Source organism: Populus alba, chromosome 1 (assembly GCF_005239225.2).
Source record: "Populus alba chromosome 1, ASM523922v2, whole genome shotgun sequence".
In the NCBI taxonomy this organism is placed as follows: domain Eukaryota; kingdom Viridiplantae; phylum Streptophyta; class Magnoliopsida; order Malpighiales; family Salicaceae; genus Populus; species Populus alba.
In genome coordinates, this window is record NC_133284.1 from 441,415 (window position 1) to 583,919 (window position 142,505).

Sequence of the window (142,505 nt, forward strand, 5' to 3'; positions counted from 1 at the left end):
TTGGTGGGAGAAGGAACCAACAGCAACAACTTCTGAATGGCCGACCAATTGGGTTGTGTCGTCGATTTGGTAGGGGGAGAAGGCAGTAGCAGTAGTAGAGTTCGTAGGGAGAGGGAAGAAAATTTCTGATTGCAGAAGGCTCTGATACCAAGTTGAGAATAATTAGGCGGCTTAACCTAAGTTAACCAATATATATATATATATATATATATATATATATATATATATATATATATATATATATATATATATATATCTGTGTGTGTGTGTGTGTGTAGGGCAATATACAATAGCAATAGTAATGGTGGATATTACAACACAAGAGTATGTCTATAATATTTCCTATATAGTATGTCTATAATATTTCCTATATAGATATATTCTATAATATTGATAGAAAAAAAAACTCGAGCAGGATGAAATTGTAAAAATTAAAAAAAAATAATCCTAAATAATAAATAAATAGCAATAAAAAAGAATAGAGACCAAATTTAAAATATTAGGGGTGAAATTGAAAAATATTTTATAATTTTATAGATAATTCAAAATTAAAAAAAATAGTCAAAAAACATGAACAAAATATGAAGAAAAAATAAATTGCAAGGGCTCGTCTGAATTTTTAAAGGGACTGGCACAAAAGTTGAGGTGGGGGAAAGAAAAAAAAAGAACAGTTATTGTCACCAAACTTGAGGAGCATTTAGGGCACGCACCACCCCATCATGTCGAGTGCACATGAACCTTTGAAACATCACTGTGGAATGCACTGTCAGAATGGCATGCATAAGTTCTTTTATATAATAATATTTAATAAATGTAAATTACAACAATGCCCTTAAGTGGCCTTGAAATTAATAATAAAACCAATGTAAAATGACAAAAAAACCCTTATGAGAGAGTTATGTTGGTTTTGTATGTTAAAGCATCAAAATAATTACACTATTCTAAAAAATGGAATGACAAAAATGTCCATGAGTAATAGGCATTATATATATTTTTTTATTATAGGGTTAGATTAATAATTTTAATATTATAAAAATAAAATAACTAATCCAACCTCATACAATTTGTAAAAGATAATTATGTCATGGTAAAAATATCACTCTGTCCCAGTACCTAGTTCAAAGGTTTTATGGTCTATAGAGAATTTTGTCGTTGTACTATTACAATGAATAGTATTCCAAGCTTTGGTGTAGAGTAACTTTCCAAGGAGAATTAGTTTTTTCAATAAAAATGAAGGGTCTTGATCAAAGTTATTAAATCCAGTTTAGTTTATAACTCGAGTCACATGTTAGGTAAGTTCATTTAAATTCAACAAAACAAGATAATTTTAATTTTTATATACAAAAAAAAGTTATAGAAGTCAATTTGAAGTTCACCCAATTTAATTTGGTCAACTCAACAAGCCTATCAATAACACGGTGTCCTAAGTCAAAAACTTAGGACACCGTGTTATTGATAGGCTTGTTGAGTTGACCAAATTAAATTGGGTGAACTTCAAATTGACTTTCTTGTAAAACTCAGCCTAGATCATGAGCTGGATCAACTAGGTCTCATGTAAATGAGTAGACCATACATGATTTTTAATAGTTGTGGTCATGAAAGCAATAATATTGTGCATCATTAAATGAAGTTGTGTCGATATCTTTGGACTCGTAGTGCATATTATGCTCAGTTTTAAGTCTCACTAGGTCATCTTTTAAGGCTCGGTCATTAGCCTGGTTCTTTGGCCAACAGTGATGTTGTTGTGGATAGCCGCGTACTAGGCTGTTTAGGCATAATTTATTTTTGTGTTTAGAATCGTGTTTAAATGTGTTTTAAAAATATTTATAATTTTTAAAAATAATTAAATTAATATTTTTTTTTGATTTTTTTTATAATTTTGATGTGTTGATTTAAAAAAAAATAAAATAAAAAATAAATTAATACATTTTTTTAGAGTAAAAAATAATTTTAAAAAACACCTCCATCGTAATACCAAACACTCAGTTTGCTGTCTATTATTAATTCTTGTGTAAATTAAACTGAGTTTAAATCTAGATTGAGTCTTATATTGAGCTATAAAAGAGTATTCAACTTTGATTAATGTTAATTATTATTTGATGAAGCTTGAGCTTGTCAATGAAGATTTTTTTAAAATTAATTCTCTTTTCTAAATACTATGTATTAGCTTCAATGAGTGAATGTAAAAAAATTCATAAAAAACAAATCACAAGTGGACATAAAAAACTGCAGTACAAGCATGTTCAAAGGAAGGGAATTACTTGTTGATGCTCAAAAGAACATTCGTTCTTTTCTCTAGCATCCCTCTTTTCTCTATCGCCCCCCTTGTCCTCTTTTCTCGGTCATCCCTCTTTCGAAGCCTATTTCCCCCCCTTTCCTCTTTTCTTTTCATTTATATATATATAAAAAAAAACAAGGAATTGCTAAAAAAAAAACAACTAACAATGAAGACAACCTGGTGGGTTTACATTTGGTTATGAATCCATAGAGGTAAATCCTGAAATTGAGATTGAGGTTTAAAACCTGATAAATTGAATTGGAAAGATGTTTTCTATGTTTTTGATTGTTAGTTTGGAGAGAAAACCATGAACACATGAAATGAAGATCAACTAACCCTCTCTTCTCTTTTGAGACAAGAAAAGAGGGTGCGGGCTATCAGGAGAATGCACACTTGACTAACAATTGTGTCAAAAAAACGAAAAGAGAAAGAGTTTAAAACAATCACAGGAGTGGCAATGCTGAAACCCACTCATTTGCTTTCGACCGGTATGCCAAAAAGCTAGTTCAAACGAGAGTTATTAGGGCAGAAGGCACGATAATAGCCTTTTCTATTAAAATCATATATATTTGTCAGAAATTAGGATAGAATGCAAAAAACGAGAGTAAAATCTAAAACCCCCTCATGAAAATGATCAAACTTGATTTATTTATCTAGTGATTGAATTCAAACAAATATCTTATATAGTTGATAATGGCTCGAGCTCAAATAAAGTTCGATACGAATCACAGTCCTTCACACACACAGCTTGCTATAATTACAGAAAAATAAGCTTATAAGCGATAGGGCTTAGACATGCACCTCCCAGCAAATTATATATATACTACAACATTTTTAATTGTAACACAATCCAATTACTATCCACACACAACTTCGAAATCCCATTTGAACAGGCCTTTTGTCATGTTTCAAGCAAGTCAGCCCTGCGACGATGATGCATGGACACCTTGTGTTCTATTGTTCTTTTCAAATCTTCATTTCTCTTAGAACCCTAACCATGTTTCAGATGTTAGTTGTGATGGGATCATTCAATAAGCAATCGGAGAACTCAGCATAAATGGTAGCGAACTGCCAAACAAAGAAAAGAAAAGGAAAACACGAAGGAGAATTAAAAGAAGTAGGGTGGGTTAATTGGCTGAGAATTAAAAGAAAGAAATTTTCATAGCTAATCATGAAAAAAAAAAAAAACAGTTACCCGCTGTTTCTTAAAGTAGGCATTTTCTCGGCGGAGTTTTTCGACAGCGGCCTTCAACCTTCCATTTTCAGCGATGGCAATGGCCAGCTTTTCCTCGGTATCTTGCACTGCTTTCTGCATAATTCATAAGAGAAAAGGAGCTGTTTGCTATGGGAAAACAATGCATCATGATTGCTGATTTGTTAGTTTCCACTTGGGAAACTTGCGCGGCAGCAAGCCAAAATAAAACAGTACTTCATGAGACTGCTATATATTTACCTTCTTCTTTTGACGATAACGTCTATCAGTTTCCTGCCTCTTCTTCTTCTGCATTTCCGTTTTCTTCTTCTTTTTCTTAGTGACAGTTCCGTTTGAGCAGTACTCATGAGGAGGGAGATGGAGATCAGTGGCACTCGAGGGGGTGGGAGAAGCAAGGAAGGAGAGTGGACCTAGCAATAACAGCAACAAACACAGGGAGACGTCGGAGTGAGAGAGAGAGATAAAAGTTATGTCACACATATTAATCAAGGATGAACAATTGAGTTAAATGACAAGAAATTTAACACAAACCCTCCTCCTCCTGTCCAGCAGAGGCAGGGCCTCTAAAAAAAGGTCCTGTTGAATTCATTGTGTTTAAGAGGTATATAATATGTGAACCAAATTAAATAGCTTACACCGTGACCTGGAAGACGCTTCACACACACTATATATAGTGATTTTTTTTAATATAAAACTAGAAAGATAAGAAGATTTGTTAAAAGCCTGCGGTGAAGTAGAAAGAGTACTATATAACTATGACCCTCCATTTCCTCCGAGCGGTGATTAAACAATTAGTAAATCACGCCTTGGTTCATTTACGGAGGTCGGGCGACTCCTCTATAACTTTTTTATACAAAATTACAAAACTGATCGACGTGGTTGAGTTTTGCATTCTTTTTCAGGGGAGCATACTAGTACATTAATCACCCTCAAAAGATATCGCAAGAAGAGGGGTCCATGCATGATGGAAAATTGATCGACATTGTTGAGTTTTTCATTCTTTTTCAGGGGAGCATACTAGTAAATTAACCCCCCTCAAAAGATATCGCAAGAAGAGGGGTCCATGATGGAAAACTGATCGACGTGGTTGAGTTTTGCATTCTATTTTAGGGGAGCATACGGGGAGCATGCTAGTAGACGTTGTTGAATTTTGCATTCTTTTTCAGGGGAGCATACTAGTAAATCACCCTCAAAAGATATCGCAAGAAGAGGGGTCCATGATGGAAAACTGATCGACGCTGTTGAATTTTGCGTTCTTTTTCAGGGGAGCATGCTAGTAAATCACCCTCAAAAGATATCGATTGCAAGAAGAGGGGTCCATGATGGAAAACTGATCGACGCTGTTGAATTTTGCATTCTTTTTCAGGGGAGCATACTAGTAAATCACCCTCAAAAGATATCGCAAGAAGAGGGGTCCATGATGGAAACTGATCGACGCTGTTGAATTTCGCGTTCTTTTTCAGGGGAGCATACTAGTAAATCACCCCCTCAAAAGATATCGCAAGTAGAGGGGTCCATGATTGGAAAACTGATGGACGATACATGCGTCGTGTAAAATGAAAATGACATCAAAGTTACTTCATTATATACCAATTTCCATGTCAAAGACACCAAATTATCGTGACCATGGGACTCATTCTCGGCTTGTCGGAATCTAAATGAACGGTGTATGAACATGCACAACGTCGTGTGTAGACGTATATCCATAATTTCGACCGTCCTCAACCTCAACACACAAACACACACACAATAAGCCACTACACTCCATGCCATTTTTTCTGATGTAAAACAAGTAGCGAAAGCATACATGCTCAAGAGGGATCACCTAAAATTTAAAGGCAACTGAATTTCAGCAGCCGGGGCGTCGAAAGTCGGAATGCCGCGAAACTCACCGGATCAATGCGTTTCGCTGTTTGCGGAAGAAGTCAGTGGCTATGCCCCTGATGTCCACCCTTTTTTGGCCAAATTCCATCATTTCGGCCCCGAAATTGTCATTTTTGCCATTTTAAGAAAGTTTTGTTTTAGCCATAACTTTTGATTTCCGAGTCCGAATTGACTTTCGTCAATTCCTGTTTGCTCAGGATTTATAGGCCTTTCATATTCTGTATTTATCTTAAATTTGCCATTTATGGTAAATTTAATGTTTTATGTCGTTTCATTATCCGTCATGAGTTTAGGTTAGAGTTTTGCTTTAAATATCATTGTAAAGCCCTGACCGGATCTTTACCTATTGATTTTTGAATAAAGAACCTTGAGTTTTATGAGAGTTTCTCTCGTTGTAAATCATTTACAGAATATTAACGTTGATCGTATTCTTTTATTGTTTTCCGCTGGATCATTTTTTGTGTGTGGATAAAACACGCTTTACTCATCTTATTTTATACAACAGTCCAGTCCCTCGACAGTGTAAGTTGCCATGCACAACAATCAATTACAGTTTACTCAAGTTCTCTTAGCTTTTAAGATCAGTGTTAGCAATCCAATCTGTTTTCTTCCTTTGATTATAAGAAAATTATATCCTCTAATATTCAGAAGCAAGTGGCAGTACTTGCATAAATGAGTTGCTAAATGGTAGTTTCGGGGGAAACTAAAAAAGAAAAAAGAGTACAGTAGTATTTAATTTTTATACATGTTAATTTATTTGTCATTGCTTTTTAAATGATATGCCAATGGAAATGTAATTTGTCAATGAAATTATTGAAATATATTAAGTTTAATAATTGAGGTTGAATTATATATGTATAAATTTCATATCCTCCCATGCACTAATTAAGCTATTTTATAATATAAAAAATGTATATTAAAATGGATAGTTTACTCTCAATATAAAATGAAATTATTGAAATATATTAACTTTATATTTATTTGTGTGAGATATATATTTGTGTGTCAAAAAACCAATTCTATCCAAAAGTGTAAACTATTAGGTAAGATTCTAAGATATTATGATTTATAATATTCTTTCTAATATATCGTTTCAAGTGAAAGTTCTTTAGGCTTGAAATTTGCACAAGCCCACATTACTTTGTGTTTAATATTTATTAAATAAATAGAGATAATGAAACTTGAACTCGTGACTATTTTATTATTAAAGCTTTGAAACCATGTTAAAAAAACTAATTTAAATTATTAAATAAAAATTCAACTTAAAAATTTAAATTATTAAATAAAATTTATATTATTTTCTCTGAAAAACTGTGACAGCCTCCCAATAAGCTGCACAAACGATTGGGCCAATACATACATGTCATGCTTAATTGTAGCACACTCCAGTTATTATTATACATACAACTTACAAGAAATCCCATTTGAACAGGCCTTGTCATGTTGTCTGTCAGCCCTGCGGTGATTGGCTCCTTTGTATTCTATTGTTCTTTACAAATCTTCATTTCTTCTAGAGCCTTAACCATGTTTCAGATGTTAGTGGTGTTGGGATCATTCAGTAAGCACTCGGTGAGTTCATTTTCAGTCCTCACGCATTCGATTTCTTTCTCCAGCTCAGTATATATGGTCTCGAACTGCCCAAAAAAAAAAAAAAAACGAAGGAGAATTAAAACAAGGAGGCTGGGTTTATGGGCTTCGTTCCTGGTTAATCAGGCAAAAAAAGAAAAAGAAAAAAGAAGTTACCCTTTCGTAAATCAATTTTAGCTGGCTTGTAAGATGGAATATTTCTTGACGGAGTTTTTCGACATTGCTCTTCAGGTTTTCATTTTCAATGATGGTCATGGCCAGCTTGTTCTCGGTTTCTTGCACTGCTTTCTGCTTGAATAATAAAAGAAAAGGAGTAGGTTGGTGGGGGAGAAGAAAACAGTGAATACAGATAGCAGAGCTGAAATGTTGGCTTCCATTGTGAAATTAATATGCACAGCATAAGCCAAAACAATTCACACAAAGAGGAAGACACTTTCTTTCTTTATTTGGATTTCTTAACCTCATGATGAGCAGTACTCGTGGGACTGGCATTTACCTTCTTGTTCTTTCGATAACGTCTATCAGTTTCCCGCTTCTTTTGCTTTTGCATTTCCTTAGTGACAGTTCCATTCGAGAAGTACTCACGAGGCGGGAGATGGAGATCGGTAGCACTCGAGGGAGTGGGAACAGTGAGGAAGAAGATCAGTGGATCTAGCAGTAACACCAACAAAGGGATCAGAGAGATAAAAGGTAAGCTCTCCATAATAATCAATGCATGATAAACAACTTTCTTAAATGACACAAAATTTAGCACTTACTCTCCTCCTCCTCCTCCTCCTCCTCCTGTCCAGCAGAGGCAGAGGCAGAGGCAGCAAACAAACGTATTGTTGAAGGCATTGTATTTATTAGGTATAATCTGCAAACCAAGATTATTCACACCGAGGAAGACAATGATTTTCTTCTTCTCTCTGGAGAGGCAAGTGCGACCGAAAGCGCACAAGCACACATATATAGTGATTTATTTATTTTTATTTTAATATAAAATTAGAAATACAAAGGACTTTGCAAAAAGTTGGACCAGAAATTAACTAAATACTTCGCCTGTAAGGTCAGTACGTGCGTGACCATGGAGGTGGTAATTTGACCCCACCGGTGATTTCACCACTGCTTGCCTTTGTATAATATTCAAATATCTATTATTATATTTAAAGTATTCATAATTGAAAAAACTGAAAATAAAAGAATAAGATAAAAAATTTTAATTAGAGTTTGATGAGATATGTGCATAAATGAACCATTTCCAGAAAAAAAGAATCGACCAATTTTTGCCTATATCAAAAACAAATTATTTATTGCCATGAAATGTTGCTTAAGAATGTGTGTGTGTGTGTGTAAACTGTAAACCCTTTATAAAGATATAGATGATTACTTGGTTGTGTTCTACTATTGTTTTCTCGGCTTTTCATTTTCTTTGATCAGGACCTTAATCAGCTCAGCATGTGTGGTCTCGGCCTGCCACAAATAAATAAAAACACAAAAAAAAATAAAAAATGAAGAAGAAGAAGAAGAAGAAGAAGAAGAATTAAAAGCACAGCACCATCTTTTTGATGAAATCCAGCTTAAGAAGAAGAAAAAAAAGAAAGAAAGAAAAGAGACATTACCCTTAGCTCAATGGAATTTAGCTGTTCTTGTACTAAAGTTTCTGAATTAAAAGCAAAGCACCATCACAGTATGTTTGTTTTTTATGTAGTTTTTGTAGTTATGGGTTGTTAAAAAGTAATTTTAACAAAAGTACGGTGAACTGTGATTAGTTGAATTTAGATACGTGTTTTATAAAAATTATAGTTGAAGTTTATATGTAGCAAAAAACATGTATAAAATATTTGGTGGAAGTGTGGTTGCGATTGCTTTTCAAAGTACTTTTTACTTGAAAATACAATATCAAAATAATATTTTTATTACTTTTTAAAAATTTGAAAAAAATATATATCAATTTGAAGCAAAGAAAAAAAAATTTCAGTTTTTTCAAAAGCGCTTTTGAAACACAAAAACAAACAGGGTTTTACAAAACTCAATTAAAAAAACATGTAAAAACTGCTTCGTAAAAACTAAATTTTAAACTCAATTTTTTAGTGGATCCCACAGTACAAAACGCAGTTTGATTTGTTACCAAACACCTTGCTGCGTTTGTTTCATCGCAAACGATATTGTCACCCATTTTTGGGTCCCCACATAAAAAATAATAAAATACAAAAAAATTCAGAAAAATATATTATAAAAAAATATAACAGTGAAAAAAATGTCAGAGCACCCTAAAAATGCTCAAAAATTGATTGAGGATGTTCAAAAATATAAAAATTAATTTTTGCCAGACGATCGCCATGTCGCCGCACACGTGCGACAAACGCAAAAGCAGGTGAAAAGCAAACGCAACCTAATTAATGACCAACACCACAAGTATGTTAAGTATGGCCGATTGTATTTGCCTTATCAAAAGTGTGTTGAATTCCTTTCCTATGTACTTCTTGTCCATCTTTTTTATGCCGAAAGGTGTGTGCCATTTACTTATTTCCATCCAATGCAAATTCTTATGGTCGGGAACTGTCAGAATGATAAAAATTTGCAAAGTCCAATGGAGCGTGGTTGTTAGAGATAAGGATAGGGGTGGCCTTGGGATTGGGTCATTGATAGCCAAGAATAAAGCAATGCTTTTCAAGTGGATTTGGAGGCTCTCTCTTCCTAGTAATGAGCTATGGAAAAAGATGATATTCAACAAATTAAAGCTGGTGTTTGAAAGTGATCTCCCTATTTTTAGTAGAAGATTGTCTTGTATTTGGAGGGAAATCACATCCCTTATATCTTTAACAGACTCTGTCTCTTCAGCTTTAGCCAATAACTATAGATTTGTACTGGGAAATGGCTCTCTAACTCAGTTTTGGTCTGATGTTTGGTTTAATAGCTCTACATTGAAAGTCATTTACCCTCGACTCTATATTCTCTCCACTAAACTGAATGCCGCAATTGCTGATATGAGAAATTGGGAGTAAGAGGAATGGAAGTGGGAGTTAGCTTGGAGGAGACAATTGTTCCTCTATGAAACCAAGCAAGTCGTGTACTTTCTCTCATCTCTAGAAAGCTTTCAGTTAAAGGCAATAACTTCATATAAGAAAGTTTGGTCCTTATCAACAGATAGAAGTTATATAGTTAAAACTTGTTCTTTACTTTTTAACAAAATGGTGAATCCAAGGCTTAGAACTTTTAAGGCTTCGATATGGCAAAAAAGGGTCCCTCCTAAGGTTCAATATTTTCTTTAGCTAGCTGTTTAGAATAGATTATACATAAAGGATTTCTTACTTAGCTATAATATAATCCCAGTTGATCAAAACTTTTGTATCCTTTGTGAAAATGAGATTGAGACTTCAAATCATCTTCTCCTCCATTGCAAACCAGTGTGGAAATTATGGATGAAATTCTTGGATTGATGAGGTATTAGTGGTTGTCTTTCCTGCTGTGTGGATGATTTATTACATCAGTAGCCCAAACCGGTGTTTGGAAAATTCTAGCGTAAGGCTTGGCCTATGTTTTCTTGTTGAGTTAGCTGGAGTATATGACTTATGAGGAACAAGATAATCTTTAATGATGGAACTGCCACTAACTTGTCTTTCAATAGCATAAATGTTGTCTTGCATTCTTCATCAAATTGAAACTTAATGTCTTTAAGTGGCAAATTGCATAGCGATTTAGATATTTTAGAGAAGTCTTTGATGAACCACCTATAAAATCTTGCATGGCCAAGGAAACTCCGAACCTCCTTTACTGTAGTTGGCGACAGAAGCTTGTCTATTGTCTCAATTTTAGCTCTGTCTACCTCTATCCCTTTTTCTAAAATTCGATACCCCAATATTATATCTTCCTTTAATATGAAGTGATATTTTTCCCAGTTCAATATCAAGTTTATCTTTTCACAACGCTCCAAAACCAACGCTAACTTTACAAGGCAGTCATCGAAAGAAGTTCCAAATACAGAAAAGTCATCCATGAAGACCTTAATGATTTGTTTCACTATATCTGAAAAGATAGCCTTCATGCACCTCTGAAAGGTAGCTAGTGCATTACACAACCCAAAATGCATTCTTCTGAAAGCAAAAGTACCATAAGGGTAGGTGAAAGTAGTCTTTTTTGGTCCTCAGATGCGATGACTATTTGGTTGTATTCTGAATAACCATTTAGGAAACAATAGTATTCATGCTCGGCTAACCTATTCAACATCTGATCAATGAATGGTAGAGGGAAATGATCTTTGCGAGTTGCCTTGTTGAGCTTTTGGTAATCCATGCAAATCCTCCATCTAGTTATAGTTCTAGTAGGTATCAGTTTGTTATCTGCATCCCTTACCATTGTCATTCCTCCTTTCTTTGGTACAACATGAACTGGGCTCACCCATGAGCTATCAGAGATTAGATAAATAACACCAGCATCTAACCATTTTAGAACTTCTTTCTAGACTACCTCATCGAACGCCTGGAACTGAGTTATATAACTTTCTTTGAAGCCCAAAATCATCAATGTTTGATTTATTGCCGGATTTTGCTTACTCAGTAATTTAGTATCTGAAAACACATTAATTTCCCACGAGATCAATAGTTCAAAAGGAGATCCAAAATTCTAATTAACTTGTACAACACATCCAAAATATTTCAAAATCAAGCATGAATATTAGAAAATATACACGCTAAAAATTCTAGGGGTGAGCATTTTCGATTCGGTTCGGTTTTGGACCAAAATAAGTAATCAAACCAAAATTATTTTTTTTCAAGTTTTTGAACCGAACCGAACCGAAAACCGGTTCGAACCGACTATGTTTGGTTCGGTTCGGGTCTTTTCTTCCAAACCAATTTAAACCGAAAATTATTTCTAGGCTTTTTCACTGATCATATTTTTTCAAGGATTCTATTTTTGTTTTATTTCTAACTTCAAATATCTTTGCTTATTTTCAGAGAAATCTTTGTTTTCTTAACAAGTATGACTCTTTTTTAAATTGGTTGGGCATGCATGATATCTAGAAATTCAACCCCGAGTTTCTTTTTATTAGATCTTTGCTCAAAAATTAAACTTTGCAAAAATATACACAAAACAAAAGGAAAGAACAAAAGTCATTTGACTGGAGAAGAAAAAACAAAGAAAAGATCAAAATATATATGTTATTAAAATGTAAAACAATCAAAACATTATTATTTGAACAAGAGGAAGGGCCAAACCCTTAGACGCTAGTTTAAAAAATCCCTTTTTTTTCCTCTCCAATCTTCCCTCCACCTTGTTTTGAAGTCGCCGCCACACACCCGCAAGAAAAAAATCTTAAAATTGCTCTCAATGGCGACCAATCCAACTCAGTTGCACCAACTCAGCTGCACCAACTCAGCCGCACCAACTCAGCCTCTTTCTCCAATCAAAGAGGAGAGATGCAAAGAGAAAGGGAAGGGGAGGGGAGAGATGCAGAGAGAAGGGGGGGGGGTGGCTGCTTTTGTGTTTAGGGAATGCAGAGCGTAAATTTAAGCCTTACGTTTAGCCGTTTAAGGTTAGAAAAAGCATCCTATTTATAATTGTTTTTTTTTTTAAGTGATGGTTTGGTTGAACCGGTTCGGTTTGGTTCGGTTCAACCAGTTTCAGAGTTTAAAAACCAAAACCAAACCGAACCGGAATTTTTTTGTAATTTTTTAATCGGTTAATTTGGTTTTTTTTTCTGTTCGGTTTTTTGTTGTTTTTTTAGTTTTATCAGTTTATCGATTTTTTTGCCCACCCCTAAAAAATTCCTTTATCACAAATTCCAGATCTCTTTCTTTCTTGTCATAATCTGTAAACCACAAAAATTCACACTAAGAAGACAGTATTGTTCCTCTTCCTCTTCTTCTTCTTCTTCTTTTTGGAGAGGAAAGTGCAAGACCAGATGCATATAATTAGGGGTGAGCAAAAAAACCGAGAAACCGATTAAACTGAGAAAACCGAGAAAAAATTAACCAAAAAAACCGAACCGAAAAAAAACAGATTAAAATTTTTTAAAAAAAATTTCAGTTCGGTTCGGTTTCGGTTTTGAAAGCTTGAAACAGGAAAAACCCCAACCGAACCGAACCGGTTCAGTTGGGGTACTATAAATACAAAAAAAAAAAACGCATAGTCATTCTTAACCCTGATGTGCACTAGACTCCGCCGTCCTTCTCCTTGCTCCTAAGCCGCTCTCTCACAATTCACATTTTACAATTTCACATTCACTCACAGATCTGTAACGGTAATTAAAGGAATGGCTAGTGGGAGGTTCTCTGCTGCTCATCTCCTTCTCTGCTGCTAGTGGGAGGTTCTCTCCTTCTCTTTAGACACTGAATACTTATTATAAAAAGAAGGAAATGAGTGCTGGAGCAGATGCAAGTTTCTGCATATTGATTTGTTTTGCTAGATCTAACTTTAGCCTGAATTCTCATGCTTTTGGTTATGATTGTAACTTATTTTATTGTTGATTTCTTTTTTAAATACTTTATGTTCATAATTACATTCTATTGAAAATTAATATAGTGCTTTGAGATGTTTCTGCTTATTTTTGTTGATAAACTCTTGCTTGAAGATGATTTACAGTGAAGCTTGAAGAAAAAAATAGGTTTTTCCGGTTTTTATGTTTAAAAAAACGAACCGAACCGAACTGAAATTTGTCGGTTTGAACCGGTTCCGGTTTGAATTTTTCAGTTTTTTAAAATTTTATTTTGGTTGGTTTTTTAGATAAAAACCGAACCGAACCGAAAATGTTCACCCCTACATATAATAATCAACTGTGAACAACTTAGGAAAACAACACCAAGAGAGAGAGAGAGAGAGAGATTAAAGTTATGTTATACATATAAAATCAACGGCGAAAAACTTAGGAAAACAGCACCAACAGAGAGAGAGAGAGATTAAAGTTATGTTATACATATAATAATCAACGGTGAAAAACTTAGTTAATTGACAAAACCTTTAGCACTTGCTCTCCTCCTCCTATCCAGAGGCAAAGGCATAGCCAACAAATAAACGTACGGTTGAATGCATTGTATTTATCCAGAGGCAAAGGCACTTACTCACGCCGAGGAAGACACCGATCTTCTTCTTCTTCTTCTGGAGAGGCAAGTGCAACCTAATGCATTGTATTGAAAGTGATTATTATTATTATTATATATGTACTGGTTTTTTTTTAATACAAAACCAGAAAAGACGTGAAGATTATTTTTGGAGTTATATTAGCGAAAGTTTTTGACTTAGGGCTTATTTATTAAGATGAACCCATGATGAAAAAGAAAAGGATAGCGAAGCTCAGTCGCACGAGACGTCCAGCTTGGTAGTACCACAGCTGGACACGTCAATTCTTTCTTCTTATTAAATTAACAATACTAGTGTACTATATTTGATGCTAGTGATTTGATGATATGGAGGACAATTGCAGTAACTAAGTGTACTTGCCTGGATTACTTTTTTATTTATTTTTTCATATTTATTACTTGGCTTCTCCAAAGGTATCTTGAGTACAATCATCCATGATTAATTCTCAATGTTTTCTTCTGTTTTTCATGATTATTAGAACCTCATCTCAATTTGATCTTAAAATTGCTCAATATTACTAACTCATTCGCTTGGGTTATGAGGAGATCAGCCTAACTACATCAACAAGATTAGTTCATGGTAAATGCAGTTTAAAGTCTTGTATGCCTTATTACATATTATCATGTCGCTTGTAGCTAGCTCAACTTACACGGTCATGTCTCTTTTATCGACAGGTCTTGTGTCTGAACCCTAGCTTCTTTACATGTGTGTATATATAAATACTTAATTGAATTATAATTAACCTAGTAAAGTGTCTTCTATTCACCCAGTAATTTTTAAAAGTATTTTTTACTTATAAATATATCAAAATAATATTTTTTTTATTTTTTTTATATCATTATATCATTATATCATAACAATATAAAAATATTAAAAAATATTTAAGTTTTTTAGAAACACGGTACAAATATCGTTCTCAAATAAACACTTCAATCTAAAGAGTGGACGACGACTTATGGATTGCTGTATATTCCAAATCTCAATCATGTAAAAGCTTGGTGTGCATGTATGAAGTTAGACCTTGATCAATATTGGTGCAAGCATATTACATAGCGACGATGGGCTCAGCAAGATCCCATTAATTTTAGCTATAATTAAAAAATATAAATAGGTGAGGGGTTTTGGAAAAATTCCACCCATACATGTGAGGGAAGAGCCACGAAAGCCAGGGGAGCACCTGATTTTCAATAAAGAAATAATTTATTACAAACTTCCCTGGAAAATGCGAGGGAAAACCAAAGGTCAAATTCTTATTATTGTCTTAACAAGTCAGATTAAGTCGTGAGATTATTCTATTTTCCAGAGATATATTCCGGACCGTAATTATATCATCGTTTGACGTTATAATTAGTGGTCGTCCTATACCATGACTTTAAGCAACCAGGCCATGTAATGATGTCCTCTTAGAGGAAGTGAGTGTTTCTTTCTGTGGTTAATTCTACTTTTAAAGAAAACCATGGGAAACAATAGTTTGGTAACAATTAAGATGATATTTACTGTTAATGGATCCCACATTAATTAGAGTTTGAAATGCAGGGGGAAGGAATGCAGCTCTTTTCTACTTCTTACATGGAGGAATCACACGAACAATACAGTCATGTTTCACTGTTCAATGAATAGTTGAGACATTCTCTATTATTCTGGCCGGACCGAATCCGATTTAAAGCTAAAAATACATTGAACCAGGTTCCAACATAGTAAAATAAAATTTTAAAAAATATTTTTTATTTTTTATTTTTAATTGTGTTTTATTTGAAAAACTAATATTTAATATTATTTAATGACACAACATAAATTAGACGGAGATCGCTTGATGGCATAGCATTTGCAGAATTTGATTGCAATCTTAATTTTGTTCCTAATTATATATATTTTACCTGATGTTGTTGCGCGTTTAAGAAACCAAGAAAACTGTAGTCCTTGTCGGATGTATTTCATACGTGATGGAATTGTAGATAGTTTAATGGAACCATAAAAATATTTTATATAAAGTATTATTTATTTCATGATATAATAGCAATAGTTAAATCTACAATGTTTAAATTAAAAACCATCAATATTAATATATATTTTTTAAAATTATTTTTATAACCTCAATTTCAACCACAATTTTAACCAAATATATATAAATACCAAATCAACCTTAACTGAAAGTATTTTTTATAAAATAATTTTTTTCAAACCAGAACCACAAAAGCTACCATAATACTAAATAGAAGTCTTGTAAAAAAAAAATGGTTATCAAGAGGAATTAAATAAAAAGAAAAATGTAAGTGAGAGAAAAGTTGAGTTAGAGTGGGAAGTTAGGGTTTTAAAAGGGAAAAAAAAGAAGAATTTAAACCCATCCATCCCAAGTTTGAATGAATTTTGATAAAAATCTTGATGTGTGTTTTATCATATAACTATATTAATTTAATAGTTTAAGTTATTAGGTTTGGAGATATAATTTATATAATTTTTTTTAATTAAAAAAATTAAATATTTGTATCAAATTGTAATTGAATTTTAGTATACAATAACTCAGGATTTCTGAGGGAGTTATCATGAGGAATATACAATCATTGTGCTTTTGTTTAATTGTGCGTGTGATGATGAATTTTGACTTTTGAGTCATAGCGTGCCCTTGCTATGTAGATGGTGTTTTTTTGAGTTTGATTAGACGAAACTTCCCAGGCAGCTTGTTCTTGTACTTGCTGATTAAATAAATCATACTCGTGTTAAGTCAATCTAAGACCTCCTTAATATTTAATTTTAAGCCCACAGAGGTCGAGTGGTTGCTCTCTCTACTCTATCGTAATTAAAACTAACTTAACTAGAAAATCCTATGAACATGAAATGAAATTCAACTTCTATTGAACGACCATAATGGATTGATTTTTTATTTTTTATAAATAGCACAGCCCAGATATTATTACATACAAGAAAGTCTGATTTGAACAAAAAAGCCTCGTCAAACTAGCTCGGTCTCTGTCTAGCTTTTCAGTCGGACCTGCGATGACCTAGCTCCTTGTGCTCTATATATTCTTCTTATTCAGTTCTTGGTTTCCTTTCGGAACCTTAGTCATGTTAATTTGAGGTGTTAGAAGCGCTAGGATCGTTCAACGGGCACTTTGTCATTTCATTTCCAATCCTCAAGTGTTCGATTCCTTCCTCCGTGCGTGCTCCTGTACTGCTACCCAAAGAGAAAAGAAAGAGTTAAAAGTAGTGGGCTTAGGGTTTTGTGCTTAGTTCTTTCTCCTTTGCTCGCATCAGCTGATCAGAAAAAAGAAATACCCTAAGCTCAATCGGTTTTAGCTGGCCTGTAAGTTGGAAGATTTCTTGCTGGAGTTTTTGGATGGTGCACTTCAAGCTTTCGTTTTCAAACATGGCCGCGCGTGTCCAACTTGCTCTTGTTATTCTATGGCCGTCTTCTGCAGGATTAATAAAGAGACTAGATTATTAAGAGGAAAGGAAAATGAGATAAAGAAAATTAATACAAGCAGTAAGCCTGGTGTGTTGGGTTCATAGTCTGATTTGCTTACTGAATTCATGTATTTCTTTTGGCTTTAGCCTCTTTTAACAAAACCCAACAAGTGATCAAGTTAGCATGTTTCTGCATTTCCCTTCCCTTCTGCCTTTGCATTTCTTCAATGCCAGTTCCATTGGAGCAGTCATGTAGGAGACCAGGAGCAGTCAGAAAGGAGAGTAGAGGATCTAGCACCAACAAATTAGAACAAGAAAAATGTATAAAACACTAAGGACATCATTAGATCATATTAGATAGCTTAAAGTCACTTTCTTAAAAAGAAGGAGAAAACTTAATTTCTTCAATATGCCCCTTAGTACCCATCGGGTGTTGAGAGCCACCCGATGAACACATTGTTGACAAGGGTACTTAACAACAAACACACATATGTAGTTATAGCCTATAAGGCAACTTAATTTCGAGAGAAAGTTGCTCAGCGTAACCTGATGGCATGAAACAATATGGTTGATCTTCCTGTTCTTATCTGAAGCAGGGAGGGGAACTGACCATTCGTGTAAAAAAGCTGACAGATGGGAGAAATTGAGAAACAGAAGGGAGGACTATTTGCATCATCCAGTATGAATTAATGGACTTCGAGGGTGTTTATTTACGTCGTTGCTTTTATGTTTCATACAAACCATAATAAATTCACCGTTTGGTAACAATAAAATTGAGTTTTGAAATGGTGGGATCTATCGATCTACTTTTTACGTTTCCACCACAGGTTGTTAAAAAGCATTATCACCCTGCTTTTAATACATGGAAAAGCCAAAAACCTTGTTTACACTCTATAGACCATTGCTTTTACCAAAAAGCATTATCACCCTGCTTTTAATACATGGACAGGCCTGTTAAACTTTACACTTTCCAAATTACCCCATCTAATATCTTTTTTTTTCCAAACCGTGCATATCCAAAATGCTCCCCAATTCCAGTCCAAGCTTTGAACAGTAGACACACACACACACACACACACTCCACTTGACAAATCTTTAACAAATCTTAAAACTATTTAACATAAGTTTAAAATTAACATTTTAGAATTTAAAGAATCATAATAACACTTTCTATTTTACATTACAAAATATATTTCAAACCTTTGTAAATAAATCACATTTTATTTTTAGTTTATCTTATGATAATATATATTTAAATACAATAAAAAATAAGTTTCCTTCCTTTTAATTTATCTTATGTAAATGCATGTTTAAATACAATGCAAATTAATACATAAATTAGTTGTTCTTTATGGTAATTTAATATACATCTTCAACTTCAACCATACTTTTAAACAAACAAGTATAACTTATTATTTTTTAAAAAGTATTTTCAACTATATTTTTAACCAAATACCTATTTAAATCAAACACACCACAATAAAAAATGATTTTAAAAAACTAATTTTAAAAAAATTTAACCACAAAAACAAACACATGATATATTGTACTTAGTTGTTAATGGTGTCAACATTGTTGTTATGAGGAAGCATGTTGGACAGCATGGGACACCCAGTGCTGTATTCTCCGATTATTTTTCCTAGCTCTTTGTTTACGGGCATCATAGGAAGTGCCAAATTATAGGATTAATATTATAGCAATTATACTTATCAGATATATAATGTATAGGTTTGATCTTGTATAACGTTCTATACGTTTACTATTATATGTTGTCTTACTTGTATAAATAAAGAGAATGACTAACATATTATTTATGGGAAAAAACCATTATCATTGAACTCATTTTGTTAAAAAAATTTATTTGACATCAAGATCGGCTATTTTTTTTGCTGGAATATGATCCATTGAGAAATTTTCTCTTCTTCAATATTTTTTAGTGAGCTTCTCTCTTCTCTCAAACTTAAGGATTATGAAATGAATAAAATAAACTTTTGAGTTAAAATAAAAATTTTAAAAACTTCAAGATTAACCATGTACTTTCTCCATGTTTTACATTGAGGTTTTATATATTTTTTTTAATTTTATATAAAAAAAGATGAGGTAATTTACTATTCATATGAAAAATGATGTAATCTTATAAAAAAGTCCAGATCTTTTTATTATATTTATATTATTTTTAATGGTAAATATATTCTTGAGGAAAGTTTTTTTTGCAAAAAGTAAATTTCTTTGGGATTTGATCGACCTTTACATGATATGAAATTTTCATATATTATAGTGTATTGATTAATGAATAATTTATTTATAGCTTCTAAGCCTAAAAATGATTTTTTAAATTTATAAGTCATGGTTAACTCTTAAAAATTAAAAAGTACTGAAACCTTTTTGAAAAATATTGTAGCTCCACACCAATAATCATTGTTCACCATAACAATGTAATGATATGTTTTACCCTTCCACATAAAAAAACTTAACTCATGCTTGCAAAGGCATTGAAGTCATTTCACATGGCTCATATGTTGTTGCCAAATAAAACAAGGATAAATAAGTATTTTCTCATTTTAATTGCATAATAAAAATACCATTAAAGAAAAAAAAATTAAACCTGACATCAAGTGGTATTTTAGTATTTTTACATTGGTTTTTTAATTGTTCTAATGTAAGCTGAAGGACAATTTGATATTTGATCAAATTAAAAAAAAAAAATGAACTACACTGAAATGACAAAAATAACCTTAAAAAAAAATCAAGCCTTAGTATAAGGGGTGTTTTTTATTTTTCATGATTATTTTTTTTATATATAATTATCATGTCATCCTATATATATGGGAAATTATGTATTTGGCTAAAAAAAAAAAAAGGTCAGAGTTCATGGGAGGCATTCGCGCCCTTTTAATGATGCATGCAATGCCTCTCAACTTCAAAAAATGCCTGTTCACCATATTGTTGAAAGAGACGTCATGTTCTTTTCTTGTTAGTAAAGCGCGTGCCATTGGCAAGACTTTTCTTGTTTTTATTCTTTTTCTCTCTCTCCTCTCTCGAAAGTTACAATTTAATTAGCCTTTTTGGTTGTTGATATTCCACTTTAGCCCTTATTCTTTTAATATTTTATTTTTTGTATTGGCTCTTTTATAGAAGTTTTATTTGTTTTCAATTTTATCCTTCAATTTTTTTTACCAAATATTATATTTTCTAGCATCGTCCTTATTCTTTGGATTTCTAATATTTTTCCTTGACCTTTTTGTAACAGTTTTAGTGGTTTTTAATTTCATCTTTCAATTCTAATTGATGATATTATAGTTCTCAATTTGGTTCTCGTTGTTTTGATTTCTAATTTATTTCTTAATTAGCCCTTTTGTAAAAGTTATTATTCTTTTAAATTTTACTATTGAATTACAACATTGTTTTTATTTTTTATGTCAACTATGATCCTCATTCTTTTTAGTTTTTTTATCCTTTTACTAAATTTATTTTTTTCAATTAAACTTAAAATTATTTTTTGTTTTAGTTTTGATCCTCATTCTTTTAATTGCTATTTTTTAAGATTTTTTTGTATAATTTTTTTTTAAATTTTATCTTTCAATACTTAATTGATTGGGAATTGAATTTCATGCTTGTTTTAAATTGGGTGCTTCAGGCCAACTGATTTGAGTCACGAGCTTAAAAAGCTAATACATTTTTTTTGTAATTTTTTTATTTTATAATTCTTTTGATTTTTTTATCAAATTATTTCAATTACATAATTTGAATAATGAGTTTAATAGTACATCTTGGATTGACCCAACTCTAATTAGCATGCTTATGGATTTGTTATGATTAGTTTTTTTATTATGTTTTATTTTTTACTCAATTTCAGATCATTAACATCATTTTTTATTCACAAAAAAGTCCAGCCCTGCAACGGATCTTGAGAACGAAGGCTAGTAAACACTAAATCCATCTACAAAATTATATACAAGCCCCGGGAGCATAAGTCTAGATGCATTGTATTTATTTATTTATTTATTGAAGTAGATCTGAGTCTCAATCAATCTAATTTTATTAATTTCAATATAAATGGATAGAATACCTCCATTGTATAGAGATTTTAGAATGAGACGGAGAAAATAAATAAATAAATGATTGGATAGAAGGGAGAGCGGGAATTTGATTGAGAGGAAACGGTGCGTTCTACCGCTGGCATAAAAAGGCGGGCATGCCTCTTGGTCTCCATCGTAGAAGGGCAAAGAATCAGCGAAGATAGGGCCGGGCTTCCTCCCTCCCTCTTCAAACGCCACCTTCTTCTTCTCCGGTGACCGATAAATTAACCGGATTTTGTATCTGCAGTTTCGACTTCGTTTTCACAAGATCTCCCTTTCTCGAATTTATTTTGTTCATATCTTTGCGGCTAACCAAAGTGCATACCAACTGTTCAACAATTTGCCTAAACGAATTTGTCTGATCACTCTTTTCCATTTCTCTAAACGCAAAGGAAAACAAATTTAAAGGACACCGTCACTCCTTTATGAAGAGAGATGTTGAATAGAGTCTCAAGGCGCTGCTTTTGCACTGCTGCTGCTGCTCCCACAACACTATCGCCTTGGCTCTTTGTTGGGTTGGGGAATCCCGGCGAGAAATTCAAAGGAACTCGACACAATGCATGTATCAAAATCTCGAAGGACCCCGATGAGATTTAGCTTCTTTTACTATTTTTTTGACTCAAACTTGGATGGATGCAGGTGGGTTTTGAGATGATTGATGCATTTGCTGAGTCACTAGGGATTTCTATGAATATACCTCTTTGTAAAGCTCTTTTTGGAGAAGGTGGTTTTGCTCCAAAGCATGTCCTTGTGGTTCATTTCTTTTCTTCTTTTTGTAAAAGATATGAACTTTATCTAAGTGGAAGTACTAATACAGGTTTGGAAATTTCAGGGTTTGTTGGTGACGCACCTGTTCTTCTTGCGAAGCCTCAAACTTACATGAATCTGAGTGGTGAATCAGTGAGTGAATCATCCACATAATTTTCTTTTTCCATGGTGTAAATTAAAAAAAGGTTCAATTATGATGGATATTGCTTGTCTCGACTGTAATCAATGGTTTCTAGGAATATAAAATTTTTGTGTGGAGGAATTTAATTAATCTTCAAATAACTTGTAGTATATTTTTTTCTGTTTAACTGCAGGCAGGACCGCTAGCTGCTTACTATAAGCTACCTCTTAATCGTGTTATTGTGGTAAGTTTGCTCTCATTATCCAATATTCTTCCCTTTACTGGGTACTGAAGGATGATGTAAGTTTTTTCTTTACTGATGTTGTCTAAGTTGTGCAACTATAGTTTCATGACGACATGGAGTTGCCATGTGGAGTGCTTCGACTTCAAGAGAAAGGAGGTCATGGATGCCACAGAGGGTATGGACCGTGGAGTCTTGTGTATTTATTCCCAGGGTTAGAATTTGCAGATAGTTGTGTAAAGAATGTACGATTTCTTACTGAAAGAGCACGTTTGAGATAAATAGAAATGGTTGATGAACACTATGTCAGTGCAACCTCCAAGAATTCAATTAAAAATGAAATGATGGACAGAGTATCATGGAGTGATAAAGCCATGCCCTGTGTACATTTGAAATAATATTTGTTTGCAATTTTTATTATTTTATTATTATTTCAACTGCTGTTTGCGCTCTTGCAGTAGTTTTAAGTCCTAACTAAGGCTTTTAGTCTGGTTCCTCAGCCAATATTGATGTTGCTGTTGATGTGACTACAGTAGGCTGTATTAGCATGGATCTTTTATGGCTTTTGGAAGTATTGTGTGAGCATAATTTTTTATTCCTTTTCTTTAACCAGTTTGAAGAGTGTGATCAACCATTTTCGAGGGAACAGAGAATTTGCTCGACTAAGAATCGGTTAGTGTGAAACCTCAGTTGGCATTTATTTGCTTCCTAACTCCCTTCTAAAGTCCAAATCTTGTATCGTTCTTCTTAGGAATCGGGAGGCCTCCTGGCCAAATGGATCCCAAGGCTTTCTTGCTGCAGAAGTTCAATGCAACAGCTCGAGAACGAGTAAGTTTGTAGTTCCAAATTTTCATAATAAGGTTCATTTGGATTTGGCTTATATGTATCTGCTTGTCATTGGTTCATACACATTTTTCTAGTTAGAATGGCATCTTTTCATTCCTCATGGTGTTGTGTGCTGTTGTTGGACAAGATTGATGCTGCCTTACCAGAGGGGGTTGTTGCATTAAGGTGCATCTTATTTGAAGGCTTGACAAGAACTGCAAGATGGTTCAACCAGGAACAGAAGTACAAGTATATAACATCGGAAACCATGTCGACATAACAAACTCAAGGATTAGCTTTTTCTGACATTTACATGTAGAAGCGCCCCGATTCTTATCTAATGGGAAATCCTTTCAAAATTGTAAGGTATATGTTTTCTTGAGCATTCTTTTGATGGTGTGATTGTATTATCAATGGAAGCAAACTCTTCCACCTCACTCTCAAACAGTTTAGGGCCTTCATGTTCACTGGTTTGCAATGAGGAAACTCTGCTTCCTTCTTTTGCTAGAAACATGAGTGTGTGAATCCTGCATTACGTGCGCCTGTGTGTTCCTCTGGTGTTTTCCTTTACTGTAGCTCAAATGCTCACAACTCACACCCACGATCTCTCTCCCTGAAGAGGATGTCTCGGGTTCAAGTTTTTCCTTGGTAACAAAAAAACGAAAACAGAATTGAATGTCTGTCCCCATTTTTTTGGTCGACTGCCGCTTTTGGTTCCCTTTTCTTGTGTCGGGTAGGCCCAATGTTTTTGTTTGATAGGAGGCCGGGTTCAATATATAGTTGGACCAACTCTCCCGACTTTTAAACTGAAATTAGGCCATCTTGAGAAAGGAAAAGAGCAGTCAGAAAACCGAGGGTCAATCCTTGACCTCGAAGTCTAATTTGAGTTGAGATTTATTTAAAACTGTTTTGTTTTTTAATCAAAATAAAATCATTTTAAGTTTTTTTTTTTTTTTAAATATAGTTGGTGTTGATCGATGACCCGTGGGTTAACCTGCCCGCCAGGTGAACTGCTAAGAGAAAAAGGGTGCTTAATTTTGAATGTTTGTTGGCAGAAAATTTCAAAGTTGGGTTTCTTATCTTATATAATTTCTTTGGAAAAGCCTAACTGGATAATTTCTTGTAGTTCTCAGCTCTCGAGTCACCGTCCTTTGTAGTAGAAATTGTCAGAAATTTTAAAAAGCTAGCTGAAATATATATGACCTTTAACAGGTCTCCCATGGTGCAAAAACTCTTGTAGTAGGTAGCATGTGTGCAACAAACAAATGCAGCTTCTTAAACCAAGTCAGAGCCCCGTCCTAATATTGCAGCCCACAGCTTGGTAGAAACCCGTGGAGAGTGATTTGAATGTAAATTTATTCTTGGAAATTCATCTAGCAGTGCCGATCTTTTCACTTACTTTGTTTGAATTTGATTTTGATATTGATCAAAGCAAATTTATATGACATAACAGGTTCATCCATTTTCTAATTAATTTGGTTCTAACATGACTGGATTAAAACATATATATATATAAAATACAATGTTTTGATAAATGAAAAAACATCAACCCCAAACCCTCTAGCAGAAAAATCCTGGCCAACAACTATGCTAAATTTATGTAGATGCAAACATCACTCAATTAAAAGGGAGCTACCAGAACTTCTGTAGCAGAAACTCAAAGGAGAAGAGTGGTTATCACGTGCGCGCCTCATTCCTAACTCCTAAAGGTGAGTGAGCCTATGCGGGCTCCATTGTCGGCTCTACTTCCTCCTTCTTGGAACTATTATAGCCCCACTCGCGCATGCCCATCCACTCTCTCTGACTCTCGATGCTATGGAAAGCACTAAAAAACTCAATTTTTTCAAAAACAATCCTCTCATTTCTGCGTTTTTTCTCTCCCATCTCTCCTTGTTCTGTTCAATAAAAGAATTCTTAGCTTAATTTTAAGGAGTGCGGGTTAACTAATGAGATTTTAAATTTATATTTATTAGAAATTATTAATTCAAGTTTTATAAATTTTAAAATTATTAAAAAAAAAATTTAGTTATTAATTTTAAAATTCATAAAATTAATCGAGATATACACAAATTAACTTGAACATGAACTCTAGGACTCTTTCATAACAATGCATGGTTGTTGACAACTCTATCTCTATGTTCTCTACCATTTATTTTTATACAATCCATACGACATATTTGAATTTCCTCATAAATTTAGATTTTAATGTGTTAATTTGTTGAGAGTGGATATAGTACAATACAAAAACTTTATCTATGTGATCTTACATATAGTACAATAGCAAATAGTATCCATTCGTTTCTAAAATCTTTATCCATTCATAATTTAAATAAAAAACTTTCCATCTCCAATTAAGAAATTTAAATAACATATATCCTCTAGTTTAATTAATAATTTTTTAATAGAAAAAACAAGCTTAAGATTTAATCTGATTCTGCATACCACACTTCTAACAATCATCATTAATTGATCATTAAATCTAATTTGGCAATTTATTTTTTTTAACCCTAATAATCCAGCCAGCATAAAAAAAAATATCAAATTATTAATATGCAAGTACACACATAAATATAAATTGAAAATCAAATCATATCAAATGTATGATAATTCTATAGATGAAATTGAATAGATGGATGAATAGGGTACTGTCGTCACATGCACTCCCCTTATAAGGCGATTGCCTATTTATCAGTATCTTTTCTTTCCTATTCCACATTAAACCCAACAAACCTCACACCGTCTGATCCCAAGAAGAAATTACACTCAACACAAAAAAAAGAAAAAAAAGAAGAAGAAGAAGAAGAAGAGAGAAGATCAGTCTCCTACGTGCCCTACCCTACCCTCACCCTCCTCCTTTCTATCCATCAAACCTCGAGCTCTTCATATCATCATTACACGACATTCTACATATACAGCATCCTAGATATTACCACAACTCAAAAAACAAATACAGAAAGAAAACAAGAAAAAGGTAGGTAAGCTAAAGCTTAGTTGAATCCAATATATCGATATATCGAGCACTTCCAATAACTTATTAATCAAGATGAGAAAGCCAACTTCAGCTACAGCAGCAGAATCAGCAGCAAAGACCACCCCATGCTGCATCAAGGTAGGGTTAAAGAGAGGACCGTGGACACCAGAAGAAGATGAACTCCTTGTTAACTATATCAAGAAAGAAGGTGAAGGTCGGTGGCGAACTTTACCCAAGAAAGCCGGTCTCCTCCGCTGTGGCAAGAGCTGCCGTCTCCGCTGGATGAACTACCTCCGCCCTTCTGTTAAACGTGGCCAGATCGCCGATGATGAAGAAGATCTCATTCTCCGCCTCCATCGACTCCTAGGCAATAGGTAATTACATATACGTACTATATATCCCACACAGGAATTAAGACAAATACAAATATTTGCATCGGTTAATTTTGTTTTTAGTCTTTTTTTAATACAATCTTTTTCTGGGTTTGTCTTAAATTCCTTTTTTCTGAATTGGGTCTCTTTCTTTTAGGGTTTTGTTTTTTTGGTTTAGTTAGTCTAGCTAGCTAGGTTTAGGGTTTCACTGTATATATGTTGTGGATTGCTCGTGAAAGAGTTTTCCTTCACTTTTTTTTTTTTTCTTATTAGAGTTTGGTCAATTAACATTCTAGCTGGTTTTGATCCATATATAATTTACGTGAGCTCTCTCTTCAATTAGTTTATAGCTAGTTTAGCTCGAAACCTGCATGAATCTGGTTCACAATGAATCATGTGCTTGAATCTCGTAAACGATCTGTGTTCTTAAATTTCACCTTCTTCTTCGTTGAAGATTTGAGCTAGAAAGGAAATGTATATCACTTTACTTTGAACAAATTTTAGCTAGATCGATCTTAGCTTGGACTAGCTACTTGTGTTGATTTGGTCGATGGGTTGTTTCTTTAGGTGGTCATTGATAGCTGGGAGAATTCCAGGGCGTACAGATAATGAAATAAAGAATTACTGGAACACGCACCTGAGTAAGAAGCTGATAAGCCAAGGAATTGATCCAAGAACCCATAAGCCTCTCAATCCTCAATCTTTTGATCAATCAAAACCTTCTTTGCCGAAGGCGAATCTGCACCAAGCACGCCTAAAAGAACCTATTAAGAATGTTGTTTCTTCTGGTTTGGAAGAAGCTACTAGTGGCAGTCCTCGCATAATCAACAGAGAGAATGAGTATTTTCAAAACAACATTAATGCCCACCTGGATGATCAGTATCACGCCGACCATTTTATTGCAAGTCATGGCTATACAAGTTTGCTGAATTATGATGGTACTTCTGGGATGGATTTGAGAGGCGATCAAAGGCTTGGTATTGGAGAAGCCGATCAAGATATCAATTCCGGTACCGACGATGTGTTTTCGTTCCTCAATTCACTCATAAATGAGGAGGCTTTGCAACAACATCAAATCCTTAATGTGCCTAATGTGAATTGTGCACCACCCAGTTCAGATCCTTTGCTTTCAATTGCTGCCACAACATTTGGACTCGGAACTGGCTGGGAATCTACTCTCATGTCTTCTGATTTTAACCAAAATGATTCCAAATAGGGTTTATCATGACCATGTTGACTAGTCTATCATAGTCATCTATGCTTCTATTAAGCTATGAAATTAGAGTTGGTAATCAGTCTATAAAAACATAAAAAAATGCCAGGATTTGGTTTGTTAATTATGTATTAACTCTATCTACTGTTATTGTTCTACATCAGCATCCTGTTTATCTTTTGCTGTTGTGTTGTATTTGTAAGAACATGAATGAATAATTTGTTCTTGTATCCAAATCTTGGCCAAATTAACAATATTGTATGATATTATAGATTTGTGTGCATGTGGATACCTTTCATTTCATAATTATAGTTCTTATGATTGCAAGTCAGCTTGTGTCATATCTCTCCTGAAATCAAATAGAGATAGTATAAAAAAATATACTCTGGTGAAACATAGGTGCAACCGTGCACTGTTTTGTCAAACGGACACCAAGTTGTTCTAGCAATTATTGTTCAAATCAAAGAAAAGAAATAAAGGTACGCACTTCAAAGAAATATTTTCATTATCCATGGATCCTACTTCTTAGATGCTATGCTAAATATGGGAGGATTTTATATTGTAATATTTTCCATTTCCTGATTTTTAGACATCAATTTTTTGATGATTCACAGATAGATGGATAAAAAATAAAAATAAACATGCCACAATTTCAAAGGTAGTAACTAAATTTATATTGGAGAATTAAGGGAGGGAGTGTATTTATATTTTCAAGAATATTAATCACCACAGCACTATCCCTTCGTATATGCATGTGAAAATAGAAGTATATATAATGATCTATACATTTAATTAATATTGTTAAATCAAGCATGTAGCTCGAGCTTCATTTAAACAGGAATCGAGGTATTTGAACCTTGAAACTCCCAATCTCTCATCAAAAACTGTAATTAGTTAGCTAGGTTCACAAATCCAACCTCCAAACAAGTTACTAAGATTATATACCAGAACTTTTTTGCATATTGGTTCAATGATAGAACCATAAGCGAATGTTGGACACTATAAGTAATTGCTATGAGATGCTCAATGATAGTAATTAAAGCTGTTACCTTCTCTGGAATGATGAGAACTTGAGAGAGAACCTGCTGGTGTTTGGTCCATTGGAGCGCTTTCCATGCAAGCATGGTCACAGATTATCAAGAACACTTTGCTGGTGTTTTGTTCAACAAAGATACATCAATAAGTCTAAACACCTCGTAGCTTGGTTTTTGAGGTTGTATAATATTGTTCAGTACCATCTACAATGGTTGATGAAAGGTAATGCAAAGACGTGGACAGATTAAAAAGCATGAGCTAGCTAGCAATTGATCTTATGTATGTAAGATCTACCACTTGTTAGATTCGTCCCATCACTTGGGTAGCATTAACATGTTAATTTTGATTGTTTGATATTCTCTAGGCATTCTAAGTACTTTCCTATGTCTTATATATTGGATTTCATATACGAGCACACAAATTTTCTAACAATTAAATGAAAACGAGGGCCTTAAGGTTACAGACTATGCATCCTTTAATTAACATACATGTCATTTGATGTTCCATATCAAATTCACACAAGATCCTTAAGCTAGAATATATATGATCATACGAGGTCGAGTCCTCAATTCTACAGAGAATATGCTTTCAGTACATGCATGTGATTAGTTGTTCCGTTGAAAACTTGAATGTAATATATAGATGAAGGAAATATAATTTGGGTTTATAATAATATTGCCGAAGATCAATGAATATGAGGACATGTTTGGGAATGTGGACAAAGCTACGTACATGCGGTGCAACCCACTTTAATTCCCAGCACTGAATAACTAAAATGTTGGATCATATAAATACACGAGATCTTATTATAAAATGTCTTGATGATATCTCTGAGATTTCTTAAAGAGATTGAAGATACTTAATTTAAATATTGATAGGAAAATATCCCTAAACGTTATTTTTTATAATATACGAAACTATCTTGGGTGGAGAAAACACTTACTAGCTAGTCGCACGTTGGATGAGATTTGAGTGCATGCATAGGGTAGACAGACATGGTGCATAAACGTTGCCCTCTACATTCAATTGTCCCGACAGTACATCACATGTGGTTGCAAATTCAGCCTCCTGAAAAACATCAAGAAAGTAAGAGCATCAAGAAACCTAGCTTCGCAGGTAAAAAGATTGTAAGAATTCAGGCAATTAATATATGATGCAGCCATGCATGCCTGTTTTCTTAAGGAGTTTCGAAACGCTCTTTTAGTCAAGTAAATTCCATGCATTAAAAACAAACCAAGTACCCAACACTGAGCTTAGATTTGTAATAGGGCCAGCAGTCTGTAGTCTACCTCTCTTGGATTGTCATGGGCTCGAGGATATGGGTCTTTTTTCCAGCCCGAGCTTAGCCGACATCTCATTTGTTTCCTACCTAACAACCAATCCCTAGGTCAGATTCTGAGTCTTCTCTCCTCTAACATTCAAACTAGGTTTTTAATTCAATTAATATTTTGAAATAATACAAAAACTTTGACAAGAAATAATTACGATCGCAAATCTCCACCCCAAAAGATTTTTATTTAAAAATATACATTAAAGAATAATATAAAATCATTCTTAATTAGAATTCCACCTCACACAATAAATAGTTTAACCTTCTGCATTGAACCGGTTGTGTGAGAAACTCAATCGATCTTGACTGATAGTTTGATTCATATTCCTACCCCCTCTCCTCTAACACACCAACAAATGGACGCCTTAGCCTCTCCATTTTAAATATTTATAGCTAGGAAGATGCATATAACTAACAGTGAGAACCATTATATTACTCTTAACAACCTTGCATTAATATCCACTAGCTAGTAGAGCACAGCATCCACAACTCAAAGATGAACTTCCCTTAAAATAATAATAATAATAAAAAAAAAAAGACATGGACAATACCAATTAGTTTAATTAAAAACTGTCCGTAAAACAGTGGCCGAGGGTGAGTAAATTACGTACTTTCTTGGGTGACAAAGTAGATGGGAGTTCAATAAAACACAAATATTTTTTTAAGGATACGTGAAAGGTACTGTTTGGAATTGAATTTTAAATAGTGTTTAAGTTTAATTTGTTTTTTTTTTTAATTTAATTTTTGAATCGTTTTTATATGTTGATGTCATGAATGATTTCTAAGCATATAAAAAATATATTATTTTGATATATTTTTTAGTGAAAAATACTTTAAAAAACAACCGCAAACACTCTAAAAATAAAAATTACATAAGTTAAAAATTAAAGACTATAATGGGAAATTGAAAAATTCTAAGGGGACCATGCTCAAACTTTTGGTCAATTGCATATTGTGACTTTAAGATACCTCTTGTGTGTTTGGAAGTGTGGTTGTGGTTGCTTTTCAAAGTATTTTTTACTAAAAAATATATTAAAATAATATTTTTTTATTTTTATTTTTTTTTATATCATCGCATCAAAATGATTTAAGAACATCAAAACAATATTAATTTGAAGCAAAACAAAATAAAAATCCTTAAATTTTTTCAAAAATTTATTTGAAATATAAAAACAAACAGGTTCTCCAAGAATATACTGAGATTTACATATTTATAAACTATGGGCAGAAAAAGAAAACACACACAGAGCATACCTTTGCTAAATTTGAATAGTTACAAGAGCTTAATTTATAGCAGTTATTGATTGTTAGATCTTTAGGCAAGACTCATATCTGACCCTCCACTCTAACTACCAGTCTTCTATTACAGCATCGGATTGGTAGCTGGTTGGTTGACTTGTTGCCCCCGTATGAGTTAAAAGCGAGTTATGAAGCATATGCAGAGGTTGACCCTTTATTTCCTTTTTTAACTTTTGTGATCCAAACTTTACAATATTTGTTATGTGTATATACATGCGCGGGCGCAGACATGTATAGTGGGTGTTCTTTGTTTTTTGTTTTTGGGTGTTCTTATATATATATGGGGTGGTTTTAGAGGGGCTGCGCATGGTTTTGGATACATTTTTTAAAATTTTCTGATGGGAAGAATATCCTAAATAAAATTATAGGGAATTATTTTATTTTTCAAACAGTAAACTCAAATATACTAACTTAAATCATACGGTACATGTACAGGCATGGAGTAGACCTATTTACTGGGCTTCTGCAACCTAGCCTTCTTGGCCATCTATTTACAATTCCATCTGCTCCAGCAAGGCTTATTATAATACAATCGGTTAAACTAGATAAAAGTTTGATCGTCATAATAGTTTTGCTAATCTTCCTTCTTCAATTGATTAGTGCAACATTATTTTGATGATTCGAACTCTTTTTTTTTCCCAGAGAAGTTGATGGTTTAATACATATATAACACCAACATGTTCATGTTCATAGATGCCTTCATTTATGTCATGACAGACCCCCTGGGCAAGAGTGCTTTAACATGGAAAACGAGGTTGCCTCTATCAGAAACAAGGAAGGCTATATATATATGAGAAAACACATGAAATAAGCAAATTCTTCATACATGAAATATAACATCCATGTATAGCTATCAAAATTACAAAACAGTTCCATTGATATTTGTTAACTGATTTAATTTCTTTGATAGCAACCGAGAAAAGCATGAGAAAAAGCAAGAAGTGGACCAAGAACAATAACAAGAGATAATTAGGAGGAGCTAGCTAGGAAGGAGTGGCTTACCTGGGCATACCGTGAAAATCGACCATTTAAATGAAGTCAATGGAAAGATCCGAAGCTTTTTGTGAAATGCATTTTGGTAAAGGATGGAAGAAGGATCAAATGGGATCATGCATGATGAAAATGTTTTTATGTAGAGAAAGAAGACGCTGAGAATTCTTGGGTTTTCCATGTGAGAAAGTATCAGAGCCCTGATTTCAAAGTAAATATTCTCATTTTGTATGGAGAATGAAGCACAGTACTGGCACACCTGTAGGTTTCCATGTCTTCAGGCCAGGCAAAAGGGGCCTTATACGAGGGGAAATTGGTATGTCTCGGCTGAATTTGACCAGTAGATTTTGGTGGGCGTACTGGCTGAGCAGGTAATTGACAAGAGGGACTAACCAAACGTTCTAAGGTGAAACGGTCAGATTTTGTTGGACAAACCAACCTTTCCTCGCCATCACTATACATTCCCTAATGCGTGTCAGCCAAAGGGTCAATGGCACATGTTGCTGCTAAGTTATTGGGAGGTTATCAGCAATTAACATATAATTAGTGGAGAACCCTGAAAGGTGAGAGGAAATCAGCAATTGACGTCATTATATAAAACGGATTCTAGGGAAGATCATCATCAACAATTCAATAAAAACAACCCTTAAATCATTGCATTGCAGTTCTATTAAGTTCTTAGACGATAACTTTGCAAATGATATAATAATAGGCAATATTCAAGTAGATTTGTAATTTTCTTTGTAATCGGTTGGCTTACAATTTTAATCTTATAAACTAAAAATATCAAAAAGATATTTCATTATCCAGGAGTTTCAATTCATGGATGTTGTCATAAACCAATTTTGGGATCCTCAAAATTATCACACCTTTTTACTATTTTACTTTAATTCATTCATAAAAAAAATATACATTAATAATAATAATAACAATAACAATTCGAAACACAAGAAGACAACCTATAAACCACAAAAGATCAAGAAGTTAGAAAGATAACAATATTGAGATATTTTAAGAATAGGGGGAAGAAAGACTGGATTTGAGACAAATTAAGATTGGAATCATTTTTTTTACTAAAATTATAAGAATTAATTAAGTTTAAGAAATTAATTAAACTTTTAATACGTTAATTTGATTCAATTAAGGAGTTAATTGAAAAGCGAATAATTTTAAAGGTCAGTTTGGCCAAGATTGGAAGAACTAATTGAGTTCAATGACTCAATTAAATTTCTAACAGCTTCCAAGGGTTCAAATCAAGGACTTAATTGATAAAAAAATTAATTTTTAGGGCTTAATTTGAGTCAATTCACATAAATTGAAAGAATTGGGGCTCCATTGATACTTAGAGGGGCTAAATTGATACAATTAGGGGTTTACTTGTAAGAAATTAAAAGTTTAATGGTTGTTGGAGGTTAAAATTGAAGATTTTCATGACCAAGGATCAATTTGCAAAACACGCGCAATGCTAGGGACCTAACTTGAGCAAGGTAGGGACCAATTTGAAAGAAATTAAAAACTTGACATTTATTAGTGGTCAAATTGAACAATTTAAAAACCAAGGACTAGTTTGAAAAGAAAAAAAAACGCTCAAATAAGAGAAGGTAATTTGAATTTCTCAGGGACATGATTGCACAAATTAAATTAAAATTTTAAAGGCTAATTGAGAGAAAAAAATGATGAAATCAAAATGACAAGGACTTAATTTGAAATTTTCCGAATTCGAATTTAACAGAACCCTAACTCATGGGGTTTAATAGAATGGCATCGTTCAGGGCACTATGCATCCTCTTTCTTCAATTTTGGCTGATTTAGTAGGTATTTTTAGGTGAATAAATATAAAAATTTCAACCACCTCTTGGGCTCCAACCACCACCAATCGACATAGGAGTTTTCCCTCTTCAAGGTGGTGCCACCGTTGTTTGACATCTGTACATAACCTACCATGTGGAAGCCTTCAACTTCTTGTACCAAGTAATTAGCTTTGATTCGTTCAAAAATTTTGATTATTTTTTGTCCAATTTTGAATCAATGGCAAAAGAGCTACAAGTCTCCAAATAAAGTGTGGTTTGATTTTAGTTGGAGGGAAACATCCCCTCTATAACATCCATGGTTGATTTTGCTCCAATAACAACTCATCAACCACGATTAAATCAAATAAGGGACACCTTCAGTTAGCCATTATTTGGACTAGTTTAAGATCTTTTTGCCAACCCTTTCTAGAAGCTCTCACAGTTTGTTAAGGACCTAGAAACAAGGAAAATTGACAGAAAAGAGGAAAAAAAAGAATCCTTAACAGAATGGAGAGGTGAATTCTCTATATGCTAGTTTCGGGTGGGTACTGTGACATTGATTTTAAGTTTTCTTTTAATCATGTTTTTGCTCCTAGTTGTGTTTTGAGTTTTTGTGTGATGTTGAAATGCTTGGTTTGGATCCAAGTTTTGCATAATGAATCTTTGTTTTGACTTAACAGCTTTGAAGTTTACATTTCGTGTATAAATAATAATGATTTGATGTTGTTCTTTTATTTATTTAAGATCCAAGTAGGTTTAGTTTTGATGATGTGTTTTGTTAGGGCTAAAAATACAAGTTATAGAGGTCGAATGCATGTTTTATGGGCTTTTAGTCTGTTTGTCTTCTTTCTAGGTACATGGCCATTGTATTCATTATTCAGCATATGAACATGACTATAGCTACTAGTTTTAGAATCAATTTTGATTTAGTGCTGGTTTGTGCAAGTTGGCATGCGATTATCATTCAATAATTTAGGATATTTATGCATCAATAACACGTTTTAGTAAGTTTTAATCTTAAAGTTTTGATTTTGAATCGAAACTCATTCTTGACAAAATCGTGTTTGGTGAATGTTAATTAATGTCAACAAACCTTTGATTCTTATTTTATAGATGATTGTGAACAACACCATATCTTTATTTACTTAAAACCTTGTCTTTTTTGTTCATCATGTTTCGGGGTTAACGGGGAACATTCATAATGTGGAAGTGAAAAACCTACCCTTGCTTGCTTAAGGAATATAATTTGTCATGCAAGTATTCATTTTTTATTCTAAATTATTGAATTTACTTTATATTCAAGTTATTTTAATTATTTAGTTATTTTTTTGTCTAATTATTGCCTATGTGAAAGTGATTTTAATCATATTGATACTAATGTAAATCTATAATATAAATTTAGAATTAAATGAATAGATCTTGAACGAAATCTAGAATTCAAACCATAACTTAAAGCTCCAATCCAATCTTAAATTGCAATTTTTTTCATCTGAAAAAAAAAAAAAAAAAAACTACATCAAACACCTCCATGGGAGCTTTGCTACTCATGTGATACGCGGGTCAAGCCTAGATGCCTAAATGCCTCATTTCCGAACATGTCCTTTAAACATGTGAAGAATGCATGTTTCAAATGGCACAACATGTGTAGATGGCCTTTCTTTGTTGTAAAGGTCGATAACGCAGAAGGCAATAATTATTTGCTCGTACCAATTCCCCCTCCTTGTAAATACAAACCTTTCGATGGGGCATTTAGTCCAAGCACAGAGGCGCAGGCATTAGGAGACCCTACTGAAGCTATATATATATATATATATATATATATATATATAGTTAGCTTACATGAAATTCAACTAATCTCATAAATACTACTAAAACTAACCTCGCTAGCTAAAGAAAAGGTATATATCAGGACATGTATATAATAAAATGAAAATCTCCATCAATTGCTCCGTCTATAATAATAATTCTTTGTTTTGATTCATTCTTATACATGAAAATTCCCAGAGTGTTCATGAATTTACTCTCTTCACTGTACTTTCCAATCGTATGAAGGGAGTCCTACAACTAGGTTGAGTTCCACCAAATGCTAAATCACCTTTAAACTTATTTTATATTTCAAAAAAAGAAAGAAGAGAAAAAAAGAAGAGAAAACGTCTAATTTAGAGTATCTAGACCATAATAATTCCCTACTGATAAGTTGGTTCAAAAAATATGTAATTTAAAGCTCAGGTTTAAATTAAATTAAATATTAACTTTATCAAATCTAATTCAAATTTGAGAGGTGAATTATAGGATTTGAAAAAAATATAAAATGAGATTATTTTAATAAAATAACTAACTTTAATAGGTAAATAATATATAAATTCACTCGAAAAATCAATTACCTAAATCTTATTCCAAATCATTTCAGATGGTAAGAGGCTCAAAACCATATTTTTAATTATTTCTCAGTTTAGATAGAAGTCAGGTTTTTTTAAGCGTGGAGATTGTGAAATCTAGGGGTGTTCAAAAAAACCGACCAACCGATTAAACCGAAAAAACCGGAAAAAAATAACCGAAAAAAACCAAACCAATAGAAAAAACCGAATAAACCGATTAGAAAACAAGAAAAATCACCCGGTCCGGTTCGGTTTCGGTTTAAAAAAGCTTAAACCGATTGAACCGGACCAAACCGAACCGGTTTAATTAAATCTAAAATAAAGGTATAAAAAGAAACATTCTAAATCTAAATATCATAACCCTACGTTTCCAGCCCCCCCTCCATTTACCCTCTCTTTTTTCCAGCCGCCCCTCTTCTATTTCCCCCCGCTTCCCCTGCCCCTGCCCTTCCCCTTTCCCCCATTTCAAAGCCGCCCCACCCGTCCTCCCTCCCTCCCTCCCTCCCTCCCTCCTCTTTGTGCTCTTCTCTCTCATATGTTAACAGAAAGCGAGTTCGATCCATGAGCCATCATCATTTGTTGTCCCTGTCTCGGAACCCAAACCACTGCCTCACTGTCCATCTGCTGATGTTTCCTCACCAAGGCAAGCTGCAGTGAATAGTGATTGCTATTTATTCCTACCATCAAATCACAAAGACATCCGATTCTACTCTAAACTAGTTGAAAAATTGCAGAAAATGAAAGTTCACTGGAAGCCATGATTCTACGCATTTGATGATTGAAAAGCCTTTTGTAATATTGCTGCACTCAAGTTCTTGTGTGTAATGTGCGCCTCTAGCAATTATACGAATAATGCTCTCATAGCAAAAACATTTCGGTTTTTCTGATTTTTAATGTTAGAAAACCGATCCGAACCGAACAGAACCGGTTCGGTTTGAACTGGTTCTCGGTTCGGTTCGGGTTATATTAACCATAAATACTATTTTCTGGTTCGGTTGAATTTTTTATTTAAAACCGGACCGAACCGGACCGTGAACACGTAGTGAAATCTATAACTGCAAGTGGGATCCACACCTTGCCACGTAAGATAACAGAATGTCTGGCTACGTGTATAAAGACAAAATACACATGAAACAGGAAATGGTTCCACTCTCGTCTACATGTGTTTGAAATCTCTCTCCTAACATTGTGTTTGTTTTCTGCAGTGTTTTTAAGGATTTATTTTATTTTTATTTTTATTTAATTTTTAATATTATTAAATTAATTTAATATGATAATATTAAATATAATTTTTTTTAAAAAAAATTATTTTAACATATTTTATTACCATAATATCTATGACTATCCTTAACTAAACTAGAATTTCCAATTCTCTCTTAACGCAGTGTTTATTTGTTTTTTTTTTTTTTTTTTTAGCGGTGCTGTATTTTTTTAAAAATTAAAATTTTAATTTTTTGATATTATTAAATTAATTTAATGTGATAATATTAAAAATAAATTTTAAAAAATAAAAATATTATTTTAATATATTTTCATAAACCATTATTAACAGTGTCATCTCTATTACTCCTCTCTCCCCCTTTCACCTGTAATTTCCCTTTTCACAATAACTTCAGCACTGTTTCTCAATAAAGTTCAAAACTTTGAAATGGGTTTTTTGCACATTCTTTTTCAAGTGATTATTCAGTTAATAACAGTCAGATTGGTGTGAAGAACAGCAGTTCATCAAATTGGTTTGTTCATTTCTTCAAGTTCTTGTGCTTAATTATCTTAACTGTGTTATTGGTTTGTCAAGAAATGGAAGTAATGATCTTTTCAATTTATGTTTCAAGGGATTGATGAGTGTTGTTGATTATGTTGCTTTATGCAGTAATTTGGTTGATTTTGAGTGATTAGGAAGCTGTATTTTATCATTATTTTTACAGCAGTTTTTTTTTTTTTTTGCATTTGATTCATTTGGAGTAGTTAATTGCTTCTATGCAATTATCCAATGACATCTATAAAGCTTCAATCTTTGAATATACTCTAGGATTTAGCATTAAGATGGAGTGATTCACAATGGAAAGAATCAGACCGTAGATCATTACTGTAGAAAAAAAAGTTTAGCAGCCTTTAATTCCGTATTCTATATCCTCATCTTTCTGGCCGGAAACATGGAATCTAAAGGCAGGGTAAAGTGACTCACCTCCTTGATTATCCGATTGAAAGGAGCATCGGAGCGAATGTAACTGTTTTATTTGAGTCTTCCCCCTCAAATTATTGAATTCAAATAATGTGAAGGGAGTTTCCATAGTAGAAATGTTCACCATTTTTTTCAAATCTTTGTGACTATGAACCTGTTATGCACGGTTTTGCTATGTTGTTTGATAACTTCGTAATTGTTGGTGTTAGCTTGAACTCAAGGACTCTGTCTTTCTTATCATTGCAGTATGGAATCGGAAGGGTTATTCGATTCGCTATCAGAATGCTGGGAACAGTGGCCCTGCTCTAGTTTTAGCTCATAGTTTTGGAACAAACAGGTAAACATCATCGACATTTTGCTTCTCATTAGCAGACAACTAATTGATATAGGTATTAAATGTACCAATTCTCCATATTGTCATGTTTCATTTATTTTCGCGTTGCCTATTGCATATACGTTTCATAAGTTTCATTCTGCTTTTAACTGGCATGCTATGGGATTGGGTTATGTTTTATTTAGGTCAAGACTTGAACTTTCTAGTCTTGTATGTTTTTAGTATTCTAGTTTTATGCCAGAACTTTTGGAAGCATGGATTCAACCTCACTCTCTGTCTTCCTATTCTTGGTTGCAAAAATCTCAAGGCATTGCCATGCATAATCTTTTCGTAGCTCAAATAATTATGTAGACCATACATGATAATATATTCATAAAAGTTTCTTAAGGTGTTTGGTATTTTGTTATTGCTTAATTCTTGATTGAATGTTCCATACACTTTTGGCTATTTATGTAGTCTTATATCCTAGCCTAGCCTAAGAAGGATTCTACTTGCTGGAAAATAACTAATAAAATAATCCTAATATAATTTAAGATGGTTTTAACAAATTAAAACTCAGAACTCAAGTCAAAACCTAGAACTCCTCAACTCAATGACCTAGTTCTGTCAGGTTGAGTTGCTGACTTCAAGGCTGTTTCTGCCACATATAAAGCTCTTTTATTCTTGACTTTCCTTCTTGTAGGACCCTTCCTCTTTCTTCCTCTCCAGTTGTTACTTGGAAACTGCCTTCTCTTGCCAACTTACTCCAGCAACAAATCCACCTCCCGCTAGGACTTCCAGCACCGATCTGCTGCTGGAAACTTCCTCCTGCTGCCGAATCTTTGCTGCTGTTTCCTCTTGATTTCTGCCGTAGCTTCTCCTGGCTGGTTCTCATCAAACCTTCCCCTTCAGAGTTTGGATGTGAGATGCCATGCTTGGTTCTCTCAATGAAAGCATCAATGATGGAAACTCAAGAAGAGAAAGATAGGTTCAGAAAAGTTTCTCAAAGGTGTTTGATATTTTTCTTATTGCTTATTGCTTCTTCTTTTTTTTCTTGATGAAAGCTATTTATAGCCTTACATTATAGCCTAACTAGAATTCTGATAAAAATAAAATTGCAACACTAATAAAAATAATCCTAATCTAAGCTAGATAACTCCTTCAGAACTCAGAATTCCTTAAGTAGAGAGCCTATTTCTGTCAGTTTCTGTTTCTGATTTCAAATTGAATTCTTCCACACCATGGAAATCCTTGGTTCTCATCAGGTTGACTGAACATTTACATGGAATTGCTGCTATGGTAACAGTTAATGCTGGCTGGTGCACCTTTTCAGAGGCTAATAGGTGTCAGTATTCTATATGTCTTGTACACAATATGGCAATAAAACTGAAGTTATGTTTCTGTTTGGTCTCGCATGTGTTTCTCTAGCATATGATGTAAGCAAAGAGGCTGAACTTATTTTACCGTGTAAGTCTGTAAACATTTAGCATAGATATAGAATAGGGAATTTGAGGTCAAAAGAGTGTTTATCATGAAGTAACTGCCAGAGAGCTGCTACCATCGAGATTGAGAAACTGAAGTCATATTCTCATACAAGGAGCCAAATCTAGTGTATTGTAAATGTCTGAGCTTGAAAAAAAACTCCTTTTTAGCTATTGCAGTCCTTTTCATTCCAGAATAGAGCTGCTATAAACCATGACTCAGAACTCGTATTATAAAAGGATTGTTTGCAATTCTGCTTTAATAGAGATACGAGCTTCTAAGATTATCTTGAAATCCAAAGGCTGCCATAGGAAAGAAAGAAATTTAACAGAATAATGCATGTCTCGTGATATACTTGGTAATGATTTGGTATTAGTTCTCTTCTCTAATCTCTTTGTTTTTGAACTTAATATGTATAGGTCATGACTGACAACTCACTTCTTCCTTGCACTGACCATTGGAACAAAACTATCCCAGTCCTTGCAAAATCACGTAAGAGTATATTCAATTGATCTCCTTGGTTATGGATTCTCTCATCAAAACCTTGCGAATTTGGAGATAAATCCTTTTGTACAGTTGAGACATGGGCTACTCAGCTATATGACTCCTGTGTCTATGTAGTCAAAGATGAGGCTTTCTTCCTAGATGTTTTTGTTATGTAGATGAATCCTTTGGTTTTTCCTTGTTATTTTTAGCAAATGTTTGCTGCTTATTTTAGTTATATATGCTTGTCTGTCAGTACTTTTAGATGTCATAGCAACACAGTTTTTATTTGTCGAGAATAAATGTCTGAGCAAAAATTATATGGACTGCCATTTTAGTTAAATACAGTGAGATGAATGCTTGGAAACTCATGGTGATCATAATTTTTGCTTCTTAGTTTTCTGGTCGTTATGCAGAAGTTGTTGGTCTTCAAGCTTCAGTTATAGACCCACAGATCTGTGAAGGCATTATATTGTTAATTATATCTTTGCGTTTGCTACACATTAAAAGGCAGCCATGATTTGGTAGGCCTTTTATCAGATCATTCCAAAGTCTGCTGAGGTAAACAGATATGGTTTCTTTTGTTAGTCACGAAGTTTTAAACTTTAGCTGTTTTTGCAGGAATGCTGCTTTGGGAAAATTTTGCTTCAACTCAGTTGCCACTCCAGTGTCTGGTGTTGTTTGGTGGCATGTTAAGTATTTTCCTTTCAAAGAACGATGTTTTTTTTTCTTTTTTACTGGATGTTGGCAGAGCCCGACATCTGGTATCCAAAGTATGTTTCTCATGGAGCTTCTGGTGGATACTTTTACCCTTGTGCAAGAAAAGATAACCGTTTGATTATATTTGTTGATGAGCATGAAGGATTCAGCACCTCATCTTGTGAACCCCTCGTGGAGTCATTGGTAGCATGCATTGCATCATAGCAAGTGTTTCTACTGTTTGACAGCAGACATCTTCTGGGTTTTTTCTATGGTTCTATAATTACTAGTCCAAGTTGAAAATCCTGAGTCCAATCTTCCTAACCGTGAATCGCAAGTAATTATACAAATGTTGGCTTGACATTCAGATGGCGTGCTGCGATTTACCAAACCACCAACCCGAGTTTGACATCATGTTGTTGGTTCGTAAAAGTTCCTGTAGAACACTGTGGTGATGCTCATCATTTTGACTCACTGGATCTTAAGGCTCTGATGGCCCCCAACAGCAATTCTTTGTCGGCTCCATGCCCCTAATCAATCAAAGTGGCAATCATACAAATTAGCAAAAAGATTGGCACACATGCCATGTTCAAGGTATGCAAGAAGTTAAAAGAGCCGTAACAGTCACATGCTTCATGCCTAGCAGAGACAAATTAGAGAACATAGAAACCAGCATCTTATTTTCTGGAACACATGACCGACATCAAATCTGCTAACAGGATGAAGTGGATTCTTGTTTAAAGTAAACAACCTTTTTTCTACCTTACATATCGACAACATTGAGGTTTGATTTTGACAATTGAAGTTACTTGAACTGGTTCATGAACAATCAATTATAGGAAATAGTTTTTGAGGCAGATAATTGACTAGTTTCTGTACTTTTAGAATACACTAGTTAGGTGCCACATAGCTGGTTTGGTTTCTTTCTTTTTTTTTTTTTTTTTTTTTTTTTTTTTTAATATTATTAAAATCTAAGACTAAAGAGCGTCAGGAATGTCTACAACGTCAGTTCTAAAATCGATGGGAATGTTTGCAATACCAAACACAATAATAAAAATTATAATATTAATAGTAATATTTAACTTATCTACCTAAATTTTTGTATTTTTTAATCTTTAAAAAAAATTACGGTTTTTCTTTGATAATAATAATAGTTTTTTAAAATTTATTAATGATGACCCAAGAGAAATATAATAAAAAAAATAATATTTATAGTATAAATAATACTATTTTTAATATGAATGCTATGAATTATTATAATAAAAATAATATTTATAACACAAATAATACTATTTATAATATTAATACTATTAATTATAATAAAAACAATAATATTTATAACACAAATAATACTATTTTAATATTAATACTATTAATTATAATAAAAAATTAATATTTATAACACAAATAATACTATTAATTATAATAAAAATAATAATATGGATAACACAAATAATTATATTTTTTATACGAATACTTTTAATTATAATAAAAATAATTATATTTATAACACAAATAATTATATTTAGAAATCCAAAAATATTGAGTCATGACAAATGACCCAAGATGATTGGGTCCTGACACAAAATATAAGAGACCTGGGTCCTGACGCAAGATCCAAGAGAATTGGCTCTTGATGTCAGACCCAAGATCATTGAGTTACTAAGTAGGACCTATTATCTTTGGGAACCGACACTAAACCCATTAGCCTTGGATCTTTATGCAGGACCCAAAAGAAATTTAATAAAAAATAATAATATTTATAACACAAATAATATTATTTTTAATAGTAATACTATTAATTATAATTAAAATAATAATATTTATAACACAAATATAATTATATTTTTTAGATGAATACTTTAAATTATAAGAAAAATAATAATATTTATAACACAAATAATTATATTAATAAACTCAATACCTAATAGAACTGGATCTCGACACAGGACCCAAGCGAAATGGGTCCTAACACATGACTTGAGAGCAGTTGGTCCTGACATAGGACCTAAGGCTAAGGCGGCCAGAAGACCCACTCGTCTAGGTTTGTAGCCATGCATGCGAGTCTGGCCCTAGCATCCAAAGTAGTCCCAGCTGTGTGTCTGTAGCCCAGGGCCTGCAGCCCCACTCGGCACGCGGGCACCCAGGGTTTGCCAGCCCTAGGTGTCTGGATCCCCACCAAAATTGGAGATGACCATTTTCTCCCAACCCATCTCTTCAATGTTATATGCATCACAGTGAAAAGACAACCCCACCCTCCCCCTACATTCTTTCTAACTCTTTATAGCAAGGGCAGCTCTGTCATTATACTACTTAAACCCACAACATTTTGTGTCTAGGTAAACAATAATAGGGGAATTGAGCCCTTTTTTGAATTATAAGAAAAATAATAATATTTATAACACAAATCATAATTTTTTTATGAATACTTTGAATAATAAAAAAAATAATAATATTTATAACACAAACATATATATTTTTTAGATGAATACTTTAAATTATAATAAAAATAATAATATTTGTACCACAAATTATAATATTTTTTATATCAATACTTAGAATTATAATAAAAAAAAATATTTTTTAAATGAATACTCTAAATTATAAGAAAAATAATAATATTTATAACATAAATAATTATATTAAGAAACCTAAGACTTAAGAACCTTGAGTCTTGATATAGGACCCAATAGAATTGGTCCTACAAAGGACCTAAGTAAAATGGATCCTAACACAGGACCAAGAGTAGTAGGTCCCGACATTGAACCCAAGACTAAGGTATCCTAAGCGGGTCTTCAGACTCCCTCATTTGAGTCTGCAGCTATGCACATGGGTCTGGCTCCAGTGCCATATATCTGCAGCCTAAGCCTGCAACCCCATTTGATGCACAGCCACCCAAGGCTTGCCAGCCCCAACGCCAAGTGTTTGCAGCCCCACCAAAACTGGAACTGGCTATTTTCTCCTTAACCATCCATTTAATGCCGCATGCATTCCAGTAAAAAGACAACTCCACCCTCCTCTTGCAGTTTTTCCAACTCTCTGTGGCAAAGGCAGTTCCACTATTACACTACTCCAATCCAAAATGTTTTGTGTCTAGGTAAACAGTGACAGGGATACTGATCCCTTTTAGTATGTTATATAATATAATAATTTGTTTCAGTTAACAATTGGAAACCATCAAACAAATTATATGCCAAATATTACTATATAATAAAGCTTAAATTGGATGCACTTCTTCTAAAGCGTTTTCTGAAAATCATGTGCCTAATAGTAAAAGTAAAGTAATTAAGTAACTTTATGTTGAGTAAATTATATTTTGGTCCTGGTTTTGAACCTGATTATAACTTAGTCCTAAGTATTTGAAAACACATAGAACATAGTCCCTTTACTCTTGCTTGACATCCTACTGTAGTTGTTTCTTCTTAAAATTCCAAGGTAAATATTTGAAAATTTAAATTCTTAGATAAAAACCAATATAATGGGAGCTTGTAAAAATAATAATAATAATAATGTTCTTCAGCTAAACTAACACCAAACTAGTTAACCCGCATGGAAAAGAAGGTTTTGAGCATGAAAATAGCCTTCCTTCTAGTTCAAGATTGGTTGCCGATATGTGCAGAAAGGAGGTCCGAAAAGCACATATAAGTTTAGGGGTCCTTAATTTTTCATGATCTATATATATATATATATATATATATATAGGAACAACAACACCAGACCTAGCTAGAAGAAGAAATTAATGAAATAGACTCTTAAAATATTAGGGCTAGCTTGTAGTTCACCAATAGCGTTGCCATTGCCATGATTATCAAGCAATGTTCTTGATATAGAGCATGCAATATCTTTCCAGTAAATCAGTGGTGGGTTTACTGTGGCCACTAAAGCATCATCATCTTTAATGCACGCTTGGACCCTTCTTAATACCAAGAGCTGATCTTTTTGCTTATATATCAACGGTGCTTTACTATAGGTGTGGAACCCATTTCCAAGGACACCAACAAATAGCAAATGTTATATTCAAGAGATTTTGCTAGCATAAGAGGATCTCACTCTCTTCTCCAATCATTTTTTTTTTCTTAAATCATCTCTTGTGCGTGTTTGTGGAGGAACAAATCAATGATAGGCAGCCAATTAAAGATCCGATCGAGAAGCACTTAATTAATCTGTAATCATGGAAATCGATTTAAAAACATCCTTATTGGTAGATTTTTCAAAAAAAGAGAGAAAAGATTCCACTTCAATTGCATTAAAAGAAGATTAAGAAGGGATTCTTTGTATTAGTAATTAAGTAATGATTGTGCTTATGTAGTTTAATTGTTTCTATTAAATAATGAATTGTGATTACGTACATTTGTGTTCTCGAGATCAAAGGAAGGTTCAACATAATATAGATGATCATTAAATAAGGGCTATTTAAGCAGGCCGATCGATGCCATTGAGGGATTCAAAGGAAATAGAAAAGAAGAAAAAAGAAGAAGAAGAAGAAAGATATGGATGTTGACAACCATTTTTGTTGCTTCTTAGTTTTGACATAACCTTATTTTATTTAATTTTTTGTATGATAAGACAACATTTTAAAAAAAAAAACTCTCATAAGAAAGGAAATAGAAAACTTGAATTAATTAAATCAATAAATTATTATTACATGAAATAACCTCCTCAAAGTCAAATGCCGCGCAGCCTCCTTCCATTTGCTAGCTGTTCTTCAACACTAAAATTTCTACTCCTTAGTAAATCTGTATGGCAAAGCTTTCATTGTCACCGATCAGTGAATATATCGTGAAGTGCCCGTGTCAACATCAAAACACCCATAATTGATGAAGTATAGCTTGCTTAATTAATTTTGATTACATTCTTGATAGAGTTTGAAAAGACAAGAAATTAGGAAGAAATCTTGGGAAATGAATTTCCTTCTTGAAAAGGTTAATTATTTTAACCATACTTTCCATGAATTTCTCAATGATTCCAAGTTGATCCCTCCTCAGGAAGAAATCTTGGAAAAAACATGGATGGTAAAGACAAGAAATTATACATACCCTAGTAGAAGTTGATGTTAATTAAATTTTCAATGTTCAACCAGCACAATAGGGCTTTACAATCATGTTTGATTAATATCTTAAAATAAAAAGGATAAATATATAAATGATAGAAGCACAATTTAATTAAAAGGATAAAAGTAAGTATATAAAATAAAATTATCTTTGAAATAGTTTTAAAGATCATTTTTATCCTTAATTTAAAAACCAAACTTCTTTTTACTATTTTTATATTTTCTATCTCGAAACAGAGAAATACGATATGACTTTGTTTCTGTGATACAAACTATCCACCAAACATAAACCCAAATGGGATTTTTCAATCTAAAGTAGGATATTGAATATCTCTATAATTTTAAAAAATGAACAGTATATATTATTGGTGCACCCACCGGATATAATACAAATCAAAAGATTAGAAAGAAAGGTGGAATCAGCTTTGACTCAAATACACTTGCATTATTTTTCATCGTGTGGGGCATGAAGCATCCATCATGGCTCACGTGTGATTGGCCTAATCCTAAAAAAACATATAGCTCATTGATTAGTGAATTACTCTTAGTTCCTGGGTTTTGAATGTAGCTACAACTCGGTCTTTTATGTTTAAAAATCTATAAATTAGTCCCTTGACTCTTGCTGACCATTCTCTAAAACCCTACCATATTGATTCTTCTCCAAGAGCTTAAATTGCTAAATGGTAGATCGGACATAGCATTAAGAAAAATCCCTAATAGGTGTTTTAAATATAAAAAATGGTCATTGAGAGTTGAAAGACTACTCAAGTGTGGGTTTTCAAATATGAAGGACTAAGTTACAACTGTGATGAAAACCCAAGGACTAAACAATAATTTACTCTTGATTTTTTAAGCACTTATTTAGACTACATATATAATACACAAAAATGTGTAGACTTGTTAGTTAGAGGACTTCTGTGTAGTGTGATCAATTCTAGTAATCTTAGGAAGTGAATAGAGAAGCTAATCATGGGAAAGTTCACAAGGGTTTGTGTCTTTTGTGGAAGTAAGTCAGGGAATAAAAAGATATTCAGTGATGCAGCCCTTGATCTTGGAAGACAACTGGTTAGTATACTAATCCTCGCTCTCTTTCTTTCAACTTTTGATCAGAATTTGGAGGGTTTTTTTTATGAAGAAGGGAATTATCAGGTTGAGAGGAAGATGGATTTAGTGTATGGAGGAGGGAGTGTTGGATTGATGGGGCTTGTTTCTCAAACAGTTTATGATGGCGGGAGTCATGTTTTAGGGTAAGAAATCCTTTTCTTTTTGTTCTATATAGCATGCTAATCTTTGTGTGTCTGCATACATGAATATCATCATGTAGTCGTTAATTATACTCTTAATTCACTTCAGTTTTTTGTTCCTTTTTGGATAGAATTATACCAACAGCTCTTGTACCAATTGAGGTATGTGAGGCTTCATCTCCTCTCACATCACCCTCTCCTCTCGTGCACATGCATGAATGATTTCTTCTCAGATTTCAGGTGAAACTGTTGGAGAAGTATTAATTGTATCCGATATGCATGAAAGGAAGGCAGAGATGGCTCGGAGAGCTGATGCTTTCATTGCTCTTCCTGGTATTTACACGATCACATTTTCACAAGCCTTCAAGCATTACTTTTAATGTTGAAAAGACAAGAACATGCCTCAACAAGATTGTTGGCTATTGACTGCTCCCTTTTGTTCTCTGTGTTCATGAAGGAGGGTATGGAACCTTCGAGGAGTTGCTCGAGATGATAACTTGGTCCCAGCTCGGAATCCATAACAAGCCAGTGAGTTATTAATTTGCGTTTCTTTTGATCTCCACATGATTTTCCTTCTTGCTAAATATAGAAAATCCACGTAAAACTTGTAAATATTTTGTGATTTTCTCAAAACATCTATACTCGGAAATAATTAAGCTAACAATTTGGCACCCTCATCTTCGAAGGAAAAAGAAAATTTTGTAAACAATCTTGGATGATAATATAAAACCTTGGTGTGGCCAATGATAACATTTTTATAAAAAGAATGAATGATGCACTTTGAGTCATCATGATATTTTGACAATATTATGATTGGAGTGAAGGGCTGAATTGTAAAATATGGTAAACGGAATCATCAAATTAATTAATATTCATGCTTTGTAATAACAAGATATATAATTAGGATTTGATTGGCTATGTTATGTTTGGTTAGTGTTTTTGGATAAAGAAAAAAACATATATAAAAATAATAAAAATATATTTGATAGAATAAATATGTTTCTGGAACAATTTTAAATTAAATTTATATTATTTTAAAATTAAAGGTAAAAAGAAACATGCTCATTTTATTTCTACCATATATATATATATATTCAAGACAATAATATTATGTGTAATTGAATTGAATTAATATTCCTATTAAATTAAGAGTCACGAAATTGATTTATGATTCTCCACAATCCCTCCCTCCCTCTAAAGAGGAGGAGCTATTGCCTATATTGGACATAATTCTTTCCAAAAGAAAAACAAACATGCAAAGGAGCCACTGAAAATGCAATCGTGTCTTGCAAGAGGGTGGGATGTTAACATTGGTACAGTACTGAGAGGATTCAAGTAAGATTCAAGCTTGGTAGCTGGAGAGCTGAGCAGCCTTTATAAATATGCATTTTGTTATGATGATAATGATTAAAATAATAATAATAATAATTTGAAAAAAATGTATTTTTAATCACTCTTCGAATCTTCTAATCAAGCATTGTTAATGAGTATTTTAGTTTATTAACACTATTTGAAAAGAATATTGGCCAATAACATGGGTAAAAAAAATTATATTGTATTATATTATTTTGTCAATTTAAAATAGTTATATATATACACAAAACATTTTAATATCAAAAGCTATTAAAAACCATCAAATCGGCAAGACATTGGAAAGCAGTTTGCGGTTAGCAGTCCGATCTGGCTATGTATATATATATATATATTGGCAGTAACCTTGACAGCCGTCCAAATACTGAGGGGGTTAGCTGGATGGCCATGAATTAGACTTGACACCCATTTTTAGGCCCATAATTAAAACTTAAGCTTTGGTTTTTAAAGGTTGTTTTCACTTTTTCAGTGTGTTTGTTCATTGTCAAAGCAATCCATATGAGATGCAATGTATGGAACTCAAATGTATTTGTACATTTATCTGCCAAGAAACGAAATAGGGAAAAGGGAAGACAATGAATATTCATGAGATTAAAGTAGGATAGCAGCAGGGGATTTCCCATATCTTGCTGAATGTCTGCCATTTCTTTCATATGCATTCTTAACCTCTCTCTTCCTCGTTCTCAAATTGGTTGGGGAAAAAAACATGCAGGTGGGTCTGTTAAATGTTGATGGCTACTATGATAGCTTGCTTGGATTATTTGACAAAAGTGTAGAAGAAGGATTTGTTAACCCTTCTGCAAGGAACATTGTCGTGTCTGCAAAGACTGCTAGAGAGCTAATCCAGAGAATGGAGGTACTGACATGCACTTCTCATCTCAAAAGTATGTGTCAGTTCTGATGCCTTAACTCTTGTTTCATGTGTTCTATGTAGGATTATATACCTGTCCATGAACAAGTGACATCAAGTCAAAGCTGCAATGTAGAAGAGTGCAATGCAAATTTTTAGTTGTTTGCTGCTCCTGATGATCTTCAAAGAGGAAAAATACTTCTTTTTTCTATTTTTTCCTGTGATGCTATCTTTACAATTGATTCTTTTCATTGCGTGTGCAAGCCTCCCAAAAGTAGAGGACATGATGCATAAAAATTGTGTTGAATAGGATGCACTGGTATTTGTGTAAGCGAAAACCCTGATGTGCTTGTGGGCTATATTTCTCACTTCAGAAAGAGCATATAACTTGGATGCGAAGTGCAATCTAGCTTTTGTTAGTTTTTCTTCTTTAACTCCTCAGAAGAATCAATGGTTGCATCATATGCTTTTGTGAAAAGCATAGGATAAGCTTAGCAAACAGGCATCGGCAAAGAAAAGCCCCTATTGAAAGCACACATCAAAATGACTTGGAAATCAGTCGTAAAAATATCAAATTGAAGGAGGACCCTTGGTGATGATTCTGGCACTCAGAACCATGCCTGAATTCTCAAAACAGAGTTGATTGCATGGCAAAAGCAACAAAATATCAACTGACTTAAGCATACTGGTGTAAAAAACCACTCTTAATTCTACCACTGATAAAACCACACATGAAAGCCGGCTTACGGCCATAAGCATCTCAATAATCTCTTACGCAAATCATCTCAAAATTTCCTGTAATTTTCATGAGCAGGAGCAGGAGCTACCTTCTACTGATGGAATGGTACATAGTCAACACTGCATGTAGGAGCAGGAGCAGGAGCTACCTTCTACTGCTGAAATGGTAAATAGTCAACACTGCATACAGGAGCAGGAGCAGGAAACCCTCAAGAAGCTCACATTAAGAAAAAAGGATAAGATTTTCGCTCCAATTCTGTTTCAGATTAGCTTAAAAGCTGGTCTCTCCTGTTTCAGATCTTCTTTGAGCAGGGGGAGGTACAACATGCAACCCGATTTCAGAGGAATTAAGGAAAACCTAAAGGAGCTCTCCCTCAACCTTTCATCAACCATTTATAAGAGATCCAGTACATTTTACTTCAAAATCATCATCAAATTTATCCAAAAAAATCAACATTTGTTCATTTCTTCAGAAGCTAATTAAAGGATAACAAATTGAACACGGATGCACATACAGCAACACTTCATAAGTATGATGAGATGAAGAGGGCATTCATTCACTTTGAGACACGAGCACAGAGCAAATGAACGCCACAAAAATTGAACTTATATTTTACAGATATAGGGTTGTCATGATCAGACAGGAAAATGCCAATGGCCAATAGAATAAAAGAACCAAATGGAAAAATAAAAATAAAAGGAGCTGAATTTGTATCATTCTGTATCTGAATCAAGAATACAAGTGACATGAATCAATTTTTCAGAAAAGAAAAAAGTAGCATCCAACCTCATCAGCATGTATTGATTCCATCCTTGCAGTCACTGGTTAAATTATAAAATGTCTCCACACGAGTCTTTCCTCTGTAAAGAACCTCAGTATCCACAGCAACTCTCATGTATCCGTCAAACTCAACAGGACGACCACTGTTCAAAAGCATTGTCTCATTGTACCAATCACTTGTATTTCCCCATAATTCCTTGTAATCATCAAGTAAATGGACCTTGAAGTGAGACCTCAGTTTATCGAAGTAATTGTAGAATGGTTCATTGGTTGCTATATACAGATTCCTCCAAGGCTGAATCATCCCTTGAAGCTTTGCAACGAGTGCATCAGGTGATGTATCAGCATCCAAATGTGGCCAGAGCACTTTATTCTGTGCTTTCTCCCCACGAATCACATGAACCGCATCAAAATCCCAGTCCATTCTCCCACTGATGTCTGTAACTATATTCATCAATCTCTTTGATTTCCAAAGTGCATACCATGGCCTCTGAATGTACTTTGCAGCTTGCCCTTCACACACCCTATACCAATAGTTTTCTGGCTCCTGACCATCAAACTGCCTCCATATGATTGTGCTCTTGTCTTTCCTTAGTTGCATCGGTGTCATCTTATGGGTCACGACCTTCTTAACTGGAACTTTCTTCTTATGCGAGCGATCCCATTTCTTCCAATCTCTCAAAAATTCACCCTCTTCAACAATTGATGCCTCCTCCTTAAGATGCTCAAAATCAAAATAAAACCTAAAATCCTTCCCCTCCTGATCCTTCCCATCCGGATTATAATTACCTGCCAAGCATACACTCAAGTCCATGACAAATGTCCTGTTCAAATACATAGCCTCCCCCAACCCACACAAGAAACTCCACATGTAATGATTCATTCCCTTACAATAATCCCCTCCTCTTGAATAATACAAGTACTTCCCTTTTCTAAAGTTCGTTTCCGATCCCAAGCTTGGGATTGTGTCATTAATCTCATCATCCCGAACCAATGGTGCAGCTCTCGGATTATTTCCACCACTCCTAGTGGAATTAACTCTAATCCTCATCCTCCTGGCATTAATACCAGAATGCCAACCACCGGCATGCACAATTTTGTAAGAACAATTCTCTCCAATTGCAAACTTAAACCTCCTAAAATCCCTATATTTCCTCCACGACTTCTCCTTCTTATTCCTAAACCTCCATGATACATCACACTCATCCTGCTTCGATCCATTAACAGGAGTTTGATAATCCAAAAACACAATTGACTTAAACAGCCTCAAATTGAACTTCTCAACTGTAATCAAAACCCTCGGGTCTGAACAATTCACTACCTCCAAATCCTCACAACCAGATGCTTTGAGGGTCATATTGCTCACCTCCACCTCCTCTTTCTCAATCACCTCCTCGGTAATTGGTTTAATATCCGCAGTAGGAGAAACTGCACGGGCAATCTCAGTTTGCAAATCCTCGCCAGTTTTGGCAACAGTATCATCAATTTTAAAAGTAGCATTCTCAGTTTGTGTAAAGAGTTTTGTTAAAGCCGGAGCTGATTCCAGCCATGGATCTGGTGGTTGGTAAGTGATTGCAATAACAGTAAATATCAAAACTGAGAACACAAACACTGAGAAACATACATTACTTATCAGCTTTATCAGGTTCTGCCCTATAGGATCAGCTCCAGGATTAGTTTCTTTCATGGGTTTTCTCTAACCTATAAAACCCAAATCCAAAATTTACTCAGATCTTGAACTCAAACAGGAAAATAAAACCAACCCAAGTTTTCTTAAACCAAATCCAATAATGGGTTTGGTTCAAAATCCAATCCTTTTTTAACTAAGTACTGAATCAAGTAAATGGAAAAATAGGAAAAGAAAGCCAAAAGGAAAGCTCTAAATAAGGTTTTACTTACTTGAAATGAAATAGAGAGAATGAAAGCAGTGAAACTTGGTGAGATCTAATGGGAATTCAGCATAAAGTTATGAACTTTAATGGAGAGGAAGAGAGGATGGAGTGTTTGTGTTGAAAGTGTAAAGCTTTGGTTAGAAGGAAAGCAAGAGACTCTGTTGTCAACTGTGGGTGTGATTTTTCCTTGTCTGAAAGTGAACTCAGACAAGAGTGAGTTGTAGCCAGGAGGACAGGCTCTTGCGTTTTACAAGTTAAAGATTAGATTAGAGGTACCTATTGGTTCTTACTCAACCACCTTAGGGGAAAATCAATCACTAAAATTATTGAAAACAAGTTTGTTTACTACATATATTGCATTTTAAATTACAATTTAAATAAAAATTAGTCAAAACAATAATTTTAATTTTGAACCATAATTTATAATTTAAAAGATGTTATTTTTCATGTAAACAAACAGGATCTAAATATTTTAAATTAATAAAAAAAAAACATGTCATCTATTTTGTATTATAAAATTGAAAGAAACTTTATGAGTCTAAATAGAAAAAAAGAAAAATCTATATTATAAAAAAAATAAGTTTTTATTTAATATAATAAATGAGATTTTAGGAATACTCGCACTTCTTTTTAAAAATAATCTAAAATGTTTTTAAGGATAAAAGTAGAGAAAAAAATTAAATAAGTTTTTTTAATAATAGATCTATGATGCTATTTGAAAAAATGTATATTTGAAAATAAATCTATGATAATTTGAGGAAAACATTTAAGTAAAAACACTTCAATAATCCAACAACAATTCAAACCTTGTAAAATTAAACTTGTCATTTTAATTATATTATCATACATAAGTTAAGTAATAAACTCTTCAAACATAATAAAACCACAGTGATTGATGAATATATTTTAAAAAATTAACATAAGTCAACTAATAAACTCTTCATCAACTAATAAACTCTTTAGACACAATAAAACCACAATGATGAATGAATATATTTTAAAAAATTAATTTTTGAGTCTAAGTCCTTTTTTAGAAGCTTTAAACGCAAGGTGATAATTTAATGATAGATGGGTGAGCTTGCATCCATACCTAATATCTCTAGGCTTGACAGAGTATTAGGTCTAGATAACATAGGTCTAGCTTGCTTTTAGGCGTGGCTATGAACCGAGCTCAAGTGGAGATAGATCTAATGAGTTGCCATACTTAATGTTCTTGGATTCAGTTATGTGTCGGCCCTAAACAGATATAGGTTTGACGAGCTGCAAGACCCAGCACCATTATGATTCAATTACGTGTTGAGCTTAAGCAAACACAAATTTAGTGAGTTGTTAGAGTCGACGTCCTTAAGTTCTGCTGTGTGCTAAGTCCAAACGAACATGTGAATATAGGTTTGACAAGCTGTCAGACTCAATTTCTTTAAGTTCAACTACTTGTTAAGTCCAAGCGGACATGGATCTAACAAGGTACTAGACTCACCGTCAATATGCTTAGCATCGTGCCAAGCCCAAGTGGATATGAATCTGATGAGCTGCTAAACCTAACACCCTTAAACTTAGATGCTCGCTGAGCCCTATTAGGCATGGATCTAGAGAACTATCAAAATCATCGCCTTTAGACTTAGTTGCACGCTAAACCTAGTTAGACATGAGTCTAGTATTGTCAGACTCATAACTCCTCAGCTTGGCTAAGCACCGAGCCTAACTAGGCATGAATTTAGCTCATTGCCATACCCATTGACCATAAGCTTGGCAGAGTGCTAAGTGTGAAGGACTAAAGGTTTGTAGATCATTATAAGCCCTATGTTGGGCCATAACTCATAAGGCTTCATTTATTTATCTTTATAACTTTTAATATAAAATGTTAATGTTAGAGATATTTGTCTTTTTACATCCATAGGTTTTTAAAAAATCTTTCAATGACTTTTTCCATCTCATTAATATTTTGTAAAAGATATATATCTCTCATTAATATTGTATAAGAGATATTTATTTGTCTCCCTACACCTAATGTATATAAAAAATCTCCCTATGACCTACCTTATTTTAACCTTATTAATATTTAGTAAAAGATATTTATTTGTTTCCCTTCATCCATTGGTATATAAAAAATCTCCCTATGACCTACCTTATTTCAATCTCGTTAATATTGTGTAAGGGATATTTATTTTTCATTAATGCTATTAGGAGAAAATAACTCTTAAACCCTTAAACTCCAGCAAAACAATAAGGTTTATAGGCTATAAATACTTTCAGAACCATCCATGTAAAGTGGCTAACAATTTTTATTCTCTAGACACTAATATTTTTTAATCCCAAAGCATTTATTATACCGAAACAAGAATAAACATTTTTGTTCTTAAAATTTAAAGCTTATTTTTTTTATTTTTTACAATTTCTCTTAAAAATTACTGATTTTATCATCCGATGATTCCTTAATCCTATAAAAATAAATTATTTTATAAGTGTTAGACTTTATATTACCGGTCATCCACTTTCAAAGTTCTAGAAAATAAAATATTAACATGAATATAGATTACCAATTGTCCAAACACCAAAACACTTCTCTCGTAAGCATATTGTATTTCACAACATGATAACACAATAATATAAATTAGAATCATAAAAAGAAGTCACATCTATTATCAATTAACCCAATCAAATAAAAATTATTAAATAAAAAAAAGTTTAGTTGCTCCTTGTCAAAATTAAGAAGACTAATGACTAAATTTGTAATTTGAAGCAATTCATTTTCCGACTATTTAAACATATAAAATGTTAATAAAATTCACATGTAGAAGTATAAAATCATAATATCTCCAACTTAGATAGGATGTTAAGAGGAAATTACTGTAACTAAGAATTCCATCAGAGATTAAAAAAAAAAACCCTCTCAAACTATCTTGAGTACGGGATTTTATTTCTAAAGTTAGTAAATTGCCCAAGATGAACCGACCCATTGCGAAAAAGAAAGATGATCCACTATATAAAGGTGTAATTGCTGTTGGCGTGTGCCTCTCTAGGTTGTTGAGAGTGAAATTGGCTTGCCAACAGCACATGAATTGGCTCTGTTACACCTTTCTATATATATATATTATCATTCACTGATTAATCAAACAGAGCATGAAAAACTTCTTCAAGATTGTTTACATATTTAGATTAGACCTATATTTGTCCGACGTTTTGCAAGAGAAAGTTGGGCTGCACAAACAGCTAAGAGCTAGCCAATACTCATGTAGTCTTGGGACTATACTCGAAGCTTCAAATACGCAGCGCAGCCAGGCCCAAGGTAAGCCCATCAAGTAGCCCAAATAAGAACAATCTAGCCACCTTGATCTAGCTCGCAAAAAAGGGCTAAGATAGTGTTGAATCCACCTTGAAACATGTGTCACACACATTAATTGGACACTTTCCTGGCTCACAAATCACCGCACCATCCCAAAATCAATTCTTTTTAAATTACGGGTTGCTTGTGAAATTATTTTAAGGTATTTATAGTTTGTAAATATATTAAAATAATATTTTTTTAATAAATTATTTTTGATATTATTATATTAAAATAATTTAAAGACATAAAAAAAATTAATTTTAAATAAAAAAATTTAGATTTTTTTAAAAATATTTTTAAAATACAAAAATAAATGAGCTCTATTACAGTATTACTTCAATTATAAAAACTAAAATGAAATTAAAAAAAAAAAACTTGAGAAAATAAAATTTAACCCTTATCTAGCTCAAGTAAGTCCCAGAATTTGTGCTGCACATGTCTAAGAAAATCCAAAACAATTTTCTGTCTCTAGGTCAAAGGTCAAGATTTACCTTTATTTTACGTGGTCCAAACGAAGCACATCAATTGTGCTGAAAACAACTTGTGGAATAATTATAGAATACTCTAAAACGTGGAGAAAGCATTATAGCTTTCTCACACAACCTTTTGTTTTTGTTTTTTCTGTTCCCAACATAACCTTTTAGTTTTTTCCACATAGTTATTATTATATTATATCTATTACGGATGTTGAAAAGTGAAGATTGGTTCTGTAATATATCATTGAAACTTTTAATTTTTTTTTTTTTTAATTTTTCTTTCATGTTTTTTTATGCCTCTATGAGTTTTTTTTTTTGCTTTTTCTTTGTGTTTTTTTCTTTTAATGAATTTTCTTTTGTTTTATTTAGTTTGTTGATAGGATAAAAAAATTATATTTAGTTATCAAACTTTCATGACATAGATCTCGGGTTTAATGAGTTAACTCATAATTTTTTTTTTGCCTTTTTCCTTTTTAATTATTTTTTTTATTTCGTTTAGTTTGTTAATTTTTTTTTTCTATTTAGTTATCAAACTTTCATGACGCGAATTCCAAGTTTAATGGGTTAACCTAATTTGATAAGTTAACTCAATTGATTCATATTTTCTTTTTCTTTTTCCTTGTTAGTAACAGGCGTGATGAAAGTACTGTAACTTTCTCCACGCCTTTTATATATCAGTGTTTCACCGTGCACGAAACTTTTAATTGTTTTTTTTCTTGTCTTTATTTTTTTTTGTTTTTTATGCCTTTATGGTTTTTTTATATTATATTATATTATAGATCTGTCTTCTTCTTTTTTTATATTATTATTGTTATTGTTATTATTATTATATTATATTATAGAACTGTCTTCTTCTTTTTTTCATTTTTTTTAATGAATTTTTTTGGTTTGATTTAGTTTGTTAATGTTAATGTTTTTTAATTTAGTTATCCAACTTTCATGATACAGATCCCGGGTTTGATGGGTTAACCTCATTCGACGAGTTAACCCGGATTTTTTTTAATTAATATTTTTTTATTTAGTTTAGTTTGTTAATGTTAAATTTTTTTATATTTAATTATCAGAATTTCATGACATGTATCCTGGGCTTAACAGGTTAATTTAATTTGATGGGTTAACCCAATTAATTCTGGGTAAACCCATCCATTTTATTTTTTTTATTTAGTTATCAAACTTTCATTACACGAATCAAAATTTCATGACACGTATCCTAGGTCTGACGGGTTAATTTGGTTTGATGGGTTAACCCAGTTGATTCTGGGTAAACCAGTCCATTTTTTTTTCTATTTAGTTATCAAACTTTTATGACACGAATCCCAAGTTTGACGGGTTTATCTGGTTTGAAGGGTTATCTCAATTAATTTTTTTTTGTTTGTTTTTGTTTTTTTTTCCTGTCTTTATTTATTTTTTTTTTTTTATGCCTTTATGGGTTTTTTTATATTATATTATATTATAGATCTGTATTCTTCTTTTTTTATATATTATTATTGTTATTGTTATTGTTATTATTATTATATTATATTATAGAACTGTCTTCTTCTTCTTCTTCTTTTCTTTATTTTTTTTTTGGTTTTTTGTAATGAATTTATTTTTGTTTGATTTAGTTTGTTAATGTTATTTTTTTATTTATTTATTCGACTTTCATGATACAGATCTCGGGTTTGATGGGTTAACCTCGTTTGACGAGTTAACCCATATTTTTTTAATTAAAATTTTTTGTTTAGTTTAGTTTGTTAATATTAAATTTTTTTCTATTTAATTATTAGACTTTCATGACACGTATTCTGGGCTTGACAGATTAATTTAGTTTGATGGGTTAACCTAGTTAATTCTAGGTAAACCCGTCAATTTTTTTTTTTTATATTTAGTTATCAAACTTTCATGACGCGAATCTCAGATTTGACGAGTTAATCTGGTTTGAAGGGTTAACCCAATTAATTCATATTTTTTTTTTCTTTTTCTTCATTAGCTTTTTTCTTCATGTTGGTTTTTTTTCTTTTTAATTAATCTATTTAATTATTATATTTTTATGACATGGTTTTATAGCCAGACCCACATCCAATGCTTCTAGGTCTGATATTATCGTCAGACTCACTTAAAAACTTGGGTCATGCAAGTTTAATGTTATTATTAATATTATAAATATTAAATATTACTTTTAGATCAGGCATTGCAGACAAACCCAAGATTTTTTGGGTGTAGCTTTGCAGAAAGACCTAACACTTTTAAATCTTAGTTTTTTCTTAATATTTTTTATGAAAAAAAAAATAACGCATGGCATCACGCGGGTCATGTAACTAGTATAATAAGTGGATGAACACAAGCTTGATTCGATGTTGGTTCTTTGATGGTTTAGGAATAAATAAAATCTTATTCTTATATTTCTCTCTAGCACTTGTATATTCACTTTCATTTAAAACTATAGTCTTAATATAAGAAATTTAATTAATTAAGCCTCAATAATTATACTTTCCTTCTTCAGCACAATTATCTCCACTTGTACTTTTATTGAAAGAACCAATATCAATATTAGATTAATTTCTCAACAGTCAAAGTCAAAGTGTCCATTTATCAATTTTTTTTTAAAAAAAAAACTCTTCAAGTTAACTCTTGAATTTGAATCGAGTTTTGTAATTATACAAATAATAAATATATTATTTCTATTGTTTTAATGATATTTAAGAAAAAAATATTAAAAAAAAAATAAGTATTATAGATTTAAAATAAGATTATGGAGTTGTTATAGAAAAACTAACATAAAAATAAAAGTTAAATAGTTTATAAATGTGATAGAATTTGTTAAATTAAAACTTCAAAGTTAGCTTCCTCTTAATTTTATATTGTCACTTGAATTGGTTCAAGTCTCCAGATAAATTTTTCATGGCTACTAGAACCTAAATGCATTATAAATTAGTCTAATAATATCAAATGAAAGCTTTAAATATAGTGCATCAGTTCTTTTAGTCCTGATATTTTTTATCTGATCTGTATCTGTTGGATTTTTATTTTTTTTATTTTTATCTTATTCTTTTTTTTTCGTTGTATTAACTCTTACTTTTCACTGTCTTTTAATTGGTTAGTCATTTTAATATATTCGCTTCTTCCAAAAACAATTGGTGTAATGTGAAGAGAACTAAAAAAAAAATATGGAGAAAATACAATGATTATACTTTTATTGATGTATATATATTTAAAAAAAAAACTATTAATTATTACTATTTTTTACTAAAATTTCAATACCGCGCCACCAGAATTAAGCTCTCATTAATATAAATTCTCGGACAGCTTGATATCGATAATACTTTTGTGTTTATGATTCAAAGAAATTTATTAATTATAGTTTTTTTAAAGAAGATTTCAAGACCGCACCACACGGCAATATATAAAATGATCATAACCAATTATCAAAGAACGTGAAATTAAGGACAGTTTTGTTTTAAGGAAATGATGTTTCTTCCTGGAAGAGCAGAGTATGATGAAACCAATTAGTCAAAGTCGTCTAAGCCAAAATAAATTATTCAGATAAGAGATGATGGAACTTTGAAATTCCATTAAGTTGAAGTCGTCTTGTTCCCACACTCTGTCCTCCTTCCTCGAAGTCTCACCACTTTCACTTTCCATTTTCCACCCACGATTTCTTTCCCATTAATAGGAGATCAATGCTTCTTTCTTTGCTCAGCAACTCATCCACTCTCCAGTGTTCAAGGTCATGCTCCCTCCCCTTTCGTATATTCCCAGGTTTAATCTGTTTTTTCCTCTGTTTTCATGTTTTTTCTCTTGGAGTTTTGATAAAAGTGAGACTCCAACACCATGAGACCTCATCATTTTTTAGTCATGCATGAGCAGGGCTGGAACTGCCCCCAAGTTTTGAAAATTGTTCAATTTAGCCCATATACTAAGGGTAATTTCAGTATATCCATGCATTTGTTTGGTCCCCAAGACATGGTTTTTTGGTCTACTTGCTTTATTTTATTTTCAAATTCATCCCTATGTTTTCCTTTTCCTTTTCCTTTTCTTTTTATATGGAACCCCCCACTTACCAAATATAGTTACATAGCTGCTGCGGATATTTAGTTTTAGATAATGTTTGTTTCTTGGTTTAATCTATTTTTTAAGTGTTTTTTGTTTAGAAAAATATAAAATTAAAACTTTTTAGGTGTTTTTTTAATAGTTTTGATAAGTTGATATTAAAAATAAAAAAATCATTTTATTGCATTTCTCATTAAAAAAACACTTTTGTAAAAGCAGCCTGCTATATCGCATTAATAAACATAAACTAGGCTACAAACACTTAATTGGTTAGTGTTTTGGTTGTTAAATAGGCTATATTGATAACTTTGCTATTTGGTTCTAAATTAAGAACATGGAGATCCATTAAAGGAAATGTAGTTTTAACTTCTGTCATATATTGGTTTTGTTTGGACAGAAACCCAGAGAGTATAGATTGCTAGAGACCCTTCTTTTCCCCGCACATTTTCTGAGTACAGAGATGCGGATCGGACTGGCTTAGTATCTGTTATAAATTGCAACATCGATCAGCTCCTGACGTGAAGAAGTAGCCAAGGTTTTGAGTCTACAATACTGAAATCTCTAGGCTTTCGAAAGATGGTTGTAGTCAAAGGATCTGTCAGTATTAACAGGGGAGAGTTGGAAAGAACGATGCCAATTACAGGTTCTCCCTTGAAGAAAGAAACGGATGCCTTTACTAAGTCTGTGAGTATTAACAACAAAGAAATGGATAATCAGCCCCTAAACTTAGATAATCATAGCGTCGAGACGATACAGAAATTGGGAATTTTTTATCCCACCAGCCCCGAACATAAAGCTGCTGTAAGATTGCAGAAAGTTTACAAAAGCTACCGAACTAGGAGAATACTTGCAGATTGTGCAGTTCTTGTCGACCAGAGCTGGTATGTGTCTGTTGATCTGTACAAGTCCTGGTTCGTATAAATAAATAGTAAGGATGCATAACCTTGTTCTGATGCAATTATTTGTTACTTGTTATAATCACAGGTGGGAACTCTTAGATTTTGCTGAACTCAAATGGATTTCTATTTCTTTCTTTGATATCAAGAAACATCAAGCTGCCATTTCTCGATGGTCACGAGGGAAAAAGAAAGCTGGCAGAGTTGGAAAAGGCTTGTCAAGTGATGACAGTGCACAAAAACTTACTGATAAGCACTGGCTTGAAGCGGTTTGTCAGATCTACGCAAGTGATAATTGCCCTTCACGATTCGCTCTTACTGAATACTGATTCCAAATCTATTATGTCTTTTGTTTAAAACAGATCGATCCACGACATCGATATGGACATAACCTACAGTTCTATTATGAGAGATGGCTTGATGCTAAATGCAGACAACCCTTTTTTTACTGGCAAGTTTCTTGGATCCTTATTGCTAGACTTTCAACTTTAGACATGATCGTGAATTTGAAGTTGAGCTTGTGTATGCATGCTTGTTTTGGAACTGCAGGCTAGATGTAGGAGAAGGCAAGGAAGTAAATCTTGAAGCATGCCCTAGATCAAAATTTCAAAAGCAGTGCATCAAGTATCTTGGTCCTGTGAGTTTCCATGAACTACATTTCATTTTTATTTTAACCTAAATAAGATGCTTTTACTGATAAAGATTTACCATAACAGACAGAAAGGAAGGCCTATGAAGTTGTTATAGAGCAGGGCAAGCTCCTCTACAAGATGACAGGGGAGCTTGTTCACACAACGGAAGATGCCAAGTCCATTTTTGTCCTTGATACATCTAAGACCTTGTATGTTGGCAAGAAGAAGAAAGGCACGTTTCAGCATTCTAGCTTCTTGGCTGGAGGAGTCACAACTGCTGCTGGCAGATTAATTGTTGAAACTGGCATTCTTAAGGTATAGCTTCATAGCTTCATGATTAATGATCTTCAGATATTAACGTGGTCTGTTAATGATGGTTTCTATCCACTTTTCAACAGGCAGTTTGGCCTCACAGCGGTCATTATTGGCCTACAGAAGAAAAATTTCAAGACTTCCTTTCATTCCTCAGAGAAAACAATGTGGATCTCACAGATGTAGAGGTATAAAAAGAAAATTGAAGTGCTCTAGATAGGCATACATATCCTGAACCTTTCCTCTGTTTTCTTCTTCTTCTTTTTGTTATTTCAGACAAGTGCTCTGGACGAGGAAGACAGAATGCTTTGTAAACGAAGAAGCATCGATTGTCTTAGAAGTAACCCACTGGATCAGAACCACTGATTCAGCAGTTGGACCAAGATGTCCAGTAAAAGATTCAAACACAAGAGACGCCTTTTGCGGAACAAAACCGCGAGGCCACATAGTTAAAACAAACAATGTCTTGCCTTCATAGTTCAATTAGTTTGCTTTTATATATATATATATATATATATATAACAGAAGAGCCTCTCCAGACGGAAAAAAAAAAACTTATATTTCAAAAAGCATTTGTAACCATGGAAAAAGAAATTTTTGTAGATGAAACAAACCTTGAAGCAGCAAAGCAGAGTACTGCCAAGGAGACAAGCATAGTCCTTGCAGCTGCCGATATCACGTCATGCTTAGTTTACTGGTATTAAATACATAAAAAAAAATTACAGTAAATTATTTGTTTTTTATTATCGTTTTACTATATTAATATTAAAATTATTTTTTGATTTAATTTAAAATAGTTACACAAAGAACTCAGAAAAAAATATCATGTGTTTTATTATATTTGATGAGTTTAAATATATTTTATAAATATGTTTGATGAATGAATAAAACAAATACATAATCAATTATTTATATCACCTAAAAGAATAAAAAAGATGCTCATGCAATCTATTTTTGAAAGGGCACTTAATTTTAATTAGTGAAACCTTAGCTATTGATTAAGAAATCTTATTATTCTCTATTTGATAATTAATTTTTATTATTATTTCGCATCAAAAAAATTATGAATATTAATTTTTTGATAATGCAAGTTGAAAAATAATGATTAATTTTAAAATTAGACATAATTAGCCAAAAATTATTATAAACTAAAAGATAAATAATCAATCCAAGACTCTTTTTTTTTTTTTTGTGAACTTGTCATGAGACATGAAGTACGGATAAATTCATGCTGTGCAAGTACGTAGAGATATGACTGTACTTTTCTGACAAAAAATACTTTACATGCAATTATATATGGGATACCTAAATAAAATTAGCTGACAAAAATAATTTTTTATAAGCCAAGAAATTAATTTATAGCAACTTCAAGCCTGTAGCTGATGATCATGCTCGTGTTCATAAATGTATAAAGCTTAAGCTCAAAACTCATTTTTTTAAGGACATTTTCTATCAAAATTATCTACAAGTTTATTTTCAACTCATCACCATATAATTTATGAAAAAATCTTATATTTTTTCTTTTTGATAAAATACTTTTGTTAAGAAATAATTTTCAATAAAACTTAAACTCTAAAAAAAAGATCTCACTTTTAATCTTACATCAAATCTTTCAATTAAAACAAATTTCCAACACTTTCCGTTCTTATCTAATGGACCTGACAGTGGTTTATAATGTGCATATGGAACACGAGCTGGGTCCACTGGATCAAGATTTCATCCCTGAAAATGATCATTTAGCTTTCTGAAAAAAATGGGAAGCACAGAAAAGACTCTGTTGCCATTCTTTTTAAGGACTAGATAAGTTTTCATGTGTAGTTGTGGGCTGGGCTAGGAACAAGAAGCCTAGATGGCAGCCTGGCACTACGCTTTTTCAAAGCTGATTGTATGTGAGGAAAAAGAGATGCTAAATTTATGGACAATTGAACCTTGTCTATCCTTTTCACAATTTATTAGGTAACCTATCATGGTTTCCACTAGGTATTTTTTCTGTCAACAATAGACCATGTTTTTCACTCCACGTAATGGTTGATAGATATCTGAATCCAAAAGCTTTCTTTCGTTATTTAAAAAAAAAAAAAAAAACTTAAAATTGTTACTTGTATTAGATTTGAGTTTGTGATCGTTTAATCAACAAAATTATTATATAATATCAAAAAACCATCTTAATTCAAAAATATAATTTTGTTTGCCTTTATATAAAACTAAATATGTTTCAAGATAGCTTTAAAGTAGATTTCTATACTTTAAAACAGTGAAGTACAAGGAAACATTTTTCATATATCTTCATTGTCTTGGTTTTCAAGCTTGAAAAGTCCCGCCTGTTGAGGCCTGTTTTGGTGGATATTTGCTTTAGTTTTCGAACCCGATTGGTCCCTACCCATCAAGGGTTGTTTCAGTGGGTATTGTCCTTGGTTTTCAGGCGTGGTTGGTCTCGGGCCATCAGGGTGTGTTTCAATTGGTATTTTTCTTTATTTCCAAACTCGATCAGTCCAAGCCAGTTAAAGCTCGTTTCTGTTCGTATTTGCCTTAGATTTTGTGTCTGGTTGGTCTTGGTTTGGTAGGTATTTGCCTTGGATTTCAAGCTCAATTAGTCCTAACACATCAATGCCTATTTTCAGTTGATATTTGCATTGGTTTTCAGACTTGGTTAGTGTCAACCAATTTCAAGTTGGATTTGCCTTGGTTTTCAAGCTCGATTGATAATTTATCTTGGTTTTCAAGCTCGGTTGATCCTGTCCCATTGAGAGCTGTTTCGGTGGGTATTGACCTTGGGTTTCAGGTATGGTTGGTTCTAGGCCACAAGACCCGTTTCAATTGGTATTTCTCTATTTTTTAGCCTAGTTAGTCCAGGACTGTTAGGGCTTATTTTCGTTGGTATTTGCTTTGGATTTCATGTTTGGTTGGTCCTGGCCTGTCATGGCCCAGTTTGGTGGGCATTTGCTTTTGATTTCGAGCTTGATAAGTCTCGGCCTATTAGTGCTTGTTCCGATGGGTATTTACATTAGTTTTCGAGCCTGGTTGGTATCAACTCGTTTTGAGTTGTATTTGTCTTGGTTTTTGGCCCGATTGGTATCAGCCATTCATGGCCTGTTTTAATATGTATTTACCTTGGTTTTTAGGCCTAGTTGGTCTCGTCCTGTCGAGGCCTATTTTGGTGAGTATTAGTCTTGGTGTTTTGGCCTAGTTAGTTCTGGGCCATTAGAACTTGTTTTATTTCCAAGCTTGGTCAATCCTTATCCATTAGGGCTAATTTTGTCGGTATTTTTCCTTAGATTTCATATTTGGTTGGTTTTGACCTATCATTGCCTGGTTTGGTGTGTATTTGGCTTGGATTTTAAGCTCGATTAGACTCGGCCCATCAATGCTTGTTTCATTGGGTATTTACGTTTGTTTTTTAGCTCGATTGGTATCAACCTGTTTTGAGTTGTATTTGCCTTGTTTTTCAAGCCCGGTTAGTATAGGCTTATCGGGGTTCACTTCGGTTTGCTTTGGTTTTCGCCTTGGTTTTCGAACTCGGTTCGTCCCATCCCATTGAAGGCTGTTTTAGTGGGTATTGGCCTTGATTTTCAAGCCTAATTAGTTTTGGCCCATCATGGGCCGTTTTGAATGGTCTTTTTCTTTATTTTCAAGCCCAAGTCAATCTAGGCTCGTTATGGCCTGTTTTGTTGGTAATTGCCTTGGATTTTAAGCCTGGTTAATCACGGCCCATCAATGCTTGTTTTGATGGGTATTTGTGTTAGTTTTTAAGACTGGTTGGTCTCAATCTGCCGAGGTGTTTCATAGCATATTTACCTTGGATTGGGAGCCCAACCTATTAAAACTCATTTCAATGGATAGTTCAATGAGTATTTACCTTGTATTTTGTCTTTAAAACTAGCTGAAAATTATTCACAAAGTCGAAGGTTAATATTTAGACTTTTCATTTATGAGATAACTAAACAAAATAAGCTAATAAAAATAATTTTTCATGAGTCAAGAAATTAATTCATAGCAAACTCAAACCCGTATCCGATTATTGTGCTTAGATGCATATGATTTAAGCTCAAAACTCATTTTTTTAAGAGCATTTTTTATCTAAAAATTTTGGTTCTTTACAAGTTCATTTTTAACTTGCCATCATATAATTTATGAAAAAATCTTATATTTTTTCTTCATAATAAAATACTTTTGTTAAGAAATAATTTTCAATAAAACTTAAAAAAAAATCTCACTTTTAATTTTGCATCAAATCTTTCCATTAAAACAAATTGCCAACACTTTCAGTTCTTATCTGATGGACCTGACAGTGGTTTATGATGTGCATATGGAACACGAGCTGGGTCCACTGGATTTTCAATCAAGATTTCATCCCTGAAAATGATCATAGCTCACCTTGAAAAATCTGAGAACAAATTGGTAAGAACCACTGAAAAGAACTTTAATATTTCCCCGTTGTCATGAACGCTAGATGAAGATGTAATTGCTTTTATGGTAGATAAGTTTTCTTGTGTAGTTGTGATAGACTAGATAGCCTAGCACTATCATTTCACTCTAGGCAAATCTATGATTGACTGGTTCATGACTTTTCAAGGCTGATTATCCTTTTCACAGATTATTAGGTAACCTGCCATGGCTCCCTCAGGGGATTTTCTTCTGTCGACAGTAGACAATATTTTTCACTTCATGGTAATGGTTGATGGATTTCTGAATTCCAAAGCTTTCTTAGATATTATTTATATTAGACATTTAAAATTTATATTAGATATGAACTCGTGATGGTTTGGTTAAGAAAGTTTTTATATCATATTAAAAAACAATTAAGATCTTAAAATTTTATAACAGGAGCTGTTGGTGTTGTTTGTGTTTCAACTGCAGACTCCTCCATTTAAATCAATCACTAGAGTTTGTTTATCATTAAGATAAAGGAAAATACTTGACTGTGAGCAATAATTTATTACAAATTTCAAATAAACGTCTCTAGATAATATTTGAAAATAACTTCACAAGAAAACTATATACCGTGCTTAAGTTTTTTCACCTTCCACAACATATTATATAGCAGCACTTGAGAGCAGAAGAATTCTGCTGACTTGAAATTCCATTTCAGCCATCTATTGCAGGATCATGCATTCGCCAGTGAAGACATATTTTCAACACACCTCAGCGAAAAGCATGATCGTAGTCATGGTAATGGAAGTTCTTGTAGATGAATTGATGCAGCCATTTTGAACCTACAAAGCATACTACTGCCACTGCTACCATTGTATATACATTGTGCTTGGTTGCACCAGCAATCCCAATGAAAGCTAGAGAAGAAAATTGCAGAATAACCTCTAGTGCATTGAGACCCTTGTATGCAGAATTGCAACTGGGACAGTTTACTACATGCGACCAATACCTGAAAACCAGTTCCAAAATTTAGGAAACAATTAAGAAAACTTCTCAAACTGAAATCCTGAATGCTCTTCTGTAGTTGTAACGTGCATTAATTACCTGTCCAACAGCTGTTCTCTAGGAGGAGTTGGGGGAAGAGTTCCACTGTAGTTGCCCCTCCAATCAACTTGACCACCAGCATACTTGTTTAACCATTTTCTGAAACCAACCACAAAAGCATCTGATTTTGCTGGCACAAAACAAGCCTTCTGCCAGTTGGAAGCGCCAATTTCCATTATCTTGCGCTCCTGCGGAGAGAATTCTGTAGTCAGTTAATGCTGGAGAGTGCAGGCTCCATTTTTTTTGCTTTGGAGGAAGAGCTACAAAAAAACAAAGACTCAATAACTAGGATAAATGGCAACTCCCTGCAGCATAAGATTTTCTGTCCTATCAAATAAAATTCAAGAAGTGAAGGATGAAATAGATTTGAATGTACAATTGTTACATTGAAAGGCAAACCATGGGAATTGAGATTTCTGTTGATCCTGGATGGATACTCAATCAACCATCCAAATTCAATGTCTAGTTCCAGAATGAAATAGAGAAGCAAAAGTATGTGCATAAACAGAAGAAATTGACAGCAATTGAGTTGTTAATGACAAAAATAATGAAGAGATTTACATTAAACTTAGCCTACTTCACATTTTTGACCAATTGATCTATCAGTCTCATATAGTTACTGATTTTTTTATAAAGTTGAAGCTATAATATATCAGCTCGCTAAATACATAAGCAGAAAATCACCTCCAGATAAAGGAGATACAGGTCTGAATCCAGAACTATGTTGGTTACCGAATGATGAATAAATCGTGGAACTTTGGCAATCCAAACTCCGTAGTTTTTTGGTATGGCCCAAATCAATCTGCTATTCCCTGGACTGACCGGAACACAAAAGAAAATCAAGGCCTCTCTCCGTTGCATGGAAGGTTTCTGCACGGATAAATTTTTTATGAAGAAACATGACAAGAACAGGAGAACCACGTGAATACAGGAGTAAAATTATCAACATATAGCCTATGATCACATAGAATTATGATTCTACAACAGGCAGTGTCTTTGAATCAAAGAAATAATGGAAATCTACTTAGTAAACTGGTTAGTAGGCTACAGTTGTCAGCGATTATGCAGACAAGTTAATGTATCTTTCAATTCTTACACATGCCACGATAGCAACATGTTGCGTGTGGTTAGTGTTTCAGTACATAAATGACATATATATTAGAGATAGAAACGTGTTTGGTTGAAGAGATAGATATAAAGTAAATATGTTTCAAGATAGTTTTGGAGTGAATTTCTATACTAAAAACAGTATATCTTCATTGTCTCCATTTCTTCTCTCCAGGAACAATAATCAAACGCTAAACAATGCTTACCTTTTCAGTATCAGCAATTGCATCATCACCTTGATCAATCACAGGACTACTGTCAGCATAAGAGATACAGGGAGCTATAAATTTATTAATACCAAACTGGACTTGATTTCCAATGAAACCATCTATGTCTAGTTTCTTGATACTCAATTCAACTGGGCTGCCCCCTTCTCTATCAGCCTTCACTGCGAGACATTTTTAGTTTTAATCATATGAACTACATAAACAAAGAGAATGGAACACAACACCTCAAAATACCTTTTGGTTGTCGTGTTCTCATAATTCCATAATGTGCATAGGGAACATGAGCAGGATCCATCAGGTTTTCGATCAAGACTTCGTATCTGAATGTTGTTTAGAAGAGTGAAGAAATTAAAAATCGATCATTAACTTTTATTTTACAGCTGATTCTTTCCCTATTTCTGAAAAGTATATCAAATATGATATGTGCACTGTACATAAAAAATATAACTAACATTTTTGCACTTGAGTGCAGATGATTGCGGGATCAAAATTATCAGACATCCACATACCATATTATTTAGTTAGATCAACTTTTTTATATGAAAAATGATAAAATTGATCCCATCTTCATCTGAACCGAACCTTTTTTAACGTATTTTTAGTCGAACTGTGACAAGCATTAACATCTAATTGCTGGCAGGTAATCAATTGACATGTATAAAGATGTTAATGTAAGAAGACTAATCCGACCAAATCCATAACATACAAGAACGTGATGATTTTTTTATCTCATATTTGCATACCCATAAGGCAAATCTCTGGAACCCGTTATCTTGATATATGATGGATCATCTAATTCTGCGATGAAGGGAGGTTGTTTCTTCAAAATGATATCTTTGTATTGTGGATCAGTGTTTGGCCAAAACCACACGATGTCATGATGCACTGTGCTTGGATAAACTGCTACACACGCTTTCTTAGATGTGGAGACCTGCAATATTATTTGATGGAAAGGTGATGCAAAATTTTAGCCTAAACTCTATAGAAGTTAATATTGGTTTGGACTTATTACCGGAGGACCATCAGGTGGTGCTTGAGGAATGAAGTTGCAGTTACCAGAGCCATTAAAACACCAACCATGGTACACGCACTGTAACCTTCCCCATTGATCGATCCTTCCTTCAGACAACGGGGCCAACCTATGAGGGCAGGCATCGTTGAATACTCTCCATGAACTCTCATTCTTGTCCCACCACACAACAATATCAAGTCCCATCACCTTTTTCGCATGTGGTGCCCTCTTGTCCAAATCACAAACTGGCATTACGGGATACCAGTGTGCGTACCAATCAAACTTCTCTGCTTGAGAGTCAGCTTCAAGTTCTGGCTCAGTTGTTGAAACAAAGGATGGAGATGATGATATGGTTGTGAAAAGCTTGGATTGTGATGGTGTTTTTCTTGAGAAAGTTGAAGCGGGTACTGGATTAAACTGAAAATTCAAGAACTTGGGTTTGGTGAATTGGGTTTTGCTTATTGAAGTTGGGATGTGAATTGATGAAACATAGGAAGTTATTAAACCTTCCATTGCTGCTTGGTTTCCTGATCAAGCTAGAGGGTAGGATTCCAAATTAAGTTGAGAGAAAAGCAGGGTATGGGATTGTGAACTTGACTGGGAAATTCTACGGTGATAGTACAATAATTATGGTTATTCTATTAATAATTTTTCGGCTACACTTTTTTTTTTTATGGTTCAGATTAATTTGTGTATTATTTTGACTAATTTTATAAATCTATAATAATTATTATATTAATAATTACATAACTTAAATTTAAAATCATAGAAAAAACAAAGGCCTTGATTATAAATTTTTAATACTGTACTGCTTACTAAATAGTTTCTAGATCAGCTAATCCGTAACTTCCTTCGCTGCCTTTCGAGTGCATCGGATTCTATGCATTTTATTCAAAATTGCGGTTCTCTTGCAGCGGAATGCCTCTATCTACGTCAATTTATGATTCAGGCCGATGAAAGCATTTCAAATGCAACCAACTTTCACAGCCAACCTTTCTTTTCACTATCTGGTATCACACCCTATTCCGCTTAATTAAATAAAGCGATCCATGTCATTTCCCTCAAAGTTAACTTAAAGAGAAACAAAGAGAGATTTAAAGTAAAACATTTTTATCACTCAGATGTATTATGATTTTTTTATTTTTTTTTGTGTTTGTTCGTTTTTTAAAATAAATTTATAAAGTAATTAATAATAAAATTAGCTCATAAAATAACTAATAATATACCATTAGTTATTCTATCTGCACCATAAAATTTATCAGAGTTGCTGCTGCTGCTGAATGGGAACGCTTTTCTTTTTCTTTTTCTCGTAACCATTTTGTATATATTTTGGTAAAATCCAGACCAGATTTCCAATTATAAGGAACAACTTTCACCCTTCCAGCTTCCAAGGAACAAACATTCATCTACCTATTCTTTTGGGGCAAAGCTTACATGTTTGTGATGTATGTGGGAGCTAATAGAATAACAATTAGTGCAAGTCCCATGTTTTCGCCTAGCCAAAAATCCAATCCAACTAACCTAGATATTTAAAGAAAATATTGCAAGAGAATTTTCTTTCCCCTCATTTTTTGTTCTTTTTTGCCGTGACTTACACCCATATACAACAAGAAATCAATTTTGAACTTAAAGTTTTGATTTCAAGAAGGGTTGAAGAATAAATAAGTACCTCCCTCTTTATTGTTATTCTTGATCAGGTATTTGATTGTGGAATGTTTTAAGAAAATATAATTTTGTTATTATGATTTGATGATCGATAGAATGATTTAGAGGATTTAATTGATGGTTTAAGGTGTTAGTTTGTATAAATAAAACTTAATTGATGTCCTGTTTTATGGAATCTGAAGATTTGAAGATTCACAGATAAGGATTATGGAAATCTCGATCAACTGGCCGAGTGGTTGTTGCTGGCCAACTGGTTGACTAGTTGTAGCTGGCAACTGGTTGGTCTAAATCGGCCAACCAATTGGTCTAAACTGGCTGGCTAGTTGGCTTGTAATGGTAGCCGATTGGTTGACCCAATAATAGGGGTTAATCGGGTCTCTTAAGTTCGATCAATTTGGGTTATATTCAAGATTTATTGGGCGAATTAGTTCAGCTTTATAATTATGTTTTGGTTTCTAAGCTTTGAGTTTTAAATTTTTATGTTACTTTGTTTCGAGTCATTTTCATCCATTATAAGTTACGCTGACGTTCCTCTTAATAATCTTCAGTAATGTCCGGTTCTGTATTTGTTTGTCTTTTACTTTTATTTTTAGGTAAGTGGAATAATCTTTAATATGCATGTAATATAAATAGTATATGTGTGTTGATTGTATGATGAATATAATTGATTAATTCTTGAATATTTATATATGTTGCTTTATTATTTTAGTACTAATATATTCTTGAATTTACACCCGTGTATTTTATTGAATTACGTTTTATTCGACATGATGGTCAAATCTCATGTTATCTCACCTTTAAGGTACTACACTAGTCTCCTCTTGGATTTAAACCTATTTTATTGGTCCATAAAAATATTTGTCAGGACATCTAAATAGTCTACTTGGATCAAACCCCTATATCAAGGTTGTTAAAATCACGATTCAACTCGTAAAAGCATACGTTTTTACGAGTTAATGTAGGCTTTACGTGCTAAATCGTTTATAAAACTCGGAATCGGGTAAAATCGCGATTTTACACCTGATTGAACGAGTTTGCCCCCAGGAAATAAAGATGCAATTTAGCTGCCATGTGTTGACTGCCTATTGGCTTTACTAGATCAAAAGCAATTCACATTTCACCGAAATAATCAGTCTTCTCTCTTCTCTTTAGATTCACCGTTCACATTAAAAAAATCAAAGAATCAGAACATAAAAAAATCCCTAAAATCGAAATCCTTAGCCACTCAGTCTCTTAATCTCTTTCTCTCAGCCAACAATCAACCACCGTCCACCTCCATAACAACCCTCGCCCCTCATTTTTTTTATTTTTCCACCATCGACGGCGTCCTTTTCAGCAGCCACCGTGAGAACCAGAGTCCACACAACAACGGCGTCTCTCCATTCTTCACCAGGTAAGTTACTCTGTTTTTCTTGTTTCATCTCCTACAAAAATTCACTGGTTCTCTCTTCTCTGTCGATAACTACCTGCGTCTCTCTTTCCCTACCGTTTCTTACTTTGATGTTAATATTCACTGGTACTTCTTTGATTGAATTCGTAGGCTCTAACCTTGACTGCAATATTGATCAACATCTGCTCAGCCTCGGTGCTCACTGCTTAAAACAGAGGTAAGCTTCTTAGTTTCTTACCATGTCCGTTTCTTTACAGTTTAATGATGTTAATTGTTAAAGATTAATATTTTGATTCAAAGTTTATGTGACTCTGTCAGTCTGTCTAATGTTTATTGTTGAGAATTTACTTGTGAATTTTAGATTCAAATTTAATCGTGCGTGTGTGTGACTCTGTTTTAGATTCAATGCTGCATTGCTGCTGCTGCTGAGTTGTGAATTGTGATTTTATGATGAATGGATTTATAGTAGAAATAGGTGTTGTCGTTCAACGTGTTAGAGAGTATAGATTGTAATATAAAACTATTTGTAAACATCACTGAGCTTATAAAACAATTGTTGAGATCTTATTCAACTTTGATTTTATGTATTAAATATTTTAAAGCTTGATTTCGATTATATATATGAATTCTAAGTCAATTCAATACTTCTCTCTTAATATATGATCCTTTTTTTTAATGCTTTATAATTGCTTTCATTTATTTATTGTTTACTTGGTATTACATTATTCAATGTGATTCATGTGAATTGCTAAGAAAGATGCTATAAATGCATAATTCGGTATACTGTTCTTGCATTATGTATTTTGTTCAATCAATTAGTATTCTACTGCTGCATTGCTTCTGCTGTGAGTGTGTACTAAAATCAAGTTTGTAACCTGTTATAAAATGTTTGGATTGATTACAGGGCTGATTTGAATTAATTCTTGAATTCTTGAACTTATGGCATCTCGAAAAAATTCTTCTGGTAATAAGCTTGATGTGGGATGACAACATGGGATAGCTATTGATAAGAATTTTAGAAAAGATCAGTGCAAGTATTGTCAAAAAATTATTAGTGGAGGTATTTTTCGTTTTAAACAGCATTTGGCTTGCACTCGTAAGGATGTTGAGCCATGTCAACAAGTATCAGAAAATGTTAAGCAGATGATTTTAGGTGTTTTGGTGAAAAATCTAGAAGCAACTGAAAAGAAAAGAAAGGTCCTTCAATATAGTGTAAATGAGGATGATGATGACGAAATAAAAGAAATTAGCTCCAAGGACAAAGGAAAGAGAGTAGCTAGTAGGAGTGGAAGTACACAAACAACCCTAAATCAATTGCTAAAAAAGGATATTAAAAAAGAAGCATGTCGACAAATTGCAAGGTTTTTTTACACTAGTGTAATTCCCTTTAATTGTGTAAAAAACCATGAGTTTCTTAAGGCACTTGAATTGGTTGCAAAGCATAGGCCAGATTTCAAGCCTCCATCCTACTATGATATTAGAGAGAAGTATTTGAAGCAAGAAGTGGATCAAACAATGAATTTGCTTGAGGAGTACAAGCTAGAATGGAAAAAAAACTGGTTGTTCAATAATGTCTGATGGATGGACGGATAAAAAAAGACGTTGTATTTGTAACTATTTGGTTAATGGTCCTAAAGGGACAATTTTTTTTTATCATCGGTGGATACTTCTAATATGTCCAAGACTACTGATAAGGTATTTGAGATGTTAGATGCCATTGTGGAGAGGATTGGGGAGGAAAATGTTGTATAAGTAGTCACCGATAATGCTGCAAATTATAAGGCAGCGGGACAATTATTGATGGAAAAAAGAAAGAGTTTGTTTTCGACACCATATGTTGCCCACTGTATTGACTTGATATTAGAGGATTTTGAGAAGTTAGAGTTTCATCAAGTAACTATTGCTAAAGGGAGGAGAATCACCTCATATATTTATTCAAGAACTATTCTTATTTCCATGCTAAGGCACTTTACGAAAGGAAGGGATTTGATTAGGCCTGCTGCCACTCGGTTTGCTACTGCATATTTGACTCTGGGATGTTTGAATAATCATAAAATGCAGTTGATGACCATGTTTACTTCTAAACAGTGGAGTTCATGTAGGTTTGTAAGAATAGAAGAAGGGAAACGAATTCAAAATTGTGTTTTGGACAACATGTTTTGGCATGATGTTACTATATGTATTAAGGCAGCGTTTTCTCTAATTAAAGTTCTTCGATTAGTTGATTCTGATGAGAAACCAGCTATGGGTTTTATATATAAAGCAATGGATGAAGCAAAAGAAAAGATACAAGTGAATTTTAGTTCTGTGAAAAAAAAGGTATATATCTTGCTAATTTTTATTTTAAATGTTGTCCTTTATTAATATGAATGTCATATATAAAGTAATGATATTTTTATTGTTTTTTTATATATATAGTTATATACCTATATGGAATATTGTTGATGCAAGATGAGAACTTCAACTCTACAAACCCTTACATGCAGCAACTTATTATTTGAATCTTCATTATCATTATAATCCCAATTTTAAGGTTAATGCCAACATTAAAATTGAATTATATCAATGCTTAAAAAGGATGGTGTCTAATGCAAGTGAAAAGTGCAAAATTGACTTGCAACTTGAATCATTCAAGAATTCAAAATGGTTGTTTGGCATTGAGGCTGCCAAGACAGCTAGAGATAAAAAAAACTCTAGCTCAATAGTGGGATTCTTATGGGGATGAATGTCTAGAATTACAAAGGTTTGCAATCCGAGTTCTAAGCTTGACTTGTATTTCATTTGGATGTGAGCATAATTGGAGTGCATTTGAAATGGTAAGTTTTTTTATTTTTTTATTTTAAATGTTGAAATATTTGATAAAAATCTTATTAATTTGAATTGTTTATTTAGGTTCATACAAAATGAAGAAATCGTTTGCACCAGAGAAAAATAAATGACTTGGTATTTGTAATGTGCAATTTGAAATTGAATAATAATCAAATCAAAAAGCAAGCTGGTGATTTTGGTGTAAAAGATGATCTTTCATTTGATGATGATTGGATAACCAAAGGAGAAAAACATTCAAACATTGATTTGCTTGGTGCTATTGATAGTGCAACACGAAGACAAAATGGTAATAAAGATTAAGGTGATGAAGAAGAAATTCCTAATGATGCTAAAATGGAGAGTCATGGTACTGAAGATGATTTGAAAATTTAAATTGATGATATTGGTGTTGGTACTAGTAGCAGCACTAATGCTCATAATATTGGTGCTGATACTAGTAGTGACACTAATAATTCTCTTGATGCTAATGATATTGATGAATGTCTAAGGAATAATGAGGAAGATGAAGGCAATGAAGCTGATTTTAGTTTACATGACACACCAGCAGATTATTTGTTTTAAATTTGTTAATTATTAGCTAATAAAAAGTTATTTAAATTATGTATGAATTTGTATTTGAACCATGTATTTTAAGGTGCTTGAACTATGTATAGATTTTTATTTGAAGCATGTATTTTAAGGTGCTATGAATTTTTATTTGAAGCATGAATTTTTTTTTATGTATTTTAAAATTCCTTACAATTTTACGATCCGTTTTTACGATCCGAGTTTGTTTATTACTTTCCATGCTGTGTCAAAATCAGATCATCATTTAAATGTTTAGAACCTTTATTTTTTGCAAGCCTGACTGCATTAGTTTGTGCAAAGAACACATGTTAAAGAGTATTTAGAAGCATTTGATTATTGTTTCGAGATAAAAGTGACAAAGATAATGGAGATGTATTCTTTACACTACTTATTTTAAAAGAATATAAATTTATTTTAAAATTCTTTATAGAACATATTTATTTTATGTTTTCAATGTATAACCAATTTTTTTACCAATTAAATGTAACTTTAATAATGTTGAGCAGGGTTTTAATTTTTATTATTTTCTTCTATCAAAAGAATTTATTCTAATATTCATGTTAAATAATTATCTCCACCTAATAAGTGAAGTTGGTAGTTGATATTTCAAAATATGATTTATATAATTATTTAATACATTTCTTTAAGTAAAAATCATTTGACTTAAAACTTAAATATGTCTACATTATTTTATACTTAATTTTTTATTAAATAAAATAATCACATTAAAATTTAAATTTATAACTATTAAGGTAATAAAATTATGATACTATGTTGTATGTAAAACTAATGATAACTTAAGCAGTAAAGCAATACCCTAAATTATAATTCTCTATGTATACGAACACTAAGCTCAAGAAAAATCGACACTGAACTACAGTTTATACAGCTGTCACAACTTTATTCTTGCAGGAGCGCACGAGAGAACGATAATCATGCTAGACTTTTAAGAATCAAGAATTTTAGTCAGCCTCGGGGAAAAGCATGGACGAAATCGCGGTAGTGGAAGTTCTGTGGATGAAATGGGCCCACCCATTTCGAATCAGTAAAGCATACTCTTGGAGAAGACACTGTACTCAAAACATAAAAGGACACTATATTTATGGATTTTACTTAAATTGATTGTTACAAGTAGTTTATTTTATTTTATTAAACAATTTTATTTGATTAACCTCAAGTTCAATTATTGGTTGTTGTAGGTTTTTACTCTTTAAACGCGATGAAATGTAGAAAAAGTTGTATACTTTTGATTTTTCTGCCACGGTTTTGTCCTCTCAACATCAGCTTCTATTCTTCTACTCCTTAGCTTTATTCTTCTATTTTTTACTCCTTTTAAGATGGTGTTGGGTAATGTGATTGCGGGTGAAACCATACATTTTAATATTTGGTAAAGAAAACAAAGTTGAATTTACAGGTCCACTGATTTCTGCTGCCCAACCACAGAATTGGAGAAGCAACATTTTGCTACTTCTTCTCATGATTACTTTTAGGAATAGCGGAGCATGGCTCCACTGTTCAGTGAAACAGTGGAGCCATGCTCTACTGTCGCAATGTTCCTTCTTCTTCTCCTTTTTTTTTTAAAAAAACCAATGAAAAAAGTTTAGTTTTTTTTCCCTAAAAAACCAGTGCAGTTAATCGTGAACAATATTAAAAAAATAAATTAGTTTAAGGTGAATTAAATTTACTCGTACTGTAATCTTAATTTTATTCCTGATAATATTTTACCTAATTTTATTGCAAGCTCAAAAAATCATATGGAAACTGTAGTTTTTGTCGAATAACTTTTGTACGTAATGAAATTGTAAATTTTTTTTTAAAAAAATTGTGTTTTAGTCAAAAAACTAGTATTTAATATTATTTAATAACACTACATAAATTAGAAAGATATCGCATAATAACGTAATATTTGTGGAATTTGATCGCAATTCCAATAATAAAGATATCACAATCTTTATTATTTAATAACACTACATAAATTAAAAAATTCAGTTTTTGTTGTTGCGCGCTTAAAAAACCATGGAAAATATAGTCCTTGTTGAATAGATTTTGTATGTAATTACATTGCACATAGTTTAATGGAATAATAAAAAATATTTGATATCAATATTATTTATTTCATAATGTAATAACAGTAGTTAAATCTACAATATTTAAATTAAAAATCATTAATATTAATATATATATATATATATATTAATTATTTTATAACCTCAATTTTGAAAAGTATTTTTTTAACCAAACACATAAAACTACTTTTTGTTCAACATCAATTTCAACTACAGTTTTAACTAAACATATATTTTTTTCAAACCAACCTCAACTAAAAGCACTTTTTTTATAAAATAATTTTTTTTAAAACTACAACCATAATAGCAACCGCAATACCGAACACACCCTAAATCTTCATTTATCCCCTTAGCGGCATCAATGTTGGCTTTCTGCTTGGCTGCAGCAACATTAATCCCAGGTAATGCTGGTGAAGCAACCTGCAGAATCACCTCTAGTGTTAATTTGCAGCATTGAAAACACGACTGCTACAGTATAGCACCACATGGGACCAGTACCTGAAAAATCAGCTACAAATCTAGGAGATAAAATTAAGAGAGTTGCTCGAACTGAGATGATCTAGGATCCTCATCTGTAGTTGCAAGCAACACTCATTAATCACTGCTTTCGAATAGGAGGTGAGGGAAGGGTCCCACTATACTTTCCCCTCTCAGGATACTTGTTGAACCATCTTCTGTATCCAACCAGAAGGGCACCAGACTTTGTTGGCACAAAACAAGCCGGGAGTAAAAATCAAACCGAACCGAAATAATCACCCTTAATAAATATACATACAAAGCATATTAAGATAAGAAGTGAAGTGTGTCTCAGAGATCAAATGGCACCCGAATGTGACTAAACGACACCTAAAGATGATCATTGTGGGAGGATCTGCCATCATAAGCTGATGCCTCTCTCACCAGTTAGGTATACAGAATATTATATACACATAGACTAATTATTCTTTATTGGCATGGAGTTACCGACAAATACACTGATATCAAGACATATTAGATACTCGCATAATTATCAAAACAATGTATATCATATCGAATAGAATTTAGTTCAACAAAATACGAATGCAAAGAATGGACAAGTACTCAAAAATAAAGCAACATATATAAATATTAAGAAATTAACTAGTTGTATCCATCATATAATCAACATGCATATTAAAGATTATTTCACTCATCCAGAAAATCAAAGAAAAAGACAAACGGATACAGAATTGAAAACTATTGAAGATTGTTAGGAGAAATATTAGTAGAACCTATAATGAATACGAAAATACTAAAAAACGACTCGAAGCAAAAACTTAAAAGAATAAAAATTCTAAGCTTGGATACCAAAATGTAAATGTAAAGCCAAACTATTTCACCTGATCGATCCCAAACATAATCCAAACAGATCAAACCTAACAGGCTTGATAAAAATCTATTGTCCAATCAGCCGAAATTATCAACTGGTCGACCACTATCACAAACCAATCGGTCAGCCAGTTTAGACCAATTGATCAACCAAAAGCAACCAACCAATTGGTTGACTGTTTTAGAACAATCGGTCAACCAACAACAACCGGTTAACCAGCTCAGCCAACCAATCAACCAATCTTTAAAATTGCAAATTACACAATAATAGAATTTGTTCTCCAACAACTCATGATTCCAATAATCTAATCAATTCATTTAAGGTCAACTAGCACTCTATAACATCAATTCAATTTCTTAAATCATTCTATCTTCAAAATAATATGAAAACCTAAACACATCTTAAAAGTTAAAACCTATCACAATCAATTCTTAATTGAAAATAACAAAAGAGAAAAATCACTTGTTCTTGAACCAAAAACTTAAATTCAAAACTGAATTCCCTTGTATACAGGAGAGTAAGGTCACAACAAGGGGAAGAAAAGAGGAAAAAAGAGAAAACAATGCTTAGGAACTTTTTCCTTAAATACCTAGGTTAGTTGGATAAGATTTGGGCTGAACTTTGGTCCTAGATTAGGCTGAAACATGGTTCTTAGAACAGAGTGCAAGCTACAATATGTTCTTCAAACCAGGATACATGACAAAAGAAACTTATGGCTTCATAAACAGAAAAACCACCTGCATATGAAGAAAATACAGATTCTGAATCCAGGATGAGGTTTTGTTTCAAATGAAAAATTCATCGTGGGAGAACTTCATCAGTCCAAAGTTTCCTGGAATGATCCATATCAATCTTTTTTTCCCCTGGACTAACTTGAAAGCAAATAAAAATATATGCCATTCTCTATCGCATAGAACCCTGCTTCGACAACAAATTGTTTGTGAAATAAGACCCAAGAACAGGAGAATCAGGAATCATAAATGTTAATGATCACCTTTTCTGGTGCATCACCCGGCCTCTTATAAGCATAAAAGATACAGGGTGCGTTTACTAGTCCATAATGTGCATAGGGAAGATGACCAGGATCCTACACATTTTCAATCAAGAAATCATTTCTGAAATTGCAAGCAATAATTCAGCCATTATATGTGTCGCACCCTCGCGGCGGAGCGGCGACTTTCGATTGATTTTAGGGTCTTTTGTTTTTTGTAAAAGGAGTCGCCACCTAGTATTATGGTCACTAGGAACCCTAACTGGTCTTTCAGAGATTCTAAGGCAAGGGACTGGTTGCGTAAAGGGAAGGTATTAGCACCCCTAGTACGCCCTACCTAAGGTAAGCTGCTTGGTGTTTGGTTTGCTCTATAATTGCTATGGTGTTGGTGTTTTCTAATCCCATCAGTTTTTCTAGGTTTGATTCAAATAAAATTTCATAAGATAGAAATCCAAGGAGATTCCATGTGCTTCGAAAGCTCATTTTTCCCTTAGTATTTCAAGAGCTTGCGACTCGTAAATCGCAAAGAGGAAAAAAAAATAGAAATCTAGGGCGCTAAAAAAAACCTATATTTTTTAGTATTTTTATACTTTCACGGCTCGTAAACCGTGGAGTAAAAAAAAATTGAAATGTCTTCGATTAGAAATCAAGGTTTCTCTCACGGATGCGTGCGGATTTATTACTCCCAATAATATTTTGGATATTCATCCTTTAAGGATTTCTTTATCCAAACATTAGCGGTGAATAATAGATGAATTCCCCCCAAAAATAGGATTTTTATATTTTTTGAAATATTGGCCAATACCCTTTGGAGTTTTACAAACATGTTGTAAAATCCAGAAATGCAAGAAAATAATTTTTGTTGTGTTTACGAAATCCATGCGAAAACACCTTTTTGTCGAAACTTCAAATATTTTTTTTATATATATATATATCAAAAAAGGAATTCAAAACATGTTAGGGTATTGGCCGTATACAACACACAAGAAAACTTTTAAAAAATTTTTTATCAAAACACATAACATCACAATTAAACGTAAACACCAAAATGGAAAATAGCAAGCCATCATTCATATTACAAGAACTACAAGAAACTAAAAAAAATTCCTAACAAAAATCTTTCAAAGCCAAATCAACTTAAAATTCTATACATTGGAAAGGACCAAGCACGTATGGATGAGGGAGCCAAAGTTTTGAAACTGAAATTTTTAAATCGAAATCCTACTGCATATGACCATGACTCCATGCAAATTTCATACAAAAAAGAAAAAGAAAAGCTTGGGACGGCATGCTTTCATAACACATATATGTCATAGACTAGAAACCAAAGCAAGACCTGGCCGGCTATTAGAATAAAATGGAAGGACACGAACTAAAAAAAGGAGCTGCTGATGAAGAAAACAAACAGCCCCCTTCCCCGGTTCCTTAATTTTGTCATGCTAGTTTCATACAGAAAAAGAAAAGCTTGGGACAACATGCTCTTATAACACATATATATCATAGACTATGAAACCAAAGCAAGACCTGGCCGGCTATTTCACTAAAAAAATGGAAGGACACAAACAAAAAAGGAGTTGCTGATGAAGAAAACAACAGCCCCCTTTCCCGGTTCCTTAACTTTGAAAACAGTGAAAGACAAGAGATAAAATGGAAACACCAAAGGCTAACCAAAGCTTAACATCGTCAACTATCCAAGACTCAAAATCACGGCAGGAACAACACAAAGCAAACAGGTATTATACAGTCTAAAATGGAAAACGAATGTGCAAAACAAAAAAACGAAACAGATACAAACAATTTAAAGGCAGCAAAGGAGGAGAAAATTAGGACTTACCTGCAGGTCTCGCTGAAATGGTTTTACTGCAACAGCTGCGGGTCTCCTGCAATGGTTTACTGCAACAAATCTATTCTGCGTTTTTTCTCTGCACTCTCTTGCGTTTTTCCTTTATTTTTCTGCTCTCTTTCTGCTATTTTTGCTCTCTTTCCACTCTCTTTTTCCAGCCCCCATTAGGTCATTAGAGGGGCTTATATATAGTCTAAATATGTCTCCATTTAGGCAGGATTCAAGGCATTAATCCTAAGACATAAATCCCTACTGATTTGCAGTAAAAAAAATGCAAAAGGAAGCTGCAATATTCTGATTTTATGCTGGTGCTTTACGTCTAATTTCTTTCCAGTTTTAGAGGAGGGTGTGGCTATTTTCTTTCCTTCCATAGGGCCAGCTGCTCCATTTGAAATGAGGCAAGAAAAAAAACGTGGTTGCAGCTCCGAAATTCAGGCATGATGACAGCGAAAAAAGGAAAGAAATCAGATGGAGGGTGCAGCTGCAAAGTCTCATTTTCCTTATTTCGGTGTGGAAAAAATCATGTCATTTATGATGATCCAGCCCCCTCTCCAGCTTTCAATATCCTTCTTCAATTAAATCCCTCATTTTAACAATTTTCGATTCAGTCCTTGGTCCAAAAAAATCCTTCGAATCAGCCCCGCGAACTTGGGCTATATCTTTCCCGCGGCAGAATTTTCTGCCTTCACATTAGATATTCAAATGGGAATATCTTGAGCTTCTGATATCGGAATCAAGTGATTCAAAACCCAAAATTATTCTATGCATCTAGGACTACAACTTTGATGAAGGAGTCGAAGTCAGATAAAATCTTTTTACAGAACAGAATCTAGCAGTAATGTGGTTGGTCAAAAGGGATCTCCGGGTCTAACTCAAAAACTGACGAATGCCGAGAATCCTAATATGACTGAGAGTTTGAACTAAGAACAAAAATCACAAAAACTAGGCCAAAAATAGAGTTTTGTTAGTGCAGACTCGGGTCAATATCCTTCTCGCGGCAGAATTCTCTGCCTTCACGTTAGATATTCAAACGGGAACATCTTGAGCCTCTGATATCGGAATCAAGTGATTCAAAACCCAAAATTATTCTACGCATCTAGGACTACAACTTTGATGAAGGCGTCGAAGTGAGATAAAATCTTTTTATAGAACAGGAACTGACAGTAATCTAGTGGGTCAAAAGGGATCTCCAGGTCTAACTCAAAAACTGACGAATGCCGAGAATCCTGATATGACCGAGAGTATGAAATAAGAACAAAAATCACAAAAACTAGGCCAAAAATAGAGTTCTTTTAGTGCAGACTCAAGTCAATATCCTTCTCGCGGCAGAATTCTCTGCCTTCACGTTAGATATTCAAACGGGAACATCTTGAGCCTCTGATATCGGAATCAAGTGATTCAAAACCCAAAATTATTCTACGCATCTAGGACTACAACTTTGATGAAGGCGTCGAAGTGAGATAAAATCTTTTTATAGAACAGGAACTGACAGTAATCTAGTGGGTCAAAAGGGATCTCCAGGTCTAACTCAAAAACTGACGAATGCCGAGAATCCTGATATGACCGAGAGTATGAAATAAGAACAAAAATCACAAAAACTAGGCCAAAAATAGAGTTCTTTTAGTGCAGACTCGAGTCAATATCCTTCTCGCAGCAGAATTCTCTACCTTCACGTTAGATATTCCAACAGGAATATTTTGAGCTTCTGATATTGAAATCAAACGATTCAAAAGCCCAAATTTATCTAAGCGTCCAGGACTACATCTTTGATGAAGGAGTCGAAGTGAGATAAAAATGTTTTAGAGAACAGAATCTGGCAGTAATCTAGTTGGTCAAAAAGGTTCTTGATCCGACAATGTTGAGCATCCAAATCTGACTGAGAATCTGCTCTAAGAACAATGATCCATAGGACCTATTAAAGGTGTACGTCAAATTTTTTTTAGCGAACATGAGCTAAACTCCTATACTCTGTTCAAAAGAGGTATATACCCTCTCCAGCACGTGGGGGTCCGAAATTGGGTAACAACAATATGGAAGCTAATCCTTTTCAGCAATATTGCTTATGACCCAAGATGTACAGCCAGAAGCAATAAAATGTGGGCAGAACTAGAAACAAATCTAGTTTGGAAATAAAAATGAAGAACACTAGGGTTCAAATGACACCTTTGCATACCCACAAGGAAAGAATCTCTATTTCCAACACACTTGGTAAATTATGGATAAACATAATTGATACGTATTTTCAGAAGTTATCTGATGTCATTTGTAGTTTTTGTATTCAAGTTTTTTGAAAAACTTGTGTATTTGAAGCTTAGATGTTTCATTTGAATGATAAGTGGTCCATAGGATATTAGATTTGACCTATAATATATTAATGACTAGCAAGTGGTTTGATATAACATTACAAATGACTATTTATAATTGTTAGAACATCGCGACCTCGAGGCCGCCCCGCCCCCCCATCCTGGGGCTTAATTTCTTAGAAATAATTTTTTCTTATTGTAGTCCCCCAAAACATGTCTCTCAAAGCTCGAATATCATCTGAGTTTACAATGACTGTACATTAGAGCCCTGATTCAGTAATGTTTTGCAGTAAACAGTATGAGTATCTGCCTCAGCGAAAAGCATGATTGTAGTCATGGTAATGGAAGTTTTTGTAGATGAAGTGAGCCAACAGTTTTGATCCTGCAAAGCATACTACTGCCATTGCTATCATAGTATTTCTTGCAGCTAGTGACATGACATTCTGCTTGGTTGCAGCAACAATCCCAACGAAAGCTAGAGAAGCGACTTGCAGAACAACCTCTAGAGCATTGAGGCCCTTGTGTGCAGCATTGCAACTGCGGCAGTTTACCACATGGGACCAGTACCTGAAAGACAGTTCCAAATTTAGCAGAGAAATAAGTTTCTCAAACTGAAATGCTGAATCTCCATTTGTAGATGAGACAATCATTACCTGTCCATCAGCTGTTCTCTGGGAGGAGTTGGGGGAAGAGCCCCACTGTACTTGCCTTTCCAATCAACTTCGCCACCAGCATACTTGTTTAACCATCTTCTGAAACCAACCACAAGGGCATCCGATTTTGTTGGCACAAAACAAGCCTTTTGCCAGTTGGCAGGGCCAGCATCCATGATCTTGCGCTCCTGCGAAGAGAATTGTAGTCAGGCAATGTGAGCTGAGTGCAGGCTCCGCTTTCTAGTTTTAGAGAGTATAAAAATAAAGACTAGAATTATTTGGTATAAGCAGAAAGGAAAATGTTCATTGAGCTAGGATCAATGACCACCTCTCACAGCATGAAATGTTACTGCAGTTTCTGTTCTATCAAATTACAATTCCATTAAAGTAAAGGATGATTTTTCAAAGTAAACCATCCTTGTGCAGAAAGGATAATCATAGGATTTTAGATTTATGTTGATATTGGATGAGCATGATCTTAACATTTCTAATACAATATTTTGTCCAGCAATAATGTCCTCGGCGCAGGTTTTTGACTACCGGAAGGAATTTAACAGCACCATTAAATGCAGTTCATGAAAAAAGTTTTACCAAACTAGTCAACTAGACATTGATTAACCTTTATATAGGGTCGGTATACTATCAGTGAGTTTAGTTTAATATTATTCATCCTAATTAATGATAAGTTAAGCAATAGTTAACAAGGTAACTAGATGCAAAAGAAAACTATGTTTTCATAAATAGAAAAATCACCTCCACGTGAAGAAGATACAGGTCTGAATCCAGAATTAGGTTTTGTCCCACATGAAAAATCCATCTTGGAACAACTTTATCAATCCAAACTCCAAAGTTTCTAGGAAAGACCCATATCAATCTGCTATTTCCTGGACTAACTGGAATGCAGATAAAAATTAAGGCCATTTTCCGTTGTGCAGAAGGCTGCAGTGCGACAAAATTAATGGAAAAAAAAAATGATGAGAACTAGAGAAGCAACTGTATAAAAAGGAAAAAACATTTTAAAAGACAAGCCTAGCATAGCTTTGAGTTTTCAAGACTAATTTATGAAAAATCATCTCATGTTTTTTCTCGGAACAGTATACAACGAGCAAATGCTTACCTTTCTGGTCCCAGCTGACGATGCAGCTCCATTACCTTGATTCTCCAAAGGTTTAGTATAGGCATAAAAGATACATGGTGCGATAAATTTACTAATACCCCACTCCTGATCTCCATCAAAACCATTTATGTCTAGTTTCTTGACACTCAATACAACAGGTCTGCCCCCTTCTCTATCAACCTTCACTGCAGGGAAATTTTAGGTTGAATCACATGAACTACACAAATTAAGAGAACAAAATGTAACGCCCTAACACACCTTTCGGTGTTTGTGTTCTCATGATTCCATAGTGTGCATAGGGAACATGAGCAGGATCCATCAGGTTTTCAACCAAGACATCATACCTGAAAATGAAGATGTAGTTTAGAGAAGCAAAGTGAAAACAAGATAACTTCAATCTTACTATGGATGTAGTTCTAATTTATGTAACTTTTTCATGGAGTTTAACTCAAAGATACTCAAGAAAAATTACTCCATTTAAAAGATATATCAAACAATCATTTATGAAAGCTAATTCTTACGAGAATTAGTTATGCCCCAAACTCTACTGGCAGAAACAGTAAACATGACAGTGCATCTAGCGAAGAATAGAAATAAATTTAGAATTTAATTTATAGATAACATGAGTAACAATTTAAGTGCAGACTGCGTCTTTGCATACCCGTATGCAATATCTCTATTTCCCATTGTTCTGGTATAGGATGGATCTTCCAATTCTGGGATGAAGGGCGGTTGTTTCTTCAAAATAATATCTTTGTATTGTGGATCAGTGTTCGGCCAAAACCATACAATGTCATGATGCAAAGTGCTTGGATAAGCAGCTACACATGCTTTCTTGAATGTGTGGACCTGCACCATTTGATGGAAAGATTAACTAAAATCCCATTTGACAAGGAAAAAGTTTGCTGAACATAAACAATGAAAGCTAAATCAGTGCAGCAAGAGGAACAACATAACATCTTTGCCTAAAATAATCATCCCAAGATAATAATAATGCAATTCTACCATGTGAAATTCCATCAGAATTTTCCTGCACTCCAACATCTATCAATACAGTATTGCTTTGTCAATATTTGTGCCTCAAACACGACATGCCTTGCGCCATTGCCATCTATGTAAATGAAGGACCATATAATAATGCTTCAATGTAAGCATCATATAATATAATGCAGCAACATCCAAGAATAAATAACAAGCATTAAGACAATAAATAAAAATAATTATTACTGGAGGACCATCCGGAGGTGCTTGAGGGATGAGCTTGCAGTCACCAGAGCCATTGAAGCACCAACCATGGTACACACACTGCAACCTCCCCCACTGATCGATCCTTCCTTCAGACAATGGAGCCAACCTATGAGGACAAGTATCATCAAAGACCTTCCATTCACTCTCATTCCTATCCCACCATACCACAACATCAAGACCCAACACTTTCTTTGCATGTGGCACCCTTTTGTCCAGATCACAAACTGGCATGAGTGGATACCACTGAGCATACCAATCAAACTTCTCTCCTTTAGTTTCAACCTCAACCTCTGGCTCAGGTGGGCCAATCGAGTCTGTTGAAACGGAGGACGGTGATGGTGATATGGTAAAAATCTTGGATTTTGATGATGTTTTTCCATGAATTCGTAAGAGACATGAACTGGGTATTGGATTAAACTGAAAATTCAAGAAATTAGGTTTGGTAAATTGGGTTTTGCTTATTGAAGTTGGGACAAGAATTGTTGAGACAGAGTAAGTTCTTAAAAGTTCCATGGTTGCTTGTTTTAGAGGTGAAGCTAGAGAGAAGAGAGAGACAGAGCGGGAGGGAATGCAAGTCTTATAGGCTGTGGATATACAAGTCTTTAATTACAAAGTGAAATCATCATCTCTTGAACTTGAGGCTGAGAATGAATCCGCGTGCATTGTTGTAAAGGACAAAGAACATAACTGCTTGAAGGGATTTAACTCAAGAGTTCTGACTTTTAAAGGTAAGAGATAATCTATCCTTATTCTATATTTGAATTAAGTATTAGTCCCTATAGTTTAATCAAATTATTTAATTAATTAATCCTCTTGTTTTTAGCAAAAAGCTACTAGATTAAGGTTGGTCAATATTGATTAAGAATTATTTTATTATTTTTTATACTACAAGGATTAATTAATTAATTACTTTCAATAAACTACAACACTAAATCACAGTCTCATCATAGGCAAGTTTTATTATTAATTTTTTTGAGTTCCATAGCATATGTTTTATTATTAATTTTTTTAGTTATATAGCATAGGTTAGTTTTATTAAAAGATATAAACATGTTTAGTGTAATATTTTGAAAGAAAAAAAAAAATTATAGGAAAGGGCAACAATACTCTTGCGGTACACAATAAATATAAATGAGTGAGGAGTAATATAATAATTGCTTAAAATTTGATAAGTATAAATAGAAAAGGAGAAGAAAAAAAAAGCAAGTGAAATCAAAATTTAGAGAGAGAGAATTGAAAGAGGGGAAAGAGAAGAGAAAGAAGAGGAAGAGATACAAGAAAGAGAAAAAAGTTGGAAAAAATAAGTTATTAAGATAAGAATTATACTTTGATATGTATAGTTAATGTTATTAGTTAAGATTTCAAATTTGTTAAGATTTAGGGTTTTAAGGTTATGTTTTTGAATTTGATTGATGAGTTAATTGATGTGTTGGAGGCTAATTGTTATGAGTTTTTGAGGTGTTGGTTGAGTTTTAGATATTCAGTTTTTTTTTATTATTATTGAAGAGACTAGTGGATCGAGATTCTGAAATACCAATCAACCTGCCGACTGGTTGACCTGACTAGTTTTGGTTGATCAATGGGTTAATTTTGACTGATTAGTTAACCTAGAAGTGAAGAATGAAAGAGTTTTTTAGGTCCTGTTAGTTTGGGAAATTTTCGAGATCAAACAAATAAACTCGTTTCACTTTTATAATTATATTTTAGTCTCTAATCTTAAAGTTGCAAAATCTTATGTTATCTATTTCGAGTTGTTTTTTAGTATGTTTTCTTTTGTATTCAAGTACTTCTAATATTCTATATGCTAAGTGTTAATAGGATTTCCTTCAATATCTGTTTTTGTGTTTTTTCTACCTTAAGTCAGGTAAATGGATAATATTACATATGCAAGAAGAATAGTAAAGATATTTGAATTATTAATATAAAATGGATCATGCTTCTTGATAATATAAATATTATTTATTATCTCTTGTTTATAATAAAGCATGATCACTTATTGAAATCGAATCCTTGAAACGAGATATATGTACATCTGAATTGAGATTGATTATGTGAGTTGGGGCTTTAAGAAATGATCATGTTTGTTTGTTTATGAATCTATGTTATGCTAGTCGGAATATTCATTCTAACATGATAGTGTTAGTCTTTGTACACATTGTAGTTTTGAACCATTGTTGGTTGAGGGAGTTACTAATCTATGGCAACTAATCATCCCACATTTTGGAGCATTATGTTCACTGTATTTTGATTTTTTAATGAGCCATATCCCATGATATTTTTTGTTATGATCTACTTGTAAAATTTTCTTCTAAAAACATAAAGTCAAACTTGTATATATATTAATTATTGTTGTATAATCTTGTAAGTGTATATTGAATATTATTTATTCATTAAGTTGTTGAACTCACCAACTCATTATTTATCTTTTTTAAATTTATAGCTTTGTTAGCAAGTTATTTTTGTTGGATTTTTAAAAAGTTTATTTTATTGTAATTAATATTATTCTGTTACGTGTAATTAGTGTTCTATATTTACTGAATTTATATTAAGATAATTAATTTATATTATGGGCTTAATTATAATATCAAATTGTGCAAGGAACTTTAATTGGGTTAAGAAAAAAGAGTTCTTAAGTATATATAAGTTCGCGTAGATAAGAAACTTGTCGCTGATTCATCCGCTGTATAAGTTTTCGGTGTCCGGAGACTCTTTGTTTAGGTTCCTTCATATCGCTTCTTTGTTAAACATTGCCTATCAATGATGTAGGAACCCAATCATAACATTTATTAATTAGAAAAACAAAGACAAAAATAAAATTTAATGAATTTTGGTCTTTTAAAATAATAAATTACTTTCTACCACTACTATCTCAATTTTTTTGATTTATTTTAAAATATTAATCAATCGCTATTTTGAAATTTTAAAACCGTCACTGTACTTTAGTATTTGTAATTTAAAAACCATGTCCAAACTCAATTTTCGTGTACTCAATTAAATTCTCTTCCAATCGAATTTTAGATCATCCTCAAAATAATAATGTAAAAAACTAACGTTCAATAATAAGGTGAGAGGTAAGTTTTAACTTTATGGGTTAATTGACTGATGAGCTCAAGCAAGGCACAATTCAAAGCTGAAAGCCAATCTTGCATGGATGAGAAGCATGTTCTCCTTCAGATGCACGCTAAAATTCCACTCCTTCGTTTTTTCACTTTATTGCATGAAGTTTACACACATTGTATACCTAGCTAGTACATACATATTTCATTTCCTGTGTCACCCCCTGCTGACAATCTTGAATTTGACATGAATGTTGAGATGAACTGGTAGAGGAAGTGGTTGATAATTTTGATCCTCTCAATAGCTCTTCTTTACTTCTCTTTCAGCCTGAATATCAACTCAAAGAGAATTAATTAATCAAATCACCATATATAGCATGCATATAGAGTTACCGCATTGTTTTATCCATGTATGGGAATTGGTTTAATTGCTTACAGCTTTGATAGCTTTTTCCACAGCACTCCATCCATTTTTATCAGCATATTGGTTCACTGCAATCCTTGCATCAAGGCTCAGCATCTGGAGAACCTTCTTTCTTTCTTCTGGGTAACCCCCATCCACTGTGCCACCAAACTTGACATACTTCCTCACAAAGTTCATATAGATATATGAAGCCCCACTGAAAACGGGCAGTACCAGCCACATACAAAACAACAACTTTATGTATGGCCAGAAGGGTAGCCTGCAATATCATACACATTTCCTTCTCAAAATTAGAGAAGGCAAATAAATATCTAGGGTGAATTATATATATAAATACACACACACACATATATATTGTGTGTGTGTGTGTGTGTGTGTGTGTATTTTATAATCTTAACATTACCAAACTAGGATTCTCCAAAATGATAGCTCGAAAATGGAAATGAAAGAGTATATTATCCAATAGGTTAGCCACTGTTGGTCATCAAGAGCTGAAGGGCTTTCGATGGCTCGCAATGATGCATACCTGTTCATTCAAGCCATGATCATTCATACAAAACTCAAGTTAGTTATCACATCTTATTGGCTTTTCTTTAGTTTCTTCTTCATCATTTTTCTTTGGTCAGAGTAATTTTAAACACTTCAAAGATAAATAATAGGGGGTATCTTTCACTACTCACAGTGGAAAAACAAGCATGATTCCGGGCCTGGTTAAACACAAGAAAATTGTTGTTAGAGTAGTCATCAATATATAAATGAATAAAAACTCTCTGAGGTTTAGCCTCGATGACAAGTTTGTTTCCACATGTTATTTTAAGAGAAACAAGAAGAAAAAATAATTGACTGTTAAGAGACTTAATCTCAATGTCAAAAGGCTGGCCTGAAGATTACTCGGAATGGTTAAGACTGAATAGAAAATATCTTATTAGAAATGATGATTGGACATGACTACTAATAATGAAATTCAGAAGAAAAAATATGTACCCGACAAATGCATCCAAACGCTTTGCAACTACACCAAGAACACCCATGTTGAAATGCTTAATCTCTGTCCTGCAGTCAAATATTGATCATCAATATGATATGATTGTGGGAAGTGTGAGACACTCTTGATAGTATTTAATAGCGTGTGTTGCCATTGAATCAAAGTAAAGAATTTATGCAGGGTTAAGCTAATGGTTTTTCATTCCTCTTGCATCAAGAAAAGTATACAAAGAGAAAGAAGAAAAAGAAACGAGGAAAAAGGATAAAGTTGGATATTCCAGCTGCCTTTGGCTTGCAAACCCCACCAGTAGTCCACAAAGGTAGATATACCTTACTTCCCTTTCAATGCTTTTAAAGGAAGATTTTATTGGAAAAAAATAAAAACAAAAAGGAGAATAGGTGCTTTCTCCTATGATTTCAAAGAAATCATAAGACACTGAAAAGAACATCGGGAGCATAAGTTGATACCTTTGAGCCATGCCCGAATCACACAAACATCCACCCCACAACTCCCTGTGAAATGACCAGATCTTATGCATCAGTTATGGCTCTCTGAGCATGCTTCTTATGCTATTGGATTATTCCAAAGACATTGAAGACACACCTTGAGAGTAATAGGCTGGATGTGTAACCAAAAAACAGCAGCACATGAGAGCCCAGGCAGTTAACGAAGACAAACATATAAACCAACAAAAACTGATGAATAGTAAAGAGCTGGATTGTAAAAACTAAATCAAGACTAAAGCTGTACAAAGAAATAAGAAACATGCTAAGCTGGAAAAGGCCTGGTATTGCATATAATAATTATCACAAGCAAAACCAGGGAAAGAAAAAAAAAAAAAAAAAAAACTAGTCTCTTGACTTACATTGACGATAGAAAATCGATACATTTCAAGGGTCCAATTTACAAAAACTTTGGACCTCCAGATGCAACCACACTCTTTAACTAAACCTACAAATGTGAAGCACATTTTTCCTAATCAAACTTAGGATCTCTTCTAGGAGGAGTCTAATTCAACCTCAGTTAAAACTCTCCCATCCATCTGGTCCGGTCTAAAAGCAAAACCTAATGGAGGCCTATCTACAGAAAGTGTACCTTCTAATACCTTAACCACTTCGCCAATGGAAGGTCGTAAAAAGGGCTGATTTTGCATACACCACAAAGCTATCCTCACTACCCTTTCTACTTCTTCAGAGATTATGCTATCCTCTGAGTTCAGCTCTTCGTTCGTCTTCTCAACCAAATGGTTCAGATTTTCACTCAGTATATCCCTCTTGCAAGTGACAATTTGCAGCAGCATCTCCCCAAACATGTAGATATCTCTCTCTGAAGGAGACACTGAGGAGGAAGCTGCCTCCTCCTTGAACAAGCTTCCAAGTCCAAAATCAGTCAATTTAGGATTGAAATTTTCATCGAGCAGGACATTCTCAAGCTTCAAGTTCCCATGAGCTACACATATCTGACATTCTGAGTGCAAATAAGCAAGGGCCCGAGCAACTCCAAGCGCAATGTCAAGTCTCTGCTGCCATGTCCCTTCATTGTGGTCAGGTTCCATGTTGAGCAGCCATTTATCCAGAGAACCATTCTGGACATACTCATACATTAAAAACCTGTTGTTGGCCTCGAAACAGAAACCCATTAATAGCACAAGGTTCCGATGGTGCATTCTTCCTAATGTAGAGACTGCAACTCGGAAATCCTTCTCATTTGCTGTCACATCATTCAGAGCCTTCACAATAACAGTTGTTTTGTTTGGCAATGCACCTTTATAAACAGAGGGGCCAAGTTTATTTGCAAGGTCAGATGTTATCTCTTTTATCTCTTCAAAGGATAATCTGATAAGACTATTGTAATGAGCATTCATTTGAGCATCCTTGCCAAAGGGAATTCTTATGTGAGCTTTAATTTTCCATTTGCGGTACATGAACCAAAAAACAAACATCTCAATGGCCACAAAACCTGATGCTGTTACCAAAACTATCAAAGCAATAGCTGCGGTGAAGTTCTTGCCGTCACCTCCTCTGGTTGTGGGAATTGGCTTCGCAGTAACATGAGGATTAGCTCCTCGAGCTGAAACAGCCTGAGGGACTAGACACACTTTTAAGAATGAAGTAGCAGAAACAGAAGGATTCCCGTACCCACTAATGAAACTCGTTCGCTTGATTGTGCAAATACCCGTACCATCATTTTTTGAAGTTGCTGCAATGCAGGTCGTGTCATTAGAGCAGTATTCTTTACAAGCTTTCTCGCTCAGCATGATATCAACATCCTGGGGAGGATAAAGACCATACAAAAATGTCTGTCTCATAACCATCATGCTTGTATTCATCTTGCAGTTCCCCAAATCCACCATCTTCTTGCAGCCAGAACTACCTGAATCCACTGTGGATAGACCAGTTCCCCAATTTACCGAATCCTGGTAAAGACAATCACAGACTGCTCCAGAGGAATTAAGCCCGCAAAAACTATAAAGACCACATGAACCAAATACATCACATTGGTTTTCAACTGCTTGCCACCCAACGTTCCATTCATGGAGCACATGGTTCCATGAGTAGATTCTCAAATTCCCATCAGAATCCATCTTAAGTCGCCTCAATGTCAGAGAAGGTTCATCAAAATCCTTGCTTGATATGGACCACACGGTTTTATTACTGGTATCAATAAGCCCCAAAAGACCATTACCATCAAATATTGCTTCCTTAACACTCCCAACAAGGTTCACATGATTACTCCAATAGGTCACATTATTCTCCCAAACAAGAGCAAGCTCTCCGGAGTGCCGAATCACAAAACTGTAGTAACTAGATGTTGATTTTTTGGAAGGGGCTCTTAGGGTTTGAGGAAAATGCAAAGACTGACCAGGAAGGAGAGTGCTAGTTGGGCTATTAAAACTTTGCCAAAGCACATTATCTTCAATACCCACAAGAACTAAGTTCCCATTATTCAAAAGACTGGCCTTTCTAATACCTAAACTAGAAGTATCACTACTCCAAACAATCACACCACTAGGGTTATCTAACAAAATTAGCCTCCCGTCCATGGAAAGCCTAATCGTGGAGTTCATAGAGACCCTAAGACCACCACCAACACTCCATACAGGAACATTTACAGCTTCATTATCTCCTAAATTATACCTAATTCCCACGACAAAGCTATCAACTTCATCTTCTTTTGAACAACTCTCTAAGAACCCAAATGCAAAGACCCCATTTTGAGACACCCAAGTTCTACTTCTATCAAACCCTGAAATCTCAAAACCAAGAGGCACTGATACCATAGCAACCTCAATACAAAAGCAACAAAAAACAGAACCCAAAAACACAAACACAGCTAAAACAAAGCTAAGCCTTTCAAACTTTCTAGTCTTACCTTGAAAATGCTCGATGAATTTCTCATAATTCACCCCTTTATTACTAGTCACACACATTTCAGCAGCCAAAAAAAAAAAAAACCTCAATTTTTCAAGAGTAGCAGCAGACAAGGAGCCCCGAGTAGTCGTCCTAGTGTGTGTTACAACAGTGGATGAGGCATGTGTCAAATTCCTGAGGTGGGTTTTCGGAGTCTTGACACTAGGACAAAATGGGGTTCTGGGGTTTTTCCTTTCTTTTTGAGCTTTTTAGTTTTTGAAGAGTGACTCAAGTTTGAATCTTTGGAAACTGTATACAAAATATTCAGATGCAGCTTTTTGTGGAGTTCAAGATTCTGTTGTTTTTTTAGTGGTTTTGTTCCACTAACTGCAAGATTATATTTTTATTTTTTTGTTACTTTTTCTAAAAGGGTTTTGTCTTGTTTTGTTTCAGCTTTTGTAACAACAAGTAGAAGGACAATTTGTCACATAATTATAGGCTGCTGTCACTTCAAATATGAAATATCCTCTTCCCCACGAGGCCAAATTGAGGCCACTTTTGACAATCTTTTTCACTGAAGAGGGTAAAATTAAAAGTGCAATCCAATTTTTGGTTGTGGCAAAAATCCCTATCAAGTGTTGCATTTGATAACCAAATGTTCGAAAATTGTAAACGCAATTCAAAAGTTGTTACCTTTACAGAAAAGAAAAGGGCAAAAAATTAATAGAACTTCAACCTCATGGGAAAACTATTGGAGGTATGCATTGGATTATAATATTGGAATTACTCCTTTGCTTTTTACTGAAAAATCAGTTGAGTTTTTTTATTTATTAATATGAGTATCCAGGTAAGTTTATGCATACCTTGATTAATTTTATGGATTCTAATATTGATGACCATGTGAGTTTTTAGTGACTCTAAGATTTGTGTGACTCAAATTGATGACCTCTAGAAAGCAAATCTAGAAATCTAACTAGTTGAGTTTTACATTGAAGAATAGGGGATCTTTACATGAAATCAATTTATTATTCTTTTTTTGTTCAGAGATAATAATTTTTTTATATATAACAATGCAATCATAGTGTTAATATTAAAAGTTAAGACCAAAACCTTTAATCCAGGGGATTTACAGTAATTGTATTTTACAATAAAAAATTTCATTATTTCATTATCTTTAACATTCAAAAATTTTAGCCTTGGGTTCAGGGGATTTATTGTAATTTTATAATGGTTTTTTTGTTATTATTATATATTTCTAAAGGTATTTTTGCTTTTGTACAAATAATAATAATAAAAAGTTGTTGACATGAGTCTCACACATATTGACCGCTTCATAGCCTTCGGGCAAAGTGTGAGGCTAACTAGGATAGTTGTAATAGTACTTATGTGGTATCATTTGATTTGTCTTGGTATCCTCTTTCTTTTTAGGCAGCTCATGTATCGTGGTTTCATCTGGTTTGGCGTCCTTTTCTTTCTTTCTTTCTTTTCCTTCCTTTTCTTTTTTAGATTGCGTGTTGGTCATGTAAAAAATTATATATCAACCCTTTAATTTATTTTTTCTTTTGATTTGGTCCCTCTTCTTTTAATTGTAATTGTTTTAATTACATTGATTATTTCTAATTGGATTTTATTTTTTATTTCATTACTAGTCATTTAATTTTTTTTATTTTTTTATCAAATTTGATCCTTATTCTTTTAATTGTTATTCGTTTTGTTTTGTTTTGAATCATTTTCTTGATTGATTCTTTTTCAATTTCTTCTCTAAGAATTTATTTCATTTAATTTTTTTTGTCAAATTTCGTATTAATTCTTTTAATTGCTATTTTTAATTATTTTTATTAATTGATATTTTTCAATTACATCCCTAAACATTTAATTTCAGTTAATTTTTATGTTGAATTTAATCCTAATTTTTTTAATTACTATTTGTTTTTTTTTTTGTATTTTTGTATTGATTTTTTTCTCAATTTCATCCCTCAATATTTGTTTGCTCAAGAATCTTGCTTCTTTGTTTTTTTTTTTTTTACCTTTAATGATGTCACCCCGATCTCATGACCCAGGTTATAGATCTAAAAGATCAGCCAGCATCAATTTCAGTTTTTTTTAAAGCATTTTTTTCAAAATTTTTGTAACTGGTATTTATTTTATTTTTCTATTTATAAGGCCATCCTAATCTCATGTCTTAGGTCATGTATTTGATTTATGACACAAGTTGGTTATTGGGTTTGTTTATAAATATAATTGTGTGTGTACATGTATTCATTATATCGACAGGTGTCCATTTCTTACATTTTAAGTTCGGTCAAAGTTACTTGAAATTTTTCAATCTCAATAGGCTTGATGACTTGTGTCTCAAATTTTCTTTGAGTTGTTTAAAACATTAGTGTCATATGATTTTTTTTTTTTTTGTGTTTGGGATATTTTTTGTCCACCCACAACGTAGCAATTAACCTAGGTTTTAAGGATTCACTTGGTTTTTTTACTCTTTTTTAGGGGGGTTATGCTCCATTGTTTTTAACTAATTTTAAAAATAACCAAGGTTATATCAAAATTTTAAATTCTTTGTTTTTGTTAAATTTATGCCTTTTTTTAAGAGAGTTTGATTTTAAATCAAATTAAATTAGTTCCTCTATTCTTCGTTTTTGTTATATCAAATTTTTATATTTGTTTTTATTATTTTTTTTACTTTTTTAAAAAATAAGTTCATTTACACTGTTGTGGTCATATTATTTTTTTCCTAACTAAAAAAATATTAAGATGTTAAGAAGCCTAAGATTTGATGCATTCCGGACAAAAACACTTTTTAAATATTAAAATTAAAACATATTGGATGATATATTAAGACAACAACATATTTAATTGATATGATATGAGCATTGAATTCTAACTTTGTTATATTTTAAACATGATTGCAATGTATAATTTCATCTTTCATGATGTTTTAAAAATTTATTTTGTGGAAAAAAAATAAGCTTTGGGATAAAGAAAAACATTTGCTTTAGATGATTTTTGCTTTGGATATCGAGCTTATCTATATTTTATTTTTACTATACAATTTTATTTTTATTTACAATGATTTCATCATTGTGAGTGCTTGCCTATAATGGGCTTCTTGATTTACAATTATGATGGGCCAACGAACTATTTTTTATTTTAATCGTGATTGACATAATACGGTCTCTCCAAAGAGCACGACTTCTAAAAAAAAATATGCACTCTTAATTTTCTAATAAAAAAATCATGACATGTAACAAACCGCAAGTGAATGATTTATTTAGTTAGATAGATGCATGGTCTTTTTAATTTATTATTTGGTTTTTTTTTTTTTAAAAAAAAAACATGGTTATTTTCTTTTCCTTTTTTTGTGCTAGAAAAAAAGACTATTCCCCGATGCAGAGCGCATGTTATATGACTATTATGTTTCTATACTAAGACTAACCAATGAATGACCAAAATAAATGACTTGTTTTCTGTTTTTTATAAGCCAGAAATATAATGTTATAATTTGATTGCTCATGGTGATGGAAAGAATGAATGGATATTTTCTTTTGTATTAAAGGGTTTCACAACCCCAAAAGAGTTTACAATTTTTGTTCAAACTTGTACAAGATTATACCTATAAAAGGAAAAAAAAGAAGAAGAAACTCTATAAATGATTTCAACAGGAAAAGAAATGAAAAAGAATAAGAGAGATTTCCTGTATCATCTTTTCTATTCACATAAAAGAAAAATCAACTAGGAACTACTTCTACCGAAGCTAACGATTCCCTTTCCCAGGAGCCTTCTCTGCCATGGTTTTTATCCTGCTGACACTGGTATGCCTGTAGGTGGTCTCAACTCCCCGCTAAAATTAGTCGGTGTGGATGCCTTACGAGCAAGTAAACCAGTGCTTCTTGGAGACAAGTTCACTTGCTCCAAAGCCCGGAACTGGAGTTCTGAAGGGAAGTCCCTGACACAGCTAATCCGAGGTCCAGCTCCTGTTGTCCATTTGCAAGACACCTGACTCCCCAATTGATATGACGTGATTCCTTTCTTAGAATTAATCCTTTCCATGATTGCCTCATCGGGAATCTTTTCCGCGTCATTCCCTTCTAGTTCTTCATCAAACATGTTATGATTTGGCTCCGAGGAATGCTGTTCTGTGCTTTTCAGTCTCTCAACCAATTCAAACCTTTCTGGCACTTTGAGATTAGTCAATTTTCTACCAAAGTTGATGAGCTGCCTTGGCTTCTGTTGTTCCAACACAGAAGATGTCTTTTCGTTAACAGAATAGGTATTTTCTGGAGTCAAGTCTTGAACTTCCTCAGTTTCTAAATCATTCACTGCATGACTCAAGTCCTCATCTGATGAGTTGTTTCTAAGATGTTTGCAGCTTCTTTGTTTGTAAAGGACGGCATCTTCCTCATCCGTAGGACATGTCTGCAATATCAGGGAAATAAAAGGCTCAGCAAATGACCTTCTAGTTCCTATCACTACAATAATAATTTATATCATAAGAAAAGAATAAAAATGCTGTAGTTTTTTTTACCTTCACATCTATGAGATCGACATTGTTTTCTCTGAGGAATGATAGGAAGTCCTTAAAATTTTCTTCTGTAGGCCGATAATGACCACTGTGAGGCCAAACCGCCTGTCAAAAATAGAAAGAAGCCATTGTTAACAGATATGTTGCATGTCAGAAGACCATCAACGCAAACAGGAGATTTTGCATCAATGCAATGAAAGGATATGTTATAGTTATACCTTAAGAACTCCACCGTCAACAACTAATCTACCAGCAGCAGTTGCAACTCCTCCAGCCAAGAAGCTAGAATGCTGAAACTTGCCTTTCATCTTCTTGCCGACATACAAGGTCTTAGATGAGCTGAGAACAAAAATCCACTTAGCATCTTCTGTGGAGTGGAGAAGCTCCCCTGACTCCTTGTAGACGAGTTTCCCATCCTTGACAACAACTTCATAGGCCTTTCTTTCCATCTGTAAAGTTAAATGTTTATCAGTAAAAGCATTTGGGTTATTAAATAAAGGGCTGAGCACAAAAGTGTTGATGAAAGCTCACCGGACCGAGATACTTGATGCACTGTTGTTGAAGTTTTGAACGAGGGCATTTGTCAAGATTCACTTCCTTGCCTTCTCCTATATCTAACCTGCAGTTGCATATGCAAGTTTAACTTCGAATCCATGGTGTTCAGTATCAAAATTTTAAATACCTTAGTAAAATTGATCAAAGAATCTTACCAGTAAAAAAAGGGTTCTCTGCTTTTAGATTCAAGCCATGTAAGGTAATAAAAATGAAGATTATGCCCATATCGATGCCGCGGATCAATCTGTTTTGAACAAGATACAGTAAAGATTAAGAATCAGTAAGAGTGGTCGAAGAGCAATGATTAACTAATATCATTTCCATAGAAATCCTTTATTTGACTTACCGCTTCAAGCCAGTGTTGTAAAGAAAGTTTTTGTGCTTTGTCATTCTTTGATAAACCTTTTCCGACCTTCGCGGCCCTTGTTCTTGCTCTTGACCATCGAGAAATGGCAGATTCATGTTTCTCAATGTCAAAGAATGAAATAGAACTCTGCTTGAGCTCTGCAAAATCTAAGAGTTTCCACCTGAGATTATAACAACTAATTTTGTTAGAACAAGGGTGTACATCCTTACATTTTTTGTTAAAAAAAAGACCAGGATTAGTAAGTACTCATCAATAGATACATACCAGCTCTGCTCAATAAGAACTGCACAATCTGCAAGCTTTCTCCTGGTTCGGAAGCTTTTATACACCTTCTGCAATTTTACAGCAGCCTCGTGTTTGGGGCTTTTGGGATTAAAAATTGCCGACTTTCGAATCATCTCTAAACTGTCATCTGACATTAGGGGCTGGTTATCCATCTCTTTGCTGTTTATACTAACTGACTTTGTGGAGGCATCTTTTTCTTTGTCCAGTGGAGAAGCTCTAATAGACATCATTCTTTCCAATTCCCCGCCTTTAAAACTAACTGATCTTTCCACTACCATCTTCCCGGAACCTAAAGATTTCGATATTGCAGGCTCATAATCTTGATCACCAAAACTAATCAACCGTACTGGAGTTTTGGCTTCATCATCTCCAAAGCTAATAGACTTTACAATAACAGATTCCAAGCCAGTATCCACATCACTGTACTTGGAAAATGGGCAGGAGGAGGATATCCCCATTCAAGAAGGGAAGGGTTTCCAGTAATCTGTATTATCTTAATTCCTGTTCAAACAAAAGCAATACATAGAAGTTTAAACCAAATGCAGAAATCTCAGAACACTCATGCTCTCTTCCTAGCACCGTCTAACAAGGTAAATGATAGAAATACCAGAAGTCCAATACCACATCACAATAAGAACAAGCTAAAGGCTACAAATTATAGAAACAGGGCAGGGTTTTAACTATGAAGAAGAATTTAACAGCAGAAAACAACAACATGGATCTGCAAAACCCTTTAACCAAAAAAAGAAAACATTTTGCAAACCAAAAATAAATTCTTGAATCAAACCCAAAATTCTAAACAAGCACACGGTCACATTACCATGATAGCCACGTAACCATGATAGCCAAAAATGATCTACAAAATCAATTTTCAAGAAAAGGTCTTAAAAAGATAACAACAATCACATTACCATGATAGCCACCATGTAATCAAGACCCAAAAATGGCCAAGATCATAACTTTAGAACGCTGTCATCAAGAATGAAAAAAGACCAAAAATTTACCATTGCAGCAAATCAACAGCAATGAAAAAAAAAAAAAAAAAAGAATCCCGAGAAAATCAGAAGGGAGTGTTACCTTGAATTGTGGATAAACCAGATATGGGAAAGAAAATCCGGGTAAAAAGGGGTCAGCTTATTTGAATTTTGATGATATTTCTCACTTGTTCTTGAGAAAGAGAGAAAAAGAGGGGGGGGGGAGATCTGAGGCTTTCAAAGGTGAAAACAACAAACACAGAGAGAATAAAAGTTATGTTGTGATGGAGGAATGTATATATAAGCACGGGGCAGCAGACATGGAAAGTGAGAGCCTTTAAGACATAGATATATAGAAGACAGAGAGAGAGAGAGAGAGAGAGAGAGCGTGGCAGTCAGTCAGTCTTTCTTCCGTTTCCGACCACGTGGTGGACTGCTTGTGTTAGAACACGGGAGGTTTCGTTCAAGATTTCCATTTAGGTGGGACAAACAATAGATGGGTTCTCTTTTTTGTTTTCTACAAAAGGATTAAAATAGATGATCTTGTGTTGCAAGTCTTAGGCAATTTATTAAAGGAAATTTTATATTTTAGTTAATGTTAACCATATTTCTCACTGTGTGAACTACGCAGAATACGAACCGTAGTTGTTAAATTTTGTTGGGGTTTGAAAAAAGTAATTAAATCAATTATTTTTATTAAAATTATTTATTTTTTTATTTAACTATTGGTGTTGATATAGTTATGTTTTCCCAAGAGATCACTAAAAATTTAACAATTTCAATTAGGTTCTAACGAGTTAATATGGCAAATGAAGTTTTTGATGAAACGATGGAATATGTAGAGCTTAGAAAGAAAACTGTTATGAAAAAACGTTGTTAGGTTGATACTGATGGATGTTTGGAATGGTGATGAAATTTAATTTTTAAAATATTTTTTATTTAAAAATTTATTAAAATAATATTTTTTTATTTTTTAAAATATATCTTTAATATTTAGTAATTAAAATGATCTAAAATTATAAAAATATAATTTAAAATAAAAAACTTATAAAATTACAATTCAATCACAAACATCCTGTTCAGCTAGTGGAGGGCAAACCGGGATTAGATACTTAGCAGTAAACGATGGATGTTGAACATTGTGCATATCAACTCGTACAATAGCTACGATTTAAGTAGCATAAAATTTTCTAGTATATTAATTAGGCTATTAAAAAAAACAAATAAAAAAAAAATTAGCATCCCCATTTTTTACTTCCTTGGACGTTTTCTGGGGACATGTAGGTGGTGGAGTGATTTCTATTAAGCAAAACCAAGACAAACATCACATTTTTTCCTCGAAACGAGCTTACTTTTCACCAATAAAAGTCATTTCACACTGGTCATTTATTTTTCTTCTTCTGTTACTAAAAAATTCATTAAGTTAATTATACTTTTTATCATATACTTTATATGTTTAATAACAGTACTTGATATCCTCAACAATGCATTTTATTTGGATTTTATGTTTGATCCAGGATATAAAATGTAATTTATAAAAGGATAGAGGGAATATGAAATTTAGATCAAACTACACAAGGGTTTTTATAGTTATCTAAAAAATATATTTCTTTAAATATATTGTAAATACATTTATGATGCTCTTATCCATGTCTATCTCTTTTATACGTTGTAAATATACAATAATTATCGTTCGATTATCATAAAATTTCTGAAGAACAAACGAACAAGAAAATTGAATATCCCAGATTTTACTTCTTCGGACATTTTCTTGGACATGTAGGTGACATAAAGTTTTGATGGAGGGAAAATGTTAAGTGATTTCTTCTATATTACCCTTTTGTCAAGCAAAACTAGGACAAAAACATCAAACATTTTCCAAGAAATGGAGCTTACTTTTCTCCCATACAAGTCAATATCACACAAGTCACACATAGATTTTTTTCTCATACATGAAAGTGAGAGATTGGACTTGTTCTTTTATATATATTCAGGATATGCTCAGCACTCATGTCATTGAACAATATCTCAAAAAAAAAAAAAAAAAAAAACAATATCTCTCGAGTCATCACTACCGTTATTTGCTTAACTTCCAAGCTTTTCATTTACCACTAATCACGGTTTTCAACTAATCTTTATCTAACTAGAATTAATGAAAAAGAAGTGTGTATTTGATATTGATATTGTTGTTTAGAGTGATTTTTAAAAGTATTAATTAAAAATATATTAAAATAATTTACATGATTTTTTTATATATAAATACATCAATTAAAATCATTCAAAAACACATAAAAAAATATCAATTTGATTTTTTTGAGTAGAAAATACTTTAATATAACACAAAAACACTCACTTAATCGAGCCTTGTTCAAGGTAATTAAAAATATATATATATATATATATATATATATATTTTTGGATGGAATATTAATTAGGATGGATTTGCATGGTAGATTGCGTGTGGGATGTTTTGGATGAATTGTTCAAAATTTTATTTATTACAACAAATTAGTATTATTTTATATTTTTGGTAGAGAGTGAAAGCTCAAGATCATGACGGAAACTTCCATGCATTCTTCTTGAATGATCCGCTAGTTGACCATTGAATATCCCAAAAGAGGGATTCTTGATGGGCTAATACAAACAAAAAGTCTTTGTAAAGTTTAAACCTTGCTTTTAGTTTAATCTTTAAAATACTAATTATCACAAGCAATAGAGTTTTTTGGTGGTGGGCACTAATAAAATCCAAAAATATTATCTGTCCCAAGATTTTATTATATTAGGAGGATTGTGCGCATGTATTTTGAGGGAACAATTTAATATAATACACGGCCTTAATTAATTATACCAATTATGGAAGTTTTACGATTATTTCTCTAAATTTAATTTCCATTTCATCTCATGTTGCTCTTATTTAGCTGGTGTTTATTTAATCCCTCGAGATAAAAGATATAAAAACATAAATATATTTAGTCCAAAAATAAAAACAAAAACAAAAAATATCAAATAAATATGTTATTGAAAGGGTTATGAAATGAATTTTTGTAATTTTCTTTAGTTCTAGGACAATAATCAAACAATACTTTATATTTTCTTTAAAACTCCAAGATCTTTTTTTTCCTTCAATTTATTTTTAATAATTTGCAATTTCAACTACATAAAAATTTATTAAACTCTTGAGCTTTTGATGACATTTTTATAATTTGTAAGCTGTGGTTTCAAAACAAGGGTAACATTATAAAAATCCTACTAGTAAGTTCCTTTGTTTCTTAATTTGTTTTTATTAAGATAACATAATTAGCACTAACTAATGACATTTCTTTTTCTAATTTTGGAATTATAGATATAGAACCTTCTTTAATAATTAGAAAGAGTTTGGTGCCCCCAAGAAAATTGGTGTTGTCTTAATCATAATCATATAAAAAAGTGATATAATTGAATGCTACTATGCCTAATTACGTGATCAAATGATCCCACATAGATTAATTATGTTATAAGCTATATATATATATATATATATATATATATATATATATATATATATATATATATAGTATGATGATTTCACTAAAGCATACGATGATTTCACTAAAGCATAGTTTTGAAAAATAATCAAACCCTTTTTTTTTCTTTCCCTTAACCTAGCATGCACGAATCAATATTATTTTTCAAAACTATGCTTTAGTGAAATCATCATACTATATATATATATAAAAAAAAAGAAGTTAGATCAATGGTGCTTACACATTGATTTTCTGACTTTCAATCTACAATAAGCAGGCATCAAATGTGAGAAATGTTTCATATCCAAGCCTTTACACTTCACTTCTATACACATAAATAGTCTAGGCTTAGATTTGGATTAACATTTATTTAATATTAAAGCAAAGCACATCACGCGTAGCCTAAAAAAACAATAAAAAAAAAAAAAACCGTTTAAAGGAGAGTATAAACTATACTTATGTGTCGGAAAGTGGTGGACAGCAAGAACATGAAATTAATTAAATACTAAGTAAACATGTTTATAACAATATCAAGGAAAAAATCTGGATTTAGGTTATTGAGTCTATTAATTGACAGCTGTTCTCATATATCATCAAAGATTCTTCCCGCAATTGTGATAGCTCAACCATGCATTAAGAAGAGAAGAAGCAATTGGTTGACATCAAGGCATCATTAACTTCAAGGGATCATGAATGTATTTAAATTTATAATTTCTTTTAAATGAATAAATATAAAACTCTAAAAATAAAGCATTGTAAAATTTTTGTGCTGGGATAGGAAAATAAAAATTATTGAACTAGTACTTACATTCATGATTGAAATATGATAGTTTGAATTTATAATCTTCTTATAGATATAAGGGCTATGTATTCAAAATTTTATGTGAAGCGTGTTGAATATTAATAAATAAGATCATGAGAGGTTAAATATTTATGGTTAATATTTTTAATAATTAATATCAGAGTTTAAATTGATTATGAGAACACTTCTCTCTCCACAAACAACAACAACATATTTAGTATCTCAACAATTATGTTTAGTATTTTTATTAATTGATATCAGAGTTTAGTTTGATTAAAAAAATAATAAAATAATAATTGTTTTTGTTCAACAACCTTTTTTTTAACAACAATGACGTCAACAACAATATATTTTCTATATCTTAAATAGCATGTGCAATATATATTTCATTTATAAATTAAAGCTTTTTTTTTCATAAAACCCAACCTATTACCCAATAAAAGATTCAATACTAATAAACTAAGTGATGAGGTGGAAAATATCATCAGTAAAAAATATTAAAGGTGTTTTTCAATGATGATAAAACTAGACTTAGAGGACTTAATAAGTCCTATAACCTCGTAAAAAAAATATTATGAAACTTAAATTAGTATAGTGTTGGTATAAGTGACAGGAAGAATAAGTATTCTCTATGCTTAAAAGTTCCTTATACCTTGTGTTTTGTTAGACTTGAAATCTAAAGAGATGAGTTTTTTAAAAAATAATATTTCGCTTTTTGGCCTTGGTTTTTTTTTATAATATTAGAGAGATCTGTTTAAATATACTATTATAAGATATATTTTAAAATACATATAAGATACTTAATATAAATATTTCATAAATATCTAATATAAATATTCTATAAAAATCTAGAATATTTATAAAAAAAAAATAAAAAATTGGTGATATATACATTGAATAATACATTTACATCTTATCTCCCATTCCTCACATTTAACATTCTACCACTAATGTAAAATCAATGTCCCTTGAGATTATTTCAGGTGGGAAAGGAGAGAATTAAATAGAAAACTTAATTAGATTCGATTGTATACCCCATTAATATATATATATATATATATATATATATATATATATATAGAGAGAGAGAGAGAGAGAGAGAGAGAGAGTAGCCTTTAGCTCCATAAATTAACGTGATGCCATGTTGTCAAACTTAATTTAGTAGGTAAAGCTCTTGGATTCAAGATTTAATTTCAACATATGACCTGTTTAAGCACATCTTCTGAGCATCAAGCTCCACTTTTTGCCAACGTTTGCCATGAAGATATAAATCACTAAAACCTTGTTCTCAGAGCAGTTGTTTTCTTTGAACCCTTTCTAGCTAGCCCATGGATAGAGTCAAACTCCAACCATAAAAGCAACTCCCTTAGTTGTTGTTTTTTTAATAGAAAAACAGTAATTAGGAACACATATAATCATAATGGTGATCATAAACAAATCAGACAATGCATTGTCACTTACAACTGTCATTACAGATCTCCATACAATTATAAATTAAACAACAATACCGAGATGGGTACCTTGTACCGTACAAGCTCGGGGGTGGGGGGTGGGGGGGGGGGGGGCTAGCAACTCCTTTGGAAATTCAAGGTGTCAAATGCGTATTTGACCATGTGCATGGTGCTGCTAGCTTGGTTCGAGTGATGCAAACATTACCCAATATTTGGACAGGCATATCCCTTGACAGTAGCTGGTAGCTAGAAATTAGAATATATAATTAATTAGTTTGAGGACTTGATTTCAAATGGTAATTCATAATTGTCATCACATGTGTCCTTCTTAATTAATTTGTTGTTAATTTCTTATCCAATGATGGAATAGTTTGGGAACTGCCGCGTTCCACAAATTTTTTTTTTTTTTTATTAAAATTTAATATGACTTATATGTTTTGGATCGTTTTGATGTGCTGATGTTAAAAATAATTTTTAAAAAATAAAAAATATATTATTAACATGCATTTTGACACGAAAAATTATTTGAAAAGCAACCGCTATCACATTGTCAAAGTAGTGACCTTTGAAATTTGCTTTTTAAATATGTCATTCATGCATGCTACATGATCATAAACCCTAATTTAGAGAGATCAGGAAGAGATGAGCCACACATTTCTTCTTTGTTTTTTAAAGTCTACTAATTACTATATATATAGGTTTTGGCGGGGGGGTGGATCTTGTAAGATCTTATGATGAACGGAAAACTTTGGCAAAGCATCAATATCTCAAGACTCATCCAGCTTCTTTTTGCAAATTATTACTCACAACATCTCAACTTCCTATATATGACCTAAATATTCCTTGTTGCGGGTTTGGTTACACGAATCACATAATTTGTAGGTAAAGATATCAAGTGGCTTAAAACTTGTTTATATAATAATTAATTTGAAAAAACCACGATGATTATATTAAATTCAAGTAAGTTATTTTTATTAAAATGATATTGTTTTATTGATATATTTTTTTAGTGTTAATCAGTCAAGACTAGACCTTGTTTAATTGGATCAATCAAAACACCAAAACCTAAATGGGTTAAGCGAGAGTAAATATTTGATCTGATTTTTTTGACTGAAAACTAGACCTAGTGAGGGTTTTAAATCCTGGGTTTTCAAATGAATCCACCGAAGCAGTCGGGTTCTAACAAGTTTGAACTAAATAAGGTTTCTTTTAGTCATTGATATATTTTAATCCAGTCTTAATAACAATTAAAGACATAGATGAACTGTTGCATTCACGGAACCAAGAATTCATACGATTGAGGCTGTGTAAAAGTGGTGTGAGCGTAACGAGCCGGTGTGCAAAGCAAGCATAGCTGGAAAACACGAGGGAGTAAATCAAGGCAACTGTCGGTATTTATTGTGAATACTGAATTGTACGTAGAACAAAAAACGCGGTGGGCAATAGGCACCGACGACAGACATAAAACGCAGAACACGACACAGAATGATAGATAGAACACAGGGCAATGTACTTACGTTTCAGAACTATACGAAAAGTCAGCTCTTTTCTTGATTCTTATTGCTTCTACTACCTTGTCGGTTCATGGTTATAAAATCAGTGGGTTTACATGAGATAAGACCCAGATTACATGCGAGGTGTCGGATTCTTCATTAAAACAATATTTTTTTTATTTTTTTATATAAAAAAAAGTTATCATGTTGAGTTTCGGGTTGTTGATATTAAACCTCAATCTACCTAAATTTATAACTGGATGAAATAAATCTTTTCTTATTTTAATTTTTTTTAGCATGAATTAATTTAGGTTCTTATTAATCTACAAGGTGAATTCAAGTTTTATAATTATAAGTTGGAATAGATGTTTGCATGATTCTTTTTCATGCTCCCTGAAGTCTTTTTATGGCAAAACCTCCTATCTACCTTCACACTTTTCTTTATAATTTTCTTTTCTTTTTTTGGATTGATTAATAGAAAAAAAAAAACTTATTTTTTTTAAGATTAAAAAAATATCAGTGTTTGTTTATGCGGTAACTTCTGCTTTTAAAATTGACCGCATAAACATGAAGTTTGGTAACATAAAAAATTAACTATTTTTTCATATAGGATCCATGTATATTTTTATTTGAAACGATCTCCCATCTGCAACCAGGTCACATCCGCAACCAGGTGAATTATATTCACCTGGGCGCTGTTCACTCCAGGTGAACAGTGTCTATGTGAATTAGTCATTGTTCACTTGGAGTGAATTGCACTGTTAACGTGCACTATTTTTTCTTTTAAGGGTGTTAATTTTTTTAATAATTTTTTTTTTAAAAGAAAAACACTAATTTATAGTGAATTAAATTCCCTCGTAATATGATGTGAACAATATTTTTTTTCTTGAAAAACTACGATAGAGTGAATTAAGTTCACTCGCACTGTAATATCAATTTTATACCTGATAATATTTTATCTACGCTCAAAAAGTTATGAAAACTGTAGTTCTTATCGGATGAATTTTATACGTAATGGAATTATAAATAGTTTAATAGAATAATAAAAAAATATTTTATATAAAGTATTTTTTATTTCATGATGTAATAGGAGTAATTAATTCTACAATATTTAAATTTAAAACCATCAATATTAATATATATTATTTTAAATTATTTTATAACTTCAATTTCAAAAGCATTCTTAACCAAACATATTAAATTATCTTTTCTTTAATCTTAATTTCAACCACAATTTTAAACAAACACCTATTTTTTAAAACCAATCTCAATTAAAAATATTTTTTATAAAATAATTTTTTTCACATTACAACTACAACATCACCATAATATCAAACATACTCTAGATGATGCTATTGACGTTTGCTTCATTCTTTTTTCTCACTTAAATTCCTTGTGTAGGCTAGTCAAAACACCTACCTGCCTTCTCACGTTCACGTTATAACTGCTGCTGTTCAGGGAATATCTCAAACGCCGTCATTCTCTTTAAAGAGTTATTTATGTTCAAACCCAAAGCTTAAATTAATTTTTTTATTATTATTTTTTTTTTTATTTCAGGGGACACAACGTGCCTGTCGGTCCAAGCTCTCATCCCACATCAAAAATCAAAATCAAAAGCACCCGTGTGTTTTGCAATTTAAGCATTGTCTTCTAGCAATATTTTCCATTTGTTGTTCAGATCCAATATCCTTTTTTAAAAATAAATTTCTTGCATTTTACAACCAAATCCATATATTAGATTTTATTTTATAATTAAATTATAGTTTTTCAAAAGATTGGGTACTTTACTATGCTCCGTTTGTTTGCAGGAAAGTGAATTCCGGGGAAAGTGAATCCTGGCCAAAGTATTTTCCGATGTTTGGTGGTGTTATGGAAAATAAACTGGAAAACACTTTCCAGTGTTTGGTTATGTCATGGAAAATGAGCTGGAAAATAACTTATTAATATTTTATTTTTTTCAAGTTTATTAAAATAATGAGGAACAAATCTTACAAATTAAAAAGTTGATGATAATGAAATTGAAAAAAATATATAATTTCATAAATTATCTCAAATAAAACAAATAATAATCAAAATAATAGGGATCAATCTAAAAAATTAAAAAAAAATGAAAAATGAAGAAATTAAAATAATAATAATCAACATTTCATAAATTATTTCAAATAAAATAAGTAACAATCAAAATTCAAATTTGATAAAAAATGATAAGAAAAAAGCAAATAGCAATTATAAAAATAAGGACCAAAGTTTATAAAAATTTTTAAGAGATGAAAAAAAAATAAATATTCAAAACAAAATATTATAAAAAAACAAAATTTTTCAAAAAAAAAAAAAACAAAAAAAAAACCAAAACTTAAAACTAAACTTTCTCGGAAACCACTGGAACAAACACAGCTACTAAAATTGCTGACCGAAAAGTTTTAAACCTAATGCAGGAAACCAAACCAAGATTTTGGATTTTCAATTTTTCTCCTTCCAATTGGGCCCAATTTTCCCAATAACCCTAGAACCTAAGATTGAAAGATAATGCAGATTTAAGATTAAATTAGATGATAATCAGATGAATTTGCATAAAAATTAAGTCTAAAAACTTGATTAGACTTTTAATAGGCCAATTTAATTTAATCATGAGCCTAATTAAAGGTTTAATTAAGTTTAAGAATTAATTTGGGTCAAATAAAAAAAATTAAATAAGTGCAATGATTTAATTAGATTTGTAATAGGTTAAATTAATTTTATCAAGGACTTAATTGATAAAAAAATAAATTTAAAAACTTAATTAAAAATATTAAAATTTTAAAAGATCATATTTAATTTTTCAAACTCTGAATGTCGGACTACAAACCCAGCCTTGTCGCCGCCGGTTTGCAGCCTTGTATTCCAGCTTTCCAAACGCCAGTAATACCTCAGCGTGACATATTTTATATATCTAGCTCTTTTTTTTAATCTGATTAACTAAATCAATTTGATATAAAACATGATTTAAATTAAAATATAATAAGATAATCACTAATTCGACTGATTTGACCCGCTAGGGCGGGCTGCATTTAATAATATCATCAAATGTGAAGAAGTCAGAAACCCCAACACGGCTGCAGTCTTTGGGTGCGTGTTTATGATGGTGGTCGGAGTTCTTTCCCAGACGACTACATATATAGTACTAATCACACATGGAGACATGGAAACTGCACTGCATTGCAATATTGCAGTATAACGAGTTTCAAGCATCATTCATGCTCATGGTCTGTTCTACGTGTTACGTTGAAGGCTGTGAGCTATATGACATCTTCAAACGTTGAAAAATTCATGATTTAGTCCCCAGCATTTTAATTATACATACCTGAATTTTTAATTTTATCTCCTGATCATATTTCGATTGATAAACGGAAAACTAAATGTATCCTTTTGATGAGACTTGAAAAAAATCCTCGTGGAAAAGAGTGGAGGTCATTTCAATGTAAAACTAGACTCGAAAGACTTGGAAGCAACCAATATCTACTAAAAAATATTTTAATATTTAAGTCAGTATAATATTTATACATGTAACGAAAAATAAAGAGTCATATATGTGTTTAGAGGGAGAATAAATAATATTTTCTAGATTTAAATATTATTTAAGTCTTGTAACATATTTGTGTTGAGTTTTATGTTGTCTAAAAAAATAAAATTTATAAATATTAGTTCTTGAGAGATGAGCTATTTTTGTACTTCTAGAGCTATTTGTTTATATAATTTTTTTTAACATAAATATATTTAATTTTTAAATATTTTATATAAATATTGAAGATCTTTAATATAAAAATCTTATAAATATCCTAGATATTCATGGAGACATGTTCATTATGAAAATTACTATAAAAATAATGAAAGTGATATAAAAAGAAATAAGATCAACCAAGTAAAGACAAGGTTATCTGATACTCAGAGCCAATAGGGCATGAGTATCTAATGTGAGCTAGATGAAATCTATTATTTGAACTCAGCTCAAAAATTGATATTGTTATGTAGTTTTTTCATGTATTATCAATGATAAAACTGCGTTTTAAATTGTATTTAAATTGAAAAATCATTATTTTCTATAAATTTTCAAGACAAATGTACCGTGGAAAAGAAAAAAGAAGCCTAAATGCGTCATTTCCTTAGAAACACCTTTCAAGATAAAACTCAATCGTAAGTTGAGAACTTGAAATCTGAAAAGACGCCGGCACCAATCCATCCATGAACGACAATTTTCCTTTTTCCCGGTTGTTAGTTATGTCGTGCATGGCGGCTAGCACCCATCTTCTGCAACAAAAAGGTTATGTTCAAGAAACACAGAGATGGCCCACTGGATCGTGCATCACTATCTCTCCCCATCACCGTCCATTATAGTTCCCAAGGATGACTTGACCTTTTGCGGAAAAACTTCAAAGGTATCAATAGGAGAAGGTACGTAACCAGATAGTCGTTCTGGGTGTAGCAGATTGGGCTCACCGACCCTTCCCCGCGTCTACGTGTTGTTTTTTCTACGTTGAAAGTGATCATCTTGCAAGCCAGGAAAAAAAAGACCACTTTTTTCTGTTCATAGTTGTCGCATCTTATTCGGGTGAAAACGATTTGATCAGCTATTAAATTACTAGATCATAGGGTAAACTCATAATTAATCCAGTCCATATTTTTATTTATTATTTTTCTAATGTTAATCCGGCTAATTAGACTAACTAAATCTTATCAAATTAATATTTTATTTAAAAACCAAGTTCAAATCAGATTCTATACTAAAATCATGAGTTTTATAGATCAATATGTCATGTCAGACTAAGTCTAGCAATCACGGTCACATATCTTCGTGATATCTCTTGAATCCAGCAAGTCAAAAAACCCCAAATGACAAGATTTTCATGATAACTTCGTTTCTTATTTTTTTATTCTAGTCGAGTGTTGTCGATCACTATGGAAAATAGGAAATATATATGTCATCTACACCGAAATTAACCTGGGACGGTAGAGAACATGATGCTATAGCTAACAAATTAAAGAAGACAATTTCAAAGTGGAGAGTATAACTAGGATTTTCCCTGTTCCTTTTCATCCCAAATTCAAACACAACACCCTATAAAATTGCTGTTTATTTGGTCATTTTCACAAGAAATTGCCAAGCTCCCGCTGAGGACTTGTCGAGAAAGACTAGCAGACTACTATTGAAATGGGTGCATGCAGCTTGTCAAGCAAGATCGCAACATTAGGTAGAAAGCGAGAAGACAACGAAGAACGAATTAATTTGATTTCACGGAACAGAAAAAGGGCCAGTCATGATCCTTGCTCTGCTGTAATTGAAGACCTTTTCAACGACCCTAGAGTTCTGTGATTCTTGACAGAATCATTCAAACTCTTTAAGCAACAAAAACACAAAAAGAGAAAAAGGAAATCATTTTCAACCCATAATAGGGTGAAGATAGAGTGACCAGCAATTCTACAAGTCTTTGTCTCAAATCCATGATGGCGACTTTTTCCCATCATTTTCAACAATAATACTATATAAAAAATAAAAGGTTTGGTAGCACAGCAAACCGCGAATTTAACATCTCTACCACACACAAGCTCAACACGGGCGTTTTTTCCAGCAACGCGTTGCGAAACGGTGCTAACTCTCACGGCTTTTGACATGTTCATATTCTTCTCTAACCTCTTAATTATATAATGAGAAAGGCATTAATTAACGAGTGTTTTGTCCAAGCTAGCAACATGTGCTTATGTAATTAATCAGGCATTAATCTATGACTTTTTAGCCTTGTAATAGGTCTCGTCAAGGAATATATATATATATATATATATATATATATATTTCCTTGACGAGAAATACAAGGCTTGCAACTTGAATTCGAATTTGCTCACTCAAAAGGCCTATGTATGGGGGTGAGCTACATGATGCTATCCATGGCAAATACACCAAGCAAACAATAATAAAAGAAAACAATGTACATGGGATGATTGTCAACCTCGTCAATATTTAAGATTAATCAAACCATGCTAGAGAGAGAGAGAGAGAGAGAGAGATCGATGGGGTTGTGCGATTCAATCACTTAACGCGTTTTCATGCTTCAGGTTTTCAAAATGGTCCTCTCACGTGAGATCTCTCATTGCCAAGTCCATATCTATGGAAATGTATGGTTCATTATAATGGCAAAAATGCTGCTTGACTAGGGAACATTTAATTTTCCACTTCGCTTTCTTGACTATTTACATTGCCGAAGTCAACCTCCACCATCGTCTTTGCAGCCCAATTTGCAAGTTAATTACTCAATTTCCTGCATACCTCTTTCCCTTCAAGCCCCAATGAAATGTCAATCTCATGCATTGCAACAAGAAGAAAGTCAAGAGCTTGGTTCAAGGGTTATGTTGAGTGGGATTTGGATTCCTTGAAGTATAGTGGGTGCTTTTCAATACAAAAAAAAACAAGCAATCTGAAGTGAAGTTTAGGTGGGTGGAGGATCTTGGATAAATTAAAGGCATATCTTGATTTCATTTGTAAAGGGCAACAAATTAATTTGAGAGAAGGGGTTTATTTATTTATTTATTTTATTTGCTGTGATAATGTTGTTTCCGACTTTATAATGATTAAAGCGTTAGATGGGATTAATTGAACATGTACATGAACATTGAATAGTTTCTGTTTAAATTGTTAGGTATACTTGTATTAACTTCAAGACAAGAGGATGCCATTTTTATAAATTTTAATCTATGTTTAATATGGTTTCAACAAGATTGAAAACTTATTATTAATGAATCAAAATTGACCTGCAAATACCACTATATTGTCTAATTAAAAAAAAATATACAACAGGTTCATTTGACCTCATAAAAGAAATGGAGGGTCGATCCACTATCACACTTCCGAAATCTCAATTGTTGCATACTGTGTGTGCTCGCGCCATGTCCGCACACCAGATTATTTAGTTGCGCGAAGTTGTGAGAGGGGTCAAATATTTTTTGAACGAAATGTTACTAATGTTATTTTTTTTTTTTGGAAAAAAATTTAAACCTAATTGAAATTGACCCGATATAACTCGGTTGATTTTATAAGTTAAAAATAACACGGATAACTTAGTAAAAATACAGTTTCACTAAAAAACAGTTTCAAGGTCAATTAAAAAAAAAATAAGGAAAAATTGATTTAATTAGGTTAAATTGCCAAATCATGACATGGGTCATGAGACGGGAATATCCTAATATAAAAAATTCAATGTTGAAGGATCCGTGACTTATAATCATGAAATCGAGATAACATTTTAGAAAAAATAAAATAAAAAAAACTCGATTTAATCTTGGTTAAAATGCCAAAACTTACGAATTTAATCATAATACCAAGATATTCCTTATAGAAAGCAAATTAAATTAGATCATGAAACTTAATTCCCAACCAACTCAATATTGAATGATGAAATTAAAAAAAAAATCAATAAAAACATAAAAAACAACTCAAGTTAATATGTTAAACATTATTTAAAAGTCATGAAAAAATAATAATTTAATAGAAAGCAAATAAAATAAATCATAAAGTTGAATTTTTAATTAATCTAATATTAAAAGATAAAATTAAAAAAAATTAATTAAAAAAAAATTGAGTCAATCGAATTAACTCGTGATCGTGTTATAAAAAATATAATAAGATAATAAAAAAAAAAATCATTATCCCAGTAAGTAAATAGCGGACGAGTAGAGTAAGAACACTTTCTTTATTATTTATTATTATTGTTGTTAATATCCTATAAGACACGAACTCCATAGGGCGTTTCCTCATAGCGAAGGGGCATGACTGGCATACCTTTTCAGATTTCAGAACCCTTAACAAATGCCGGGGTGGTAGTGCCTCCCCAAGCACAGCAAAGCCCTAGATGATCATTTTTATTGCCTCTCTACAAAGGAGATAGCATTTTCAATTCAAATTTGGTGGGATATCATCAGATGAGCAGTTAAAAGGCCTCCAAGAAAAGATTTGCGATTTGCTATGTGCTCTGTGGTCAAGTTCTTGTAAACCATACCTACTGAAGCAAGCTGGCATCTCCATGAAACCCACCAACCTTACCCCGAACGGATAGCATTACTCCATTATTATATCTGCTCGGCAAATCACGAGCTCGCTAGGGCATGCTTGCAGCATTAAATTCTCAACAGTGGCCATAGATATTTTGTTTGTGGCAGGCTTCTTGCCACGTGAACAATCATGTTGTGTAGCAGTATATTATCTGTCTTGCAGTTCTGCTCCAAGTGTGAGAGGCTAGTGGCGAAAGGTCAGCGAACTACTACCAGAGGAACAGCAAATCATTGTGAAACCAGGGCTGCCGCCGCTGCATATGGTACCACGGAAAATCAGATCCGGAAATAATTCAATAACTTGTTCATTTGGGGGCGTGGGGCAGAGGAAGATTTATATCAAAGTTTAAGACAAGGTCCAAGATTATCCAGCTTGTAAGTCAAGAGTGTTAGCTGGCTGTGCATTACCTTATGAGTGTCATGTTTGTTGATATCATCGCAAAATTATTTCATAGATCTCAAATCCAAGGCATGCAGCGCATCTAGATCCTTAAGTTTTTCTCAATGAGATTTTCTGGTTACAATCCTGGGGGGGAGCTATTCTGACTTGCAAGAGTGATTATCTCACCTCCCATGGATGTGGCCATCGAGTCCGGTTGTGGTCCAACTGCTAACACCCTAATTCAATTCATAAACAGACACAAGTGGAACCGGGACTGGATTGACAAAACACAAAATCTTGGTGTTTGCATTAGCGCAGCAGTTTCTACAACAGGTGTATGGTCTAATGAAGCCCAGTGATAGGCCGACAGCAGCTAAACCCTGCTCATTGTGGTTTTCCTTGTTTTCACTTTGCTCCTTTTGTCTTCTAGGAGACAGAGGGAAGATTCAATACTGGTTCTTTTCCATAATTCCATCAAAGACTTGTGCAGCAATCATTCAGTATTTCGATAATAATAAAAGAAAGTACAAAAATGTACAGGCAATCGCCAAGTGCCTAAGCAAGAAGTATATAATAAAGGAGATAATTGGAGGCTAATACATTGCTTGCCATATGCATACATAGATTAACATACAAGCTGGATTAGTTATATTCATAGGAAATCTCATCATATTGAATCATCAGAATCATCTGAATCACTTCTCTCAGGCTCCTCTGCGTTAGCTGTTGTTTCTGGCACATCAGGCTTTGCTTCAGGAGCAGGCTCAGGTTTCTTATTTGCTTTGTGAGCATTCTGATCACCTTCTTCCTCTTGCTCATTAGCTTCAGCATGTAAGACTTCAGTTAAGGATTTACTTGAATAGTAACTTAAACGTTTTGACATTCAATCAAAGAATGCAGTCAATACACTATAACATGTGTGACTCTACTGAAATGAGTCTCCCTTAAATTCTCTTTTGGGAAAGTTGCCTTCCCTTGCTCACAAAATGAACACAACCAAAATTTAACTTTCAGAGCATAATCCACTACTGATTAATGCAGGTATGACTGAGCTAAGGTTGGTTAGCAACAATTATTAGTGCAAACGGTGGTGCTTTTGGTGTTGCAGTCCCGCAGGATTATAATGCAAATTGGACAATAGAAAATTGCCCGTCTACCAAAAGCATACCTAAAGTTTTGCATGCTCAATAAGGGGAGCTTACCCTAAATTTTCATTTTTGCAATAAATATATACAATTCACAAAGAACACACATGCTGACCCTTACTGGAATCTATACCCCTAGAGCTAATCTAGAATAGCAGAACCTACGGCTTGGTAGAAAGTGGACAATTTTTAGTTCTCTTTTAGCTGAATAAAAAAAAAAAAACTGAATTCATGCATAATACTATAGGATATCAGCATTTTCGACTGTGCCCCCTGCCATGATGTTTAGAAGATCTTTCTCAACACGCTGTACAAGCTCAGGCTGCAGAAGGTAATATAGACATAATCAGTAAAGACAATAGGGTGAAAAGGAAAAAAGAACAGCACTGTAACAGCACAAGTTAGATCTCAAACCACAAAATATTTTTTGCAATCTTAGTTTCAACAACATAGTTTTGAGAGTAGGAGATCACACATACATTGAGGTCTGGCTCCCTGCGAAATCTTCGCTTTCGAGCATCCCTCATAGGAGGAGTGAGCCCATGTCTGTACTCCACCACATCTGGAGCAGTGTCACCAGCTTCTCTAACCATGAGCATCTGCCAAATTAAAACAGATAATATTGCAGCAAGTATAAATGATTTACCCATCTCTTATCAACAATATAAACCAAAAGCTTTAACAAGTGTTATTACCTGACCAATGTCTGAAGTTTTTACTAGTGCACAATCATCATATGTTTTGTAGGACTCCACAGCACAAGGAAGATCCAAGAGAGATGCAGGGAAATGTTCATCACCAATGACAAATGTGCCACTCCTTCCATCCTCTGCAAAACAGGATATTCCAAGTTTATGAGTAAGCAAAGACTCTAGGCCAAAAGAATGATTTCCATACTACATAATTCTCAATCAATTTTCTCTTCAGTAACAAAAGAATAGAATTAGAAGAAATAAAGGAAGACAATAAATAAGGGAGAGAGAAATAAGTGTTTTAGAGCTGTGGAGAATTAACACCACGTTGCTATGACACTGGTGGCTGTATCATCTTCTCATCATCGCTACCATTCAAACCCAACACATACTGGAAGTGGAAATTGCAACCAACATAAGAAAGGATAAAAGACTCGTATATAAAAAGGTATTGACAATAAATTAAAGGTATTTGGTGGAAAATAGAAACTGGCAACAGATTGATACATGTCCTTCTCTACATACCACATCAATGCTGGAATGCACGCTAGGTGGATGAGAAAGGGTCTAGAAATAACATTTGAAGGACATATAGTTTCCAAATATAAAAGGAGGCAGTTTGCTGTATAGTTATTATCATGATAGAATTTTTATGCCACCCAACTCAAAATTAAGAAAACCACAACAGGATCTATCCCAAATGGGAAATTTTCGACATGAGCTCTTTAGAAGAAATAAAAACACAAAGCATGACTCTGTTCACAGAGCCTTGCTTCCAGGTAGATAAGTAAACTGAAGTATTACACTGCAAAATCAAAATTAAAAGGGTAGAGACCGAAGGCTGAATTTAGGGGACCATAAGCATGAAGTAAACATGAAATGTATGTTTTCACTGCTTTTATACACTAAAACTCAAACGCCTGCAGTGAAATTCGAAGGCAAAACCAATTTCCATTTTTCTTCCTATATATGATTACAAGGAGAATGCAGGAAGAGAAAAAATCCCCATGGTCAATGAAGGAACAATACACTGTGGATTGAATCAATGGTAACACCTAAAGCACTATACATGTAACAACCACCAAAAACAAACAAACAAACAAACAACAACAAAATATATATACTATAATAAACAAAATCCTCTCATAAAATACAAAGAAAGCAGGCTCTCACCTAAAAAAGACAAATCCAAAGATTGCTCCTCAGAAGAAGAAGCAGTTTCACTCAAAAGGCGATCCAATTTCTCCGCAATAGAAGGTGGAACTCTTAGTATAAACTGTTCCTCCATTCCTACTTCACAAAAATGCAATATCATATCAATCTCTACATTCTTTAATAATCTATCCCAAATCAACGCAAGTAAACTCTCCTCAAAAACCTCCAGAAAGTAATTATCATTTTTTTTTTTCTAAAGATACAGCAATTTAAACTAGATATCCTTGGATAAAAAAGAGTTTAACTTCAATGACAGAGAGAACAAAACAAAAGGATTAGAATGTGCAAGAAATGGAATTCAAAAATTCAAAGAAGCTCTAAAACTCAAAATTCTCTCTGAATTCAACATAGATAATAATGGAATATTAATGATTTTTAAAAATATAGAATTTAATTAAAACGCTACCTAAAAATGCAAGCTAAAACCTCAAGAAGAGAAGAACAACCATGTACACATGCATTTTAATCTATAAATAAATAATAGAACAGAAATCAATCAAAATAAGAATTAAAACCCAGTTAATATCTTCAGAAATAATCAAAATCCAATTTACAATATACCCAAAATTGTTCAAAATAAGCATGGATAGATTAAAAGAAATTAAAAAAGAATCATCCTTTGCTCATTAAAATATTATAAAAAAAGAAGCAAAGTGTTGTTAACCTGTATAGACTATAGAGAGCTCCTTAAGGAGATGGGAATGATCAGCTTCTCCTTCTCCTGCTTGAAAAGAAGCAAACGTCTCTGTTTCCGCAGAGATCGTGCTGGCGCGCGCGCGCATATATATATATATATATATGAGACAACAAGGCAGAGACTCTCCTCTGTTTTGCTCGTATCCTTAAAGTTTTTGCTTTGTGGTTGTGTAAACTACAAATACACCCTCCATTTGTTGGGTATATTTCAATTTGATCCCTGTACTATTGATTGCACCAACTTTACCCTCGATACATTCTAACAAAAGCTAAAATAATACAATGTTGCACTATGCACACTTACATTTTATTGTCGATTTTTACAGTAAAATTATTGTTTTATCTTTAACAATTAAAGTCTTATAGCATGTTTTCAAGAATAATATAGTATTTTCTTGAGACACATTTGTTATTACGGAATAAATGAGTCTTTCAATATTTGATTTCTACAATGTAATATTTAAAATATAATTAAAAGATGAATTTCTTTAACAATAAAAACGGCATTTACAGTTTTTACTTCTTCTTAGCATAATGTACTTATTGAAGTGCTCTTAAAGTCAAATAATCTAAAGCTAAGATAGAGGGTTTGTCTGGTTTTTTATTATGTTTTTTCGTTAATATTGTGTGCGCCATGGATAATTTGATATTTTCATAGATTAAATTAAAAAACAAGAGGAAAATATTGCAAATACGTGCATTTCATGCATTAGCATGTGAGAGACGACCGTGATTTCTAGGCAATGTATATGGCACCACCCGGTGACTGAACATCATATTTCAGGGAGCCGTTCAAAATGTCTCGCTGCTCTTTTAACGAGAGTTCCGATGTTTGTAGTCAACACACGCAAAGTGAAGCTTCAATAACGTTTTTTCATTTTCCCTTGCAAAAAATCAAAAGAATTTGTTATTTGTTAAGTTTATCATATTTAACATTTATTTTTTTAATTGTATCAAATTTCTTTTATTTTTTTTAATTTTATCCTTTGACTTTTGATTTTTAAATCAAATTTGTCCTTTATTTTATGATATTTAATGTTTGACCTATTGTTTTGATTTCTAATTTAGATTTTTGGCTCTTTTATCAATTTTATTTTCTTTTCAATTTTGTCCTTGAATCCATGATCATATATATATTTTTTCATATTGGTCCTCATTCTCCAGATTTTTAATTTTGATTTGGATTATTTTATGAATTTGATTTTTCTTTTTAATTTTATCTTCAATTCAATATTTGATGACATTTAATATTTGGCCCTCAAAGTTTTGATTTTTAATTTTGATTCTTAGCCTTTTTTATTATTATTATTTTTAATTTAGCCATCATTCTCTTAATTTTTATTTTATTATGAATTTATTTATTTATTTAATTTTTTTTAATTTTACTTTTCAATTCAAAATTTTAGTTTATCTTCTCAAATCTTTACTGATCATCCTGCCAAGCCAAGCGATCCGGAGATAACAGATATGGTTTTACTTTACTGATGATCATGATCATGCTAACAAAAGAAAGAGATTGACGTGAAATTTCAATAGGGGAAAGGAGGCTTAGCATATGACCTGAGTCCTTGTTCTAATTATAACCTTCACACCTGTGAGATTCACATTGTTTTCTCCGATCGAGGAATGTAGGAACTCCTTAAGATTTTCTTCCTTCTGTGGAGGCTGAAGATGCCAAGCTGCCTGTTAAAATCCGAAACTATCTTAGATTAAAATTAGGATTATGTTTGTTGTAACCCATTTTTGGATCCCCACAAAAAATAAAATAAATAGCCAAAAGAGGTTAGAAAAATAACAGGAGGCATGAAGCGCCCAGAAAATGGTCAGAAAAATTAGTCAAGGAGGTTAAAAATACAAAGATGGATTTTTGACAATATATTCTTGAATGATGAGAGCCCTGGTGGATAAGAAAATTTGATTTTTGAGGAGAAAAGTCCAAATTTGGAGGTTTATGGACTTAATTGGATTTTTAATTGAATTTATAGAGGATTTGAGTGCAAGAAAAATTGATTTTTAAGTCAATTTGGGTTTTAATTAGAAGAAATTTAAGTTCTGGGGCCAAAATATATTTTTTAGGAATTTATTAGGTCAAATCAGGAGCTTAATTGCATAAATATTGAAGTTTAATGGCCAATTAGGGGCTTAATTGTGAAAATCCGAAACCAGAGACCAATTTGGAAAAGGCGCAAAGATAGAGGGGGCTGTATTGAATTGATTCAGGGGCCTAATTGAAGAAATTAGAAGTTTATTGATTAATTGAGGGTCAAATTGCATAAATCAGAGACCAAGGACCAAAGTGAAAAACGCTGCCAACAAGAGGGGCGGAGACGGAAATTGAAAGGGATGTAATTGAAATGTACAAAATATAATTGAGGGCTGATTTGGAAGTTGACATGCTGGCGCCCTTTAAATGAAACGGCGCGTTTTGTCCAAAACGACGTCGTTTCATGTAAAAAAAAAAAGGAAAAGTTCGGAACGGTGTTGTTTTGAGACACTGTTCCTCTTTCTTCTTCCCCTGGACGTGCAGCAGGGGAAGAGAGAAAGATTTTCGTTTTTTTCTTCTTTAAATTCTGCTGCCTCTCTCCTCCGCACGCTTCTGTCACGACCCGAAGCCCCACGCTCTCTCATGATGAAAATTTGGGGGAGCCGCGCCTTGCCAGCCGCGGCAACTGGCCAACCGACCGGCGTTGCCCTGCCCCATGCACAGCCATAATGAGGCCCCGCTCCCTTTCCCCCTATAAATGAAGACTGGATGCCAGCAAGCGAGGGAGAGAAAAAAGGAAAAGAAAAGGGGAGAACCCGAAGAGAGAGAGGGAAGAGAGAGAACGAACGAGAGAGAGGGAAGAGAAGGAACAAACCGAAAACAACAAAAGAAAAAAAGAAAACCGAGAACAAAGAGAAAGGAAGGAACAGAGAGAACCACCGAAAACAAAAAGAAAGAGGAGAGGAGAAGAGGAAGAAACCTCTCTCCCTCCGCCGTTTGAACAACAGCACCGCCGCTTGGAGCCGCCGTCCGTGAGCCACGACACCGCCACCGGCCTCCACCGCAACACCACCAGCGACCGCCTCCTCCGCGCCAAGTACAGTCTTCTTCCCCCCTTCATTTTTGCTGCATGCATTTTCCTCCTGCATGCAGAATCGTTCTGCATGCAGGAGGCGGGGAGGGGGAAAATAATTCCCCCCTGGTTGAATAATGTTGCTGGGCCAGGCTGATGCTGGCCCAGCGTTGTTGGTCCATTCCTTCTCTGGGCCAGACGAGTTCTGGCCCAGAAATATATTTGTGGGCCAGACTGATTCTGGCCCAACCCTGTTATCTGGGCCGGGTCTGGCCCAGACAAAAAAGAGTTGTTGGGTCGAGATCGGGCCAATCCCTTTTGGGCTGAGTCCGGCCCAACCCACATAATATATTATATTATTTATTATATTGTTTTATATTATTTATATATATGTGGATATATATCAAAAAAAAATTTTTAAAAAATATTCTAAAAAATCCTTAAAAATATTGCTGATTTTCCTGAATATTTTTATTAAAAATGGCTTAATATTGGGTTGTATTTTTATACCGTAAAGATACAAATCCAATATTAAAATACCCGGTTTTCGTCAAAACATAAAAAATATATATATATATTTACATAAAAAAAAATGTTTTTTTATTTTAATGCATACGGCCTAGTCTCTCCAATATATATATATATATATATATATATATATATATATATATATATATATATATATATATATATATATTATGACATCATATTTTTACACAACAAAGAAAATTATGAAATAATATATGTATTAACATGCATTTTGGCTTTAATAACCAGTTTATTCAAGCCATGAGAACTAGGCCAATATTTCAAAAATTCTAAAAAATTCTTTTTGTCTTCTCATAGTATTTGGGATTACGAATTTATACGTAAAACGTATTCCTAATATTAAAAACAAAGTTTTTTTATAGACGTTAGAACGGTTAGGATTTTACCCGATAAGATAAAGACCTCCTTATCGAGGAGGATTTTTCTTGAACCATGGACAGACCAACAACTAGAAACACAATAACACCTTAGTTTTTATCAGACAATCAAACAATGCAGCTTACCTTAAGTAAGACGTATTTGGGGTGCTAATATCTTCCCTTTACGCAACCAGTTCCCGTACCCGATCTCTGAGACCAGTTAGGGTTCCTAGTGACCAAAATACTAGGTGGCGACTCCCATTCCATTTTTCACCGATCAAAGACAATAATTTCTTGTCTCCCCACATTTTCCACATAGAAATAGATTTACATTCCTAGATTTAAAATGAAAAACAACAATTATATTTTTCGCCGCGACGCCGCACACGTGCGACAATGTTTATTAGCTATTTTCCAGCCAGTAGAAAGGCTATGCAGTAAAGTTAATTACAAACAGCCAAAGTTGCAATGAACAGAAGAGACAAAATATCAAACACCTTTGATGAACTCTTGCATCCTTTGTAGAGGAGCTCCCCATCCACCTCCCCGTCCGTCTGTAATGGTGAATATTTTTTATCTTGAAGCATTTCTAATTAAAGCCAGACCTAAACTAAATAAAATTACAAAATCTAATAAGAAAAAAATACCATCTAGCCCTATTGCGAGCTGATTAACTCAGATTAACTCTCTATAAAATCTTTAATAATTTTGTTTGGTATTTTTTCCCATACCAAAATACCACCATCGTGATCAATTTACAAAAACATCTTAGCCATTAGATCAGTAGACCTCAAATAGGACCCACAAGTCCACAGGCATAGAATATATTAACTCAACCCTAGTTAACCTTTACCCTTGTTGTGTGGCAATAATATATCTACAACCTCTCTACGCAATCACACTCTTTTATTCTCGCATCCGTCATCGCTACCACATCGCCGTCAGCTCACAAATTCTCTCCTCCATAAAACCCTAATTATCAATTTCACAGGTCTCTCTCTCCTTCTTTCCTTACTCCCCTTTTGCTGTCTTGGATTCTTGCTGTCGTTTCGATCTCTGCTTAGCTGCAGCTTATTTTACCCTTTTGGAGCTCGAATATCAGTGTTAATTAATTAATTCTGATTTCATGAATTACGTGGAACTTGATAGGGTTTAATGCTCTATTTAGGTTAATGGGTTTTTGTTAAAAAAGAATATAATTAATGGCTTCATATCTGTAAATGCTAGGGTTTGCTGGAAAAACATGAAGAATATAATGGGTTTGATTTGTTATTAGCAAGGAGAAGATGGACTAGGGTTGTATCTTACATTACATGCCTAGGTTAATGGTATCGTTAATGGGTTTCTTTTATATTTTAAGGTTGTGAGTTGTTCTGCTATATGATGTGTAAACGCCACTGTTAACTAAAGTGTTAATCTTTGATGTATGAAAGTAGAAAAAGATAACAACAATGAGCAACTGGAAGTCATCTATAAAAGCTGTGGAAGTAGGGATTTCAATGAAGAATAGCACTAGTTTGATAGTGGAGTTAAATTGACTAGGATAATCAAGACAAGGTATTGAAAGGAAGTGATCATGGGTTTGTTTAACATAAGTGTAATCTTTGACATTTAGTGTCTTTGAATTGATGTATGACATGCTAAGATCAATTTAGGCCTTGAACTCTTCACGTGCTGTGTTAGTGGAAAGTTGTTTGCCTAAGTCATATAAAATTTATTTATCACATGAAGCTGGTTGTTTAATTTATTCCGCATGATTTAATAGTTTCTTAATCTGGTTGGGTTTTTTATTCGTTATGATACTTTTTCCTTGACTGGTAAGTTTAAATTGCACAGAGAGAGCAAACATTTTTGTGTAAATGAGGGGAAGGAGTTATAGTCCATCGCCTCCAAGGGGCTATGGTAGAAGGGGACGGAGTCCTAGTCCTCGGGGACGTTATGGTGGTCGTAGTAGGGATCTTCCTACTAGCCTCCTAGTTCGCAACCTTCGTCATGATTGCAGGTTCGCCATCCTAAAACTTCTGCTCCTTAACATTTTTTTTAAGATTTTCTTTCTTTGCTTTTCTTTGTTTATTTTCGCAAATAGTGGCTATTATAAAAGTTTCTGCTTCAACATCTGTGTTTTCTTGCCATTATACTTGTCCAACTGAGACTGGCTAGGCACATAGAAGGTTAGAGTGCTCAGTTTGCATAATAATCATTGCTGATTTTAGGTCCTTATTAGGACATAATGAACAATGCATCCATGTGGCCTCAGGGCTCTGTGCCAGTGGGCCATAGCACTAGTTGCCACCTAAGGATAGTTTTATATGTGTACAAGAGACAGGAGTAGTGATGACAGTTATTTTGTCTAATCGTGGAGAGAAACTTCACACAAGTTAACGATTCAACTGGTGACTTTCATGTTGCCGAGAGTGGGAACCTATCCACAATGAAACTTGCCATTATGCAGTATGCTCCACTTCCTATTAATAGCTGAATATTTTGGGACCATAAACTTTATGCGTGTTTCTATCATAGATACATGCCAATTAATTTTATGCTTTTTGCAGGCCAGAAGACCTTCGCAGGCCCTTTGAACAATTTGGTGCTCTCAAGGACATTTACTTGCCTAGAGATTATTATACTGGGTGAGCAATTACTTTAGCTGTTCATGTATGAAGTTGTTTGCTGATATTTCATTTTTTTTTACTATTTCGTTAAAAAATTTCCGTTGGGGTTTTGCCTTTTCTAATCATGGTGTCTTTATGTTCCTTGGGGTTAATGGAGTCAATAGTCTTGTTTGGTTTCTTTTTCAAAATTAATCCCCCTTGTGAAACAGATGGGACAAATAATGTTAAGTTCTTACCACAGCTTTCTGTTTTTCTTTCTTCCTTTTTCCTCTCCCTTAGAAGTAACTCAGCTTGTCCTATTTTTTGTATTGTCTGATCTTTTTCCTGCACTGCATCAGAAACTTTTTAGCTTGAACTATCAATTTTTTGAAACTTTTTGATGTTATCATTCTTATAATTTTTGTGAAATTCACACAATGTTCAGCAATCTGTTTGGTTTTCTCCAAGCAGGCCCTATAACCCCCCTTCCTCCAAATTTCTTTTAGGTCATCTCTTAATGTTAATGATATACTCCTGTAATCATAAGCTGGGTTCCTTGATTGAAGTTCTTGAGATTTAACAGTGAAATTAAAGTTTTGAAGACATCAATCAAGTAATTAGAGTTCTTTTGAAGATGATGTTAATGATAGTGAAGATTTGAAGGAAGTTGGGTTTGAATACATTGTGAAGAGATTCCAAGTCTTGAAGAGTTTCAAGTCATCTTTAAACTGACACTTGCAAGGTCAGCAGTGTGCTTGCTTTTTTATATCATGACCTTCATATAATGGGGATTATGTTGGTACATTTCATTGGCAAAAGGCTTATGGTTTCCGTGCTCAGCCCCTGTTTTTGTAGCAGATGGTGACACTCATCTTCAACTTGTTTCTTTATCATCTTCTTTTGACAGGGAACCCCGTGGTTTTGGCTTTGTCCAATATGCAGATCCTCATGATGCTGCTGAGGCAAAACATCATATGGATGGTCGGGTTCTTCTTGGCCGGGAGTTGACTGTTGTATTTGCTGAGGAGAATAGGAAGAAGCCAATGGATATGAGAACAAGGGAGCGTACAAGGTAGACACCATCTTTTCTTTGTTGGCTTGCCTGATGGGATTGATTTTGATTGGCATGGATATTTTTCCTTAAACAACTATTTCTCTACTCAGTTGCGGTATAAGATGATTGCTGAAATGGCAGTGTTTTATTTGTCCATCTCTTTCTTCCTACTTTGTTTTTCATTTCGAGTTGAGTTGAGAGCATGGGGGCATTGTTAACATGTATCTGGAATGATGTGTTTCAGGGTTCAATGATTTGAATTTTTCTATTGGAAAACAAACTTCAACAAATTCAAAATGACAAGATTAGCTATTTTGTTAGATTGTTCTGGTTTCAGAATTTGTGGATTATAAGGTGGAGTTATTTCACATGCCAATCATGAGACCTGTATTTTTTTAATCTATATATTGTGTGATCAGGACTTGTTTTAAAGCTCTCTTGGTCCCAATTCAGGGTTGTATTTTATGATTTGAGTATATGCAATAATCGTCCATAGTTTTCTTTTTTGATAATCCTCCAAATGATTTCATTTTCCTACAGGGGTCGGTTTCGTGATAGAAGAAGATCACCTCCTCGTTATTCTCGGTCACCACGCCATTCTCGTTCTCCACCTCCACGCCATGCAAGATCCCCGTCCCGTAGTCGAGAGTATTATTCCCCTCCTCCAAAAAGAAGGCATCACTCAAGGTATGTAATTATTTCTTTCCAGTTGCTATTGAATTATTCATGTTTTATTTTTATTTTTTTTTTGGCACCGAATATTTGTTCCTTGTACAGGAACTTGCATGCATTTTGCTTCCAAAAGTGTGTTTATCTGTTCCAAACTGCTTGTGAAACACTGTGAAGCACTCCTTGTTAGTTCTGAATCCGATATCACCTCCCTGGTTTCTGATTTACTCTTATATATTTAGCCTCTTTGCCCTATAACTGAATTGCCCTGTCTGATGTAGGATTATTGTTATAGAAATAGGATACTTTCTGTGGTTTGTCACATGTCTTGCCATTTGCCCCACTGAGGTGCAGAGTTGTACCTTTTGACAATCCACTACTCCCACTTTAAATGTTCATGTCTGGCCTTTTGCTTTGAAGCAGATCTGTTTCACCCCAAGAGGGGAGGTACAGTCAAGAGAGGCCGTATTCAAGATCAAGGAGCCACAGCCAAACTCCAAATAGGGGTCAGAGCAGGAGCCCAGTTAGGAGCAGGAGCCGGAGCCCAGTTAGGAGCAGGAGCCGCAGCCCAAGAAGAAGCCCAAATCACGATGAATATCCTAGGGAAGCAAATGGAGAAAGATCTCCTAGTCCTTAAACCCCGTATGGAAACAGATGTTTGGAACGCTGCTTGTCTTTTGGATTATGTTTACTGATGTGAGTGCTGTTGTACCAGATGGGATTTGATCTAGGTTTTGTTGGCGTTTGTTTTCAACTTTGTAGAATACTTTATTGTTATTGCAGTTAATCCTGTTGTGTGGAAGAATTTGAATTAAAAAACATCTAAAAATTCGTTGATTTAGTTATTTGCTTTTGAAGCCCTCTATCGTGAGGGTGTTTAATGATGCAAAATGCAGGGAGGCATTTCCACCCTGATCCCCGGTGGTCTAGTTCCCTGCAAATGTTGCAACGGCACAGCTGAGCTGTTTTGAATCCCTGTCTTTTTAGCAAAAGTGGTGTTTATAGGGGACCAGCAAGTTTTAAAAAGGAGGTGCTTTTGACGTTTGGTGCCCTCTGCATCTCACTTTACAACTAAGCGAGAGCATCAAGTTTTTATTTCTGTGCAATGTTTGGCCCCATACCTAATCGGATTTGCAATCAAACACTTTGATGTCACCCAATCAAGCTCTTTACTTCTTTTAGGGCTCCACCCGACGAGATTAAAACTTTTGCGGAGATTTTATGCCGTCGCATTGACGCTCCCATCAATTTAGGTCCTCTTTGAGCTTGGGATGTAGATTGTCTCTAATTTGGCTGCATGAGCTGAATATTCCTTGTTTCTGTTTCTTGCTGCTTATCAAAGCTAACAGAAGGGAATATGCCTTGACATCCCATTTCGAATAGCCCGAATTTGTTTTTTTCTATTTGGTCCCAAAAAAAATTCTGAATTTGGTGTTGAAGACAAGCATCTCATTAATGGCCACTGGAATTGAATTTAATCATTTTTCTCTGCTTTTATCACCTTCCTGTTTCCACAGCCAAAACCGTAACCTTTTGACCATTCGTATCCCTTTCAAGCTAATAAAAATAACTTTTGGAGGGAAAACAAAATCACATAAAGGCTATATTATTTAATACAATAACTCTAATTTCTTCTTTCATTAAGTTTGAACCAAAAATAAACAGTCATGACATCCATATGATTTGCCCCAGAAAAGGACATTCTTAAGGAAATAAGACAAAACAACAGACAGCAAAAATTTGCAGGGTCTTTGGATTTGGTCATGTTGGCTATCTAACATTGGTCAAGCTCAGTGACAACAAAGCCTGCCATCAGAGGTTTGTTTCATATCTGATAACCTTCTTATGAAATCTAAACTCATTTTCTATAGGGTGGGGTGTGTTTTGGAAGTACACTTAATGTATTTAATGAAAGAGTTAATGTTAAGACATAAGTATGTGTTCTAAGACTAGAAAAGTGTGTGTGTGTACTTCTGCCTCTTTGATTCTATCCACAGAAAGATGATGCCTTTACATTAGTGGGGATATTCTTATCTGTGTAGATTGAATATCAGATTCTTTGTACAGGATCAACGTTTAGTTTTTTGAGTAGGAGGAATTGTAGTTGCCTTTTGTGGCTACATAAAAATTTGTTAACTCTTTGAAAGTTGCATACAGGGTTTGGTTTGGTTTCTTGGAGCGTTTCTGCTTTGTTGAGACCAGATACTGTTTTTGAGTCTCTTTTCTTGGTTTTCTTGTCTGGGTTCTTTGCTATGTGATGTTTTTCTTTGCAATTTAGGCATCTGGGTGCTTGTTTAGGGTTTTGGCATCCGGGTTTTTTAAGATGCAAGGCTTTCTGGGTTTTTGCTTGCTGTCTGTGGAGTTCTTTGGATTCTTGAAGTTGAAATTTATCTCCAAGTCTGTCTTTTTTCTCAAAGAGTTAATGTAGGCATGGACTTGTGGAGGTAATTTTGCACTAAATTCTCACTCTAGTATGTGCTTGGTTGCTCGAAATTTGCTGCATTGAGAATTCTCACATATTTAAAGGCAGTGTCCATGCATCAGCTTAGTATTACTTTTTCTCTGTTAAGGAGGGGTTGTTACGAATTTGATTGTAAGGTCTTTTGGATGGGCTCTCAGATGGTGAGCACATCATAATTTTCTGGTCAATGTGAATACATGGACATGAATACATATTATTCTCTGCCATATGGTGTTATTTACACCTCCCTTTCCCCTTTCGCAAAAATGGATTTGATTCATGTATATGTTTATTTCCCCGTGCGACCTATTTTGCTGTGCTTCCTAGTTCTTTTTGGACTTTCTATGTGATACCTGGCATTTTACATAGTTTTGGAGGCTATTGATTTATGATCTCCGGGTTACTCTGAACTCCATGTTTGGAATCCTTACAAGTTTCTGTCTTTGTATTACCAGCTTCAGCTAGACCGTGCTTTCTGGCCATTAATTTCTTATTACATTTTGCTTGTGTTTGCTGAACGTTTGGCAGTTTAAAGCTACGAGCTAGAGATTACAGTAGAATCTGGATTGAAGTTTTTTGGATTGGATGGTGCTTGGAAATCTTCTTTTGTTTATTGTTGGCATTTTCAGCTATGCATCAGGTACTTGGTAAACTTATTATGGTCCTTTTTGCTACTCTCTTTGTACGTATCAAGAGCAAAGTCAGGATTAGATAAAACTAATTAGACAAGGAGCTCAATCTGCTCTAGAAAAGCTGAGTCCTTATCTTGAGGCCCTGGAACTTTAGTAACTAACGATTGTGAGTTATCTGAAAATTTTCATTTTCAGAAGGAAAATTTGGATGTGAGAGTTCATGTTTCTAGAATAGGATCACCCATCTTACCATTTGCTACTGAAATCACTTTCATGAATTTGCAGGCGCATTTGTAGGAATAAATCTTGGAACTGATGTTTCTAACATGCCATCGGCTCCAGATGTGGTTTCAATTCTTAAAGCAAATCAGATTACTCATCTGCGCCTCTATGATGCTGATGCCCACATGTTGAAAGCCCTTGCAGACAGTGGGATTGAAGTAATGGTTGGTGTTACAAATGAGGAGGTCTTAGGAATTGGAGAATCTCCATCAAAAGCAGCAGCATGGATCAATCAAAATGTTGCAGCTTACTTGCCTTCAACCAACATTACAGCCATTGCAGTTGGCAGTGAGGTTCTTACCTCAATCCCTAATCTTGTCCCTGTTTTGGTTCCTGCCATGAACTACCTCCACAAAGCCCTTGTTGCTTCAAATCTAAATTTTCGGGTCAAAATTTCAACCCCTCAAGCCATGGACATTATCCCAAGGCCTTTCCCCCCCTCAACTGCCACCTTTAATTCCTCATGGAGCGCTACAGTTTATCAGATTCTTCAGTTCTTGCAAAACACAGACTCGTACTACATGTTAAACGCATATCCATATTTTGGATACACATCTGGAAATGGCATTTTCCCTCTTGATTATGCTCTCTTCCGATCACTTCCCTCAGTCAACCAGATTGTTGACCCCAACACTCTTTCTCACTATGACAGCATGTTTGATGCTTTGGTTGATGCAACCTATTATTCTATAGAAGCTCTGAACATGTCTGGGATCTCAATTGTAGTTACGGAAACTGGCTGGCCTTGGCTTGGTGGAGCCAATGAACCTGATGCCACTGCAGAAAATGCTGAGACCTTCAATAGTAATTTGATTCGGAGAGTTCTAAATGATTCAGGGCCACCTAGTCAGCCAAAAGTTCCCATCAACACATACATTTATGAGTTGTTCAATGAAGACAAGAGGCCTGGGCCCGTGTCCGAGAAAAACTGGGGCTTATTTTTTACCAATGGCAGTGCTGTTTATACTTTTAGTTTGAGCACTTCGAATCAAATTACTGGAAATAATTCTGATTTCTGTGTTGCGAAACCAAATGCGGATCCTGGTAAGTTGCAAGCAGGGCTGGACTGGGCATGTGGGCAAGGAGGGGCTAACTGCGATGCTATCCAAGAAGGGAAACCATGCTATCTTCCTAGTACTTACCAGAACCATGCATCTTATGCTTACAATGACTATTATCAAAAAAAGCGTTCTGTTGGTGCAACATGCGACTTTGATGGTACTGCTGCAACGACTACGGTTGATCCCAGTACGTTCATCTATTATTTTCCCGTTATTTCTTTAATTTATTTGGTGAGCTTGAGTGCGTTTTTGCAGATGACTCTAAACTGATTGTTCCAAGGAAAATGCTGTGATAGAACTTACTTTCTATTCTTGTTTTTCTGCATGCTCAGAACTGCTGGGTTTCCTTAACAGGGAATTTCTCCGTGCATAGTGGGATTTTACCATGCTCTTGTTTAATGAAAGATGGTTTGAAAGTCTATGCATCAAATATTATTTTCACATGATGTCCATTGCTGTGCCTTACATTCACTCCGCTCTAGATGTTCTAAGGATCATGTTAATTGTAACGACATAAATAACTGGAAATGAACTCATGAAGCAAGCTAGCTCCAGCCGATAGTCTCTGAAATGCCAGTACTTGGTGGTAAATAGAGGTCCCGCCAAATGGGCTTTGAATATTATTCTCTTTGCATCCTGTCCTCTGTCTGATTTTCCTAACAAGTGGGAAGAAAGCGATGGAATCGCTACCGCAAATCAATAGTTTTTATTGCTTTTGTTCCTAATTTAGTTATTTATGGTTTGTTCTTGCAGGTCATGGATCCTGTAAATTTACCGGGAGGTGAGAATCTGAATCTGCTTGCAGTTGATCCATTCTGCACTAAACTTTTTATAGTAATTCACCTAATTTCTGCATTGAAACAGTTCAACTATCACGCCGAACTCAAATGGAGGATTTACAACAATTGTGGCACCTGGACCCGTGACGCCTCAAGGAGGGAGCGCGACTATGAACCTGCAAGTTTCAAAAATTCGGTTTCTAATATCAGCAGTGTTTCTTGCTCTAGTCTTGCTTTGACACCTTGGTCCCTCCAGTTTTGCATCTTGTTAGGTGTTTCAATAAGTGCTGAAGATCACTCCCTCACTGAAAATGATTAAAAATGCACGATGTACACTGATTAAATAATATATAGGAATGTTCATATGTTGTTATTTGGTTCCACCAATTTGTTTCTGCTCAAGCCCCCCCCCCCCCTTTTTTTTTGTCATTTTTGTTTCCTTCCCCTTCCCCGGTCAGCTTTAGGGCTCACTAGAATGTGTAACATTCAGGCAACCAGGCTTCATTTTTTTAGGACAACGGAATCAGTTAGACGTCGATTCTGTAACAAGTTCAGGGAGATATACCCTTCATATAGGCATCATTCTTGAAACAAATTGCTAAAAGTCATCTGGGAATGAAATGCATTCCTTCTGTATCTATGCTATGCTAGCGAAACGTCTTGAGATCACGATACTTAGTCACGTGTTTGCCCGCAAGTCCGGAAGCTCATGATGCTGCTAGGTTGAAAGTGAGAGATGTGATTCATGTGTTGGCTTCCCGATGCGTTGGAAACTCAATGGTAAAGTCATATAGCTGCTATTACTTTGCGTTCGAATCTAAGAAGAAATTTCTTCGTGTTGCATTAATGGAATTGTGGATGATTTGTTTGGAATGGAAAAGCTTCTACGAGGAAGATTAATCCGTCAACATTTAAAGAAACAGAAAGCAGAACCAAGCCAACTATGAACCAGGCCGCTGGCTGGAGAGCAGCTATGAACCCATAAGCAAATGCTTTTGAACAACAGGTAGGATCATTCAGCATGAAAATCAGAGTGTTGTACCAGTTGGAAGGAAAAATATTCGAAGTCCAATTTGGTGGATTCATTTCAAATTCCAAGACAGATCTCCTTCTACCATGTTACTACTTTCGTGGTCTTAGGTTAGTTTTAAGTGTCTTAGCAGAGGGTTGTAATAATATGGATTCAAATCACTAGTATTCCATGGACTTTGGTTACTCACAGAGTAAAAACAGCAATTTTATCTTCAAAATTCCAAAATAAAATAAAATAAAAAAAATTTGGTGTCCACACACAAACAAATCGACTTGAGTTCTTACCAACCCAGCTCAGGTGGTGGGTCAATGCAATTTATGACTTAAAAAAAAAAAATATTCTTTTAATAAAAAAAAATCAGTTTTTAAATTCGAATCAGGTTAGTTTCTAACACCTGTTTTTTGAGAGTGTTTTTTTCTTTTAAAATATCAAATTGTTGATTTTTATGGTTTTTATATAGATGATTTTAACATATTAATGTAAAAGATAAATTAAAAAATTATTTTTTAAATTTATTTTTAATTAAAAAATATTTTTAAAAACTCTGCAGTCTGATCACATAACACTAACATGATCACATGAAACATCAGGCGATGCCAAAAGGATTTTGTCGTATATGTAATCAATCACATGTCATTGTTTGTGTGCAAAATGACAAAACAAAATAATAATTTATTGATCTTGTTGTTGAAACAAATGTAAGAAAAATTAATAAAAAGTATTATACATTAATACCTTATAAAATCAGTCCCAAGTTCCAAACAAACCTCAAACCATATTTTTAAAATCCAGTCGATAAGTTGATCCGAAACTTGATTTGATTTGAAATTGAAACTGAAATAAATTAAAGAAAAAACAAAAAAAAAAAAAACTTGATGTAACCTTGCAATCTAGTTAAAAACCCAGTTGTAATTCGTGATTTTTTTTATTAAAAAGATATCGTTTTAATTTTTTTTAAAAAAATTTGACTAAAACGATCCAGTGATCCGGTCAAAACTCAAAATCCGGGCCTTGAATAGGGCTGGTCACTAGACTAAATCTAAAAACTATGCCTGAAATCATCAAATCTAAGATTGTCTTTAGAATAATTGAAAAATATAATTGATAGAAACCATAATGGATTGAGGTTGATGTTACCAGTTTTTCTATGAAGTGTCACTACATCATTTATATTACTGCTAAATATCCTAAAATTAAATCTAGAAGCTTCTATTTGAATCAATTTTATTGTTTTTCTAGACATTTTTGAATTTATTATTTATTTTTGAATTTTATATTAATTTCTCTTTGTGATTTTTTTTTCTATTCTAGATTGGTATATAAACCTTTTCAGGAGGCAAGCTTTGTAAGGTTAGGGTTCTTTATATTTTTATTCTAATTCAGCCTTTTGTTTTTTTTGTTTTTGCATTTGCTGCTGTCCTGACATGCTTCCGCCTGAACCGACGATGGATGGCAGATGGCTTCTGTCATCCGTGCAATCACATGGGCAATAGGCTCCACATAAATCTGTCTTCAATTTGACGGGACAGAACACTAAACAAAGCAAATGTATTCACTGGGACTAAATAATAGCACTCAAAATCTTAGTGATCTTGGTAGGTGGCACAATTCTAGCAAAATTAATAAGAATATTATGCATTAATACCGGTAAAGAATCGGTAGAATCACAGCCACAAATTCAAAACGAAACCTGAAATCATCAAGTCCTAGGATCAATGAAAAATTGATAAAAAACCATACTGTTTCGAGGCTGATTTTACCCATACATCGACCCATATAAGAGCAAATTTGAGCACTTGACCGAATACTAATGCAAGCGAAGGGGCAACACCAAATCTTAGACTTGATATGATGATGTTGAGAGTGTATCAGTTTCTAGAATTTTTCTTTCTTCTGGAGCATGGCACGAGGGAGTTGTGTGAAGTCTATTGTGTATCTACTATATCTAGAGATATTGATACCAAGAAATTGATGACATTGTTGAAATTGCTTCCATGTGTTAAAAAAGAAGGGGAATTGATTGTCTTGAAGAGATTAGATAATTAGAGTATGTTTGTATACGCGGCTGCGGTTGCGGCTGCGTTTTATTTAAAATGCAGTCAGCAGCCGTTTGGTAACAAAAAAACTTGATTTACTGTGCATGGAACCCACGTGTTTTTTGCGTTTAAAACGCTGAAAATGAAAAGCATAAAAAACCTGCTTTGCACGCACTGTGGCATGTAAAAACGAAAGAACAGTGCAATTCACTGCACTGTTCGCTGTTTTTTTTTTTTTTTAGTGTGTTAATTGTATTAATTTTTTTTTTTAAAAAAACTAGTTTAGAGAATTAAATTCATTCGCGATGTGAACAATATTTTTTTCTTGAAAAAATAGCATAGAGTGAATTAAATTTACTCGCACAATAATATTAATTTTATATCTGATAATATTTTATCTAATTTTATTACACGCTCAAAAAATTATGAAAGCTGTAGTTCTTATCGGATGAATTTTGTACGTAATGGAATTATAAATAGTTTAATGAAATAATAAAAAATATTTTATATAAAATATTATTTTTTTTATTATGTAATAGAAATAATTAATTTTACAATATTTAAATTTAAAACCATCAATATTAATATATATTTTTTAAAATTATTTTATAATCTCAATTTCAAAAGCATTCTTAACCAAACACATTAAATTACTATTTTTTCGACCTCAATTTTAACCACAGTTTTAACCAAACATCTATTTTTTCAAACCAACCTCAAGTAAAAGTACTTTTTATAAAACAACTTTTTTCAAACCACAACCACAACAGCTACCGCAATACCAAACACACTCTTAACTTACTTGATGAAATAGTTTCATACTCATATTATGTCGTTGTAATTAGATAGTTTCTCAAACAAATATAGAAAAGATAAAAACTTGTTTCTCCTAGCTATCTGAACTTTTTATCAAGACACAACACAGACACAAAGAAATGGAGAGGAAGGGCATGGATGAAATGGAAGCGAATGATATAATCAAGGCAGGTCTATGTGTAGAATGTTAGGATTGTTGTCATTAATATGTAGCAATCATGAAATAATATGTACAGCTTACCCTAAAAAATAAGGTTACCATTATTTAAAGACTACAATAATAATTGCACAAATCAATGACAAAAACTATACAACTTATGTGCTGCCGTCATTTATATCATAATTGATGGTCTCTTATCTTACAATTGATACCTATAAATAGAGGCATTATTTGAGAGTAAAATGAGAGAAAGAGTGTGTGAAGAAAAGAGAGGAAGAGAAAAAGAGGAGTGGTTGCCAAAAACAGCAGTCCTATTGCCATATGCAACAGTATATGAGAGCAATGAAAATTGAATTTGACACATGAATTAAATATTGTGTTAATATCTATAGCTTCTAATATGCAATTATTAGTACATCACCGGTCGTATTCTTTAATATAAAAGATGCCAAAGAATCTCACAAAATACTCAAAGAAACAATTGGTGCTGCTAAAGGGTCAGACCCTAGACAGTTGTGGCAAAAGCTTGTGGATATATAAATTAGAGAATGCCAAACCCACTGTGTATGAACATGGCCTGCTTGCACAAACCGGTTTAATTACAACTGCTGTGATTCCACAACCAATGAACCTCCTCGTTATTGCTTCCCTTCCCCGCAACTTTTTTCACGCTTTTAGATGCGTTGGAAACTCAGCTCACGCAATACGATTTTGTGCATTTATCGAGCTCATGCTGCTAGTGTGGATTTATCGAGGTTATTAAATATTTAATCTTCGCATGATATGGCTCTTAGCTTCTCTGGACGTCCTAATTATGAATTATTATAGTAATTATATGCAACTCTTTTCATGCTTTTAGATGCGTTGGAAACTCAGCTCACGCAATACGATTTATTGATAAGCTACTATCTCTCATATTTATTGTGTAATATTCATAATGGGAACACTACTTAATTATATTGTAATACTTTTTCATTAATGCCCTTCTATATTCGGTGATTATTTTTATGTATAAATGGGACTCTTCGTATTGACCTTACATTCAAATAAATTCATATGATTTTCTCCTCCTTTTTTTTCGTCTTATTTAAACACTAACAACGATGATCACTGCCGGTAAAAGCAGGCAGAGCTACGCTTAATCCAGCATGTTTGTGTTAACTAACACATGCAGATCCAGTTCTGCAGCGAAGCATGAACACCATATCTAGTGTTTTGTAGGAAATGGAAAGATATTTTGACGACGTAGTATCTTATTTTTGGATGCATGGATGGCTACATGTGAAAATAATCTCCAAGGAAAATTGGAGAAATGATTCTACATGTCCTTATATATCCAATTTATTAATTGTTATATTCTTAATTACATTTAATAAATCCTTATAAAGTTTTTATATTTCCCATCTATCATTTCATTTCATCATATTTTTGCTATTAAAACTAATGAAAATAAATCACATAACTTGAATATGATTAATTAAATTTAAATTTTATATATCCAAAATAACCTCATTAAAGAAAGAGAAGAAGATTTGAAATTCTAATTATTCACATTCTGCTCGTA

The 142,505-nt window shown here is 33.4% G+C and overlaps 13 protein-coding genes and 2 long non-coding RNA genes across 30 annotated transcripts; 7 read left to right on the top strand and 8 right to left on the bottom strand.

Annotated features, from left to right (window-relative positions):
• Positions 1-21,496: 21,496 nt before the first annotated feature.
• On the top strand, positions 21,497-23,968 carry LOC118027911 (peptidyl-tRNA hydrolase, mitochondrial). Of its 8 annotated transcripts, none has more exons than XM_073410941.1 (8): positions 21,497-22,060; positions 22,142-22,226; positions 22,335-22,402; positions 22,585-22,635; positions 22,737-22,877; positions 23,246-23,304; positions 23,384-23,460; positions 23,553-23,968. In XM_073410941.1, exons 1-8 carry the CDS (start codon positions 21,938-21,940, stop codon positions 23,735-23,737), a joined length of 789 nt encoding a protein of 262 aa, XP_073267042.1. In that variant the 5' UTR covers positions 21,497-21,937; the 3' UTR covers positions 23,738-23,968. The 8 variants fall into 8 exon arrangements, with proteins under 8 accessions (XP_073267042.1, XP_073267044.1, XP_073267059.1 ...); XM_073410943.1 differs by having other exon boundaries at positions 21,498-22,060; positions 23,557-23,968; XM_073410958.1 differs by having other exon boundaries at positions 21,502-22,060; positions 23,606-23,968.
• Positions 23,969-26,028: 2,060 nt separating this feature from the next.
• On the bottom strand, positions 26,029-32,985 carry LOC118027917 (uncharacterized). Of its 4 annotated transcripts, XR_012167564.1 has the most exons (5): positions 32,679-32,962; positions 29,991-30,115; positions 29,062-29,162; positions 28,305-28,361; positions 26,029-27,986 (listed from the first exon to the last, which is right to left on the bottom strand). It is a non-coding gene; the product is annotated as an uncharacterized lncRNA (long non-coding RNA). The 4 variants fall into 4 exon arrangements; XR_012167562.1 differs by having other exon boundaries at positions 28,305-29,162; positions 32,679-32,985; XR_004683911.2 differs by having other exon boundaries at positions 26,029-28,361; positions 32,679-32,957.
• Positions 26,501-28,139, top strand: LOC140954373 (transcription repressor MYB5-like). The gene is made up of 2 exons (XM_073403717.1): positions 26,501-26,802; positions 27,367-28,139. Exons 1-2 carry the CDS (start codon positions 26,501-26,503, stop codon positions 28,013-28,015), a joined length of 951 nt encoding a protein of 316 aa, XP_073259818.1. The 3' UTR covers positions 28,016-28,139.
• Positions 32,986-38,381: 5,396 nt separating the features above from the next.
• On the top strand, positions 38,382-42,165 carry LOC118027921 (uncharacterized). 2 transcript variants are annotated; one of them, XR_004683914.2, is made up of 5 exons: positions 38,382-38,567; positions 39,263-39,353; positions 40,033-40,338; positions 41,231-41,855; positions 41,916-42,165. It is a non-coding gene; the product is annotated as an uncharacterized lncRNA (long non-coding RNA). The 2 variants fall into 2 exon arrangements; XR_012170529.1 differs by having other exon boundaries at positions 38,387-38,567; positions 41,231-42,165.
• Positions 42,166-47,955: 5,790 nt separating this feature from the next.
• Positions 47,956-50,865, top strand: LOC118027919 (cytokinin riboside 5'-monophosphate phosphoribohydrolase LOG8). Its single transcript, XM_035031420.2, has 7 exons — positions 47,956-48,108; positions 48,193-48,290; positions 48,419-48,449; positions 48,521-48,620; positions 48,745-48,815; positions 50,371-50,514; positions 50,593-50,865. The coding sequence occupies exons 1-7, from the start codon at positions 48,013-48,015 to the stop codon at positions 50,665-50,667; spliced, it is 615 nt and encodes a 204-aa protein (XP_034887311.1). The 5' UTR covers positions 47,956-48,012; the 3' UTR covers positions 50,668-50,865.
• Positions 50,866-51,928: 1,063 nt separating this feature from the next.
• Positions 51,929-54,177, bottom strand: LOC118027918 (uncharacterized). The gene is made up of 2 exons (XM_035031419.2): positions 53,927-54,177; positions 51,929-53,728 (listed from the first exon to the last, which is right to left on the bottom strand). Exon 2 carries the CDS (start codon positions 53,712-53,714, stop codon positions 52,038-52,040), a length of 1,677 nt encoding a protein of 558 aa, XP_034887310.1. The 5' UTR covers positions 53,715-53,728; positions 53,927-54,177; the 3' UTR covers positions 51,929-52,037.
• A 1,192-nt stretch (positions 54,178-55,369) lies between these two features.
• Positions 55,370-64,129, top strand: LOC118027922 (IQ domain-containing protein IQM2). Its single transcript, XM_073404846.1, has 8 exons — positions 55,370-55,383; positions 62,274-62,630; positions 62,734-62,914; positions 63,008-63,096; positions 63,195-63,282; positions 63,362-63,592; positions 63,676-63,777; positions 63,866-64,129. Exons 1-8 carry the CDS (start codon positions 55,370-55,372, stop codon positions 63,953-63,955), a joined length of 1,152 nt encoding a protein of 383 aa, XP_073260947.1. The 3' UTR covers positions 63,956-64,129.
• A 4,326-nt stretch (positions 64,130-68,455) lies between these two features.
• LOC118027923 (protochlorophyllide-dependent translocon component 52, chloroplastic) lies at positions 68,456-72,038 on the bottom strand. Of its 2 annotated transcripts, XM_035031422.2 has the most exons (7): positions 71,411-72,037; positions 71,142-71,329; positions 70,633-70,718; positions 70,378-70,559; positions 69,749-69,934; positions 69,065-69,252; positions 68,456-68,969 (listed from the first exon to the last, which is right to left on the bottom strand). In XM_035031422.2, the coding sequence occupies exons 1-7, from the start codon at positions 71,921-71,923 to the stop codon at positions 68,732-68,734; spliced, it is 1,581 nt and encodes a 526-aa protein (XP_034887313.1). In that variant the 5' UTR covers positions 71,924-72,037; the 3' UTR covers positions 68,456-68,731. The 2 variants fall into 2 exon arrangements, with proteins under 2 accessions (XP_034887313.1, XP_034887315.1); XM_035031424.1 differs by lacking the exon at positions 69,749-69,934 and having other exon boundaries at positions 71,411-72,038.
• Positions 72,039-86,457: 14,419 nt separating this feature from the next.
• On the bottom strand, positions 86,458-90,116 carry LOC118027924 (protochlorophyllide-dependent translocon component 52, chloroplastic). Its single transcript, XM_035031425.2, has 7 exons — positions 89,410-90,116; positions 88,844-89,031; positions 88,441-88,526; positions 88,183-88,367; positions 87,819-88,004; positions 87,066-87,253; positions 86,458-86,979 (listed from the first exon to the last, which is right to left on the bottom strand). The coding sequence occupies exons 1-7, from the start codon at positions 89,941-89,943 to the stop codon at positions 86,724-86,726; spliced, it is 1,623 nt and encodes a 540-aa protein (XP_034887316.1). The 5' UTR covers positions 89,944-90,116; the 3' UTR covers positions 86,458-86,723.
• Positions 90,117-92,605: 2,489 nt separating this feature from the next.
• On the bottom strand, positions 92,606-94,407 carry LOC118027925 (HVA22-like protein f). Its single transcript, XM_035031426.2, has 6 exons — positions 94,363-94,407; positions 93,895-93,963; positions 93,591-93,617; positions 93,314-93,436; positions 92,923-93,169; positions 92,606-92,814 (listed from the first exon to the last, which is right to left on the bottom strand). Exons 1-6 carry the CDS (start codon positions 94,371-94,373, stop codon positions 92,785-92,787), a joined length of 507 nt encoding a protein of 168 aa, XP_034887317.2. The 5' UTR covers positions 94,374-94,407; the 3' UTR covers positions 92,606-92,784.
• A 485-nt stretch (positions 94,408-94,892) lies between these two features.
• LOC118027895 (G-type lectin S-receptor-like serine/threonine-protein kinase SD3-1) lies at positions 94,893-97,175 on the bottom strand. Its single transcript, XM_035031395.1, has one exon. It carries the CDS (start codon positions 97,173-97,175, stop codon positions 94,893-94,895), a length of 2,283 nt encoding a protein of 760 aa, XP_034887286.1.
• A 3,600-nt stretch (positions 97,176-100,775) lies between these two features.
• LOC118027926 (IQ domain-containing protein IQM2) lies at positions 100,776-104,418 on the bottom strand. Its single transcript, XM_035031427.2, has 8 exons — positions 104,055-104,418; positions 102,957-103,478; positions 102,672-102,852; positions 102,481-102,569; positions 102,302-102,389; positions 101,989-102,219; positions 101,774-101,875; positions 100,776-101,664 (listed from the first exon to the last, which is right to left on the bottom strand). Exons 2-8 carry the CDS (start codon positions 103,433-103,435, stop codon positions 101,044-101,046), a joined length of 1,791 nt encoding a protein of 596 aa, XP_034887318.1. The 5' UTR covers positions 103,436-103,478; positions 104,055-104,418; the 3' UTR covers positions 100,776-101,043.
• Positions 104,419-120,137: 15,719 nt separating this feature from the next.
• On the bottom strand, positions 120,138-123,525 carry LOC118027910 (transcription initiation factor TFIID subunit 7). 3 transcript variants are annotated; one of them, XM_073410813.1, is made up of 6 exons: positions 123,372-123,525; positions 122,666-122,782; positions 121,496-121,629; positions 121,280-121,399; positions 121,051-121,122; positions 120,138-120,484 (listed from the first exon to the last, which is right to left on the bottom strand). In XM_073410813.1, the coding sequence occupies exons 1-6, from the start codon at positions 123,487-123,489 to the stop codon at positions 120,323-120,325; spliced, it is 723 nt and encodes a 240-aa protein (XP_073266914.1). In that variant the 5' UTR covers positions 123,490-123,525; the 3' UTR covers positions 120,138-120,322. The 3 variants fall into 3 exon arrangements, with proteins under 3 accessions (XP_073266914.1, XP_073266913.1, XP_073266916.1); XM_073410812.1 differs by having other exon boundaries at positions 122,666-122,785; XM_073410815.1 differs by having other exon boundaries at positions 122,666-122,785; positions 123,382-123,510.
• Positions 123,526-128,198: 4,673 nt separating this feature from the next.
• On the top strand, positions 128,199-132,522 carry LOC118027898 (serine/arginine-rich SC35-like splicing factor SCL33). Its single transcript, XM_035031400.2, has 6 exons — positions 128,199-128,358; positions 129,204-129,369; positions 129,920-129,997; positions 130,866-131,030; positions 131,553-131,699; positions 132,105-132,522. Exons 2-6 carry the CDS (start codon positions 129,227-129,229, stop codon positions 132,316-132,318), a joined length of 747 nt encoding a protein of 248 aa, XP_034887291.1. The 5' UTR covers positions 128,199-128,358; positions 129,204-129,226; the 3' UTR covers positions 132,319-132,522.
• A 146-nt stretch (positions 132,523-132,668) lies between these two features.
• LOC118027897 (glucan endo-1,3-beta-glucosidase 4) lies at positions 132,669-137,279 on the top strand. Of its 2 annotated transcripts, none has more exons than XM_035031397.2 (5): positions 132,669-133,499; positions 134,671-134,782; positions 135,060-136,304; positions 136,871-136,898; positions 136,982-137,279. In XM_035031397.2, exons 2-5 carry the CDS (start codon positions 134,728-134,730, stop codon positions 137,133-137,135), a joined length of 1,482 nt encoding a protein of 493 aa, XP_034887288.1. In that variant the 5' UTR covers positions 132,669-133,499; positions 134,671-134,727; the 3' UTR covers positions 137,136-137,279. The 2 variants fall into 2 exon arrangements, with proteins under 2 accessions (XP_034887288.1, XP_073260745.1); XM_073404644.1 differs by lacking the exon at positions 132,669-133,499 and adding an exon at positions 133,538-134,125.
• The last annotated feature ends 5,226 nt before the right edge of the window (positions 137,280-142,505 follow it).

Bases quoted from the DNA above. Each gene is read 5' to 3' on its own strand.
- LOC118027911 (XM_073410941.1), top strand. From the start codon at position 21,938: ATGTTGAATAGAGTCTCAAGGCGCTGCTTTTGCACTGCTGCTGCTGCT. The intron at 22,636-22,736 runs GTAAGTTTGCTC...GTGCAACTATAG, and splicing joins CTCTTAATCGTGTTATTGTG to TTTCATGACGACATGGAGTT. The intron at 22,878-23,245 runs GTACGATTTCTT...TTCTTTAACCAG, and splicing joins CAGATAGTTGTGTAAAGAAT to TTTGAAGAGTGTGATCAACC.
- LOC140954373 (XM_073403717.1), top strand. From the start codon at position 26,501: ATGAGAAAGCCAACTTCAGCTACAGCAGCAGAATCAGCAGCAAAGACC. The intron at 26,803-27,366 runs GTAATTACATAT...TTGTTTCTTTAG, and splicing joins CATCGACTCCTAGGCAATAG to GTGGTCATTGATAGCTGGGA.
- LOC118027919 (XM_035031420.2), top strand. From the start codon at position 48,013: ATGGGAAAGTTCACAAGGGTTTGTGTCTTTTGTGGAAGTAAGTCAGGG. The intron at 48,621-48,744 runs GTATTTACACGA...GTGTTCATGAAG, and splicing joins TGCTTTCATTGCTCTTCCTG to GAGGGTATGGAACCTTCGAG. The intron at 48,816-50,370 runs GTGAGTTATTAA...AAAAACATGCAG, and splicing joins TCGGAATCCATAACAAGCCA to GTGGGTCTGTTAAATGTTGA.
- LOC118027918 (XM_035031419.2), bottom strand. From the start codon at position 53,714: ATGAAAGAAACTAATCCTGGAGCTGATCCTATAGGGCAGAACCTGATA.
- LOC118027922 (XM_073404846.1), top strand. The intron at 62,631-62,733 runs GTATGTGTCTGT...TTATAATCACAG, and splicing joins GTTCTTGTCGACCAGAGCTG to GTGGGAACTCTTAGATTTTG. The intron at 62,915-63,007 runs GTTTGTCAGATC...TGTTTAAAACAG, and splicing joins ATAAGCACTGGCTTGAAGCG to ATCGATCCACGACATCGATA.
- LOC118027923 (XM_035031422.2), bottom strand. From the start codon at position 71,923: ATGGAAGGTTTAATAACTTCCTATGTTTCATCAATTCACATCCCAACT. The intron at 71,330-71,410 runs GTAATAAGTCCA...ATAATATTGCAG, and splicing joins CACCACCTGATGGTCCTCCG to GTCTCCACATCTAAGAAAGC. The intron at 70,719-71,141 runs GTATGCAAATAT...AACAACATTCAG, and splicing joins TCCAGAGATTTGCCTTATGG to ATACGAAGTCTTGATCGAAA.
- LOC118027924 (XM_035031425.2), bottom strand. From the start codon at position 89,943: ATGGAACTTTTAAGAACTTACTCTGTCTCAACAATTCTTGTCCCAACT. The intron at 88,368-88,440 runs GTGTGTTAGGGC...ATTTCCCTGCAG, and splicing joins GAGAACACAAACACCGAAAG to TGAAGGTTGATAGAGAAGGG. The intron at 86,980-87,065 runs GTAATGATTGTC...ACTGTCTTTCAG, and splicing joins AGAGAACAGCTGATGGACAG to GTACTGGTCCCATGTGGTAA.
- LOC118027925 (XM_035031426.2), bottom strand. The intron at 93,618-93,894 runs GTACATATTTTT...GTGTTTAACCAG, and splicing joins CGTTTGGATGCATTTGTCGG to GCCCGGAATCATGCTTGTTT. The intron at 93,437-93,590 runs GTGAGTAGTGAA...TTGAATGAACAG, and splicing joins ATCATGCTTGTTTTTCCACT to GTATGCATCATTGCGAGCCA.
- LOC118027895 (XM_035031395.1), bottom strand. From the start codon at position 97,175: ATGGTATCAGTGCCTCTTGGTTTTGAGATTTCAGGGTTTGATAGAAGT.
- LOC118027926 (XM_035031427.2), bottom strand. From the start codon at position 103,435: ATGGGGATATCCTCCTCCTGCCCATTTTCCAAGTACAGTGATGTGGAT. The intron at 102,853-102,956 runs GTATGTATCTAT...TTATAATCTCAG, and splicing joins GTTCTTATTGAGCAGAGCTG to GTGGAAACTCTTAGATTTTG. The intron at 102,570-102,671 runs GTAAGTCAAATA...TGTTCAAAACAG, and splicing joins TACAACACTGGCTTGAAGCG to ATTGATCCGCGGCATCGATA.
- LOC118027910 (XM_073410812.1), bottom strand. From the start codon at position 123,489: ATGCGCGCGCGCGCCAGCACGATCTCTGCGGAAACAGAGACGTTTGCT. The intron at 122,786-123,371 runs GTTAACAACACT...ATTTTTGTGAAG, and splicing joins GCTCTCTATAGTCTATACAG to TAGGAATGGAGGAACAGTTT. The intron at 121,400-121,495 runs GTAATAACACTT...TTAATTTGGCAG, and splicing joins AAACTTCAGACATTGGTCAG to ATGCTCATGGTTAGAGAAGC.
- LOC118027898 (XM_035031400.2), top strand. From the start codon at position 129,227: ATGAGGGGAAGGAGTTATAGTCCATCGCCTCCAAGGGGCTATGGTAGA. The intron at 129,370-129,919 runs GTTCGCCATCCT...TGCTTTTTGCAG, and splicing joins AACCTTCGTCATGATTGCAG to GCCAGAAGACCTTCGCAGGC. The intron at 131,700-132,104 runs GTATGTAATTAT...GCTTTGAAGCAG, and splicing joins AAAAGAAGGCATCACTCAAG to ATCTGTTTCACCCCAAGAGG.
- LOC118027897 (XM_035031397.2), top strand. From the start codon at position 134,728: ATGGTGCTTGGAAATCTTCTTTTGTTTATTGTTGGCATTTTCAGCTAT. The intron at 136,305-136,870 runs GTACGTTCATCT...TTGTTCTTGCAG, and splicing joins AACGACTACGGTTGATCCCA to GTCATGGATCCTGTAAATTT. The intron at 136,899-136,981 runs GTGAGAATCTGA...GCATTGAAACAG, and splicing joins TCCTGTAAATTTACCGGGAG to TTCAACTATCACGCCGAACT.